At 41.6% G+C, this 117,248-nt stretch overlaps 3 protein-coding genes across 7 annotated transcripts in view; 1 reads left to right on the top strand and 2 right to left on the bottom strand.

Annotated features, from left to right (window-relative positions):
• Nucleotides 1-6,476: 6,476 nt before the first annotated feature.
• Nucleotides 6,477-8,237, top strand: insl5a (insulin-like 5a; the record flags this gene model as incomplete). Its single annotated transcript, XM_079267122.1, has 2 exons — nucleotides 6,477-6,648; nucleotides 8,098-8,237. 2 exons carry the CDS (start codon nucleotides 6,477-6,479, stop codon nucleotides 8,235-8,237), a joined length of 312 nt encoding a protein of 103 aa, XP_079123248.1.
• Nucleotides 8,238-11,857: 3,620 nt separating this feature from the next.
• Nucleotides 11,858-73,347, bottom strand: sgip1a (SH3GL interacting endocytic adaptor 1a; the record flags this gene model as incomplete). The annotated part of the gene is made up of 26 exons (XM_079267107.1): nucleotides 11,858-13,133; nucleotides 13,858-14,022; nucleotides 14,946-15,010; nucleotides 15,171-15,373; nucleotides 15,516-15,651; nucleotides 17,030-17,185; nucleotides 17,752-17,863; nucleotides 18,987-19,046; nucleotides 21,575-21,634; nucleotides 22,726-22,858; nucleotides 23,258-23,376; nucleotides 24,091-24,831; nucleotides 25,037-25,111; nucleotides 25,760-25,840; nucleotides 27,020-27,105; nucleotides 29,052-29,136; nucleotides 29,225-29,246; nucleotides 30,340-30,351; nucleotides 34,281-34,459; nucleotides 34,812-34,875; nucleotides 35,140-35,202; nucleotides 38,081-38,101; nucleotides 38,243-38,267; nucleotides 38,893-38,956; nucleotides 68,842-68,886; nucleotides 73,305-73,347. The coding sequence occupies 26 exons, from the start codon at nucleotides 73,345-73,347 to the stop codon at nucleotides 13,111-13,113; spliced, it is 2,838 nt and encodes a 945-aa protein (XP_079123233.1). The 3' UTR covers nucleotides 11,858-13,110.
• Nucleotides 73,348-89,299: 15,952 nt separating this feature from the next.
• The window catches only part of pde4ba (phosphodiesterase 4B, cAMP-specific a), a gene marked incomplete at its 5' end in the record, with an annotated part of 131,841 nt that continues 103,892 nt past the window's right edge, over nucleotides 89,300-117,248 (bottom strand). For 3 of the 5 annotated variants that reach the window (XM_079267108.1, XM_079267109.1, XM_079267110.1), the window contains 9 exons: nucleotides 89,300-93,014; nucleotides 93,114-93,296; nucleotides 93,756-93,878; nucleotides 93,993-94,147; nucleotides 94,295-94,394; nucleotides 94,721-94,885; nucleotides 95,001-95,293; nucleotides 97,978-98,071; nucleotides 107,475-107,587. In XM_079267108.1, the coding sequence (XP_079123234.1) occupies nucleotides 92,583-93,014; nucleotides 93,114-93,296; nucleotides 93,756-93,878; nucleotides 93,993-94,147; nucleotides 94,295-94,394; nucleotides 94,721-94,885; nucleotides 95,001-95,293; nucleotides 97,978-98,071; nucleotides 107,475-107,587 (1,658 nt within the window). In that variant the 3' untranslated portion in view covers nucleotides 89,300-92,582. Of the gene's footprint in view, nucleotides 93,015-93,113; nucleotides 93,297-93,755; nucleotides 93,879-93,992; nucleotides 94,148-94,294; nucleotides 94,395-94,720; nucleotides 94,886-95,000; nucleotides 95,294-97,977; nucleotides 98,072-98,939; nucleotides 99,052-103,465; nucleotides 103,566-107,474; nucleotides 107,588-117,248 lie in introns of those variants that run through there. The other 2 variants (XM_079267111.1, XM_079267112.1) reach the window with 2 other exon arrangements.

Genomic DNA, 117,248 nt, shown 5'->3' with positions numbered 1-117,248 from the left:
TTACAAAAACTAAACCAAAAAAAACTAAACTAAATTTTTAAAAAAAGAAGAAAATAAAAAGGAGTTCTCCAATTCAGCGACTTAAATTATTTTGCTCAATCCTGTTTCTTTCACGTATTGTAGTTTCCTGCCCCCAAGGTTAATGCATCTTTTAGATTTAGTTCCTCCACTCCCAGCCTCCTCTTCAACCTGTCTCGCTCAAGTGAGAATTTCTGGCAATGCCATATGATATAGTCTACAGATTCTGGTATTTGGCAGTGCTCACATAGTGCTGTTGGGTGTTTATTTATTAGTTGCATTGTTTTGTTCAGCCTTGTCCAATCCTCAGTCTGGTTAATATGTTTTCTTCTGTGGTGCTTCTTCTGGATGGCCTCCCTTTGCCAACTTCTTTCTGAACAGCATAAATATGTCTTCCTGTGTCTCCTACATCCCAACTGTGCTGCCATTCCTTAATAATATTTCTTTTGATTGTTGATTTAGCTTCTGCTTTGCTGAGTAAAATGTCTGTCTTGTGCTGACTTCCTAAAGCTTGTTTTGCTAATGTATCTGCTCTTTCATTTCCTTTTACCCCTCTGTGTGCTGGTACCCACATAAATGATACAAAAATACCTATATTCTTAAGTCGAAACAGTGTTTTGTATACTTCATTAATTAAATCCTGCCTGCTAGTCTGCTTGTCTCTCGTCTGGTTTTCAAATTTATCCGTTTTCGGTGTTCTAAAACTCCGGCCGAGTGTGGACGCTCAGTGTAAACCGAACAAAAGTAATGTAATGTAATGCAGTTCAGAAAATATAATTTAATAAACACCTAAAAAAATATGATTCGAGAAATCATAAAAGTACATTTCATGACAAAACTGTATATTGGATGTTATTATTGTACAGGTGTACATAATATAGTGAAATCTGTGTATCTTAGCTCCACATAAAATGAAGGCTTCCTTATTAATAATCCAAATTGTCACTTCACTGAGATTACTTGTCTGGCTGGACCACCTGGCAGTGGGCTTCGGGACCATTTGCTTTTGGGTGTGTAGACTTTAACTTAAGTTGTGTATTGTCTGTGTTATGATTAATATCAAGAAAATAGACAGAAATCATAAACCTCAATCCCAGTACACAGCAACAACATACAACTAAGGAAGTGGTATAATATACATGTTGGGCATAGACATAATTGCATTTCTTCAGATAGAGGTAAAAATAAAATGGAACAGTGTGAAACATTGAAAAACAAATAGAAGTATATATACAATTGGAGACAAAGAGAATAATACAATATTTACTTGCCTCTGACTTTATTGTTTGCTTTAAAGAAGAAAAGTGCCTAATTGTAAAGAGTTAATTTTGTGAAAATCAAACAGTGGTTTGGTAAAATTGACGAGTTTTTATTGAACACACTGAACAATCTTTGCCTTTTGTTGACATAATACTGTACTGCAGTCTGTTAGTCCACCTTTGCTGGCTTTATAGCATTTTATGTCAACAATTTGAAACCATTACTCTCTCTCAGTGAGTCAATGTAACATGGACACATGATGGTCAGCTCACACTGCAAACAGAGTGTCCCTCTGGCTCTTGTCTCTCAGGTGGACACTGTGGGGGGACATCGTTCAGTCTGCTGTTACACACACACACACACACACACACACACACACACACACACACACACACACACACACACACACACACACACACACACACACACACACACACACACACACACACACACACACACACACACAAACTGATGTATGAGCCAATTAGGTTTGTGCCTGTTTCATCCATTTGGCTCTTGTTGTAAGATTTGGTTTTCAGAGACTGAATGTCTCCTGAAGATATGAACAATCCCATTAGAACAGATCTTATCTGCAAACCTCACATTTACCTATTTGCATTATAGAAAAACTTAGTTCAAGGTTTCAGGGAAAGGCAGTATACTGTATATATATATATATATATATATATATATATATATATATATATATATATATATATATATATATATATATATATATATATATATATATATATATATATATATACATATATATATATATATATATATATATATATATATATATATATATATATATATATATATATAAATAAATACATATATACATATATATAATACCACAGGGTATCTGGCATTTTGAATATACTGTAACACACTTGGGTGTAAGTTTGGTTTCTGTAGTGAAGGGGACACAATTAAGTCAAACAGAGAAAGAATACTACTTCATTTGAATTCATCTGGAAAATGATTGAATATGGTGAAATCAGTAATGATGCTACATAGTCTTAGAATACAAAAAAAATGAAATGCTTAATAAACACTTCTTAAAAACAACTAGTCCCCTTTTTAGATTATGTACCATAGTTCAAAAATAATAATACTTTTATTCTCTGTCATAAAGCAACAGAACATCTCCTTTGACAGGCTCAACATCAAGCAAACGATGCACATTTAAAACCTCACAAACACACACACATTATGTAAAATAGGACTCCTGCTGTCCTTGAGGGGGTAGCTGAACCCCAAGTTGCTCCCCGGGTGCTGTACAGCAGCCCACTGCTCCAAAAAGCTTAGGATGGGTTAAATGCAGAGTTCAAATGTACATGACGATTGAAAGTTGTTGTTTTTTAGTTTGGATTATGGCAGTTGTGAATCTCCATTCCCCGTCTTTGTACATTTAACTTCAATCAGACTTCAATTCAACTTTATTGTCATTAAACTTGTGTACATTGACACGCAGTCTTCTGTTTCGTTCATTGATATATAAATGATCATCTCTAACAATCCCCTTTAAATCTTCACGTTTCAGTGCATATAAATTCTCAAAGTCAGTCACGACGTTATGGCCGAATACTGAACACATGTATCAGCTTTGTAATTTGATAACAGCTAACACCTTCCCACCATAATGCGGGGGAGCCTTCTCTGCTTCATTGCAGCTGCTGCTCAGTTAGCTAGAAACGAATTTCTGTCAAGTTTGTAATGTTTATATTAACACAGACTGCAGTGCACTCTCTTCAAGGTTTGCAGAGATAACTAGGAGCAAGAGCAGCATCGTAAAGGTAGTAAACATGTTAGCCAGCAGCTAAATGAATAAACCTGTGTCTGCTGATACTGCATGATAACCTCACCTGAAAAGAATGAGCTCATGAACGTGTATAGTCTGACAAAACATTTCCAACTTAAGGTCCACTTTCTGGCTTTTTGCAGAGCTTTCAAACACATCGCACAGTCTTAATCAGCGGAGGGAACTTGTTCAGGTCCAGTGATGGAGATGAAGATGTTCTGACATTCCTCAAGTCCTAAAAGTGCTGTGGATGAAATCAGAAATTATGAATTTGCACAGCTAATGTTACTGTACATGCAATATTACAACATAATGTTTACTGACTCAGTGCTAAATATTTGCCTGAGGTTTCCCCAATCTGTCCGACAATGTCAACCTGAAACGAGCTGCTGACAACACCAAGTCCCTGCAGATTTATTTGAAAAGTCGGCAGGTTGTTTAGGTCTGCAACTAAGACAATACTGTCACTATATATTGTGCATTTTTTAATACTTAATATTTTTGGTTACTCTGTTACTTTGCTTCTTGGTGTGTCTTGCTGCTGTAACATACAAATTTCCCTCTGGGGATGAATAAAGTATAAAGTACATAAAGTATCTATCTATCTATTTGTGCAAAGAGTCATTCAATTATTACTAATTTCACCTTTTAGTAACCCATAACCCGCAGAAGTAACAAAACAGTATACAAGAAATAACTTTAATGGTTATACTTTGAAATCAAAAAGGTTACACATTATAATAGTTGTACTTTTAAGCTTTCATACTTTTCTATGATCTCTTAACAATGGTTAAATTCTAGCTTAAAGCTAGATCCTAAAAAGCTTCTCGCAAATACTGTCACATAACTTCTACAGACACTCACACAACTCCCAGAAATCTTCTTGCTGCATCTACATTCATGTAGATCTTCTCAGACAACATTCAGACCAATCAGACTGGGCATGTGCACATGTAGTACTGATCTCAGAGGCAATGCATGATGGAATAAAATGACTTCACCCCATTCTAGCGTCATGTAGATCTGTGCTGTTTGGGCACAATTCACTTCTTCTTTTGCAGAGTGGTATCCAAGAATAGCAATGTTTTTTTTCCCTCAATTTTTCATCCTTCAATGTTTTTTGTTTAATGATCATCACATCTTTACTGCCAGCATGGCCTGTTCGTTGTATGTGTGGTGGAAGCATTGTTTTTTCTGTCTAACAAACCCAACTTAATGCTTAATTACCAAATGAAATGCTTATTATTATTCCTGAAGTGTTTACAATCTGTCTTATGTGTTCATCTTCTTACCTCCCTGACCGTTGATGGTTCCTCAGAGCTGTTGGATATGTGGCAATGCTTTGATCTGTGTATGGACTGATTTAAAATCATGTGGTCTACAAAGTAATGCTCATGACTCGGTGTAGCTGCTTGTTGACAGATGCAAAGCTGTTTTAAGCCACTACACATGTTATATTCACCATTTAAGAAGCTTCACAGGAACTCAACATGACTGTAGTTGAACCAAACAAAATCTCACAATACAAAAGCGTCACTTTAGATGTTTCTGTGTTTACACAATAACACACATTACTTTATATATATATTTATTTCACTAACAAGGACCACGGCAATAACTATGAGTTTCGAGAGGTTTATTGCATGGTGGAATGATTGTTAGATTCAAGAAGCGAAAGGGGTAGAGGGATGAAGGGATGTGTGGTAGGGATGAAGAGATGTAGGGATGTGGGGTAGGGATGAAGAGATGTAGGGATGTGGGGTAGGGATGAAGAGATGTAGGGATGTGGGGTAGGGATGAAGAGATGTAGGGATGTGGGGTAGAGATGAAGAGATGTGGGGATGTGGGGTAGGGATGAAGGGATGTAGGGATGTGGGGTAGGGATGAAGAGATGTAGGGATGTGGGGTAGGGATGAAGAGATGTGGGGATGTGGGGTAGGGATGAAGAGATGTAGGGATGTGGGGTAGGGATGAAGAGATGTAGGGATGTGGGGTAGGGATGAAGAGATGTAGGGATGTGGGGTAGAGATGACGAGATGTGGGGATGTGGGGTAGGGATGAAGGGATGTAGGGATGTGGGGTAGGGATGAAGAGATGTAGGGATGTGGGGTAGAGATGAAGAGATGTGGGGATGTGGGGTAGGGATGAAGAGATGTAGGGATGTGGGGTAGAGATGAAGAGATGTGGGGATGTGGGGTAGGGATGAAGAGATGTAGGGATGTGGGGTAGAGATGAAGAGATGTGGGGATGTGGGGTAGGGATGAAGAGATGTAGGGATGTGGGGTAGAGATGAAGAGATGTGGGGATGTGGGGTAGGGATGAAGAGATGTAGGGATGTGGGGTAGGGATGAAGAGATGTAGGGATGTGGGGTAGGGATGAAGAGATGTAGGGATGTGGGGTAGAGATGAAGAGATGTGGGGATGTGGGGTAGGGATGAAGAGATGTAGGGATGTGGGGTAGGGATGAAGGGATGTAGGGTGTGGGGTAGGGATGAAGAGATGTAGGGATGTGGGGTAGGGATGAAGAGATGTAGGGATGTGGGGTAGGGATGAAGAGATGTAGGGATGTGGGGTAGGGGTTGAGGTAGAGGGCTGTAGGGAAGTTCTCCATTCTATCTTTATGTGGTTGTTTTCTAGGAACCATACAGTCCAGCGAAACATAATATAATTTCATTGACATCCTGGGATGGGTCCTCTGCCGTTAATGATCACACTGAAATGTCATGCTGAGTATCACATCGCACCATCAGCAGCACCGTAATGACCTCCATAATGGGACTGTCAATATTGACTTTTTACCTCTCAAATGGACTAAACTGCTGTAAAGACAAAGACAACCATGTCATCAAAGTGCTGTAAACACATGAAACATCTGTTTGGGAATCACTTTGCATCACTTAATTAGCCATGTGGTAGAGTGGAGGTCAGTGCAATCACAGCCTTAAATCGCATAACCACAGAGAAGGCTGCACTCATCTTATGTGATCGTCAAATGAAGGTTGTAAAAGGCTGATGGTTGTCACTGACGGCTAAAAATGGTGATGTGGAAACGACCGGAAACATAAAATGACTTGGCTGTCATGATAGAGTGACGACTGTCTGTCTCTCTCTCTCTCTGTGTGTGTGTGTGTGTGTGTGTGTGTGTGTGTGTGTGTGTGTGTGTGTGATTGGGATGGGCTAAAGGGCCAGCTAGAGGGAGGAAGTGGAGAGATACTCAGCATTGATCAACTGAAAGGTGGACGGTATATAAAATAAGGAGATGCAAGCATCGGACTGAGAAAGAAGACTCAAAGACAGTCTGCAAGGTAACAGATAACCGACTGGAAACAGGACAGAAGTTTCAGGAACAAACCGGATCAACAGAGAGATAAACCTCCTTCAGGCATTCAGCATGCGTGCTCTGGTGGTCTTGCCTCTGCTGTTGTGTGCAGTGCTGTGTGTGGTGCAGGTGAGAGCAGAGGTGAAGGCGGTGAAGCTATGCGGGCGAGAGTTCCTCAGGGCCGTCGTTTACACCTGCGGAGGATCCCGTTGGAGGAGATTCCTCAGTGAGTCAGACATGGACGGTGAGACAAATTCCTTTTTTATTGTCAAAACAGCAGATATATTGGTCAGTCTCATCGAACACTTTTCGTTAGACTAGCTTATTTTCTTTTTGGTTCAGGATGACAACAAAAGGAGGAATAATGCAGAATAACATAGACATGCATTTTTAAGACGATGAAGATTTAGCCTTAAAGGATAAATTCACAATTTTTCAAGTCTTTCTTAAAACAATAGGGGAACATTGAAACATGTGTGGCTGGCTGTAATCACTCCTTCAGTTCATAACGGCCAATAAAAGATGTCAAAATCCGTAGCTCTCTCTCTGTTCAAATACAGTACAGTAATACGAGGCTTCAACTGTCTGAGTTTGGCAAATCAAATGGATATCTCCCTAAATTACAACCCTTTTAGGAAATTCTCTCTTTTTATTACTATCCCTCCACTCCAGCTCAACAGGGAACCACAAAGAGGGAATCTCACACTAAAAAGGCCGTCCCTTGGAATACAGTTTTGCACAAAACAAAGTATGTTAGAAGGGAGCTTATAGTGGCCAACATGAACAGGAGGAATGAAAAAAACAAAACAAAAAACAGTTTCAATGTTCAAATGGGCACCTTGCATGTTTTGAGATGGACTTGAAAAAACGTGAACCTTTAAACTAGATGATGTTGTACACCACAGGGCTACCTACATAGGCAGGTTTCTACTCATTTCTACCCATAACATATCAAACTTTACTATTTTTATTTTTCTACTTTTTTCTTTTGCAAAAGATATCTTGATGAGACTTACTGAATAAAAAACCCGAACATATAATTTATCTTCTGACTTCTTTAAAATCACTTCCAATTCATCCGACTGAATCTGTTCTTTTTTACTTTTTGACATATTTCTCATGCCATTCATGTGTTTTGATGTTACGGTCACTGATAACAATTTGAGTTCTCAGTACTTCACCCAAACAACATTTTTTTCATGTTTCTGAAAGTGACATGCAGCTTTCCACTGCTGTGATTCCTTGTACATGTGATGTATATTATTAATGCAGTGGGTGTACAGGCAGACCGGTGCCCCAGCGCAGAGACATTGTCTGCTGTTTTACCTTATTAGACTCGAGGAGCCCACATATCATGATTAAATGCTGCAGCAGTCTGTTTAGCCCGGCAGCAGCCTCTCTCTCTGTCTGTCACACACAAACAAACCCAGTTAGCCCGTCAGTCGTGCTGATTACAAAGAGCACTCAGTTAATCTGTGCACTCATTTAGAGTTTCCCTATTTAATGCGACCATAGACCTCAATTACCCAAGACTGATGTGAAAACAGTTGGTCCTTCTTTATTCGATTGAAAACAATTGTGAAAAAAATTACTTGAAATACTCATTTGGAGAGGGACAGTGTGTGTGCACCTGGTTATTGGACTGAATTAGATCAAGTGTTTCTTTAACATTTGTTGCATTTTGTTGTTCCAGGTTCGCCCACAGGGGATCAGAGCAGTTTGGAGAGTAAAGACCCGGGCTCCGAGTTGACCAAACGAGATATTAACAACATACTGACCACCGTGTGCTGCCGGGTGGGCTGCAGGAAGAGCGACCTCACCTTCCTCTGCTGAGGCCAACCCCCCTCTCTCTTCTTCTCTCTCTCCAAAATGACTCTGCGCTCTCCCATCTTGACTGAGTAGAGACAAAATCTGAATCAAAATGCTGATGTCTTAAAGCCATATTATCACTCTATTGTATGTGCAGTAATGCTCAAACCCACAATGTCTGTAATTGCTTTTGACATTGATATTTTTGTGAATCATTCCTTTAACTTGTATGGTTTGTAGATGTGAATGTGTGGACCACATCTGTAAACCTGTTTCTGAACCCCAGCTGACGATATGTGCAACCATAAGAATATATTCTATTATAGTATAAATAAACCTACTGAGGGGTGCAGGACTATATCATTTCCCACTCAGACATCCGTGTCTCAGCCTGGGTTTGTGTCCTGTATGTAGCCAGAATCCACAGGGGTGCAGGTTTCTAAAATGTTCTTCTCTACCTTCATGTATTTGCAGTATAGAAAACTTGAGTTTTTAACTTATTGTTTTGCTATTTTTGTCAAATAAATGTTTCTTGTGCAGGTCTTACATTCTTTGAGGTGTGAGATGTTTTTAAAATTGCACTCCTGGACGCTGGATACCAAACAATACTTCAGCAAACCTTGAGTCAATAAGGTTATCAAAACATCAATAACAGAAAAGCCTCAAACATTAACATCCTGGTGTCTTAGACGCTCGATTCCATTCTATTCTATTGATGGAAATTAGCAATGTAACATGAGTAAAACATGGAATGATGTGAGTACCAAATTTAGTTGGCCTGCATCCAGTATTTGTTGAGACAAAATAACAAATGTGAAGATCTAGATCACCAGAGTCGTTGTGATGCATCACCCAGGGAGCCGTGCATGTCTGTACAAATGATTGTGTTCATTTTGTCAGATCATTTACTGAATATGTGAACAGAATTGACTGGCTGGTGGCCCTAGATGAAACTTAAGATTCATCCTCTGGGAGTCATGGATGTCTGCACACAAATTGAAGTCAATCAAACAGATTGCTGTGAAAATATTTCAGTCTGGAACAAAGTGATGGCCCTGGTCTTAAAATAGGCATACAGTACATATACATATACACATACCGGTATATATATACACTACATATCTGTATGTATTCATGAGAAAGACTAAATAATACAAGGAAAACTGCAAACATAGTTCCAGTTATAACTTTTATTGGTTTTGGAAAGAAGCAAACTAAGTTTCTCAGTTCATCTTAACATTGTTATGTACTGTACAAACAGCTTGCACATGTGTTTTGAGGTTAACGGGACAGAACCAAAAAGCATTCTGGCTTATAGCACACATAAACACACTCCCTGCTCTCTTCTCAACATTAATACAGGTTACTGACACTCAGCACAACACGTCAATTCAGTACTATCTATCATCATGGATGCCCCACCTTTGACTTCATGCTCTGCATGCAATAATGAATTACTGCAGGACAAATTCACCACAGAGATGAAGATCTGTAAAAGCTTTGTATCCATTTTTTAACGACATGATGCAAAGAACAATCTGGCAACTAACATGACTTTCAAGCTGAAAGTCATGTTAGTTGTAGTGTAGTAATTTAAAACAGATGCACGGTGGTGGGTGGGTGTGGTGGGCCTCTGTAGATAATGCTGTAGTGACTGTTGCACTGATAGCTTCAAGTTTCACCCAAGTTACAGCTTCCTGTCAGGCATGTTGATCCATCCACTCAACCATATGGACTGAAATGACTGAGAGAAAACTGTTACCAAAGTAATGTGGGAGCTAAATGGCACCAATCATTATCACCTTGCATTGATCAATTAAATGCAACCTCAGAGAAATCCACAATGCTTTTTCTAGACTTAAGTCCGCACAGGAATAAATCTGATCTAAAACGAGACAAATCTGATGTTTTTATACGCCAAATTACATATGTTTAAAACTACGCCCGATTAAAAGTACTCCATCATTTCAAATAGTGTTGACATGTTGCGAATAGTCCCCTCGTCCTAAATTCAGCCTCAAATGCTTCTACGACGGCTCTGAAAGGACCATGATTGGCTGCATTTAGCAGAATGCCGACATACAGTACAGTACGGAGACGCTTCACACACACTTTTTGTTCTTCGTGTTGAGTGTCAGAGCATTTAGGAAGTTCAACATCATCAGCACAGTGTTTATTACACATTAAACAATATAATATTTTTTAATTTTTATCCGTTTAAAAAATATTCAGCTTAAAATATTCAGCTTATTCTCCTTATCAGAGGACTGACTGTCCGGGGTGTACACACACACACACACACACACACACACACACACACACACACACACACACACACACACACACACACACACACACACACACACACACACACACACACACACACACACACACACACACACACACACACACACATAAAATACAAAAAGAAAGAGAAAAGCATTTTGGTCAACTTAACCTCGCTCCACAACCTCATTCAACTCATGTCATCTCACAGAGACCATTACAATTATGCAAAATAAAGCCATGGATTCAAGCGTTGGTTGGATGATCGGGGGTGGGCTCGTGATATCATAGTTTAGGTACCACTGTGGTGAAGGGAAACAGGTCAGACATGTGGTCCAAGTTGAGGAATAACTGGACAGGTAGATGTGGGAAATGAGAATGTTGTATTAATACAAGTGTTTTCTGATGAGGTTTGAATAATAAAAAATAAACAAGCTGGTCCCAGTCAACAAATCCTCTTCCAGTACTGGTACCACAAATGTCATGACTGCTGTCGAGGAAAACCGATTGCTTTTCTAGTCATTGTCTGGACCTTGAGGTTAAACAATTTGGGAAATACGCTGATTCACTGTCTTGCAGAGTATGTTAAATGATAAGCTGGAGTCACAAGACGGTTAGCTTAGCTTAGCATTAGGACTGGACACCGGGGAAAACAGTTCGCCTGGCTGTGTCCAAAAGGTGAACAAGACAGTCTTCAGGCACGCTAGCAGCTCTTGGGCACAGCAGTGCTTTGAGCTTAATGCTAACTTTCTCCTCCTCTCAATTATAATGCTAACATGCTGATGTTTAGCAGGTATAACATGTACAACGTTCATCATCTTAGTTTGTTAGCAAGCTGACATTTGCAAACTAGCAATAAAAAAAAAAAAAAAGTACAGCTGAGGCTGATGGAAATGCCATTCGTTTTGCAGGTAGTCCATAATCCAAAATACTCTAAATATTTCATCTGATGGCGGCGCGACAGGAAAAGGGCAGGACTCATGTTATATCTTGATAACCCACAATAAAACCAGGCTCGCTGTTTCCAGTGTTTATGCCGAGATAACCGACTTCTGGCTCCCACCTCATGTCGAACAGACACATACGAGTGCAATTAACTCTTGAAAAAAGAAAACAAAATGTCAAACTGACTCTTAAAAGTGTGAACCTCGCCCATGGGTATAACTAACTCTACATTAACTGCTTTCACAAAGCATAACACAGCATCCAGGAAGATATTTATCTTTTTCTTTAAATTACCCCCCCCCCTCACCCATATACATCTGAAATCTTCTGTTGCACTTGAGTTAAAAAATTATATCTGAAATAAATTCAAAAATTATACCTTATACTGTACACAGGTTACCCAACTACACAAATTACAAAAAAAGAGATTTCAAATATTTATACCTTTAGGGGTTCTGAGTTGTGCGATACCATTCAAACTATTCATATACAGAATCACGTTTTATACAACAAATCATCGTCCTCAATAAATAAAAATAGAATGCTGTCATGTACTCTGGAGTCTATTGCTGCTGTCCTGGGAACAGAAAGGCTATCTGACAATACGAGGAAAACACCAAACGCCCTTTAAGATATATATCATTGATTTAAAATGACACTTTGTACACTTCTTTTGTTCTGACAGGAAAACAGATGTTCGTATTTTGCAGCCAGTAAATTGATTTATCATTGCAGCTGCCTAACGAGCTAAAAACCCTCTCTACGTCTGAAAAATGAACAGTTTGATTGACTGATCAGTGCATTTACATTAAAAAGGATGCGATCAAAAGTCATGTGACCCTGTAGTACCAGTAGGTGATGCATGATTATATAGTTATTTTTTTTCTTCGTCTGTGTTTTTAAGCACCAACAAGAAACATCATCTTTCTTCTAACTGCTTGTGACAACATGGGTCGAAATGCATCAGTAAATGCATTTATTTTGATGGCAAACGACACACAGTCGGCCACCGTCAGTGCGAGACAGTTGGGACTGCGGTCTCAGGCTTTGAGCTCAGACTCTGACAGAAGAATTATTCTAAGAGCTGATTTTTCTATCTGCTAATAAAGGTGTACAACTTCCGATGTATTATCCTAGGCCCTGCTTCAACCTAAACTAGTCTGACTTTGGGAAGTTAGACTTTGTGTCAGAAGCTAAGGTGTGTGTTTGACCGCAAAGATTTTATTCATGGGTATTTTTACAGCTAAATCTTCCCGGACTCTCGACAACAAACAGCCGGTTATCCAGCGTTTAAAATCTGGCCGAAAAACTCTTTCTGTCTTATGTCAGGCAGCTGCAGTGAAACTTTTAAACACCACCACACATTGACCAGAGGGGGATGGAGACAGAGGCACAGACTTCAGAGGGTGGAATAACCCAGGTGTCTAACTGCAGCAATACAGATGTTATGAAATTAATACAAATACGATAATTACATGACCTAAAACAGTTTCCACGATGCTATATGCAAGTTATACAATACTGCTGGGTAGGCTGCGGACCCGCCGTGAGGGTTCAGAAAAGGTTAATGGAAAGTCGGTTGTCTGGCGTCGGTATGTCCTCTGTCCTCTGTGTCAACATCAGTCCACTGCCATTGTTTTGTTCGACATGTTCTCAGTAGCATGGGTTAGTTGTCGGCCAGGTATTTTCCTGAAAAGCATCACCAAATGTTTAGGTGTCATGTTTCAGTCGTTTAACAGATCTATTGTTTACTTCAGTACACACTGCATGATCATGAAAATGAACCGAATACATGAAACTGAGTAGTGCAGAAGACTAAAATCAGAAACATCCTTTTTGGCTGCACTGACCATAAGACATTTAAAAGATTATTATTTATACATTATTATTTCATTTTAAATGATGTTACTTGTCATTTATTTTCATTATCAATCTGCAGCAATTATAGTTTAATACAAAAGGAATCTGAAATTTCATACGGCTGTTGACAGACTTCCAATTAAATGACAACTTGGAAAGAAATCAAGATTTTTAGCAAATATTACCTTCAAAAAAGTGTGTATTGTCCACCCTGACAGAAAGTATATTGTGTCTTGATCCACAATACTAGACAATAATACACATATCTTAACGTATGAATAAAAATGATTAAAAACATTTAAAAAAAGGAAACTAACTAACTTCTCTAATCTTACATTGATGTTTGACATCAAACAATGATGACGATCATGACTTTATTATGTGGTAAATAAATGACTTTACTTGAAGAAGGGAAACAAAAACAAAAAATCAAACATCAGTGTAGGTTTAGAGAGGTTTGATCTACTGGATGAGTCGAGTTATCGTCTGACACCAGTGCCATTGATAAATAACATTTGGTTTCCACGTGTTGTTAGTAAAACACTAAACCGACCTGCGGCAAACCTCTTCTTGATGAGAGAGAAGCGGTATCCTGGCCCGGCCAGTTCAATGTTGCAGCCCGACAGGGTGCTGCCCTCGCTGGTGAACTGCACCGCGAGTGCAGCCGGTTTACTCGGGCCTTCTGTGAGCTGAAAGCGTGCTAACAACGACCCCACACCTGAGGGAAGACGGTGACTTTAGAAAGATGTCTGCTGGCCACTAGCAATGATTTCAAGGTGAAGGAAAACTGGTCTCATTCCCAACATTTCATACAGTGAAGTGCACGAGGGTACCAGGTTCACAGATTCAAGTGTAAACAGCTTTTGAAACGATTGATGTGTTGGTTCTGATTTAACAAAATGAAAAATGCAGAAAGCAGCTGTAGATGACGACAGATGTTGCTGTAGCCAACCTTTTCATGCCAATTCCAAAAATGTAATCATATGAGATTTCTTTGGTCAGAGCCTATTAGACAGATTCAGAGTTACATTTAAAGACATCCATGTTTAAAAGGAGCCAAGCTAAACTGATCATGTTTTAGCCTGGTTACATTTTCCATTTTGTAGGTAAATAAATACATAATCTCGTTTAGTGTCCTTCTTCTGGAGAGCAGGTGAGCCCCCGGGGCGTTCTACTTTGTAACATATAAAACAAGCAACAGACAATTTAAAGTATCAGATGACGTCTGGCATTGATTTCTTTTATCATTAGAGAATAAGAGGAGCTCTGGAAACAGCCAAACTGCAGCGTGACATCACACTGAAAACAGCATTATAGTGGCCATTGTTTACTGCAGACAAAGCTGACAACCACTTAGGGCCCCACATTTTCCTGAGGACCTGTACTCCGAGTGCAGGTTCAGTGTTTAAAACCACACGCCTTCAGAAACTCTGTCACAACTCAAGTAAGATCAGAGCAATGTTTGTAGGATGTGCGTGTTTTTCTTTTTACCGGGGCTATGCATACATTTTATGATAGAATTTGAGTATCTGAATATAAAACTAAAAGATCTTAAAGAACTAATGATTAGCCACAGGCTGTTCCCTAAAGTATATCAATGTCACTGAACAGCATATGTTACTTTTATCGTTCTGTACGTACCTCCGTTTTCAGATTTCTGTGAGATATCAGGAATCTTCCAAAGGATGCGTTGGTGCTCCGCATTCCTGTCAAGATTACAAGAGGACAGACAAATGCATTATGGGAGCTTCTTAAGACTAAGTGACTAATTGAAAGACAAAGTCAAGCATATGTTGTATGGTAGTATACATTACATAGTGTATCATCTAAATGGTACTTAGCGCTACAACAAAGTTTAGACCGTACCATGCAGCAGGAGGTAAGACAGCCTGTAGTTTTGAAACCCCTCCATCGATCGGGACGAGGAACTGGACGTTGTTGAGGGCCATCGGCGTCGTCATGGCCTCCCCGTTGTATTTGTAGTCGATCCTCAGGTCAGTGCTGGTGGGCTCACATCTCCAGCTCACCGCTAGATTCAACGGAATCGACTGGAGCCCCTCCGTTGATATCTACACACGGACAGGAAACGTTTAGGGATTACAAAATAATGTCACGTTGCTCCCGCAATCTACATAAGCACCCCCCCACCCCCCCCGTGTCTCTCTTTGCTTAGTGATGTCAAGTTATAACTCCCCAGGGGGTCGAGCTCACCTGATACTTGAGCATGTCCACGTTGTAGTATGTCGCCTGAGGCTTCTGCTCTGCCACCTTCTTTAAATGGGATATCAGGTTTGGCATGTTCACCCAGAAGTCCTTGGCATCTGCCTTGGCTTGTGTGGTGGTGTCGCTGGTAGAAAAGCATGATCGAAATATGACATGTTATATGTGATATCTGGTGAATACATGATTACCTGAGGAATCTGATGTTTCTTATCTTGTAAAATTAGAGTGCAGCATCCAGCGTCTCAGCTTTGAAGAAATGTTTGACCAGGAAAACAAACATTTTCATTTCACAGTGAGCCACAAGAGGTCGGGCTTCACACTGATTTTACAGATGTGAACTAAACCGGGTTTAAGAAAATAATCTAATAAAAGACTTCTTGCAGAAGTTATCATTTGTCATTTTAAAAGGGAGATATTCTATGAATTTAATTTAGTAATGAATCATATGTAACAGCAATCATTTTACAACTGTGAAGCACTACACGTTTAGTGCTATTGAGTGATTTATGATGTGCTTTTTAACATTTAAATACTTTTTATGGGTCCAAAGTAAGTCTTTTTGGAGTGTTTTGCGAACATGAATCAAAATATTAAAACAAAAGACATTAAACAACAAAAAAGGCAGACCTCTGCTCAGAGCAGTTGGCCTGAACACTCAGATGACCTGATGATGACTCAATAGGTTGTCAGCATTGTCTGAGATGATCTTAAGTTTACTCATCCTCGCCATCAACCAAACTTTTCCATACGAGATCATGAATGTTTTACGAGCCATATGTCAGATAGTTTAACCAGTTCAAGTCCCTATCCAAAATATGTGCACATGTACATCTTGACTTTGTTCGTTTTTAGTGAAAAATGAACTATATGTTTAAAGTTTCACTTTGTTTTTATGCCACTTTGTGCATTTTAAACATTTTGCCTTTTAATGTTTCTTTCGGATCATGTTAATCGTGATGTTAATCAGGTGATGCTGTTGTGTGTATATTATACATTATTTTTGTAAAACACATTACATTTTCCTTGTGTATGAACTGTGACATATGAATAACGTTCGCTCTGTTACTATAACATACAGTAAGTGTGATAAGTAGCATACATATTATTATAAGGAAAAACAAACGATGAATTGGAAACAAACAAAGTTGATCAGCAGTTTGCATTAACTAATCTACACAAGAAGGTGACTCATTTTGATTGCATGATGCAACATGCTGTTTAGGTGAAATTATTATTAATACAAATGATATGCACAGTGAGTGTTTGATTTGGTTTGAATGAAATTTTGTTCAATTATAAAAACATTCATAACAAACAAAAAATGTAATATTAATATAATCAATTCCAAGATGGACAATAAAACGTAATAAATACTTGAACTAGGCATGTAAGGTGGAGCCAGTGAGAACTTCTTTTCACCTCTTCACTGCCTCCGGTGAATAAAAGGTGCATTTGTTATTTGTTTTGAGAGTGAGGTGGTGAGTTCACAGTGGTGTCATTACCAGCAGAGGAGCTGGGGGTTAGGCAGCACATGCTCCAGTCGGCTGTAGTTGGTTATGCTGAAGGTTAGCACGGCGGGGGATGGGTTATTGGCAAAGTGCCGCGTGATGCCCGCCGGAAACGACAAAACCATCTCACCTATGACCTTCACAACACACCTGAGAGGAAGAGGAAGACAACAAGTGTGTGAGAGAGACAGAAACTCTACAGCGCACACTTACATAACATATGTACTTGTAACAATGTGTACTAATACTTCTTCTTCACGCTCCATGACAACTGAGCAAATTCCATCTGTTGATCAAGGCCATGAAATATAAGGAGCTCCAAAGTGTTCAATATTGAATACATAAATAAAGAATCACATCAATACAATTATGGAAAATACGCATTATAATAACAACAGTGTTGAACCTGCCTGTGAATAACGTCAGCATGTATGTAAACAACCAATAACGGCTTTATAACACATATTGATTGGAATTATGTAAAAGTCATTCATAAAGTGTTTACACTACAGTTACAGACGCTTCATGCGAGAAGTTAGAATTGTTGATAAAAGAGAAACCATGTCCCTATGTCTGTTTACAACCACAGGGTTGTGTGTTTATAAAAAAAAACAGTTTAAATACTTCTTAGAAAGGGTAATTAGGAAGGGGATGAAGTAAAGTAAGACTAACTCCAGCATTATGCTGTGAACATGTGGAGCTATTTGTTGACCTACTTGCTGGGATCAGCTCCTTTAAAGAAGGCGTTGACCGTCTCTGTGAACGCGGCTGCCACAGGAAGAGTGTCCTGAGCCCCCATGGTGAGAGGACTGGGCCCTCTGGAGCAGCCTGGCGGCAACACACACACACACACACACACACACACACACACACACACACACACACACACACACACACACACACACACACACACACACACACACACACACACACACACACACACACACACACACACACACACACACACATACAAACGCACGTTGAAATAGTCTGAACATGGCAAGACACACACTCAACCAATGTCAATAACTAAACAGCCGATGTGTTGAATTCGCTGCCATTTGCTGTGTTTTCTGGTTGTTATAGCCAAAGGCAGGACTACGTGAAACATCAATGTGCATTAGCTTCAACCCAGTACACAACACAACAGATAAGGAATAGATACATATTTCAACTCCCAAACCAGGACTCTACCATCTTCTCTCTACTCTTCATGAACAATAAAGTGTGGATGAAATAAGAACTACACACAGCGGGATGAAATTCAACTTTAAAGGTATTTGAAATGAGAACAATATTTGTGTTAGTAAGGTGGCATGAAAACAGCAGGTTATGTGTGAAGAGGATAGACATTTTTCTCTGTTCTTTGACTGTGAAATAATTGAACCAAACATATAAACATTACTTCAAATAGAACCGTCTTTTATGATTTTTTTATACAGTATGTTACACTCTTAATTTGAATTGAATAAGCACAGGTAGATGAGAAAGGAAAGACAGAGGTAAGGTACATGCTGTTAAAGCTGAATTATTCTGACAAGATCAAAGAAGATCAGAGAGCCCGAAGATCAAACCAAAAACCAAACGACCAAAAGTGGCGGCAAAGAGATTAGTGAAGTACAGGAAGAACGATGAATCTTCGGGGAATGGAAGGCGGTCAGACCGCAGACGAAATGAGAATGAACAATGTCAGGAAGAGAAGGCAGAGGAAGATATGATGAGACTGCATAGTTGACTGCCAATGGTGGGGGGGGGGGGGGGGGGGGGGGGTGTTCAGCCAGGAGTTAGCATGGCGTGGGTTTGGGTGATGGAGGGATTGAAAATGAGGAAGAGGAAGGAGAGGGAAGGGAGGAAGGAGAGAAGGGCCAGGTCAGGGGAAGGGGGTGAAGCTTGCACAAATGAGCCTCAGAAGAGTGAGTGTGCACGCTACCCTGGTGCAGAGACAACTTACCTTCAAAGGTTAAATAAAACTTCCCTCTGTCAAACCATACAAGGGACGGCTGGTCATTCTCTGTGTGGGGTTGAGGGGTGGAGGAAGGAAGGGAGGTGGGGTCCGGAGAAAGGGAGGAGGAGGAGGAGGGAGGAGGAAGAGGGATGAAAGGGAGGAGAGTGGGTGAGGAGGGGTGAGAGGGGGGGGGGGAGGAGAGAAGGACAGTAGCGTGAGTCTCACATGGCAGGTCTATCACACGTCACAGTGGCGTGAAACGTGGAGGTGGAGGCCGGGGGCCAAAGAGGGACAAGCCGAGACAGAGCATGTGACAACACGGTGGATGTTTTTTTTGTGGTTGCTTGCATGCACGAGGAAAGACAGGAGTCCGGTGGAGTGAGGGCCAGGTGTGTACTGCTGGATGTTGGCAACTACATTTACAATAAAGGAGAGAGGAAGTCCAGCCTGAGGGGGGCAGAAGACACAGTTCTGTAGTTGCCAGTGTTTTCTCTATTATGCAACATAGAAAAATGGTAATTCGACACCAATGTGTGGCAATTTTAACCGGCACTACTTTCTTCATCAGTGGCAGATTGTTCATGTTGCGTTTAACTATTTTAGGCCTTTTCTCTCAGTGCTCACATTTTCCTCCAGGCCTCCACTACTTAAATATAAAACAAATGGAAGCAGACTGTGGTGTATAAAGACACCCTGCAGGGGGCAGCCATGAGACTAAGTGAGCCGGGAGAGGGAGGGACTGTGGTGCACAGGGAGAGAGATGCTCCGTCCCAATTTCAGGGGCTGGATCCCCCACGAAACACAGACTATGAAGGTGAAGACAGTCTCGCCTCACAGAGACAACAACTAAGTGCTTTCAGAAAGTCCGGGTTAACTTTCATTGCAAGTTTATCACAAAGACATTTCCCTCCAACTAGAGCTAGACATACATTTGCTGATAATACTAATAACTTAAAAGGAGAAAATCAAAAAACACATTTCCTCTTCACATGATATTTGTTTCCTACTAATCTCTAATGATTCCTTTTCTTTAAATTGTAAAACACTAGATTGTTTAACCCTCTCAGGAATATAATCAACACCTAAACAAAAACATTTGAGAAGGAGAAACTATTGCACTTGCCGCAGGTCACAGACACATTAAAGCTGTGATGAGAGGTCACGTGGAGAAGCTGCTTCAAGTGAAAAAAGAGGATTACAGGATATTGTAGGCTGCCTCATTTCTCTGCTGCATTTGGAAGAGCCTTTCAACGCTTCTCTGGCCGGTCATGATGTATTTAGTAAACAAAATCTGACTTTGGAGGATCCAGCTCCTGAACAGGGATGCAGGTGCAGTTTGACTAGAACAAGCACTACCTGGGGTCGTGCTGTAAAAAATATTACTTTTCCAATGTCAGATTTGTGCCTTGAAGTTTGACACAGAGCAGAGCAGGCTTGTTCTTGTCCATTTAGTTTTTTTTGATGCAGTGAAGGTGTGTTGTTGAGCGAGTGGACTAACAGAGTTGTTGGGTGATGGAGCGATGAGAGCAGTGCGGCGCTTCATGAAGAGAACAAAAGGGCAGGTGTTCAGATGGAGAAGGCGGGGTTTGGGGGTTGCAATTTTCTATGGCTTGAGGGTGCATGAGTGGCAGGTGTGACAGGTGGGCGTCAGGGGTCAAGTGTGGGAGAAGACCGAGGCTTTAGGGCCAGGTGGAGATTGGCTGAACTTGAGGCTGTGTCGTGCTACTCCAGCGGTAGAGAGAGGATGGCATGAATACCAAACAGCTGCTGCTTGTCTAATTCAGCCTAATTCTCATGCCAGACTTCAAACACACAGCAGCAGCTCTGATCTGACAGTATGTGTGAAAGTGTGAGTGTGAGAGAGAGAGAGAGAGAATGACAATATGGATCCCAAGGGTCCACAGATAAGGAGCTCTTCAGACACGCTCATTGAACATGCAAACACACTGTGGTGGTGCAGACTGAGAGTAAAGGTATCTGGGAGGGACTGCACTGCACTCTGCACTCTGCACACACACACACACAGTTGCCAAGAGAAGAGACACAAGGTTGCCATGGTGACATGGCGAGACAGCCTCTGGTGCACAGTCATAAAAACAGAGAGAAAAGTCTGATGAGCGGGCAGATGGGCAAAGGGGAAGACACTCAAACTTTTCTTTTGTAGAAAAACAAAAATATTGTTATGCAATAGATGCACTTTTTGTGTCGCCGCTGCTTTCACTTATTTTTTTCTGGCAGGTAACAAGAGAGATACAACAGAGCGAGAGCGAGCGAGAGAGAGGCTATTATATCTATTAAATACTTGGCGAATGTGTGGAAAGGTACGAGTCAGCAAAGGCAAAACAGTGAAGAGAAATGACTATTTTAGTGAAGAATGCTGCCACATTTGAAAAGAATGAAATGAATGTGTTCAAATGTTCAAAATACCTGCACACTTTGACTGACATTAATTGAGAAAGCACAGAAACACTCAGTTAATCGTCTATGTTAATTGCACTCCGCGTAAAGAGCATCAAACAGATAGAGAACTGACACAGGATCACCCCCCCCCCAACCTGTCCCCTTTCCTCTCTCTGAGGGGATCGTTACTGTACCTGCAAACGAATCAAAGTGTCTCTCAAAGGTGGGCAGTTTGTCTACATAAGCATCGTCTTCTGACAAGCCAAAGGACGAATAAAGAGACAAACAAATGGCAAAACACAAAAGCAGAAAGCAAATTAAACCAAGGAAAAAATGATAGAAAGTAAAAATCTGAAAAGAAGTGACAAAACAAAAGCATATTAAAACAAAAACAAGATGAAAATGTCAAAATGAAAAAGCACTGAAACTGAAATAGTGTCAGTTTATAATTAAAGTCTCAGTGACCTTTATAATACTGTCAAGACCATCAGCTTTGTGGTCTACCAATAACAACCATAATGAATAAATAATGTATAATGTCTCAATCTAGAGACTCGTCTGTCCCTGTAATCAGTTTAAAATAAAGGGACGATATTCTGTTTTTATGTAACTGCTGCTGCCTCAAGAGTGTTTGTTTCTCAAATCGATTATGACTCAGCCATGTTACAGTCGACTGAGATTTTCAATTAACCACTCACGACTCTGCACTGTATGTCCTTCAGCACTCACTCAAAAGTTAGATCAAGGAGGATAAACTGTTGTTGTGTATTCATTCATGAAAGGAAGGTTTGGTTGTGCTTTAAAATTAACAACCTGCTTCATCTCCCACTCATTCTAACGTGTGTGTGAGAGTTTAAATATAAATGTGTCTGTGTGTCAACCTACACCAGACATAAAATGTATGTAAAGTTTAACAATTCATTGTATCAAATTTATCTTTAGGAGACATTCATTCTTATTTTAAATGAATAGAAATCAAGATACAAATGATTGCAGTCATATTTTACATAATCTCTAGAGAGAAACAGCTGGCATGCATGGGTTTAATAATGATGTGTGGTCATCGGATGCCACAACAAAATTTGGCACTTTAGTAAACCATCATTGCCAAGAAACTGTTTCCAGAAAGAAATACATTTTAAAATGAATAAATATATACAAAACTGCATGACTCATTCAAAAAAACTCTGAGCGCAAGGAAGGACAGGGCCAGTGCATAAAATCAATGACGAACTTTTAATAAGAGACATGGAAAAGTTAAATTCAGCTCACACTGCTAGCCTCTGTGAGCACAGCCGTCAGAGGACAGGCCGCACAGCTCAGTGACGGTTGAGGGATCACACACCTGACACGGACACGGAGAGCTCCTTGTTGACGGTGGGGGTGGTGGCGGCACTCAGGGAGTTGGTGGAGGAGATGGAGGAGGTGCTCTCGGCCCGCGCCAACGGGGCGATGGGAGGCGGGCTGAACGGACGATTCTGAACAGATAAAAAAAAACAATTGTAGGATTAGGAAAAGTTGGATTAGAGTGAAAAAAGAAAAAAGACGTTCTTAGATTCAAGGTTTTTACATGTTATACCATTGCTTGTTTTGTTTTTGGTAAAGATATTTAACCATCAAAAGTTATTTCAAGTAATCAGATTAAGCTCCGACTGTAAAACCTGTCTCAAAGTCAATTTTACCATAAGCAAGTTGTACTCTTGTGTTTGGCTCTGTTGGCTTTGAAATGGAGGTTTACTGCGAGTCCATGCAAGGATGCTGTGAGCCAAAGACCCCAGGTATTAACTGACCAGAACTTATATTGAACAATATTGGTAAATCATAACACAACCATCTGGATTAGGAGTGAAAATCGAATAAACTGTAACACTCACTGGATCTCCTACAGCTGGTTTCCCTGGAGGAAGTTTAGGCCGTGAAGGGGGGCGGGGTGGAGGTGGTGGTGGGGTGGGGTTGACTGACGAAGGAGTGGCAGGTCGCACCGGAGAGGAGGAACCTGTAGAGCAGCGCAGTTACAGGTGGAGAGATTACATTACAAAACTTTCTTTTAAGACGCTGAATAGTGTGGAAACAGCTCCAGTACAAATTCAGAATAGATGCAGGATGGACAGAATCAGATACATTGTTTGCATGAAAATATATTTCCATCACAAAAATAGGACATACGCTTGCCAATGTAACTGTAGAGCGTATTCTTTTACTGCAAACAAGGGATGCACACCTCTATAAAGGATTAAGAACAGACAACTTCCTGTTTCAGCTGCCTTGAGTGTCTGTTAAAACTGACAATTAAGACTTTCCTAAAGCTGCAACCACCAAAAGATTTTTTTTTTCTGCTGCATAATGGACATTTGAAATGTTCATACTTTTAAAATGAATCCATCAGACAGGACTGGTTGATAACTCCTATAGAAGACACTGTATGTGCAATAAAAATTGAATAAGTTCTACAAGAGTGTCTGACCTTTAAATAGGAGTCAGTCAGAACAACAACCTGTGCAACATAACAAGTCTGCAGCAGAACGGTGGTGTAGGTCTAACTGGGCCAAAACATGACCTCTTTTCCAGGGATCGATAAAAATGTAGATTTGCGATTCACTGTGTGTAAGTTCAACAACAAAGAGGGTGCAATGCACTGAATCCAAGCTCTAAAAAAACAACTTTTCCTCCACAGACGATATTCTAGTCAGAGTCATGGGCTACTACTCACCACTATTTGAGCCACCAGCTCCAGATGTGGGACCCGGTGACGACACCACCGCCCGATATGTAGGGGGAGGAGGTGGGGGAGGCGTACTCCGGCTCCCCTGGCTGGCATCGTTGGGCGAGGTGACAGTTTCACTTCCGTCCTCTTTGGATTGGGGGAAGTCTGTGTTCTTGGGCTGCTCCTCTTGAGACAGGACAAGAGGCGGTGGGATGGAGCATGTTGCAGGTCCAGCAGCAAGAGGGGTGCTTGCTTTTGGAGGAGGGGCTGGTGGGACTCTGGAGTCAAGAGGAGGGGGAGAAGAAGTGGGAGGAGACGCAAGCTCCTTTGGAGGTGCAGGGGGTGGTGAGGTGGAGAGCGTGAGAGGATTTCGGACCTCTGGGGTCGGAGGATATGAGGGGGCGGGAGGTGCAGTGGGCTCCTCTGAGGAAGACGTGGAGGTTGGGAGAGGGGACACAGGTTCTTCTTTTGGTTGAGGGGATGTAGGGAGAGGTGGTGCAGGGTCTTCTGGAGGAGGTGGTGATGTAGGTAAGGGTGGGGCAGGAGATTCAGGTGGAGGAGGGGAGCCTGGTAGGGGAGGTGCTGGTTCCTCTGGTAAAGGTGGCCGGTCAGAAGATTCTGCACTGAAGCAGACCCATGTGTCACCCGTATCCTCGCCAGCGGGGGGAAGCTGTTCTGGTCCAAAAATGTTGTCCAAGTCAGCTATTGAGGGCTTCCTGGTGGAACTGTCAGCTTCTGGTGACACTTCTGAAACACAGACAACCAATGACCAATCAAAGGCAGAGTTTGAAGAGGTGCTCAGTAAGTTTACACACAGAGATAAAACACGACTGACAGAGACAGAGCCAGAAAGTTCGAGATAAAGGCGCTGCTGAGATCAAAAGCAAAGGTTTTATCCTGAGGTGATGGTGCGATATAACAGAAGGCAGAAATAGACGAGAAGAGCTCTTACCAGCGGCATCTTCAGAGGGAGGGCTAGTCGACAGGGGAGAGGTCGGGACATTCTTGGGTGGAAGTGGAGGTGGAGCTGCAATAAAATGATAAGTGCAACAATGAATAGTCCTACAAAACAGGAGATTATTTCCGAATAAACATCAATGATTGTTGATGAGCCTTGCTTGTACAAAGTGAATTCATGTTGTTGAAGACTTTTCTCGTCAGTGCAACTTATGGTGAGCTGCAAACAATGCTGATTTTTGCAGATTAAAAAGTATTGTTTCATAGATTAGCCTAAAACACACATTCTTGCCACAAAAGCATTGGAAGTTTGGATCAAAACACGACAGGTTTTACCACACCTGCCAAACCCAACAACAACAACAACAACAACTTGAGGAGAAGGGATAGTCCCACAAATCATCCACCATGCAGCAAAGCACATTCAGTCACCACCATTCCCAGATGCAAGGAGGATGCGAGTAAGGATGCGTTGGTGCAGAATGGGAGACGGGTACTGAACTCTCCCAAAATAAACCACAACCAACATTAAACCATTCGGGTGTGAAATGGCTGATGACATGAAACAGGATACAGCTGGCTGTTTGTAATGAGAAGCAGAGTGTCATTGCCACACACGTGATCAGGTCAGTTGATGAGGTTCATGAGGTGAGCTGATGGATCTGTGCAGTCATTCCAAGGAGAAGAAGAAGTGCGGCACAATATGCCCAAAACTTACTTCCTGTGGGGAAGGATCTTGTCAAAGAGGATTCAGGCTCTGACAGAGGAGCCCCCCAAGGATCGGACTCAGAGAGACCCACTAAGTTCAGGAGGGGACAGAACACGCCAAGTCAGGTGCATTAGAGCCAAAACATTTGAAGGTTTCTGATCCTTCGGTTCTTAAAAAAGTATTCGCCGTAAGTCTATTTGGTACACCGAGGTACAGCTTCAGCGGTCTAAAACAACAGGCCTGTTGTAAATGCTACCTTCAAACTACATCCGTCAAAATGAACATATAGTTCATCAAAATCTCTCTAAAACTGTTTCAACAAAACTGAACTTTATAACCTTTGTGAAGGTAGGACTTATTGCAGAGCCGTTGTATTAAATTGCAAACGTTTTACCTGCATGTTCCTAATAAGCTGGTAACTGATTGTAATACGTATGATCACTAATACAAATGGTAATGTCTGTCTTCATCAAAAACTGATCATAATGCAAACATTCCATGAAGAGTGGCTTCATTGCAGGGCTGTCGTATGAGACTGTATTAGTTTTAGCGAGCTGTACCAACTTGAAACTGTGAGTAAAATGACATAAACCACGCTGAAACTTTCATCTATATTACACATCCTTTCTCTTTATGATCTTGTGAAGATGAAACCAAAATGAGTAACAAAGTAAAACGTTACCAGTTGTCACACACGGAGCCATTTTATATGTCTGAGTGAATGTATAAAGGGGAATTTGTGTCGATTTGATGTTAGTTATGCCTGACATGGCAGTTGCGTAACAGCTAGGAGCTCTCTCACAGCCCGTACCACTAAATCCTACTGGATTGGCTGAGAGCGGGTGACATATTAACAAGCTGCACAGTGCACATGATCAATTTCAACTTTGACCTTTGCAAAGACAGATGGAGTGAATCTACAACTGCACAGTGAGCCTGAGGGAAGAACAATGATGTTCGAGAAATAGGTGAGAGGGGGGGGGGGAGGAGAGAGAGAGAGAGAGAGAGAGAGAGAGAGAGAGAGAGAGAGAGAGAGAGAGAGAGAGAGAGAGAGAGAGAGAGAGAGGGTATCTGCTATGACAGCCAAGCACGTCTTAGCTGGCAGCCTTAATAAAGAGACAATACGTGTTTGTTCAGAAAGCCTTTTCCATTGTGTCACTGTCATAGTTTGACAAAACAACAACACTGGTAACAACCGTCAACGCAAACATATTCTAACAACAGGCGCAGAGACGCGTAAAGAGACAGAAACACAGGGAGGAGGATTACCTTCCGTTTTCGGTTCTCCGAAGGCCGTTTCCAAAGGAGGCCCAAATAAGTCTGTGGTGTCTTCAGAGACTGTTGTTTGTTGACTGCTGTAAGTCAAAAAGGTCAATATTAGAGAAGACGTTACAGAGGGACATTTCAGGGACATTTCACATCAAATATCATCCTATCATGCAACAGGTAGAATGCATTTTAAGTGAGGGTCACGTTGTTTCATCCCATCTTAATTTATACATATCTGACTTGGTATGTGAATAAACATTATTTTATCCCTTGAACCAAGACTAACCTTTCAGAAAAGGGTTTACCAAACTGTATTAGAACTTCAAGAAGGGCCTGCACTTCTGAGAAACAAATACAGATGGAGCAAAAACACAATACTACTCAGACTAAATGGCTGATCATACACTTTTTTTAAATAAATCTTTTTATTTGCTGTCATCTAGTATCAATACATTTCATGGATGGCTTCATCCTTCAATGTAACTATTATTGTAATTATATATGGTCATTTGTCCGTGCTTGGTTGGCACACTCTTTGCCTTGTTTATGGTGTAATTTGTGATTGATTTGGTTGTGCTAAGGTATGTATAATAACGACCCAGTTTTCTTCATACATCTTCTTTGCTTTCACAAATGTACCATCGTTTCATTTGGATATTATTTTACTGTATGAACCACAGAAGATTTAGCAACGTCTGTGTCAGAGGCTAATGAAGATCCGATAAAATAAAATAAAAATATCTTCAATATTTATCAAAATGACAACAGTTTTTTTTACAATTATTAAGATATGTAAATTATTACATCTGTGCTGTGGTCAAGACAGCATAAGTAGTAAAGTAATAGGAGAGTGAGATCAAAAACAACAATGACTCATTACACAAAACCTCATTTGTTTATGTTTGTGTTTTGGGGTAGTATGGAGATAATGGAAGTTTGCCTACTTTTGCTCTGTGTCTATTGACAGAAGAGCGCAAGAGGGGTGACATTTACCCGACTAGGGTGCATCTGTACAATGTCTCATGGTACAGGACAGACAACAGACACACCCGATGGAACAAACATCAAATAAATGTGGACACTAAAAAATAGCAATCACACCTACCATAACAACAGCTTAGAGGAAACTATAAATACAACTATGAACTTGTAAAACAAGCATTTATTCTAGAAGAACATGTGTTTATGTTCCCAAAGCACACAAAGCATCACAGTGTTATTGAATAGATAAACACAGTGACAGCTCTGTAGATTCACTGAAGCCTCAAGTGGCCCTCCAGCAGAATAAACACAATGTTTGTCTCAAACTTCTAATGTTTTAGTGGGATGGCAAAGGTTTGGCAAAATCTTAACAAAATCCTGTTGTGTTTGTCAGCTATTATGTTGGAAGCTCAACATAACATGTTTATATCACGGCCTTTGATGATATCAAGAGTACCTGTTTTAACCAAAGAAGTTCCCTTCTTTCCATGATATCGAGGCTTTTTATAATAGAATTTATACTTAAGTGTTACCACACCCCAGTTAAGGTCCCTGCCCAATGACACTAAGCTGGACAGCTGCAGCAGATGTTAGAAAGCCTCGAGTCATATGCAGATAGTTTCAGTAAGACAACATAAGTGGTGGCATTAGATGCCGGTACCATCCGTAATATTATAATACTGTAAAATAAAGTGAAGTAAATAAAGTGAAAAGTGATGCAATTTATGGGAAATAACAGTTTTTACAAAACCCTCAAAAAGGCCCAAATGAAGCTTGATGGTGACATTTAAAAACTCCACACAGTGTAAAAGGTGATTACCTCAAAATACGACACTTTAGACTAACTATGATGCAATTTCTGATTTAATATTGAGCTCCAAGTAACATTTTAACACCAATAAATTATTGCATTTTAAGACATAAAATACAGCATAAGCAGCACAATGTCATAAGACAGAGGTTCAGCAGTGACAGGTACAGTATGATACACATAGCACCTTAACATTAAGCCTGTCCCCTTGTCCCTGTCAGGGAACCGTGAGGCGCATACCTGGGGGGCTGTGGCACTGGAGCTGGTGTGGGGGCCACTGCGGGTAAAGCAGGGACGACACGTCTCGGTCTGGCAATCTCCTCACCTGGGAGCATAATTAAATCAGTTTAGCATATATGACTCATTCCATTCACAAATATTAAAACAAAACCTGGCCCAAGAAGGATACTCACTGGATGGGTTCCTTCTCAAACCCTGTGACATAAAGAAATGACAGTAAAAACACAAAACAACAAAGAGTCACTGACAAGTAAAATGTTGCATCAATTATAGGAACATTTGTCTATAAAGCAGCAGCAAATACACAGAAAAACGTAAGATGTAAACGTATGGCAGTCCAAGAAAATCAACCCTTTTCTTTTTCACAAACAGCAAAGTGGTTTAAACAGAACGCTGATGTAGTGAAGATCAGAGGATGAACTTCAGCCTCAGGTTGACTGAATCTGAGGAGACCCGTGGACCAGCCTGCCCAGCTACAAGCTATACCGGAAAAGGCATTACTAACACACAAACACTGCGGTACAGAAGAAGTTTGCCTTCATTAGACAGCAGATAGAAGAGACACGAGAGGAAATGAGGACAGAGGGATTGGGAATGAGTTCCAGCAGAGGTCACAGGCTGGACACAAACCACTAAATGGAAATACTGTTTGCAGTGCCATGTAAACAGCATTTCTTTGTAAGTGAGTCATTTAACAGGGAAATATGGCACAGACAGTCACCTGTGTGCATATGGAACAGCAACATATCTATCGTTAGGGATACAGTTTAAATTAAAGAGACTCCAATAAATAACTCCAAAAGTCAATAACATTGTTCGTGTCACTTTAGAAAGGCCAAGAAAGGAAGAGGGCAGATGAGGAGAGAGAGAGAGGGAAGGAGGAGAGAGAGAGAGAGGGAAGGAGGAGAGAGAGAGAGAGAGAGGGGAGCAGACTTGAGATGAGAACACACGGCGATGGGGAGTGCTTTAAGTAAGACATCAAAGGGTCCAGCTGTCAAAAGTGCAAATGTTCTCCCACTACAGAGACCAAGCATGAAGCCATTCAAGATGAAAAGCAAGCACACTAGCAATCTGGAAAATAATATTATATATTTAGATGTTTAAATATTAATGTCAAAACAAATTAGCAAACAGTTTGGACCCGTCGCCTCAGCCACTGAACCCACCTACGCATTTTCTGTCTTATTCAACTGACTCCAAGGACAAGGTGAAGAGCAAAAGGGTACAAGAAGCATGAGACATATTTTTTAGCCTGAACCCAGGAAGCCGGAAAGACAAGGACACTTACCGGGCTACGTCTCTGTGACCAGCAAAAAGGAAGAGAGAAGAGACACCTGGTCAGAGAGTGACAAATCAGTAAAGCAGACATCCTATACCTGAGGACAAGAACAATTTTGGACTGGTCGGTCAGATTTGGGGATCAAATGATGATAACATGTCCATAAAGACATGTTGTCATCCTGATAACATGGCTCATCTGTCTTAGGTTTTGCAGGAAATTGCTTGTGCAGCCTTGTGCGGTTGAAGGATCTTTGAACATAAATGCAGATAGTTCAATAATTCCAAGATAGAAAGGCAAGTGGGTATTAGGACACAGCCGAGGAGGACTTATCCTGATCTGTGCGTTTGTGTTAATGCCTTCATCAGTGATCCAACATCCAGAAAGCTTGTGGAGCTGGTTAAATCACTGCCCTCTCTTCCTCCCCTATTGCTATCGTTATCTCTATGCCATCTCTTTATTTGATCATTTTTGCCATCATATCCTCATTAGTTTCGTTTCATTTTTCCCTCTAGTCTCCCATCTGCCCTGCACCCCCCCCCCCCCCCCCCGGCCTCTTTAATTTTTGCTTCCATCTGCCTTCGCACCTCCGTCTCGCATCAAGCCTCCATCCCTCTCTCTGGTGCTTGTTCCAGTTGTGCAGTGAGCCATGAGTGATTATCGTGATGCAACAAGGGGGCGGGACTTGCTGGTGGAAGGGATTCATTTCATTGGGACACAGCGCAACACCGTTTGTCATACGCTGAACCAATCGTCGTCTCCCTGCTTGCTGTATGTAAACAGGAAGTTCAGCCACACACTGTGACCTTTTAGCCTCCGTCAGGGACAAAGCTCTGGTCTGCAACACAAATAGTTGTGTATGTTGTAGATAATGCCGACGTTTAAAATGAACCACTCAAAACAATTGTGTGATGTATTTGAAGTCAGAAAATGTAAAAAAAAAAAAAAAGAAATCAGAAGAACAAGATTTTTGTTTCATTTTTGAAATTTAATATTGCAACCTTTTCTTTTGGTGCTAGAGGAATGAAAAGTTGTGTCACTGAGGCAGATAATATCTGGACAGGGAGTCAGCTGGGCTGTTAAGTGAGGGGGCTCTCGGTGTAGACCTGACTGCACAGTGACACACATTAATGTCACACGAGGTACTCATTATAAAAGTAAGACGTTTGTTTTCTAAATTAAGCTCTTCTAGTTTAAATGCCAGTAGACATAACACAAAGGAGGAATGATATGCAATGCCGCATATTTTTGAAGTCTCTAACATCTTAACTCCATTTCTGACCTTTCTCTCGCCTCCTCTACTGCTTGCAGTGGTTCATTTGGACTGAGAGCTAGAAGCTCAAGAACCAATTAAAATCAGATTTAAGAGGTCTTAGTCAGTGGAAACAACTTAAAAGACAGCGCAGTTGTACTCCAAGTAAGTACCAAGGCAAACAAATCAACATGCCACAGAAATGCTGAGCAGTCGCAAACGTGCGTAAATATACATACACACCACAATGAAACACACTCACACCAACAGAGAAAGCACATAACATTGCCCTATACATGCTGGGCTAATAATACATCCTATAATTATTACACACGAGCCATTTCTAGAAAGCCTATTCTCAGCAACACAGAGCCGATTTTATGAGTAAACAGTCGGGGGGAAAAAAAACCTATGAACACAACAGCATGCAAAGCGAAGGCTTACCGGACTCCTCTACAGAGGTTAGCATCATTAGAGGCAGCAAAAGAACGAGAGACAGGAGAAAAAGAAGGGAGGGGTGGAATAGTTAGAAGACTAGAGGGGGGGGAGTGTATTAATGCTGGCAAAGCATCTGTGCACAATGTAGGCAGTCACCACTAACACACACAGATAAAGCTGGAGTAGTACTATGGCTCCCTTCATACCTGCACATTACCCACTGCTCCTCCTAACATGATGTGAGCACCGAGGTTTTATGTGAAATAAGCTCTGAACCTGCATCACTGTGTCCCTCTCACAAGCTGATGTACAGATGCATAATTCATGCAGAATGTGCCAAATAGTAACGCGTAAATTAAGCTCATGCAGGCCGCTAAGTTCAAAACCAAGTATCTACCGGTATGTATGAAACTTGGTATGTGTTTCAGGTTTTTCCAAAGCTGGGGTAGGAGCTGGCCGGATTAATATGTGGAAAACCAACATTAGGAGCAAGAGCATTAACATGTAGAGTCTCAGTTGTTAGTCGAGGGAATCTCAGTGTTTGCTTTTGGAGGGCTGCTAACATTTGGCCCCTCTTTCTCTTTTCTTCAGACCATGTTATTGTCAGTTCATAGCCAAGGTTACCCAGAGTTGCCAGGGACTGGGAGTGACTGTGTTACTCGTGTAATTTATTTGAGAGGGAAAAGCTCTGCCTCGGCAAACGCGATGCTAATTTGAACTGGTAGAGGTGAAGGTGGCAATTGCGTAATAACAAGTACACGCCAGAAATTACAATGTCAGGATTTTTGGTTAACATTGAGTTGACTTAACTGCATTAGATGAATCTCAAGAAGTTGTTAAGTGAAACTTATTTCAGATTGTTTCAGCTTGTCCTGGTCTTAGAAAAAACACACCAGGATTAAGTAACTACAGTGCATAACAGCCCTAAAACCAAATCGGTCATATGAACAGGGCTGTAACTATACGTTTCCATTATCAATTGATCTGTTGATAATTTTCGGACTAATTGACTAATCCTTAACTCGATAAAATGCCAGGAAGAATTGGTGACAAATGGCCATCAGAGTTTCGTTGAGACCGAGGTCATTTTGCTCGTTTTGTTCATCCAACACTCAAAAATGAAAGATCCAATTTACAACGATAGAAAACTGAGGAAAGCAGCAAATTCTCAAATTTAAGAAGCTGAAACTAACACACTTTCCATTGGTAGTTCATTTTTCCGAATAATTGATTTTAACAATGAATCCATTGCAAAAAATATTTTAAATTCATTTTCTGTTGATCGCAAATTATCTCTATCTATTGTGAGGAAAAAGCAACAACCAATGTCTCTCATCTACGACACACATGAACACAACCATTATCTAGCTAACCATTATCAACACCTGATCAGGTTAACAGAGCCAGTGGGCAAACACACGGAGGCTGGATTCAATTATTAAATCCAGAAGATCAAATGACCACAAGCAATCTCACCGTACAGCACACCGACACACAGGTGCATAGTGCCCACTTTCCTATCTGAATTATTCACACCGGACACTCAAGCCAACTGTCCTCGCTGAAGAAGAAAGGAATTATGGGTAGGCTGGGGAGGCCTGTTTTGGAGTCCCTCTTGTTGAGTGCAGGCTGTGTGAAGGGAATGTGTGCTTGAATTTGGACTCAATGAGCTGCTTCACCTCAAACAACAACTTCACACCTGGCTTGCTGTTCTGTGGTTCCAGCGGCCGTCTAGTGTTAAACAACACCGGACCAAATGGGATAACGCTGAGGTCTCTGACATTATCGCAAGCGTCATGAATGAACGAATTCAAACGATCATTTACATTCGCTGACCTCGCTCATTACAGCGACGTGGATTGTGGGTTCGGTGAGATATGAGGTGCTGTTGCATACTGGCTCATTAAAACAAACCCAATAAAAGTTTAATTTCCAAAAATATCGAAATAAAACGGAGGTAATGACCCATTAAGAGTTCCCGTCTTAAGCTAAAACAAAACAGTGCGATAAAGCAGGAGAAATATTGTAGAGAAAGATAGCAGCACACACAACATCATGCAGCAACAACACACGTGCACGGCCATATCTGTGCACAGAAATATCTCACTAACTCGCTCTACATGTTAAAAGCCAAGGCAATTGAAGAGGATGACGATAAGAAGCAGGAGTGATTCACACGTGCACATCATAACCATCTAATAGACAGCCGTCTGTTAATGAAAGCCAGCAACGGGAGGGCAGTGGCGTCAGAGCTACTCACCATCGGAGACGGGGACAGGGCTATGTTGCCTATGGAGGCTTTGAGCTCGTCGACCGAGGGCACAGACGCTACGCGATCGGACTTCAGCGGCTTGATCTTGACTTTGAATTTTTTCCTGTGGTCCTCCTCTCCTTCCGACTCATCCGAGGAAAAGAAGTGGGGCTTTTTGATGGTAGGCGGTAGTGCAGCGTCAAGGTTTCCAACCTTAAATCAATGTTGTCCAGGATTTGCAAAACTTAAAATTTGGTGCACGCCTAGCAACAGGATCAAGTTAGAAACAGGGAGATGTTTGATTATATCGATTTTGTTTTGCACTGATTTGGCAGACTCAGCTGAATTTGAGAGGGGATTAAATACATTCCCCTGAGAATGACATCACATACATACTGATCTCCTTTCACTGTGCACCAATTTAACAAATCCTTGACTGGATTTGGAAGCAATCCGTTTTTTGGTGAGCCGAGGTAACTTAGCAGAGAAAAATAAGACATGAATCCTGTCAAATGACAAATCAATCAGTGCAGAGGATATCTCCCTCTTCGGACTCCTCCTCAGGTCTGAGGCTGTAGCCTTCATCATCCACCTCAGGAGAGTTCTGAAACACAAATAGTGACGGTGTGTGAATATCTTTCAATGTCTGTCTGATGTCATCAGTAACACACGACTGTGATATTAGTTGTATGCAAATAAAATGCTCACAGACAAAAATGATCACAAATGTGCCAATAGCACACACATTTTTCAATGAAACGGATCAACACTATACACTCATTCAATGCAGAGCAGTAGCAGTAGTTGTTGGCGACAAAGCTGAATCACTGTTTAAAAATCAACATCAAATAATAATCCTATCACTCACATATCTGTCCCAGTCGATATCTCCGTAGAAGCCATTAGGGGCCCCGTTGGTCTTCTTCTGAGACTGAGAGGAGAGAGACACTTTGATGAAAATCCCATCAGACAGTGAAGGTACAGTATACTCTGCTCTACCACTGGATGTGTTTCTATGTTAGCTACTGTCACACAGATCCCTATTTTCCTCTCACAGGCCCGTATTTGTTCTCTGTTTTCTCCGCTTGGTCACGAATGATTGGATAATGATGATGATCATTGTTATTATCCCAACATGCTGCTAATCGTCCAACAGTGCTGGATAATATTTCAAGATTTAAATCTCTTCAAGCTTCTCCAAAGGACTAAGGGGGATATCCTGTTGCCCCTTTCCCTCCTCAAAGCCTCTTCAGAGAGACTGCTAATGAAACTATAGCTGAAACAGCAACACTGGAGGCTGACTGATGAGTTGGAGAACGTAGTGTGATGTCTATAAGCAGTCTAAGCTCTAGACCAGGGGTCGGGAACCTATGGCTCGCGAGCCAGATGTGGCTCTTTTGATGATTGCATATGGCTCGCAGATAAAACAAAATATTCTCACTTGTTTTAATCCATCCATCGATTTTTCACTGCGCATGTCCTGTTCAGGGCTGCAGGAGCAATTGTCCATTATTTTAATTGGATGATACTGGCCTACGTTTGCCGTTGCTGGGTAAAACAGGTAAACGCCCCCTTTTGAATCAGTCTGAGACTGCGTCTGCTCGGTCATTAGCTCAAAGCTAACCCTTCGACGAAGAAGATGGCGAAAAGAAAAAAAGACGACGAGTATCGTACATTTCAGGACGAATGGACCGAAGAATTCGCCTTTGTGGAGAGAGCGGGTTCTGCGGTGTGTCTAATTTGCAATGACAAAATTACATCGTTGAAACGGTCGAATGTAAAGCGGCACTTCGACACGCGCCACGCTACCTTTGCATCAAAATACCCTGCGGGAGACAGCAGAAAGAAAGCGTGCCAAGAGCTTCTGAGCAGGGTGCAAGCTAGCCAGCAGCAACTCCGCGTATGGACCCGGCAAGGTGACTATAATTCGGCTAGCTTTGCTGGTTCTTTAGCAATAGTGAGGAACGGAAAACCATTCACAGATGGCGAGTATGCTAAAACGTTCATGCTGGATGTAGCCAATGAACTTTTTGATGATCTTCCGAACAAAGACAAGATAATCAAACGGATACAAGACATGCCTCTGTCGGCAAGAACTGTTCATGATCGTACCATCGTGATGGCAAACAAAGTGGAGGAAACGCAAGTGAAGGACATAAATGCAGCGCCGTTCTTTTCTCTGGCTTTGGATGAGTCAACAGACGTGAGCCATTTGTCGCAGTTCAGCGTGATTGCAAGATATGCTGTTGGTGACACACTGCGCGAAGAAAGTCTTGCTGTTCTGCCATTAAAAGGGTCCACAAGAGGTGAGGATTTATTCAAGTCTTTCATGGAGTTTGCTCAAGAAAAAAGTCTACCTATGGATAAACTTCTCTCAGTGTGTACTGATGGTGCTCCGTGTATGGTGGGGAAAAACAAAGGATTTGTGGCGCTTCTCCGTGAACATGAAAATAGACCCATCCTAAGTTTCCATTGCATTATACACCAGGAGGCACTTTGTGCTCAGATGTGTGACAGGCAGTTTGGCGAAGTGATGTCGCTGGTCATTCGTGTGATCAACTTTATTGTTGCCCGAGCCTTAAATAATCGCCAGTTTAAAACACTGCTGGATGAAGTTGTAAATAACTATCCTGGTCTGCTTTTGCACAGCAATGTGCGTTGGTTGTCAAGAGGGAAGGTGCTTAGCCGTTTTGCGGCTTGCCTGAACGAAATCCGGACTTTCCTTGAAATGAAAGGCGTCGGGCATCCTGAGCTAGCCGACACCGAGTGGCTCCTCAAGTTTTACTATCTCGTAGATCTGACTGAACATCTGAACCAGCTCAACGTGAAAATGCAAGGCATTGGAAATACAGTGTTATCCCTTCAACAAGCTGTATTTGCTTTTGAAAACAAGCTGGAGCTTTTCATCACGGATCTTGAAACAGGTCGTTTACTACATTTTGAAAAACTGAGCCAATTTAAAGATGCATGCACAGCAAGTGAGCCCATTCAAAACCTTGATCTCCACCAGCTAGCTGGCTGCACATCCACTCTCCTACAGTCCTTCAAAGCACGCTTTGGAGAATTTCGTGAGCACACTCGTCTTTTTAAGTTCATCACCCATCCAAACGAGTGTTCACTGAACACAGCCGACCTGAATTACATCCCTGGTGTCTCCGTCAGAGATTTTGAAGCAGAAGTGGCTGACCTGAAGGCCTCAGACATGTGGGTGAATAAGTTCAAGTCACTGAATGAAGATTTGGAAAGAATCACACGACAGAAAGCGGAGTTGGCGAGCAAGCACATGTGGACAGAAATGAAAAAACTCCAACCCGAAGACCAGCTGATTCTCAAAACTTGGAACGCGCTTCCTGTCACATACCACACACTGCAGCGTGTGAGTATTGCTGTATTGACCATGTTTGGATCTACGTATGCATGTGAGCAGTCATTCTCACATCTTAAAAACATCAAGTCCAACCTACGATCACGTTTAACGGATGAAAGCCTCAACGCTTGCATGAAGCTTAACCTCACCAAGTACCAACCCGACTACAAAGACATCAGCAAATCCATGCAGCACCAGAAGTCGCATTAATGGTGAGTGTTATAACAACATTATTTAAAAGAATAAATTCAGAGGCTTATTATACTGACATTTAGTTGAATTCACTTTTAAAATATATTATATGGCTCTCACTGAAATAAATTTCCAAATTTTTTGCTTTCATGGCTCTCTTAGTCAAAAAGGTTCCCGACCCCTGCTCTAGACTATATACAAACTCTTCTAGAGACTCATCTAAAAAGGACTAGGGATTAGAGGTCAGTACCGATTCAACCTCTTGGGGTTCCTGGCAAGTAAAAAGAACACAGAAAATAAATAATGAACTCAAAATCACCAGTCTTGATTTCCTCTAGTTACACACATGTAGAGTGAATGGTCATTTACAAATGAAATAATTGGCTGTTATTGAATATTTTCAGTTACTTACACCGCTGTCTCTGTCTGGGGACCCCCTGTGAGGATTTAAAGAAGCAGAGAGAAGAAAGGACAGCATGAAATTCACTTAACGTGTGAGCTCTTCATTTCAAATCAAGTGCGTTGCTAATTATTCAAGCCAAAATATTTAAAAAGGGGTATTCAGGGGAAATCTTTTCACGGCACGCTACCATACCCACACATTCACTCACTCATATCACAGCACACATAGAAAGCGTCTCATGCACAGTTACAAATTGGCTAAACATCCCTGGAAAACTATCACGATCACAGAGAATCTGCAAGCCGACCAAGAACTTGATTAGTGATCTAACTGATCAATTAAGTCTTATTTTGATCCTGCTGTATTTGCATAATTTCAGAACATTTCTGCCATGATTTAACAGAAATAGCATTGGCTGTGTGCAAACAAGCAATGTCACAAGCACTGGATATTATATGCTCGTTGTGTGTACGTATGTATGGAATCAGCTCTGATCCACTGTTATTTGACGAGACTTGTACTTAATACTTTTTTTCATTCTGCTCTACCAGCAACACCTTCCACCATATATACATTATTGTTCTCCTGAAAATACATTTTTAATTTAGATGTTTCTGTTTGGATTTTTCCGGACACCAGGAAGAGGGACGAGGACTTACGTTGAGTCATTGTCTTTCTCTTTCTTCCGTATCCCAAAGGCCTTCCTGGTACGTTTTTTCAATCCTGAGGAAAAGAAAAAGGGGGAATTATTGCACGAAGAGAAACCAAAGGGATAACTAAAAGGCGGTTGTCTGTGGGTGGGTTAAAGGGCAGATGGGGTCAGCTGTGCTGCATCTATCATCCGGGAGATTAAAGACAATGTTTTTATGTATTATTGAGTGACTGGCTGCATCGCGTGAAGGCACACACCGTCTTTCCAATCTGAGAATGTGTTCATGGTCATCGCAAATGGACAGACAGCCTTGCAATCCTCAAGGTGTCTTTTTGAAAATCAATGAGCCTAGAATTTGACAAGAATAGCTGAAGCGAGCCGATGAGCACAGAGGAACCTGTTATGGGTCACACGGCTGATAATATAAAAAACTTCAATAAATAATGGTCCAGAAAGCGTGGGAGATCCCTTATGTACCCATTCAACAAGGCTCACCAAGGCAACGGATCAACAGCTGCTCGAACGGAGCTGCTCACTGACCAACAATACAAATGATGACTGTGTTGTTAAAGCAACAAGTAAGTGTGTTTTAGCCTTAAGTCAACACACTGTGTAGTGTTCAGCACAGATTTGCAGATATGGTTTGTGTGTCCTTGCTTACCAAATTGTCTTTTTCAACAACAACTCAAGCTTCGCAGCTCTGTCAGGGTGTACTCCAGACGGCATCGACAACAGTGGTTTACAAGCAAATGGTTTGTATTGAACTACAGGATGGCACTATAGTACAGTTTGATATGATACATTACTCCTAAAGACCTAATTCCAGCTTTGATAGAGATTTAGTATGTTTCATTTGATCAATCGTACGGTACAATTATCCCAAACAAACACAACCCAAATGCTCCCGGCGTATTCTTACCCCATATGAAAGCCCAGTTGTCCCCCTCCATTTCTTTTCTGATAAATCCTCGACTCTCATTCTTCCTCGTCTGGTCGTGAACTCACCACATCATCTCATGACCGATCTCTTCCTCATACCACATGCAGGGACACACTGAGCCTCAGAGCAGGAACCTGATGCTACAGCTTGCGAGCACACAAGGTATCATGATCCTGTTCCTAATCTGTCTGGTAACTCAAATTCAACACCACTGACTTCACTCACAAATTAATTAAAGACAAATGTCATCATTTGTACCAACTGATGAATTCTCTTTACTACTTTAATATTTGGATCATGATGGCTGCAGATAAAGTGGCAAATCGATCCAGAGTGGCCTGCTGGCCATGAGGAGTCTCACCCGGAACCATCGTCTCATTGATCCCGCTCACTTATTCCATCGTGCATCCTGTAGACGGCTATTGTCACAGCTCAAATAGAAGTCCAACTTCAGAGGAAAAGCACTCGCATACATACAAACATGCACACATAATGATTAAATATCCAAAAATACAAAGGATTGGCCCTACAAGGTAGACTCACATGTCCCTGCAGCTATTTAAAAAGCATGCAGAGACATGCAAACACCTCGAGAAACAGAGCTTGATGAATATTCAAGGACACTATAGGCGATCAGCAAGTGTTTCTATAAAAGCCATCAGTCATTACTCAGAGACGGTGGGTAAAATTAAATAAACATATGTGAGATGTATAAAAACATGGTTTCCTTGTGTGTGTAGTTAAGGCTGAAAAACACTTGCTTTATAAGAAGCTGTTCTTTTTTTTGAGAGAAAATCTTGATGGCCAAATGCCCCCTTCAGATTGATTCATGATCAGAAACAATCAATTCAGTTTCAATTCAGTTTGCAAATTGCTCGAGCTCATGTTTCAAGATTCTGGATCACTCTCTACGTTTTATCTTTAGGTTAACACAATATCCTATAGTGATATGTCAGTGCAACACTTTGAAATATCAATAACAAAATGAAGAGCAAATGTGGCCTTAAGCAATGTAACGCAAAACAAGGAGCAATACTTGTTTTCAGTATCTTTTTAAGAACAATACACGCGGCGAGGGTGCTTGAACTGTTTGTGGGTGCTTGTGAGTAAAAGTATGTGTTGTTTGGTCATTCTGTTAGATTTTACAGACACAAATTAAATGTGCACACTTGTGCTCACGTACGGACACCTCCTCCCAATAACCGAGATCAGGTTTTATCCCCAAAGTACTGAAGGTTCCATTTCTGTGAAGCCAGACGAAAGGTTTGTTCTTTTCATGATGTGGCTTGACTGATCGTGGTGAGGCATCTGTTGGAAGTCGCAGCGTGAGGACACAGTGTGCTTTCTCGGCCTATGGGACGGGAGCTTTAATTGTTCCTTCAACAGCTGTTCTGCAAAGCGAACGAAGTTTCATCACTTCAGTTACAGTTATTTATTTTGATGCCATTCAGAAGCGCAAACTTTTCCTTGTTAGTGCTACCTGGTTTTCTTCATCCATCCATTAAAGCAACTTTCACAATGGCAGCGTATTCTTTTTCACTTTGGGCAACATGGAGGCAAACAACTCATTGCCTATTTTAGTAATTTGTCAGAAGCAAAAAATGTTTCCATTTTTTTTTTCCATTGACATTTTGTTTCAGGCTTGGGTTGATCTTCAGTCTTTAAAAAATAGCTTTCTGATTTCTTGCCCCTCTACGGAACCTCTCTTTTTTTCGTCTTCTTCAGGTCATGTTTCCCTCTCCTGTAAATCCAGCATTGCCCCCAAGCAAGAGCTGACAGCTTTATAGATGTGCGAATGAAAGAGTATTTTGTTCAGACGGGACAGTGTTCACATGGCAGCTGTGCCCCGTCTACAGAAAGTATGCGTTCTGCATGAGTCGAGATTAAAACCTGAATTATTATTTCACTTTATTTTACTATTTACAATTTGTATTGGCTTTTACCTTTTGTTTACATTGTCCCCTTTTTCTTCCGTAATATATATATATATATTATATATTAAAATAATGTAATACATGTATGTAATGAACTACAAGCCCACGTTTAAAGTACAGCAGGACCCAAATCTGAGTGGATGACGATGTGAAAGATTGCACGAATGTGTATGGCAGGGGTTAATTAACGGAGAAGGAAAGAACACAGCGAGTGGCACACACTGTTTAATGACTTAATGGCTTCCGTTCAGAGGGATGCTAGCACAAGTGCTAACATAATTAGTGTTCTCTTCTCAAGACACAATAATGTGATTCTCGGACAAGCTAAAGGACATGAAGCAAAACAAGACAGGACACTGCCAAACCTAAAAAAAAGAGATAAACACATGACAACTGAAGAGCAACAGCACACTGACCAGAGCTAGACAGTCCAAGTCCACAAGAGCTCATTCCAAGCCAGAGAAAAATAACTTGCACTGCACTCCTCTGATTACAAAGCTTTTAAAGAAATACTTAAAACCTAGGCTGTCTCGGCCATCTGTCATCCACGAAACTCAAATAAGACCTTTAGATGTCCTATATTGTAGCATGTCCCTCTGTGTTTGGTGGTTAATTCTGTCCTCATAGATCCATTGATGAACAAAGCAGCAGTTGGTTATCTCTGAGAAACCAAAAACTAAATGTAACACTGCAATCCCATATAAAGATTCGATTTCCGAGGTAAACATTGTAAAATCTCAAGTCTCATCAAGTTAAACTTCCTGCAGCATCTCTCGAATGAATCAACTTATGTTGTTTTCCTATTGCTTTAAATCAGTCAAGTCTGAAACTAAGAGCTGCGCTTGCGTCTCTGCACTGCAGCTATTGTGCGATTGTGATTTTAGTGTGGGCTTGCCTATGTCCGCTTCTGCCAGGGGTAGCCGGTGCATTAGCCTATAAGCTACATTAGCCTCAGAGTCAGAGTACTAAACTGGAAGGGACACCTTGCTCTCTCAACACATACGCACAAAAACGTGCATCACACACCCATTTTGGTAAAAATTGTGATGTTCATGGCTTTACAATACTATGTTAGGTATGAAAGCATCCGATTAACGTCCACATTTTGTGACTGATTGTAAACTCTCATTTGTTGCGATATTACAAGTGAATCTAGGAGAGCTAAACACACTTTCTAAATCTAATTCAGTGCCTGTATAATCTATATTTCACTCTAAAAGTGGATGAAAAAGTGTTTATTATCCCGCCTAGTATGCACGTCAGAGCACGCTCAGGTGGGAGAACGGCATGAGAGAATTAAAAAGTGTGAAGACGGTGCGTTGGGTTGTTATGGGTGTTGAGTCAAGCTGTTGACTAAGCTCCAGGAGAAGCATGTGGATCCACTGGCAGGCACATAAACAAGCAGATATTTAAAAAAGACATGCAGACAGACAGGGTGTAAGAAACAGTACAGTAAGTAGACAAGGAGACAGCACGCACTGAGACAGGCACACTGACATCCTGTCGACAAACAGAGTCAGACAGACATATTGCAAACACAAGGTTTAAAAGGTTTTTTCGTTGCGATGACTCATCCATCCTGCTGGCCTTGAGAGGCAGGAGGAGGAGGAAGGTGAGCAGAGAAAAGCTGCTCAGGACAGCCAGATACACTAACAATGACCTCCCAATGCTGCAACGATGCCGAGACAGAAAAATGCTCTAATTTCACGAGGAGACACGTGATGTGCAGCTATGTGAATGCAGCCTCCATCTTATGTTATGCACTGTTTCTGCAGACCTGCGTCTCAAAAACTGAAGTTTATCGTGAAAAGAGGCAGAGCAGAGGACGACGTTATCATTTACTCAGGATGTACAGACAAAAAAAACATATGCTTCTATACAGCAGCTACTATGAGACACACTCACAATAAGCCTTTAAATATGAAGCTACGATTTCATTCATGTAGAGCAGGGATTCCCAAAGTGGGGTGCGCGCACCCCTGGGGGTGCGCGAGCTGCCTCTAGGGGGTGCGCGAGAGGAAACGTGTAATGGCGGTCTGATGGTGTAATAATATTAAATATTTAAAAAAATGTAATTTTAATTTAAAAACTGTCAGGCGGGACATCTGAAGCTATCAGTCGTAAAAGAGGAGAGGGACAGAGAGAGAGAGAGGCATCGGAGGCGAGGGGAACGGAGAGGTGCAGTTGGGGAGAGACCGGGAGAAGAAATCGAGCCAGAGTCAGAGGAAGATGAGACGGAGGAGACCGAGAAGGAGGAAGGGATAGCACAGACAAATCGGGAGCACATCGGCCCATCGCGGAGTCAAGGTGAAAAAAGAGGAAACGAGAGTGAGCATCAGACGGAAAAAAAAGAGGAAATATGATGAAAAGTATGTGTCTGGGCTTCACTTGGATTGGCAACGCAGATTCCCCAAAGCCACAGTGCGTGGTGTGCAGTGAGGTTCTGGCTAACAGTCTGAAGCTCTTATTTACGTCGCCACCTGAACACCAAGCATGCCAGTGCAAGTCAAAAGCCCCTTACATTGTTTATATCGAAATTGCTGGAGTCTCATTCATGTGTTGGGTCTATAAATGACGCACTACGGGCTTCATATCTGGTCACAGAATAGCGAGAAAGGGGCTACCGCACACAATCGCCGAAGACGTGAGCTTGCCAGCTGCCAGAGAGATGGTGGAATGTATGATTGGGGAGAAAGAAGCAAAAAAGTTGGACATGATCCCGGTGTCCAACAACACTGTGTCGCGCCGCATCGATGCTTTGTCCGAAGACATCCTGGCTGCATTAGTCGGTCATTAATTGTAAATTAAATGTGATAATCTGCCTCTGAGCCTGTGCGTGTGTGCTCGCCATCAGTATTGCTCTTTAAAAGTGACGCCTTGTGTCACTGAAAGTTATTGAAACTTTGTTGCAGTGTTTCAGGGCGTTTTCACACCTTCAGTTCGTTTGCTTTGTTCTGATTCAGGGATTAATATGATACAATGTTGCAGTTTGTGTTCACACTGCAACATTTAACAGCGGACTAAATATTGTAAACTAACAACACGCGCGAGCAAACTGTTCTCTCATTGGTCCGATTCTTATGCGCTATGAAGGCTTAAAAGGCTCTGTTGCTTCTTTTTTTTCTTTTTTTTTTATTAACGGGGGGGGGGGGGGGGGGGGGGGGTGCGCGAACCCGGTCGGGATGTAGAAGGGGGTGCGCGGCCTAAAAAGTTTGGGAACCGCTGATGTAGAGAGATGTCAGCTCATTTCATAAAGACAAACACAGTTTCATGGAATGCAACACAAACAAGGCAATGGGAGTCACAACATATCTCTCCTGGCACAGGAAGGAAGGAAGTCATTTAGTCAACCTCTCCCACCTACATGCTCTATCCTAGTCACCACTTCTCCAACCTTTCTGTGCCTCAGTTAAATATGGAGGAAGAATTTGACAGAAGAGGGCGAGAGGAGAGAACCTGTCTGTGGAGATGTCCCCGTCCCCCCTTGTCTCATTACCTGGCAGCACAAACAGAAAGCTAGGCCATGGACCGCCATTACCTTCAGCCTCACTGTGTGTTTCAGTGAAAGAGTCTGTGTCAGTGTGGCAGAGGAAAGACAAAGAGAAGGTGTCAGTTTGCGTTTGTGCATGCTAAAATTAGGCCTTGACTGTACTGTCCAGGTGGCTGCACTGTGAGCCATCAACTGTAACAACGTACCCATCGCATACGCAAACACACACACGACGAATTAGATGGTACATGTCGGTTTTGTTGCACAGATGCACCCTTTGGAAAAAAAAAGAGAGATGTTTCATCATGTGACGTCACCATCCTCTTAAGGAAAGTGGGTCAGGGCCAGAAACCACAGAGCAGCATGCCGACAGTGCAGAGATGAACAAAAGAGGTTTGAGAATGAAGATGATGTATCAATCTGTGCATTCTATACCTACAATTTCATCTATGTAAGCTTTTTTTGTTTTCCATTGACAGATAAATAAATATAATTATTTCATGAACTGTGAACTAATATATATTTGATTAATTATCTAGCCGGTGAAGTGGAAATAGTAAAAGCTGCCACCACAGGTTGACAGAGCCCAATCTGATCATTTCAAATTGCTTGTTTTTTTCTGACTAAAATAGATAAGTCAGTTGAAAAAAGGTTGTTCTGCAACCATTTTAATTATTGATTAATTCAGTCATTTAGAAACAATAACAGCAAAATACACAAACCACCATTTTTTATGGCAATCTTTGATAGTTTTCTACATTTTCTGTAATAGTGAACGCAAAAATTAGCTTATTTTGATTGTTTGATTGTTTGATTGTTGTTTAACTATTAATTTAATACCAGAATTGTCCCATAATCACAAAATTATTGTATTTCTGCTTCAGAGTAATGCCCCATATTATAGCATTTGCCGTAAGATTATATGCTGCACTCTCTTGTTCCCCCCCCCCCATCATTGTGTATCATCTCGCCCTCCCTTACTCCTGGCTCTATAAACAGCCAGCACTCACGGTTCCCATCCCCCAGCTCCAAATAGCATCCACCAAGGCCTGTGTGGCAAATGACCCTGCTGCCAAGCCAACAAAGTGGCCTTTAACATGGATTTTTGGCACAAAGACACAAGGAGAAGATTTTTTTTCCACCATGTCCATTTATTGACACAAGATTTTCATAGATCAGAGAGGCAGATATGGGAACCAAGTGGCCTCTCTGCCTCCAGCTGGTGCTCAAAGCGCTCCCCCTCATGTCACAGTCTGATACTGCTATGATTTCCTAAAACTCGTCATATCAACATCAAATGAATCGTTATTTCTTACTGGATTAAGTGATTCATAATGAAGCAATGTGTTCAATGCGTGACAGTTTGCAAGATTGAATTAAAGATGCACGCTGTGAAAGTTTGGGCATATTTCTCAGAGCATGAGCAAATCACAAATTTAGGCTCTTGAGAACCAGCAGGCAGTATTGCTCCAAGCACTTTTAAAACACACATAGTTCAATGTTTTGCCATTTATAGTGCAATGTTTTCTCTATCAACTGAAAAGTAGTTTGAAACATCTAAACTTTACACGAACGGAACCACTTTCATGGTGGCACATTGTTGGTGGGCAACAGTTTTTTTTGTAATACAAGCTCCTTCAAGTGTCTCCGGGTTGTCAAAAACCCCTATTGAGCCTCCAACTCTCCCCTGGAGACAAGTCCCCAGCTATTTCAGTCATGTCCTCCTATCAAAACAGATCACCACTGAGGGGCGAAAACAAAAAGTAAAAATCCTCCCTTCTTCTCTCATCTGCATTAATATGACAGTACCCAGAAATGTCATTTGCCACATACATAACCACAGGAAGATGAAAATGGCAAGGCGAGAAAGGCTTTTTTTTTTTATGCATGCTGCATTTTATAGCCACAGTTACCTGCACATTGGTTTAGGGTTGGAGTAGCATTTATCACCGTGTATAGGGCAGCAGCCATTCAACAGACGCTGTAGAGAAATAAGGCCATTAGTCATGTATGGGTGACTTTTCCCAAATACAGACTGGCCTCTATCACCAGCATGCTGTGTGCTCGCGAAATGGACCTGCTGTCCCTTATTCCTCATGCGTTTCCACAAAGATGCACAATACTAACATGGCAAAGATTTTGAGTATTCAGAAACGCACTTACTAAATAAATACACGACCCTTTGTTGCACAATCCAACATCATGAAATGAGTAGAAAAATACTTTGATGGTTACCAGTAAGGTGGGAGACTGGCTAAAGGTCAGCATTCAGAAGATAATTTGCCAGAAAAGTTTTCTTGCCTCATACCAGGGTTTTATCATCACACAAAATGCAAGACTGCTACAATTAATTCATTGCATAAAAAAGATGGACTGTGGCTCCAAATTCACCTAAAAGTTAACTGTTGACCTTCAAGCTAATTCAATTTAAATGTGTCCGTTTTCTGCTGTAGATAACTTACAGACGTAGTTTGGTCTTTGGTGTATATATTTACATAAAATAGATGTAAAAACCTATTTTTCCACTACTTGTGTAGATTATCTATGATATGTCTGGCATTTACCTGTATTTGTCCAGCTCTGTCATCCTTGTCCCTATAGCTGTTATTTCTATGTCTGTGCAGTAGATCAAGATAGATGCAGACAACTGAATCAAATTCCTTGATTATGCACATGCACTTTTCAGTAACACTAGTATTAAACACTACGGGTTGCCGTGGAAAAGCAGATATGCTAAATATATAAAATGACTCAACTGAGATTTTTCCCCATTTTAATATCAAATGCAGTGATTCAAAGTAAATGAGCCAAAAGCCAAAATACATTGAGGGTGTAAAATGAAGTGTGATTCACAGATAAGAGGATGGATTTCTTTATCTTCAAATCTGTGATCTGTGTTTGCACTGAGTATGAACTCTCTATTATATTAAGAAGGAGATGGAGGAGGAAGGATGGAGGACCTGTGGTGAGAAAACATTTCACTCACACACACGCACGCACGCACGCCTACACCTACATACGAAGCAAACACAAGCCCACATTTGATATGAGTCACTGATTAATCAATTTTACAGAGCAGACTGGCTACTAAACAGAGCCGTTCACACACTTTCATAAAATAATATAAGGATGTTTCTTACATCTTGCAGTCTGAAAGTGTTGGGCAAAATTTCAAGTTTGTCCTGAGGGTGGATGGTCTATAGGTTCAGAAGGATAGACCATAATGTGTTCTCCTGTATCTCCTGGAGAGCATCTTTGTCCCCTGAAAATGGCCCAAAAAACTGGGGAAATATTTGTGCATGTTGTCATGACGAAGAAGACTTAACATGAATGTGCAATAGCAATATCCATCCATCCATTATCCATAACCGCTTATCGTATTCAGGGTCGCGGGAGGGGGGATCTCAGCTGATATTGGGCGAAGGCACCCTGGACAGGTCCGCCAGACTATCACAGGGCCGACACATAGAGATAGACAACCATTCACATTCACACCTACAGGCAATTTAGAGTTATCAATTACCCTAAGCTGCATGTTTATGGACTGTGGGAAGAACCCGGCTAAAACCCACACTGACCCGGGGCAATAGCAATATGTGTATTGGATTTTTTTGTTGTGTCTGTTCTTGAAAATAATTGGGCCTGTGTAGTTTGGCTAGATGAAACGTCAGAGGGACACTGAAATCATCCTTTGGGGAATGTGCTGAATGCACAGACTACCTGAACCAATGACCTTTCTGAGGCGTCACCACTACTGTCGTAAAAAGAGTAGAATAAGGTCAACGCAAAGAGCTTGTGTATGTTCATACAAGCTTATTGGTGAGTTTTGTCACTGGCCACATTAACAACAGTATACAGATTAAAACACACAGTGGGGAGAGCAAGGAACACCAAGCAATCCTATGGAGATATTGTGCCATTTACAGAGCATTGGCATCAAATATCAAACACAGAGTTTACTTCGATAAATGTTATCAAGTAGAGAAAAGCTGCAACTTGTTGCATCAATTACATCATTATTATGCATCAGTCTCCATCCACTGTACGAATGGATCAACCTGAGTAAATACTGCAGTTTGAGTATTCTTTGATCACCTTCACTGCTCTGATTGTAAAACTTGTCCGTTATGGTGCGACTTGACAGAAAGAAACAAGCCCGCATTTTACAACAGTGAAACAGTAGGTTCTGCTCCAGAAACTCTGCTTCCACTCTAAGTTACACCCATTGAGCATTTCCTGTATGATCCCCGCACAGCTTTATATTAAAGTTCCATAAAGTAGGTATATGCGTGTGTGACTTGGTAGATATAGTCCTGGGAATTTGTCTTGCCAGTGTACTGTACGGGCAGCCTTCTCAATGCCAAATGCCTTTTCTGTCAGCCAGTGTACCAAGTAACCAATCCAGTTAACAGCTTTGAGTACACCTGATAAACTCTTGCAAAAACTGGAGCTGAGAATTTACTTATAACAGAGGGATGAACTGATCATTCATGAATACTGCTATTAAATTACACATGTTGCAAAGGAGTTTAGCAACCTTTTCACTGAACTCTCTCCAACCTGGTCTTTTCGATTCCTGCTTTCTTGGTCCCTTTAGTCTTCTACTCAATGTGTTTGCCTGTCGATATGTGTGCACATGAAAGTGATGGGAAAGCAGAGTTTATTTCATTAACTGCCTCTCCTCCCACAAGTCCCGTTAGTAAGACAAGCCCTTTCACTGGAGCTCCTCATAGGTCAGCACTGTTGCAATACTCTGCAAAGAGCAGATAGACTGAGCGCTTCAGAGTCTCTAGAGACACACTCCTTAAAGCCCACTCACCAAATTTCACTTTCTGTACGGACAATTTGTTTTGATGACAAAATGTTTGCTGGTTACAGCTTCTCTTATTCAAGAGGAAATTCGGCTCGGATGTTCGAGTAAGAGGACACTTTGGGCTTTGGTAGCTTGGTTGGGATTGGTATCTGCCGATTTTTGTTGACATTTTTGGACTACTTGCACAATTAAGCGCCGGAACAGTGACAGTGAGTCCCAGTGTTTGTGCCCCACAGGGGGTGCTGTTAGCACCGTTAGCTGTTAGCACCGTTAGCTGCTAGCACCGTTAGCTGCTGGCCACCAGCTCAGAAGTAGCCATGTTGAGAGCCACGAGGAGACAATCCCTCAATCACAAATATGTTCTGAATTCCAAATTTAGCACCTTCAGGTGTTTATGGGAGATCCAATATGTTCAAGGAACCCTCAACAACTGGTGCTGCTACTACGGGGGATTTTTCCAGCAACTTTCCAATTGCTTCACATGTTTATTCATTTTCTGTCTCCCTGAATGCTTTGTGTGAGTTAGTTCAACACAAAGTCCTTGTACTTGGAGAGAAAAAGGGGCGAGAGTACAGCAGGATTACAACAAAAAAAAGATGAATGAGGCTGTAACTGAGAGCAGAGGGACGTGGACAGACTCCGGCAACACTTTCCTCTGGGCACTGCTTTTCTCAGACATCTTTTCAATGACCATACCAGCTATATCATTCTGCTACAACTATGCTCTGTTTGCTCGTGAGAAAGACATGTGAATAGGTGCACATGTGATGTGAGAGAGAGGGAACGAGACACAGGCACAGAGGAGACAGTAGATTGGCAGTCAGATTATGAAGATGCCAAGAATTAAAAGTTTCCACATTTGTGTGCGTGTGTATGTTCTTGTCCAGAGGAGGCTTGACAGAAAATTGATATGCATCAGAAGCTCAGATGCAGCTTGGTCTCGTCCTGCTTCCTTGTGCCTCGGGGGAGCACAGGAAATTACTTTGTTTGAAGAAAAAAACAATTCTGAAAATGAGGACAGAAAAAGGAGGAGGGAATGAGAGAAGGAAATGTAACACTGCACACTCTAGAGAGACACAGAAGTGACCAGCCTTACGTCAAAATGGATGAGATCAGCAACAAATGTTCTATCTTCGTCTCTGTCTCTTGTTTCTCTCATTGAGGTAGGATAAAAAAAAATTTAAAAACCTAACCCTGGCCCAAATTCCTGTGGATTACATCAGCCTTATTCCCTCCCAAAAATCTAATCTCAGTTCATTTTGGTTAAGGCAGGCCGCTGGCTCCACCCCTGCCCTTTTCACACCCAGATTATAGGTTTGGTCAGCTTCTGGTTGCCAAAGGAATGTCCTGACTGTCAATGGTTGTGTATGGTTCTATCTACGGGCTTATTAAAAACCTCTGACTCCATCTTCTCACGGTCACAGCCCTCAAATAAAGAACCACTGACATCATCAAAAGGTGGAGCGCTGTTTGTCTGTAAAAGGAGAGGAGGGGTAGCGAAAGTGAGAGTGACACTCAGAGGATGAGAGGCAGAAAGAGAGAGGGGATGTGGAGAAACACGATGAACCACGAGATCTGGAACCACTTTGAGAGAACACACCATCAATTCCAGTGTCACTATAATAGCCAGCGATCTGGTGTTATGGAAAATCTTACATAACCTGCAGGTTGACAAAAGCTACAGACTGTATCTACCCTCATGGTAGGGGTGTAACGGTTCACAAAACTCACGGTTGGTTCGGTACGATACAGTGGAGCCACGGTTCGGTACGTTTCGGTACAGTAGAAAACTATAAATGCCAGAGAAATGTACTTTATTTTAAAATATATTTATTCATTACAACTAACATCATAAAGTTATTCTTTGACTTTGAACAATGATGGAACTATACCTGAGTGACCCATCTTCTGGGGTGTCTTCTTAGCAACACATAAGCATAAAAAACTAAAACTGCTCCTGAATGTTATGTAGTATTGTTGCTTACATCTTGTATTGTTACTTACATCTTGCAAAAGAGATTTTTAATCTCAATGGGACTACCTGGTTAAATAAAGGTTTTAAAAAAAATAAAAATAAAATATATATATATTTTTTTCAAACGTATTCGGTTCGTCATGCGTACCGAACCGTGAGCCTCGTACCGAACGGTTCAATACGAATATGCGTACCGTTACACCCCTACCTCATGGTGTAGGGAGGTACACTCAGCTCCTGAAGCTATAATCTCAATATGTCATGTCTGGTTGTGTCAACACACCACGTGCAGCATATGTAAAGGCATGACTTTAAATTATGACTCATGAACTGTTTTTCTCTCATCCTTATCCTGCCATTTTTGACAGTATATATATATATATGCAAAAAGCCACAGAAATAGGTTCAAGATAACGATAAATGGTAAAAGAATACAAATGTTCAAACACATATTTTCCTTCATTTAGTGAAGCTTACAGATTGCGCAGCACCTGCTCTGTATATTTCTCTATGTCTCAATTGGGACAACATATCTTTGCCAGTATGTGCTGCTAACCATGTGTACACGTGTCGCACGGTGCAAAAGGTACTGGGGGGGGAAAAAAAAGACATTGTTCCTCGTGACTGCATGTTATGTAACACGCTGGTACCGGTACTTGTAATACAACAAAAGGGGGCCATTGCAGGAGAATCCTGCTACAACTCCTGCACCAAAGTAGTGCAAAATGGAGGACTTTGTGAGTCTACTGTATTTCAAGCAGCTGTACTGAAGCAGTCGCATGCATGCACACACACACATGGCACAGAAGCTGCAGAACTCCATTGGCGTGCGCCAATGATACAGTATAGGGATCAGAACAGCTGGATTACACACTGCTGCCCACTCCCTCTCTGGCTCACACTGTGATGAAAAATAATCTGAAACACCCTGTGTCGTATTGCTGATGTTTTGGAAGAGTTTCAATTTTAGGTCAAAGAAATGATGCAGAAGGCATGCTTTCTAAATATTTTATTTAGGAACGAAAGAGATGATTGTAGCTATGCAGATAGCTTTGAGGCACTATAAGAAACTTCAGCCAGTAAAGTAAACATCTCACACGAATAAGTTTAGACGGGATGTTATATAGAGAGCAACATGGATTAGTTTACTACAATAAGATCAGGATACAAATACAATACATGTTGTAATCATCCAGGGATGTAATAAATCAAAAGGCAAAAAGAGCTAAAGAGATGCTGATGTTGCTTTAAAACATCAGGAGGATACTTTATACAAACACAAAACCTGTGCTGACAACAATCTTCACTTTAATCAGCAAATAAGACTATTTGCAGAAGAGCCTCAACCGTGATGTATTTGTGTAAAATGCAAATCAACGTCAAACAACTTTAAAGACGACACGTTCTTTTGATGTCTAAAGGTCTTTTTTTAGAAAGCACAAGCTCAATTCATGAGAAATGAGAGAGGAAGGGATTCTTATTCCTGCACCCCCTATGGAGAGTGGTCAACACTGTGGTAAAGAGAGGGGAGTAACTTTCTTTCCTTCCAATCTCCCTTTTTAATTTGGATGAATTGCACTCTAGTCACATGGTGCGAGCCCATTTGTTGTAGAAATGATACCCAAAGACCAAACATGAATCCATCTCAGTCCCTGAACAATAAGGTCAATGAAGTACTGAGAACATGTGTTACAGTTGGCAGGAGTGATACGTCCATGGTGCAATGAGAAACACTGCAAACAATCTTCATTACGGTTCACATCCATTTTGATTTATTTCTCCCTCCTCTTACTGTTGATTTCTCCTGTACTGTCTGGCAAAGCACCACAGTGTAAAGTAATGTTGGTTTCAAGGTTATTTTGGTAATTCTTCAACCTAAGTGAACCGTGCTGTGTAAACTGATGTAATTTGAAGTACATTGATATCAATCTGTCTTGTTTTTGTCTCTAGTCTATTGTTGTTTGTTCCTTCATCAGCCTGTCACTTCTCCAATCTGTCTACAAAGGTCCTATAATGACATTCAGAACATTACAAGCCCGAAATGTAGTTATACGATAATATGATTTTGTTGGTTTAGATTTGCAAATTGGCTCAATAGCGCCCCCTACACAATTTCGACGAAGCAGCCCTCGCAGTATGTTTGACCTAGATGTATGAAATTTGGTAGGAACATGTATCACATATGGACTTACATAAAAGTCTCTTGGGGCCATGCTCTAAACCCAACCGGAAGTCAGCCATTTTGAATTTTTTATGAATTTCTAGTGTCGTTTTTGTCATTTCCAGGCGCTGCACTTTAACGAACTCCTCCTAGGGAATTAATCAGATCAACTTCAAATTTGGTCGGTACAGTCTAAAGACCTTTGTGATGAAAAGTTACTCAAAGCTTGTTGTTTTGTGAAAAGCTGTTGCCGTGGCGACGCACCATGAAATATTAAGGTGTTTTTGAGGGGCTAAAAATGCCCGAAACATAAGCAAACTTGGCATACACATTTAAAGCCCACAATGTAGTTATATAATATGATTTTAATTAATTAGCATTAATATAGCTGCAAATAAGCCATGTAAAGATATAGAGAGAATATACGGTTGTCGTTGTTGAACCGTTTGTGCCGTATGAACCGTAAGCTGCTTTGCTCCTTTAAAACAATGCAACTATCTGATGAAACAGAATAAAGAATGGACTCTGGGATGACATCAATGGAGCGTTGCAGGGATGAGTTATTTTTTGGAAATCGACCCCAGAAGTTAGCATCCCATTGGTTCCCTCCACAACAAGCCAATGGGATTTTTCTATTGGATTTTTAGGTATTGAAGAACATAAGCTCTCTGGCAAACACATGTTTATGATACTTAAACTTAAACAAATGAACACCACTGATATAATTTTTCAAGCGTAAATGTAATCACCAGAAATTAAAAGTTAACGCTATGAAAAAACGCACCACAGTTGCATGAGCGCATACAAATAAGTCTGTAAAGGCGGACTAGTCGGCATGATGTTTTGTAGACTCATTTAGTCACTTGTTAGAAACTGCCTTTCATATGATTTAAAATTCACAAGAGGGGTATTTACTGACATATCTTATATTGTAGAACAAAAACTTAAACTCTCTTAAGCTTCTGTTACCAGCACTCCTTATTTCAGTCATCTAACCAAAAACCAAAAAACTCAAATCTGGGTTTAATGACTCATTCCTGCAGCACTCAATGTGTACAAAGACAAAAAATTAGAAGGCATTACTAATTTCATATCACACTACACGATCCACTCTGTCTTTTGACGTCACATGACACGCATGGCTCTGAGGTGGTTCACCCTCAACTGGAGGGACACTGACATTAAAAACACTGACATTCTTGAGTCACTTGAAGGCTGCACTTACAACCGACATTTAGCTTTTTCCCTATTACTCCTTCTATCAATACTTCCAGGCAGACAGATTTAATTCTTCCACTTATCACATAGTAGAAATGAATCAGTTTGAACCTTTTGTTCATGACAGTGCTTAGTTATTATACAACCACACAAAGAATACAAGTAATTGGAATCATGACAGGTTAGAGGAACAGTCTGGGGGTGAAAGTGGAGGAACTCCTCCGAGGATGCAAGCTGTGAAAACAATCACTGCTCAGACAAACTGTAAACACTGTATGTCAAAGACCAAAAACACCACAGCTGAGGTACAGCAGGGATTACAAAGTGCACCCCCCCATAAGAGCAACAGTTTTCAGGACAAAAGTCCAGAAAAGAAGACTTCCTCTCGATCCTCCCGTTGGGAATATGAAAAATCCTTTGCGGCCATCTTCCACTATAGACACAGTTCAGTACTCCTCAGCAGTGTCTTACAGTGGGACCACAGATGACAGGTGCTTTGTGCCGTGTGGTTTAGTTTCACTGATGTGCAGTTTTCCCTCTGTACCTCTAACTCCCATGTCTCCCTGCCTCCCTTTTCTCTCCCCCTCTGCCTCTCTCTCTCGCTGATCTGGTGAAAATCAATGGCTCCTCTATTCGGTGGAAGGTCTGATGTCTGCTAATGAAATCATATCTGCTTTGAGTCAACCATCTGATAGCTTAATGTATGATCTCTCACACACACACACAAACACACACACACACACACACACACACACACACACACACACACACACACACACACACACACACAAACATGCACACCTTTATGGACACAACACATTTCTGGAAACATAAATGTGTTGTGTGAAGAAGTAAACCCCGATAATTGTGGTCACATTCAAATTAAACTGCACATATTAAATTGACAGCAAAACACACGCATTCCGTCAGTGAATGGAGTGGCTGGTTGGCTGGCTTGCTTACTTAAAAATTGCACACTTATGGACACATCAAAGTAACATTTTTATTTGTCAAAAACAGCATAGTACTCATGTAATAATATGTAAAATAAAAAAAGGAGTTGAGATTGATTGACTGCGGAATGTCTAACTCGCGTGAGCATCACATCACCTCACCAGCATTTCATTTACCGTTTCTTTAGCTCTTTCACACAAGCCTGAATGTTAACCAGGCCAGCAGCAGCCTCATGTACACAGAGTACAGACACGTAAAGCCGCACACCAACACAAACAGAAACCGTCCACGCAAACAGCCGGCGAGAGACGTCTACAAATGCTGCACTCCTCTCTTTAATCACATCCTCAAAACACTCAGTGCATCCCTCTTTCACGAATCACATTTCTCTTTCCCTTAATACCTCTCTCTCTCTCTCTCTCTCTCTCTCTCTCTCTCTCTCTCTCTCTCTCTCTCTCTCTCTCTCTCTCTCTCTCTCTCTCTCTCTCTCTCTCTCTCTCTCTCTCTCTCTCTCTCTCTCTCTGCAACATTTCAATCCCTTCCTCATGACAACATCTCTCAACCCAACCAGTATCAATCCAAATGCTGCTAATCTCTTCCTGTAGCTGGGTCTCTGCGTCACTGTGCAAGTGCATCCTCTGCTGATTTGAACTGACATCTGTTTGCACTGGTCTGGCTTGTAGCCATGCAGTACAAACACGCACACACACACAGACTGCTAGATCCAGACACATCCACAGATATAGCAAAGAGGGGATTTGTCTCACACACATGGACAAATACAACGCCAAATTCCCTCTTAAAACGAGTGCTGAAAGATACTATTTATGAAATGGAAGGAAGTAATGAAGGGACATGAAGACTGAAGCCTAAGCCTCTTGTATTTCATGGCCTCTTTTGTTCTACCCACTCTGTCTTTCTTACTCCTACAGATGGCCAGGTTGAAAACACTTCAGCTAAAACATCCATGCAGGTTTTAATATCAATTTCCAGAAACAAAGACCAAAGATGTCTTTCTTTAGTCAAAATCTAGGATGAAACTGAGTTAAAATTTATTCTATTTTCTTCACCTAGAAATGCATGTAGACAAGACTTGTTAAGGTTTGCGAAACGGGGAAATAATTATCAATTTATCATTCATCAGCATTTTGTACTCTTCTAATTCTGCCTCACAGTATTTCCATGTAACCCGTCGTAGATTAGGTCGTGTGGTTTCCCTGGGGCTTGAAAGGTATTCTGGAAACTAAGGAAATCACTAATTGAACTAAAATGATTCTGCCCCCATTTAAATTGTACATGTCTTAATCTAGTTTATTATTATTTCATAGATTTTAATGAGTAATTGAATCCTACTTATCTTTTTTCATTCATTTAAAAATGTACTGCGCTAGTTTAAAAACGGGTTCCATTCAGTTAAAAGTAATTACAAAAAAATATGTACGATTTCATTATTTCCACACACTGCGCTGTCTGCACACGGGCAGACATATGTGCTACAATTTACGACGGGGATTTCTTCTCACCCTGAGGGATTTCCGCTCAAAGCTCCTGCACTGCGGCCTATCCACAGGTCTCAGTTTTCAGGAATCAAGCACATTATAACCAACAACTATTTAGTTAACATTATCAATTGTGTGTTTGCTACTTGAGCTAATGTTACAACAGCTAGCTTAGTTGTGCAGTAACATGTCAGTATGGTTAGACAAAGCTAAATGTTTTCAGTCAACGCACCGACGCTGAGTGGCAGACAGCGCAGCAGCATCGTAATGTTACTTTCTGTAAGTCTTTCGCCAATGTTCACCAGAAGCGGATTTCAATAAAGTGAAAGTAATCCCCAGATTGTGCTCTATGAGAATAACATTAAGTAGTGGGGTCATGTAATCAGACCTTGTTGAAATTGCGGCCATCTACCGTATCTGTATCTTTTCAACTTATGGTAGCAGCTAATTAGTTACTCTCCTTAATACGAGATGCACTGCCCTACATTATAAGTTGCATTCAAATGTAAGATTTGAATTGCTTCACAGACGACAAGTGCTGTCAACCCTAAAAGCTGCCGTCTTCTTGGCATCTAACTAAAGGTAGATGATGGGCGTCTCATTCGGAACAATATGGTAAGTCAGTGTAACTGCATTTTCCAGCCACGTGTACCGTCTTATATTACATTAACTGTTTAAAGATCCTACTGTCACTAATAGTTACAACAAGTCATTGCGACAGCACCAATAACTCAGTTCCAAACTTTTGAATTGGTAAAGAAAATATCTGGTTTTAAATAATGAAAACAATGCTAATTCAACCTCATACTCGATTGTCTGTATGTCATTAAATATATTACATAAACACATTTGTTATTTTTCCTCATATTCTCTTTCAGTATACAAGACATCAAGAAGATGACAGTCTGAGAGACCTGAAGATATCCACCATGTGCATACACGTCATCAACAACGAGGGTGGAGAAGCTGGACGTTATGACAGTGACATTAATGCTGAAGGAGTAATCGTTCTGGACAACATTGGATCCGTAGCCAGAGCTCGTTACAATGAGGCCAGGAGTCACCTATGCATACACGCAAATTCATTCAGAAAGTGCTCTTGCTTTCCCCCAAAGTACTCGGAGCAAAGACCAAAATTAGTGGTGGACGGGTGGATTTCTTGTTAAGCTGCATTATTATTTCTGGTTTAGGGGTGACATAGAACATTTACTTTGATGTGAAATGCAGCTTGAGGAGATGTTGCAAGCTGAAGAAAGTGTGTTGGACTGTAGTATTAATACTAGTGTGAACCCCAGACATACATGCTTGTTTTTGTGAGACTCTGGGTGTTGTTTTCACTCAATGCATCCTTTTGATGTACATGGTCGCTGTCTTGCAGCTATGGTACTGGTGCATGTTTTTTTTTATTATAGCAATGGCTCTGTGAGTAAATGTCCTGCATTCAAAGCCTTACTTATGTAAAAGTGTTATTCGCATCAAAATGTACTTAAAGTAAGTACAAGTATTGATTGTGCAGTAAAATGTTCCCGGTCAGTGTTTTACTATCATATATGATATGTCTGGATTAATAGTACTGCTGCTTTAATGCGTATATTGCATTTTACTGCTGTAGATGTTTTGAACTCCTTTAATCTACAGCAACACACCATATTCTATAAGATCATCAGATGGTTGTAGTGTAAGTTCAAAACATAAACATTTTTAGATAAAGTTGAAAATTACGTTTGCTTCATTTGTGTAAACATGGAATTTATTGAAAGTTAAGATACTAATAGCTAAAAATGTTTAATTTAATCAAACCTAATTTTAGTTTGTAGAAATTAAACCATTAAATTGATTTGATGAACAAAAAAAGGTTAATAATAATAATAATTAATTCTAGTATGCTGAACATGAGTCAACTTTACTCAAAATAGTTGAGGAAAAATTTGGAATATAAATCAACTGAATTAACGTAAAAAATGAATTAAAGGCAACTTAAAAAATAAATCTGGATTTAGATAATTAGATTTTGTGCAGTCACTTACCTAAATAAAATGAATTAAATACAACAAATCATTGTTTGTGTGTGAGTGATCTGATTTTTAATCACACAAATAAAGAAGAAAAAGACCACACAAATGTAATCCATATTAACAAGATATTCATGTTACTTCATGAATCAAGTAGAGTTGAATGAGATTGAGCCAAGCACTAACAATCATCTTGGGAGCTGAATACATTAGGCAGCGAGGCATATTAATATTATATGGCCAAATAAATTCAACTTCCCTCGGGGGTTTCCCTGCCACCGTGTCTATCCACGCCTCCTTCCATCATGTAAAAGAAAGTGCTGGAGGACAGGGTGCAGGAAAGGACAAAAGGACTCTGTGTAAAAAAAGAACTTAGGGGATGAAAAGAGCGAAGGAACTTTTAGGAAAGAAAGGTACTCGTGTGGAGAAGGGTGGCATGAGGCAGCAGATGGTGGGAACAGCAGACGTAGACAAGAGACGCTGTGTGATGGTAAAATGGATCTATGTGGCATCATACATGCATGTACCTCAACAGCACGACACAACTTGGCATCAGCAAAGCAGTGCATTTAGTAAACCATCCCCCAAGCAGTTGATTTTGTTTACCTGTACACACAAGACTGTTGACAGAAATGAGGATGTTTCTGAGGCTGCCATTTTGAACATAGATTCAAATCCAGACACAGAAAAGAAAAGACACGGGGTAGAATAAAATCAAAACAAATCTAAAATAAATCTAGGACTCCAAGTCTACGCAGCCCCCCTTTAATAATTTATTAATCCCCCTTCCCACCACATGAGCGGATCAAACTCCATAAATGCCACAAAATATATGATAGTACCGTCCTGCCCTCTCACTCTGGGGCTCTGACACTCATTGCTGCTCTCTGTGTATCTCTTCCTCTCTCACGCTATCCTACTTGGACATTTTAACTCACTTCATCTCCCTTTCTATCTCCACCCCTCCTCATTTTGTTTATCTGCTTCTTCCTGCCAATGGCTTTCTAGGGGATTCTTCGCTCTCCCAGCTTGTGTCAGCGTCTTTCTCTGTGTGTGTGTCTCTCTCTCTCTCTCTCTCTCTCTCTTTGTCTGTCTCCTCTAATTGGGTACTGTACATTGCTCTCCTTGTTGCACTGCTATGAACTCTGTTCAAGACACTTTTATGAAGGCAGTATTTTTTTTATGCGTGTGTGCCTCGGGACTTGGGGAGAAAGACAGGGAGACCTTATAATACTCAAAGTTAGGCTCACAGAGGATCTAGGCTGTGACCTGAATTCATTCTTGTGGTGTGTGTGAGAAAGGACACACAGATGATGAATCAGTCAAACAGCCGCAAGACAAGTCCGTCTCTTACGTTAAAACTAGAGCCACTGATTAAATTAGACCACACATCTTTGACAGCAAATCACCAACTGTTTTGACAGCAGGCTCCTCTAATCTCTGCGTAGGCCCCGTCAGGGTGAAAAAAGCATCCCTAGTCTGTTAGCTAACAGTCTGTGCTCCCTTCAGTTTGTTATTATTGTGCTATGTGTAACATTTCAATTTAACTAAACCAGTAGGTACCGATGGGATATGAAGCAACTGCTGCATGGAAAAATATTTTCAAAAGTATGAAAACATTGTTTAGTCAAGGAAAATGCTCTGCCGAATAACGTGCGGTGCACGGATTTACTATACAGTGCTTTTCATTTTTAAATCTTCTACACCCATTAAAGCATGATCCTTTACGAATGCACAAATACAGTTTAAACAGTCCTTTTTGATCTGATGACATTTCAGCGAAGACAGATGAATCCAATACGTCATTCAAGGAAGACGTTTGATTGCGCTGTAGGATAACCTCATCTTCCCCCAGCTGCCACGAGATTACACAAACATGTCTGTTTATCTGGCTTTGAATCTTGGGCATCATTACATAAGCTTCTCTATGTGTGTGCCTGTGTCCACAGAAATGTGTGTGCGTGTGTCCACAGAAAGCAAAAGATGGGATTTGGAGGGCTGTTGTGAGGATGTTGTTGTGTTTCTGTGTCCATGAATGAATATGGTGTTAGGAGGACCGTGAACGAGACCGAGCGGATTGGTTTTGATGGCTTTCCCTTCGTCTTCTCCTCTCCCGTCTCTGTCCCTGCATGTCTTTGTTGTGGGAAAGTTCATTTGGGTCTCTCTCAAACTTATCGTCAAGCAGAGTCACAGCGGACGCATTCTATTGCGACATATTCAACATAGAAGACACACAAAAACATGCACTTTGATGACTGAACAGACATCTGCACGCACACGTTTTTCATGCGAGCATTGTCCGATGTTGGCGTTGACATCTGTGCACAGACTTACGTTATTATTAGGAAACGCCAGTGACTCAGCCTTGTAGCTTCACTCCGTAATACGAACTAACGTCAGAAGTAGGCTCGTCTATCACCGCTCTATCCTTCATACGGATTTCAATCAACACAGTCTCACATTAGTTTGTACACAGCTGAAAATCATGAAGGCATTTCATTATTATATTTTATATTATACGTCAATGGTTTGGCAGTCTTAGTCTTCAAAATAGGAACAAAACTCTGTTGAAGCTCTGTTTTCACCTACTGGTGCTATCCTTACTGACCATCAGCACCTGCTCGTATTGAGGGTCACCTCAAAAGGCCCCAAACATATTTTACATGTGGAATGATTGTCCTTTGTTCCATCTACTACTCTGGATGTCTTGTCACTCATTGCATCTTGTTTCTCCACGTTTTATGGTGACAGGGTAGGCGATATGGATTTTGCGCTGTGTTGTGTTTGACGTATTGTGTGTATTTGTTTGGACTACTGTCTGTAAAGAATTGCCTCGGGGCCATTAACGTTTATTACAACCTGACACACACATGTACTACAGTCACATGTTATCAAAGCAGCAACATGCCACTCTTACTGTGCTCCATTGAAGGGATTTCCACAAATATACAGAATGAGTGTATTGAGAGGGGACCCCTATGAACCCTTTGCACCCTTGGTTATACCTTCATAACACAACAATTAACAACCCACAACTAGCTCTCTTCAAAAACACCATGGCACACAATAATTTGTGACACGTAAACAATTTGTAAGACTAATAATTGTACATTTACAAATTTTAACTGCCAAACAGCATGCTGGGTAACATTATAGCTGCCAGCTAGTAGCATAAGAGTCTGTTTACAGCTGGGAGAGGCTCCGTTGCTACTGCTTATACAAAACAGAAAAGAGAGATGGAGGATGAAGGAAAAGAGACCAGCGATGCGCCAGAAATTGTGCCCAAGACAGAGAGCTGTGTCTGTTGTTTAGAAGTTTTTCGAAAAAATTTTGGATCCGATTTGAATTGTGCCATGAATTACACATATGATGTTTGTCAATTTAAAAGACCATTTTGCAAGTCAAGAAACTCGCAGTTTGTCATAGATTTGTATCATTACATTTTCTGTAAAACGACTCTAGTCTCACACAACTGTGTCCCCAACACTGCCGTTACCTTGGCTTGCTGGGTAGTCAGGTAGCTTAGCCATGTTCCATCCATGAATGTAACGTTACTCTTTTTATCAGCCGAGAAGTGAAAGAACGAGCGTTGTTTCAATTGACTAACATTAAATGTGTACTCCGTGGCACAATTCAAACGGGATCAAAAAGTTATTCGTTGAGGTTGACTTGAGGTACATATCTTTTCCAAAATTAGATCCCATGGTGGTCCAACGAAAGAGGAAAGGGAACTTCGCCTCTTAATCGTAACCAAAGCCTTCAATACATGATGGCATTAACATGTTTTATATATGTACTCCGGATGGTAGAATAAGCCAATATAAACCCATACAAAGGCCAAGTCATGCAAAACTAAATAAATATAATGATATACCGTGAAACCGCCAGTATATTAAAAGGTTTTATGATACAAATTTGTGGTCATACTATCCAGCACTAAGACTGTGCATGGCTGTGTCTATGGAGAACCAGATTCAAACCAATACCAGGAGAAGCCTTTCATATTCACAGATGGCACTCTGCTCTGCTTCATTCCAGCCTGAGATTTCTGCTCGGCCACTAAGGGCTTTGTGCAACGCATCAGCCCACATGAGTTATGTGTTTGGGCCAATGGTAAGACATTAAATTTCTCATTTGGGTCTGCAACGGGAGCAGTGTGCTATCCTTACACAGAGGTCTTCAAGAGGAAACAAATACCATCAACAATGTTTTCACAAACGTGTACAGACCTGGTGCAACATCCTTCAGGCTTTTGTGCCCACATCAACCCACCAAAAACCTATTTATTCACAAATCAATGAAAATGTGCACTTGGGAGCCTCTGCCCAGCTCATTACCAAAACAGACATGAGTCAGCCTCATGGTTGTTACCCGGGAAACCATATGGCAGCAGGGTCCTGAGTCAGATGTGACTATTTGACATCACTGATCATTCTCCAAGGCTTCTCCAAGTCATAGGCTTATGTTTTTGAGGTACAAAGACACTGGAAGGCTAGAACAGTTGCATGTTTTTGTATGATCTGCCTGAACTAAAGATTACCTCCACATTCCACCAAAGTATAATGACTTTGACAACATTTCAGATGTTATAAATGTTGTTTGACAATACATATACATAACAACAAGAGGATGACAAGAACAGTGGGCTAAAAGCCAGCAAACATCCTATAGTCAGTAATTTGAGTGCACCTATATGCTGAAATTCACGGTAAACGCATTTAAACGGCACAGATCGGGAGCGAGCGAAGGACTTTGAAAGTTAGCGGAAAGATTAACGTGAGACAACATCCGGTTTCTTCAGACGAACATCCGGTTTTCAGAATAAGATGCCAACAAAGTATGAATTATATTCACATTAAGTATGGAACATGCTACCTGCATCTCGTGAACCAAATGTTATTGCACTTTTGTTCATATAGCAGTACTTGCTTGTAAAGTGCGCAATACACTACTTTTGAATTCATTATTGAACTTTTCCATAACAATGCGATTAATCGCGATTAAATATTTTAATCGTTGCCCAGCACTACAAAAAACATATAATCATAGCGATACAATTAGATTGTATCAAATAAGCAAATAATCATCACGTTGCATATCAAGTCAGGTAATAGACCGTTAAAGAAAAGAAGTGAAGTTCGTCATATGGCCTTGCGTCCCCTCAGCATTCCAGTCAAGGGTTTATCCAAGTTTCAGCCAGGCAAGCTCTAAGCACTGGGCCTCCCTGTGACAGTCTGATTCCTACTGCTACGAGGATTAACAAGACTACAAATCTGAAGCCCTGCGAGAGGCTGCAGTGTTCATTACAACCCACGAAACACTAAAGAAATACTAACTTAGAGCTTTGTCACTGCCGGGACTACGATGTTAACTTTCTCCTTATGATGGTGCTACAGGAAATACCATGGGATCATTCAAATCAAAAGAGTTTCCCCCATTGAGAGCAGCAGTGTGCACAGCTAATTATATTTACGAGGTTGTTTTTTGGTGCACATAGTGTATAATTTGACCTGAAGGTATAACAAGAGGTAATGTCCAAAATGCAAAATGTTTAGGCTTACAGGGAGCACGAGATAATGTCATGGCAGTCCCCCTGTTACAGTTAGATATTGTATTCGTGTGCAAAGGGAAGTTTAAGCTTGTTGCTTCAGCCAGAGGGTCACTAAAGCATTACTGGACATTAAGAAAGAGTAGTCACTGTCACCCTATTTCATTTATAAGAGATACACTCTTATACATTTAGAAATGTAATCTATTTAAACGTCACTGTTGTCTTGATAATATCTGTGCCTCCTCCATGTAGCTCCTACACTCAAAGTCAAATGGGATCAGAAATCCCATGCTGCACCAGTGTGATTACCATGAGGAGAGTAAATTACTGCTGAAACAACCACCACACAAGTGCAGGATCTCATGAGTAGAGAAATCCATACTGGAGATTTGTTACATAAAAGGACATATTTCTAGTAATGATGTACACACTGTGCACAACCACAGATGCAGTAATCCCACTTGCAGTAAACCCTGCATTCATAGCAAGTGATCATGGTAAGTGCTGGTAGATCGTTAAGTAAATTATAGGGGGGGGGGGGGGGCTTTCAAAGAAAAACACGGCACAGAAAACAAAAATGTTGATGTTTTATTTTCAGATTTACTGAAGGTAATTTGCCTTATTGTGATCATTATCTAGAGGTCACAGTTCAGCACAACATCCCCGTTTGTATTCACTATCGTGTGTCTCGAGGGAAGGGGGTTGTCATCGCCAATACTAATACTGCCTCTCTCCATTTGAACTAAAATTAGGAAATGACCCCATGTCTACTTCCCTGTGCGTTACCCAGGGACAGCCATGCTGGCCATGAAATGGGGCTTTAAAAAGCAGAGCTGACCAGGATTAGCATCCAATTTTAACACCTGACTGTAATCCTGCCCTCCTACAGTCCATGCTAAGCCTGTGCTAGCCATGATAATGTTCTTCTGAACTGTTGCCCAACAACCTGGTGCGTGACAAACGCAGTGAATGACAGGACAGCACACTTGCAGTGGAGGCAGGGGGGGGGGGGGGGGGGGCAGCAGATCAGCTCTTCATTTCTTACTGTTGAAGTGAAGTTGGAGAATTCTTGACGCTGCAAAAAAGACTTATTGTTGGATCAATATGTTCTGTGAGGGTACTGTTTTAGTTATATAATAATAATAATAAAACCACACTGTACCTAGAATACCAATCAACACATTGTTAGACCAGACCCCTATCAGCATTACTGATCAACTCTGTACAGCTAAGCTTTGCCATCAAGACAAATACTGAGTCATAAACCAAATACAAAGGTAAACCACTGAATCACTTTGGGTTAATCATTAACGACTGACTATAGTGTTATCCGATATGATCACCCTGTGAGGTCCTTTATTCACATTTATCTGTGGTGCATCTGTACCTGCAGAGTCAGCATGAGCATATTAGACATTATTGTGCATACGGTGGCTCCTTACTACAAATACAGCTTGGCAGAAAGGGTGTAGCCTGTCAGTTATCATCTAAATTACAACCTACTGGGCAGTTTATAGTTTGTACAATGACGTGTTTGTGACGAACAGTTACAGACCGTCAGGCAGACTGTTGCCTTCTTCATCATATGGTAGCATAGGAGTAATACACACATGTTATAAAAACATAGTGTACCAGCCGATCAACTGATCAACTGATCAAAATGTAATTCATTCAATTTAAATACAGATCTCTGACTTCACATAGCAGGTCAGTGATCACAGACCTTTATTTAGCATGCTTGGGCAGTTAACAATGGGAACAGACATGAAGAATGCTTCAAGTCATTGTCTCCAACCAACAAGAACATAATAATGAGACCTGTGAGATGGTCTACACTCCTCCACTAGCTGGCATGGTAGTAATCATATCATTACAGCCAACACTGTAAAACCTGGAGATGTTGTCCAAAAAACACAAGATCACATCACCCTCCATGACATCTTTACAGAAACATGCACATTGCTTCAGGCCAGTAGGCTCAGCATTTGAAATAAACAAAACTGGATTATTAATCTGAATTATACATTATACTCTGTTAGAAACGTACAATCTGAGAGCTGTCACCTCATAATCAATATATAGGTTCCAGCCTGCTCTTCAAATCCACTCCTACCTTGATGACATGGTACTATGTTACTATGACATGATACAACATTCTCTGGTGTGAGATCGCTAACAGCCCACAACACATGACTGGGCAGCAGTAACATCATTCCTTTCCAAAAAACACAGATGGAAAGACACGCACACACAAACACACACACACACACACACACAACCAAATGAGATTGAGCTAATGTGATTCTTCCTCAGCAGCAGACAGACACCGGCATGGAGTTCATTTGCTAAATGCACCGGAATAAACAAAAATGCTCGAGTGACATCATGAAGCTGTTTTGGAGCATGGGCAAAAACTATCCACTGTAAGGAGATGTACGAAACTGCAGAGGGTAAATATTGTAAGCAATAATGACCGACACATATTTCCCCATGTTCACTGCCTCAAAACGTTGCCTGTGTATCATCGCGGGCTATGGGAGCTTACATAATCTAAGGTTGATTTAGTAAGAGTCAACGTTTTAGGTTGTTCTGGTCAAACGAATGGCAAGTGGTCGTTCACAGAGGACGCCTGAACCACTTTCAAGATAAGAAATAAGAGATATCGTATGAAACAGACGGATGGATGGAGGCTTTGGTGTGCCAGCTGCAGAGCTGCAGAGCCCCCCCCCCCCCCCCCCCCGGATGATGTCATCAATTAAAGGGACATGAAACTAAAACAATCATCAGTTCTCTTCTTCCTCACTACGCTCAACCCGACAGAGGTGGATCAGTGCAGCTATGGGTGGGTGTGAATGTGCGTACGCACCCACCGGTACAGATGTACAATCCACACGCGAGTGCTGGGTAGAAATGGCAATGTAGTGTGAGCAGATACACAGCGGAGTCATACGGTGCCGTGAGTTTGTATGCGTGTGTGTCAGTGCATGTGTTTCAGGGAACACCATACAAAGAGAATTTATAGAAGTGAGCCAGCAGGGCACATAAGCCCTCCTGCACAATAAATCCAAAGAATCCTTTACCATGGGAAGCGGGAAAAAGGGGGGTGGGGGGTACTCATACATACACACACACACTCACAAAATGTACACACGGTTCAATTAGCCTCGCCATTGTGCCTCTGTGGTAGACATTCAGCGGCTGTGCCCTTTTCCTAAGAATAACATGCAAGTCACCAGAATGTATGCACTCAAAATAGCAGGGCAGCTCCTGACATTTGAACCTCTCAAAGACACACACGCTTGCCAGTGGATGAAGCGCTGTTGGACAAGGACATGAAGGGGGATTACCCTGAATAACAACAGAAAAGGGGACAGCATAAGAATAAAATAAAAAGATGAAATCATCTTACCTTCCATCATGGTTGCAGATTTGCATTCCTCTATCTCCAAAGAGCCTGAAATGAAAGCAGGAGGCGTGGGGAGGGGGTGAAGACAAGAAGCCCCCGGTTACCAGAGAGATACAGTAGAATTGATGGGCAGCAGAGCTGCCGTGTGCATGTGGCTAACGCCCTAGCTAACTGTGAGCCTCCGACACCCCCAGACGTCGCCTGTCAACTAGCCCAGGAAGGAGAGAGAGAGATATACAGAGAGAGATAGAAAGAGAGCGACAGGAGAGAGGAGGGGTAAGGGCCTGGCCAGGCTAGCTGCCAATCAGAGCTGGGGCTTAAGCCATGGATGCTGCTGCTGCGGCGGCTCTAACCTACACATTCAGTGGAGGATGCTGAGAGGTGTGTGTGTGTGTGGGGGGGGGGGCAAAGCTAACTGGAGGCAAAAAAAATTATAGAGGCAGGGAGGCGGAGAGACAGAGGGAGGGAGGGTTATGTGTGTGGTTATGTGTGTGTGTGTGTGTATGTGCAGGGGGAGGTGGTAGTGTTGAGGAGAGGCGGAGTCAGTTTGCTGAGGTCAGAGATGGTCTCAGCCAATCCCTGCTGCGCTTTGTGGAGTCACATGGCTTACAGCTTGAATCTCCTGACACCATGGCCCAAGAGACATTAGTCACCGCCTGTGCGTGACAAATACTCGTGCGCATACACTCAATACACGCAGGTGTTTACACATCCAAATAGAGGCACAGAAAAAGCCAGCGGACATGTACAGAGTAAACACACACACACACACACACACAGGCACACAGGCACCCCTCCCCTGCACCCTACCTTATGTCAGTGCAGTATGAGTCGAGCCTGCTCAGCGGTGAATGACATTACTGTTTTGCTCGAGAAGAGAGTAACGTGCAGGTGTGAGCCAAGTGACAGCCCATGCTGAGGACAAACAGACTCGATAACAACCACTGCACAAAATGTTTTGCCCTGTACCCTCCTGCAGAGTGACTATTCCTGTCGTAGCTGTTTGTGTGTGGCTGCCTGTGATCCGCCCTCCTTGGAATAAGGTGTGGTTTCCCTCTGCCCTCCCTCTCTCCCTCTCTCATCCCACCTTCCCCTCTCTCTCTCTCTCTCTCTCTCTCTCTCTCTCTCTCTCTCTCTCTCTGCCAGTCTGTTTCACTCCGCTGCCCTTTTCTGCCTCTGTGCTTTCCCACTGCACCGGGACCGGGATCGATCAGCGTGACGTCATGTCAACGCAGGCTGCAGCTGCAACCAACGAGCAGGAAGGGCCGATGACAGAGCAGCCTCTGGAGAGGGGTGTGCGCTTGTGTTTGTGTGTGTGTGTGTGTGTGTGTGCTGATTCATTTTCTATGAGAGGGTGCAGAGAGAGAGAGAAAGAAAGAGAGGGAGGGAGGGAGGGAGGGAGGGAGGGGGTGAATGTTTATGTGGAGAAACCAAAGAGCAGAGGAGACTGACAATTAGGCAAACCTACAACAACAACAACAACAACTGAAACACTAAAGTGATACTTCAGTGATACTTCATCAGGATCAGGAAATGGAATAGGAATGATGCAGCAAGGGATTTGATTGTTATTAGTATTAGTTCTCTATTATAGTGTATATTATTTGTATTGTTTTTTTATGGTAGTAGTCATCTCAGCATTGGGGCAGTACACCAGTTTTAGATACTCTGAATGAATCACATTTACATTATGGGGCAGGCTACTCCTCCCAAAACATATAAGCCTCATTTGGAGACATTTGGAGATCTTTTTTTAAATTTATTTAGATATATATATATATATATGTTTCTGTTTTGAGTGGAGAATCCCTTTACATTTTGTAATATCATAATATAATACCATCATTGCTGTCAGGATTTTTCAGTTCAGTAATTTACATTGATATTTAGTAACAAATATTCTTTTTATGTATTAAGACAAACATAAGTTTCCTAATATTAAAATCCAATGTATTTATTCTGTTTTGCAAGGTCAGACTACAAAACGTAAGATTAAATACAGAACAAAAAGCAAAAGGTAAGTACAAAAACCAATTATATATATATATAATAATGTAAACTATTGTTACATTTTTCAAAATAAATCATGCGTGTGTGTCGGGGGAATGTTATGTGGTTATTTTTTAGGAAGTCCATCTTCAGAAACTCCTTATCTACTTGAGGTCTATGAGTTTTCCTGAAATTGTAAATGTAATGTAATATTTTCCACAGAAAGAAAACTTATTAGTGGTAATTTTCAGCACCAGCTGAGATTTGGTAATTGTGAATTTTTTCCTAATATTACCCAGTAAGTCTGATCTGCAAGCGACCATATACAGAGAACGTGACTTTTCACTGCTGGTTCATAAGGACTTTCTAAAGCCACTGCTCTCTGTATTCCTTTCTCATGAAGAGTGAGATTGTCAAAAGTGGGGTGAACATTCCCATGGACGCCCAATATTCAGCGGGTCTGTCTGTCTGTAGTCATGCTTCAAGACTCTCCATGCTCAATGAATCCTCCCAGTTATCTTTAAGCCCATGTGATAGCGCCTCCCTCCCTCCAAATCTGTCTTTCTCTCATTCATCACTTCTTCCCCTTTTCATGTTCTGATTTCTCCCTTTTCCCTTTTTGTTGTGTCAAGCTGCCTCTATGTGGCTCATTCTGTCACTTGCCTCCTCCCTCCTTTCATCCCTCTGGCTTTCCTTGCCCAGCTCCTCGGTTTTAACAGCCAGCAGATGCTCCCCAAAGAGAGGCCCGCCCTCCCACCCTGCCTGCTGCTGCTTTAACTCCCTTCCCCCTTGTCCATCCCTCTCCCCCTCACTCCAGAGCTGTATTTTGTGACTTCCCTGCCCTCGCACCTTTTTGATTTTCTCCTGCCGCCTCCCCTTCCTTTGTCTTCTTATCTACCTCGTCTTTTTTGTTCTCTCCACATCTCTATTTCCCATCACTTTCCCTCTCCTATATTGTTCTACATTACTTGTCTCACCCCTTGGCTGCAAGACAACAAGCATCTTCTCCTGCACTGCCATCTAGTGTTCACTGAGAATCATGAACGATATTTACAATTGTGCTGGTCTTGAGGCCTTACTGAGGAGTTCATATATTGTGGATATTTGCTCAGTGTACTGTAGTAACATCAATATACTGTACTGGGCACGTCTGTGGCAACTAGGCTGATATTTGACCATACAAATAAAAATATCTGTAAATTGATTGTGCAGCTGACAGATGGTGCCATGCCAGCTAGTGTAGAATAAAGGAGGAGGAAGGGAGGGGGATTTGCTATATAAAGCCTAATACCCTGTAAGCTCTGTTTTGGAGCTGCCTGAATAAAGACACACTTATGTCATTTACTGTGGAGCGGATTGGACAGCTACACCCTCACTACGGTGCTGCGGGTAACAAGGGCATTTTCTGCATAATTACCAGAGAGAGGTGCCATTTATGACCACCTGTATGAGGTTTTTAAAAATGTTTTAAAAAATGGATACATCCCATTCATATGCATGTCGATATTGTCCAAACTGCAAAAATCCAGTTATATTAAAAAATACTACAAAATACCTCCATTGATATGTTTGGTCTGCATCACCGTATGTGAAAGCACCTTAACAAATGCAAAAAACATTCACCTTCTGAGAAAAAAAATGAACATGTGGTATCTTGAGGGTTGTGATTAAACTTTAACTTTATAAATAAAAAATATAAAGAAAATGACTTCAATGGTGTGTAATAGGGTTCAGTTAATATTTCTTGAATTATAAGATTTGAACATGCAAACATAAAGATAATATCTAAGAGGTGTATCTAAAGTAGTACATTTTAAAATCAACAGGTTATATTCGGCCGTTGCTTTTACTTTAAGTACATTTTGTTACATACAGGCACCGATTTATAAAGAAAATGGTCAAATTTAGTACACCATTGCTATATCGCGCTCTGTGTTTTATGTTGGCATATTTTCAGTTTTGTTCATAATAAAGAAAAGAAAAAAGTTTATTTGCTTTAACAATGAATGAGGGTTCATACAATGTGCTATTGTGAGTGATGGATGAAAATATGATGATAAATAAAATCACTCTTCCACTTTGAACTACAGTGAAATGGCATTAAACAGAATGCAGCCACAACCAAAATTATTGTCAGTGCACCTCAACTAACATAAATGTCATATGACACGACACTTACTATTAACCCCTGAACTCCACATGTTATGGCTATAAAATATCAGTCAGGTCAAGAGACAATCAAAAGGCTAATATAGTGCATGTAGCCAAAAGTACACACTTACTTCTAGTAAAAGTCCATACACTCACACAAAACATATTTCACCACAGAGATCAGATAATCTAGAGCAAAGCCCTTGAGAAAAACTGGGAAAGAAAAGTGACCTATATCTCTTATTTTCAGGTACGCTGACAATCTCTGTTCTCATTGCTGAGGAGTTGCTATACTGTACTGAAGAAAAGGGTTTTACCTGCTGTACCTGCAATGATGCGAAACCAGCCGGTACACAACTCCTCGGCCATTGAAAGCTCTGTCCATGGACTCCCTCTCTCACCCCGGCCAGACAGAGGGATGAAGGGAGAAGACGAACAGAGGACGAAGATGATTCACTGGAAATTATCAACGGGAGACGAGAACGAGGAGCAACACCGGACGCTGTCGGACTGAGCTGCACAGAGGACATGCACGTGCACTGATGCCGATTCCAGCGCATACATTAAGAACTGCAAGTGCACCGGCGAAGGCATGCGCACGACCACACGGGATCACAACATGTGTCCCAGTAGGCTAGAGTAGACAAATCAGCCATCGAAAGGCACCATGTCATTCACTGCAGTACAGGCACGTGCACACACGCACACGCACGCACGCACAGACTTTTACAAGTGTTTGCCAAAGCTGAGGAAGTATGGGTGCCATTTTTAGTTACCTTATATTTTGAGTAATTAAGATGCAGTTAAATGTTCCAACAAAAATGAATTGAAAATGAATCGGAGTGCTTCAGTGTATTTCTCAGATAGCACACTAATCATTAGATGTCATACATGACATTTAACACTGGCAATTGCAGGTGAACTGGACCAAAAATGAGTTGATATATTTCCCAACAAGAACCCAAAAATTACGCACTGTTGGCGCCATCTACTGCTCTGGTTAACACAGTGCACTTTTCCCTCCTACACGGTGTACCTCTCCCACGCCTCCATCTCTGATCCTTTTCTACAGCTGCTCTCAGCATCCTTTTCCCAACAACAGTGAAGCACACTGTCACAAGTATCACAAAGACACAAACACGTGTTCATTCAACACAGAGAAAGGAAGGAATCCAGGTAAGAAACATGATCTATTTTTGAGTTCCCACTATCCAGATGCAGCATCTGCACAATCACATTCAATTTTTTGGATTTCAATTTTATTTGAATAGCAATAGCCCAATATAGCAAATTACAAATGTGCCTCAGAGGGCTTTACAATCTGTACAACATTCAGACCGGTTCACTGCAATGCTAATCCCAGTGTACACTGTGACAGTCAGGTCGTTAAACTATGAGCACGATACCTGCAGCGACACCAACGACATTTCACTTCATTGTCATATTCAAGCGCTTTGCTAACCGTTCTCTCGTCCTTATCTCAGTGAGACACTCTCTCCTAAGAGCAGCGCAGTCTCCCTGGCATTTAGACAGACACTTACTATTCAGAAATAGACTATGGGCAAGGATGCCCTTATTTCTGGCACATTTCATACACTTCCCAGATGGCAGAAACTTGTGAAAAGCGAGCCTGTTTACTTCAAAAACAGCAGATAAAAAAAAGACAAAGCATATCTTCTTTCTCTGTCCCCAACCCATCCACCTCTCTTGTTCCTTCTCTTGTTCCCTCTCCCACCCTGCTCATGCCTTTGGCCTGTGGGGTGCAGTGTTGCTCCAGGCTGGCAACAATTCTCCAGTGACGTCTCTCCGCATCTGCTTGCAGGTCCACAATTGTTTTCACCACCAGCAAAAAACCGCAACACAAACTCAAATGGGTCATCACTCTGCTACTGTGGGAATGCAGCGAAGAAGGCAACGCTGCATCTAGCAGCAAACTGCCGTTATCATCTGGCAAGTGAAGAAGCACTGGGAGTGGAGGAGGAGGTAGTGATGCCACTACGTTCATCAAATGTGGCTCGAGTTCCCTCCTCGGTTTCTACATAAAAATAGCAAACTTGCACAAACTGTGCTCTTGCCTTTGCACCAGTAACAGCTGCCAGTCTGTTGCTCAGTTGAGACAAATCAGCAAAATAAAATAAATAAATGGCAATTGCGATACACGATTACTTGTCAAATGAAAATACCAAACATTTACTGTGTCAACAGGAAATGGGGGCTACCGTGGCTTACTGGGTAGAGAGGGTTGTCCGCCAACCGAAAGGTCACCGGTTCCATCCTCGGCTGCACCGTGTCCTGTGTCGAAGTGTCCCTGAGCAAGACACTGAACCCCTAACTGCTCCCCGGACGCCTGTCATTGGCAGCCCACTGCTCCCTACATATACAGGGATGGGTCAAATGCAGAGAATCATTTCCCCACCGTGGGACTAATGAAGGAATGTTTCTTCTTCTTCTTCTCCAAATTCTCACATAAAAATGTGCTGCTTTAAATGAACTACCGTACATTTTCAAAATAAGTCAGCTTGATACAAAGTCGGGCTTTAGGAATGACAGTTTAAAGACCAAACCATTAACACGTCATATACACAATAATCAAAAGATTCTGTATTTTATCCTTACGCAGGTGATCATAGGCTGCAGGCCAAAACAGGACCAGTTAAACAAAAAAGGGATGCAGCAATGCAGTTCCATCTCTTGCCACAGATGCTGAGGTAAACATGACGATGACCCTAATTCAGTGCTACAGGTGCAAAGCACTGAGCAGCAGGGAAAGCTCAGGTAAAACATGACCAAGCCAACAGGAAGAGAGCGGATCATCAGGTTCACTCGCAGCTAGCCAACACACCGACACACCCGCTAGCAGTAAATATGTCATTGATTCATGCCCTTCTGTTATGTTTTGTCATCTTTCACGAAACACCATCCATTATCATCATTATTGGATTCATGATGAATCAATATTGTGTCTAAACTGGGTTTTAACGGATGCATTCATGCCATTAGTTTGACTTCCATAGGGCATGTTTTTGCATTGATGCCATATTGTTTCCTTTGTCAAATAAACCCTTACATGTGACTCACAACCTTGAGGCATATCAACACGGCGAATGACTTTTACCGATATGACGCCTCTCATTAAACGTCATCTCTATATTGGGACGTCCCTGGGCTCATGTTGCAGTGGTCACGTCTCATGTCCCAAGGCTTCATGCCATTTCCTGCATACTGCCGAAGCAACATCTTTTGCAAACCTCCACCCTGCTCCAATTCTCTCCACCCCCCCAAAGGGCCTTGATGAGGGACGCTGATTAAGCAGCGGTACTTAAATGTACACAAACAGCCACCCACAGATTAGCCAGCAGTGAGTGCAGTCAAACCAAAACAACTCGCTCTCCACTCAGCGGCAAGGGAAGGCACGCCGGGCGGTAAGGAGTGGCTGTGGCAGCGTGCCATGTCGAGAGCCTACGTGCCATCCAGCCACTCATGATACTCTGTCTGTTAGTACTGCCAGGCAGACACACTGTTCTCTGTCAGTACCCCACTTGCTGCCCTGCCCAGGGGGCGCAGGCACACACAGACACACTACATCAAGCATCAAGGTTTTCTGTGTAATTAGCACCCACTTCCTAATTACTTGATGCTGCTGAGGAGGCTGGCTGTCTGCTCAGAGGTGGATTTACTCTGATTCCACTGGGGGGGATTATTTGGATGCATAGCTTTATGTTCTCATAGCAAGAGATGGGAGTTGGTAGGAACAATATAATCAGGGCAAATAGTACTGCTGTGTTATATCTCAGGTGCCAGGTCAGGCATTGGGCCAGTGGTCAGTTAGTTAGCTAGATATCAAGTGTTGTAGCAGCATAGCATAGATAGACCATAGCATAGGTCACATTGGAAGCTATTCAGTCAGACTTTGTCCCGGCCATCCTGAACCAGTTAAAAGTGGGCTGTTCATTGTATGACTCCATTCACATTCCCCATTACCTCCCTGCCCTGTAGCACCAATTTAATAACAAATACGGTCAAGCTGGACTATTCCCTGACCCCAAACCCCATCCAGACTCAAACCCTGTAAAAAAAGCCCCCTCCGAAAAACCAGGTCCTCCAGGGGATGGAAAAGATGAGCTCATCCCTGATACTGGGCCGGTCTGGTCTGTGGTCTCCCTGATGGTCTCCAGGATGTCAACACCGGTCCAATAAGTCCCACATACTCACTCACATTAATTACCATTTCCACACGGGGTCCAAGCCTAAATAAACGGAGCCCAAACTTGCTATACAATCAGCTTACATCTATAAACAGTGGGGAAGTTTAAATGAGGCCATTCCCAAGAGTACCGGCCTTTGCTTGGACAGCATGGCTGAGATGATGGAGCCAGATGAACTCAGTGCAGGGAGTTTCAAAGGAGTATTTTAAAGACGACACAAATAGCACAGACACGGGTTCTACAGTGCCAAATAGCTTCTCCGTATAATTCAAACACACAATTGTAATACTATGATAAATATGTTTAACTTTGTTTCACTAATATGTTTCACTTAAGCTGAATGACTTCTCCGCCTAAAGCTAAGGTGGGAACAGAAAACCCCATATCGGAGTTAGTTTTGGACAAAATTGCAGAATAACTTGCCTACACTTGCTTACTGGCAAGCTCTTGGTTGGCTGGACACCCACGAGGACGTTGCTAATATAGGGTATGTGTGTGTGTGTGTGTGTGTGTGTGTGTGTGTGTGTGTGTGTGTGTGTGTGTGTGTGTGTGTGTGTGTGTGTGTGTGTGTGTGTGTGTGTGCGCTATGACATGCCAGTAGGAGCCCAGATAGGCCTCCCAATGACGCATTTAATACTGAACCCATAATTAATGAGGCATCTTAAAATAGGAGTGTAGATATTTAAGATGTGCTCTGACAAGCAGTGAGAACAATGAAGCTGCTTCTGACATAATACAGAAGGTCATGAGGCAGATTCAAGTCGTGTTGTAGGATGTTTAGGTTGTCTTTACTATGATTCACAAAATGACCATGTGATCATGGTTTACCAGTTCCGGTTGGTTACTGTTCTCCCTCTCTTTACAGGCTTTGAAACTAAATGCAGTGAACCCAAATAAGACCGGGCACAATTCATGAACTCACCACACTCCCTGAGTCAGGAGGGTAGAGGATCGGTGACACAACAGGAACCTTCCAAGGCGCGCTAAATATGTGAAAGTGTGTTTTTGCATCATGCGAGTGTAATGTGTGGGAGTTGATGGGTAAGCCTTGAAGTAGACAGCGATTCTTTTAGCATATTTTAGCTCAGTGTTTACTGTCATTTCAATAGATCGGTAACACTGAGCGCCTCACTTAAGATGAGTGCAATTAATCAGTTACAGTTATGGGAATCACACGAATACTCCCACAATAGCCCCAAAATAGTTGATGGTTTTGAGATGTAATAACTGGTACCTCTGAGTTCTGCAACGAATGATTGTTTTATTGTGTCACAGTATATGTAGCATAGCAACATTGCGCTCTAGTGTGTATGTATACATATATAGACTGCAATGTGGCCTTCTGGTCTGCGCTATGTTGAGGTGTACTAAGAGGACCCACTTGGGAGTATGTGTATGTAGGGCATGCCCACATATGCCAACACATAAAATATTGGAGCTGACACATCAAAGGCATTCCCGCCATGCTGGAGCTGACTCTTCTCCCGAATGCAGCAGCAGCATCAGCAGCAGCAGCGGATAATATACAAATATACGTCAAACCACACACTCCAATATCAATGTGCATGTACATACAAGTAGAAGCATCACTACTACCCATAAGGCACAACGTGCCTTGCTCTCTGTTAGTCATTGCTGACTTGTTTCACACCATCTCTTCAGCGTCATATAATAAAGCATAAGTTCTCACCCACATACACACTGCTCACGCAAATCCCTCACACACTTCCGGTAAACTCTCTTCCCTAAAAGCAGCAACCTTCATGGCGCTGACGGACGCAAAACTACTACACTTCATTTTGTAATTCCTTTTTTTTTTTACTTCGGCAAATTACATATTGATTTTCTAATCACACCTACTTCGAAGTGAAAAATGAAATATTGATATCATCTGATGAAGGAAATTGTAGTCCCAAGATGTTCTGCCCTTTCCCTTTAGGACCTTTAGCCAGCTACTGTTGCACAGTTGAGTCCATTTGTGACCTGCAACACACAAACAACGTAATGTCTTCAACTTAAAACATGAAAGGGTTGGCTGGCCAAGTGGTTGGTGTTTTCCTGAGCATGCAGACAGGCCTGAATGACTGATACTCTGAGGAAATACTTTAACTACATTAGCACATACTGCGAGGCATCCCCCATGAACAAACCAAGGCAAAAAAAAAGCAGCATGCATGACTCACCCCGTCTCCAACAGCAATAACAACACATTCTTTATTTAACCATGTGAGTCGGCTGAGGATAGATTCTTACCTCTAGACTTATTTCTATTTGCTCAAACATTCAGGGGAGATTTGGGGCCCAGGGAGATAATACACAAAAGACTATCACACTTGCTGAAGGTGTGGATGTGTGCTGCAGGTGTCTCTGGGTGACATCTATTCAATTTCATGACACAGACGAGTCCCAAAAGGTAGACTCTTTGTCAGCATTGGCCTTTCAAGGTTCAGGGCTGATGGTAGAAAGTAGATGGCGTTTTGAGCCATTTTACAACCATGAAATGCAATTTTTAGAAATGTCAATATTAACACCAGTATTGATATGTTGCATATGTGATATAATTTAGTTTAAAGCTCACAAAACATGTTTAAGTGCAGACTTCAACAGGTCTGTGCTCACTGCATGTATCCCCCCCATAGGGCAGAATAACAGCTGAATATGTTTTATAGTATTCATAGAAGTACATGTTAAATGTACTGCACAAAGTCAAATGTGGAATACTTAATTCTTATCAAAGGCTCTGCTAGTTTACAGATTTGATACAATTTTTTCATAATTTGTCTCCAATGTGTCCCCCGTGCTGCAGAGTGATACGGGACACAGTACTATCTTCATGAGTCCAGACTCCATTGTCTAATGATGCTGCATTTGAGGGTTTTCACAGCTCAACACAGGAAACAAGGATCAGAAACTTTCCCAGGCTGAATTCCCAGACAAAGTAAAACTGAGACCTCATTCCTCACTCATCACTCTCAGGCTTGGCAATCCTTCCTCTCCCCCACAGCTTTTCCCATATATTACGAACCTCGACATAAACTCACTCTACTTGAACTCTCACACGTGCAATAGGCCTCTGGGATATAATAGTTGTTCCAACACAATACCCCCAAGCCCAGAGCTATGTCTAATATCTGTACTGAGCTTTTGTAAACTGTAAAGTCTGTCTTAAAAGAATTGTCAGGGGTAAATTTGTACTAAAAACACAGCAAATTTGGAAGATATCTACTTGTTAGACAATGTTGGAATGGAAGTCACACTCACAACTCAGGTGCAGCTCCATGTGAATCATCACATGCAACAACACGGGTTTGATCTAACTAACACAATTAAAGGACTATATTCTGATTGGACACAACCATCACATGCTGATGTGGCAGTCTGGCCACTGATCTTTTGAATCAACCCTCCCCAGGCATCAATGCCACAGTTCATAGAAAACATACTCGGTGTAATTAATCAAACTGATTATTAATTTCCCAAACATATGATCATTGTTGTTCCATGGTGCCAAACATCATGATGCAGTGAGCTTTGCCTATGGGCCTAAATGAATTGACTTGAATACACTTGCGTCAAAACATAATTACTCAGCTGTTTCAGATGACAAAAGCTGATTTGTCTTGTATCCCCGACTCGTTCCCCTACTCCCTACTCCAGCCGTCGGTTCCGTAATAAACTTAAACTTGCTGGTTCGTTATCTTCATTGTGTTTTCAGTATTGTCAAGGGTTCCATGATTTGAGCCTGCCTGTGTTAGGATGACTTGTGTACCCAAAAGCACTCTTTCCTAAAAACCATGAAGACTGATCAGAAACCAATGTTGTACATTTGGAGTCCATGATTGGACGGATTTGAAATAATGACCTTTAACTTGTCTATTCATCTCATATAGTTCTCAGCAACATGTTAAAACTGTGTGAAATTATGATCTGTCAAAAACTCAGGGACATATTTTCCATTTTATTTCAAGATGACTTGTCAATTGATATATATAAGAATTTTAATTTGCAACAGTGTTGGTATATAGAATTTTAATTTGCGACAGTGTTGCAAATTAAAATTCTCTTCATCAACTTAATTGAGTTATCGTTTCAGTCCTAATAATATATGATATGTTTGGATTGTGTTGCCAAAACACTCATACACAGGCCTGATAACATACTATCTGAAGCTGGGTACCTTGAGAGCAATACCAGTAGCTTAGTGAGTATACTGTATTTAAATGATGAACTTTAGCAGCATGAATTTGTGCATCTGAGTGTGTGTGTCTGTACCTGCTGTACGAGACGTTGGCGATCTTATACAGCGAAATGTCTCCAAATTGTTTCTCAGTATTCGTCTCAAGCACAGTTGCCATGGTAACCTGTTCGACAGAGGCAACTTGGTCATCCCTGTGATAGGATGTGAGAGGAAAAACCCTGTCACAATCCCACTTCACTGCATCTCCTGTCTGCTGCCTCTCTCTCTCTCTCTCTCTCTCTCTCTCGCTCTCTCTCTCTCTCGCTCTCTCTCTCGCTCTCTCTCTCTCTCTCTCTCTCTCATATTCTCACTTACACACATGAACTCACCCTAATCGATTTGTTAGGGATCACCATGGAGCAGGTTAATTGCCGCAGACCTCTGGTTTGGGAAGAGTGCGTGAGAGCAACAAATGATTGATAAAGTTTAGAGTAATAGCACCAAAGGGCTTAGTGACACAGCTGTGGAAGAAGCAGAGAAAAGGGAAACAGAAAAAACGACTGTTAAATTGGTCACGCTACGGAAAAGAACACATTCCTCACTCTAGCTGTCAGTAAGGTTCCTTTTCTCCCTACTGGTTTCTATGGAGTGAGCAATTGAGACGATTACTCACTGTGGTTTATGTTTGTTCATGTCACTGATTCAGAGAAAGAGTTTTAATCGTTATTTTCAATGGACTTGTCCAGGGCAGGCAGGTCACACTGCTTTTAACTTCTTCCACTGGGTTGAAGTTGGTCACAGTCAGTGCTTGTTATTTAGGTCATGAATCTGTGGAAGCATAAAGGGCTGTTGATGTCACTTGCGCTGCTAGAATGTCTCTTAACATACTTCGTAGTTTGTGTGTGTGTGAATGTCCTCGTTGGGTTTGTGGCGTATGTCTATGGCCTGTGTCTTAACATTCAGCACTGAGCAAATCCGATCATCAATGTTTTCAATCATTCATCTTTGCCCTGGCTGTTCCCAGAGGTTTATAAACCTTTGACTGATTGATTTAAGCTAAACTGGACTTTATAATACCTGTGCTGCAGTGAGACATTTAGTAAACTGATGACCCTGTCTCGACACTATGTTGTTGTGTGCAAACTGTAACTGTTTCCTAGGATCATGATGACCACACAAACCTTTTCCAGGAAGGGAGAACATGTTTCTCTTAGTAACAAGGTGTTGGCTGTGGACCTCTCAACCCCAACCTCCACCATCCCCCTGCTCCAGACTGGGTAAAATTAGAACCCTATTTATCCAGTGTAATCTTGGATGTACTGCGGCATGTTTGTGAGCACCACTGACTGTCTCTGCAGACATTACCAGTGCTCTGGTTACATATAGAAGTGGTGGCTTATTTCCCTGAAGCGCTTCCAGCTGTGTCCACCTGTTCTCGGACTCGCCAAGGTTCTTTAAACAGGCTGTCAGTGGTGTTTCTCTGCACCCTCAGCCACTACGTCATCTCTCCTTTAATTAGCTCAGGGGATATAATTAGCCACATGTATTCATCACAAGACTGATTTACTTGCTGCAGCCTCGAGGGACCCAAGAGAGACGTCATGTTGCCTTTAACCTGGAAACCAATGTAACAACAGTTGTATTTGTTCCTCATTATCAAAAGTGGTCTGATTTTGAACAATACTAGTAATAGTAATATTTTTCTTAACAAAATGATCTGGCAGTCCCGTCAGCCCGATAACTCTTAATGCAAATCAAAATCATTGCCAAGCATGACATTTTTACCTCTGGGAGGCGCAGCGTCAGTATTTGACCCAGCTGGCCCGACAGTCGCCAATAAAACCACAATGACGCAAAAGCTGGAGCCACATAATTTTGCATTAAAAGAGAGGATAGTTAACCCTTTGTGGCCATCAGAAATGAAAGATGTTACATTAAGCTTACACAGAAAAAAATGGATACTGATGATTGAATGTAGGCCATTGTGTGATCTCTCACTTAGACCAGATTCCTTAATCTATGTCAAGCTATAGAATCAGTGCAAGGTGTAAATTCCTGCACACAGACAGCAGTGGGTCCCCTTGTTGTTAATGCAGGTTGATGCAGGACTTTTCTTAGTTTACATGCCTAATGACTTGACATCAAAGAAAGGAGAAGTGAAATGTTAATGTAGTCCCATACGTACATGCCCCATACAAGTGTATCCAGTATGCATTACCTTACATCTTATGGTGTTTTTACTGGCAGGCTTTTATCATCTTGGGCTGTCATTCTACGGATAGCTTTAAAACGCTATTAACATGAGAAGAATGAAACCCAGTTTAATTGATGCACATACCCTTATATAATGACATTCATAATGACACCAACATTTTCATCCGATTTTTTTTATTTATTGCGAGCCGCTCACACAGCTCGCGTCCACAGTTGACATCGCTCAGTGTTTTTGCTTTTGGAGTTGGTTTACCACTAAATATTGGGAGGAGAAAATTAGCTTTGTAACATCCCCCAACTGCGATTAAGAGCTTGAAGCTTTTAAATGTTGTCGAAAACAGTTCACATGCAAAGCATCTTGCTTTGTCTTGAGATCGGAAAAAAGTTTCACTTTTGTTTAAGCAAAGATGTCTTTTAGGCTGAAAATACCAGCACAGTTCTTCGTAGTGTTACAGAATAAAGACTCTATGAAATCCGCATTTGTCACTGCACCATTGTCAAATAACAATGTGTGGGCTCAGAAACCTTACATTTGAATTAACTGACATCTCAATGAGGCTTTGGTCTATTCAGCTTAAAGGAGTTATATCAGCTGCACTCCCCCTCATGCCTCTATCTCCTCCATGCGTCTCTCTGTCCTCTTGTCAAATTATCAAACTTTAAATGTGTCCTAATTGTTACACCAGGTTAAAATCTGACTGCACAAAACGTTTACCTGTGTTTTTAAGACTTGGTAGGTAAAAGATAGATAGATAGATGTAAACTTTATTTATCCCCAGGCGGAAATTGGTTTGTAGCAGCAGCAATTTACAGAGTAAAATATAACATATGGAATGCACAATATCTACAGTACAATAAAATAACAGAGCAGATATTGAATTGAAGGAATCGATTAATAAAAAATAAAAATAAGCTAGAATAGAATAGAAAATAGAAATGCACAGTATATACCATGAATATAGTGGTATTAATTCAATAAAATTAGCAACTAGTAAACTAAACTAAACAACCTGGACAGTAGAGCCAGGATCACCAACAACAAGCAACAGCCTGTAGCGTTGTAGTCATGTGAAGGACGACGATCTGGCCCGAGGTGTTTTATTATAAAGTCTAATGGCAGAGGGCAGGAATGTTCTCCTGTATCGGTCCTTGTGACAGCAGAGCTGGATCAGTCTGTTGGAGAAAGTGCTCTGCTGTCCCTGCAGGAGGTGATGGAGAGGGTGGTCCGGGTTATCCAATAAAGATTATAGTTTCTTCAGTGTCCTCCTCTCCACCACCTCTTCCAGAGTGTCCAGTTTGCAGCCAATGATGGAGCCGGCCTTTTTAATCAGTTTATTAAGTCTGTTGGTGTCTCCGGCTCCAATGCTGCTCCCCCAGCAGACTACAGAAGTACAGTGCACTGACCACAACAGACTGGTAGAACATCTCCAGCATCTTGCTGCACACGTTGAAGGATCGAAGTTTCCTCAAGAAGAGTCGACTCCTCCCCTTCTTGTACACAGCGTTGATGTTGTTCTTCCAGTTCAGTCTGCTGTCAATGGAGACACCCAGGTACTTGTACTCCTCCACCATGTCCACATCTTCTCCCAGAACTCTCAGCGGTTGTGGAGCCGTCAGCTTCCTCCTGAAGTCGACCACCATCTCTCTGGTCTTGGCCACGTTCAGACGCAGGTGATTTCTACCGGCCCACTCCACAAAGTCATCCACTACTGCCCTGTACTCCTCCTCCCATCCGTCCCTTACACACCTGACCACTGCAGAGTCATCAGAGAACTTCTGCAGATGGCATGACCCCGAGTTGTACTGGAAGTCAGTGGTGTACTTCATCACACAAAAATAACCACACCCTTATAAATACGAGTGTAATTAGTGTGAAATACATTTTCTCCAGTGTGGAGAGATAATACTCTTATTTCAAGAATTTGGAAGAAAGGAGTGCCTGTATCTTAAACCTACAGCTATGGTTGATCATTAACCTGGAAAACATTTAAGAGGGAGTTTGTATTGGAAAGAGGTCAAATGCTCTCCACACTGGCATATTTGTTGGCTTATTTTTCAAAAGAAATGAATATGTGGAGATGAGAGATTCATGAAGGGCACACACCCACACCTTTCTTTCCAATCTCTCTCATTCATTCCCCATTGTAAAAGATACAATGGGGAATTGTTCAACCTTAAGCCAATTCCCTATTTTCTCCCAAGCTAACCATTTCCTTTCCTTGACTGAAAATACCCCTCATCTACTTTGTGCCACACAGGGGAGGAGTTAAGTGGTGTCATTTTCCTCGACTAGTGGGAAATGCTTCGCTCTTTTTTTAGTTTCATTCGATAACTTAGACATCCCCGTGGACCTCCATGCCTCTGTAATGGAGTGACAAGGGAGGCCACCTGTCCCATAGTCTCTCTCTGCCTCTTTCTTCCATCTATCTTTCCTTCGTCATATGCTCGCAAGTAGTTTCATCAAATCAAATCTTCTGCTTTTACGAGGTTATGTCAGAGGCAAGATGAGACAGTGGGATGGGAGTAGGACATAGAGATGCAGGGAATAAGAGGAGTTTGGAAAATATGTGAGTAGAGGAGGCATGTAAATAAAGATACAACCTAAAAGATGAGAATATTAAATGAGAGGACCACAAAGAGGGGGAATAAGATGATAGACTCTTCACTCATGAGGCTCTTTTACATCAAGGTGGATACAAGGGTTAGACAGCCTCAGAGCTCTTATCGTGTGTCAAAATGAAACCAGATATGAAGGGTCATGGATTGAAATGACACAAGCCTCTTACTATGTCGTTAAGATTTTTTTTAAATGATGTTTGAATGATTCCCTTCCAGACAGCAGTTTACAAATAGCCACTAAGGAGTTTGGAGAAGGAGCCCAACATTAATTATGTTTGTGATATTCTAATATACTCATTTGTTATTACCTAAATACTCATATCCAGTTTTTAAACTGCGTCTCTAAACTCTTTTGCAAAAAAGCCAACAGAAATTTTATTAGACTGTAACACCTGTGATCACTTTGCAAAACTAGGCTCATTATGTTTTTAAAGACGGAAGTTGTTGTGGTAAAGAGGGTAAATAGGCAATTACTGGCATTAGCATTAGCAATACATGTTGTGTTCCATGGGATTTTCCCCAAAGACTATTAGAGCCTATAAACCCTCCAGTCAAACCAGTTATTTGTGGAAAATGACATGCTAACAGAATATTCCTGGAAATATTGCGTCATCCAGCCTTTTTGCCTTCTCACGCTGGACTTTGTGTAAAGTCCGACATGTTAATAAACCAACTTAATGTTACAGCAAAAAAACAACTTAACATATCAGCATCTGCATCCTTCCTGAGGAATCACTACAGGAGGTACTGTAAAAGAACAGGAGTCAGTTGAGGTTGAAACCAGAAAGCATTCACAAAGTTCATACATTTACTGGGGATTCTCTCCTAAATTTATTCTTTACATTTTTACTCTGGATCTGGAATAACGTCAAAATACACCTGGAGACTCATAATCAGACTAATTGGCAAAGGTTTACGGTTTGGAGGATACCTAAATGGAAAAGGAATATTAAACCCTTGTATAAATTATTTTTGCGTACAATTTCAGTTGAGTCAGACTCATGACCACTGAGTTATGTTTAGTTATTTAAATGTGTGCTGCTGTTGCACCACCGGAAGGTGCATTGCCATAACATTTCGCAAGAATTGATCTGCACCACATTTAATTAGTTTCTACTTAGCTGATGGTCACAGCTTGTGCCTGTAGAAATAGAATAGGAGTAGAGTAGGTTTTGAGATATTGTGCAAGTAACTCACAAATATACAGACTGAAAGCATGAACTCCTTGGTAGAGGTCATCAATTTTAAAGTTTGTATCTTCTATTTTTTTCAAAACATTTCTGGTCTGTCTCGCATGATTTGCTTGTAATTCAGGTAGTCTGTAGTGTGTGTGTGTGTGTGTGTGTGTGTGTGTGCGTGTGTGTGTGTGTGTGTGTGCGCGTGTGTGTGTACCTTCAACACATGCAAAAATGAGCACTCTGTTTATTTTTATTTAGCTCAGATGTACTGATATAAATTAATTCTACTTTAGTTTCCAGCAATGTCCTGAGGTTTGAGGTTGATGGGTTTTATTTTTTTCTCACAGAATGGGTCAGGGTCCACTGACATTTGGTGTCTTTATTTTTTTCTAAATTCATATTGTGGTCAACCAACCCTGGGAACTTAAACTTGACTTGACTAAAAACAGAAGCATAATCTCAGACTCTGTTAGTTTTCCTCATGTCAAATAGGAGTCCACTAAGTCAGCCTCTTGTTTGTTTGATGTAACTGATGTAGAAACTTTAAATGGTGTTATGTTGCTGCCAAATATCTTAGTTGTTACTTTGCATATGTTTGCAGTGTTGTTTGGTCTGCAGCACAGACCTCTAGCAGGGATTTTAGCCTACTTTTAATATTTTTTCAACACAGAAAACAGGTGCTCAGTCTACAGTTTCATAATGGGACACAGCCTTATGAAACATTGCAAATATGTGGGAACCCACCAGAGAAAAGAAAACTAGGCTGTGAGGGAGAAAAAACGACAAAAACCGATGAAATACATTCATGCCTATCTTTATAAAAAAGGTACTTTTACATTATTTTTTTTCAACCCAACAACAATATATTACCATATGTGCGTGTGTCCATAATAGCCTAAGTCATGAGCTAATCTGATCCTTGGTGTACCGGAAAGATAGTGCCCTTGAGCAAGGCTGTTAACCTGGAGGAGCCGGAGTTGCTCAGTAGCCAGCAGATGTGACTGTGGTTGTACTGGAAAGCTTCCAGATGTGAATGTGTATGTGATCAGGGTGTCCCTGCTCCTAAAAAAGAGAGCGTTGCCCTCAGTGAAACTTCATCCTCAATAGATAAAAGGTGAAAAAAATACCAATGGTAGCACAGAAAAATGCAGAGAGGTGACATTTTTATTATTACAGAATATTAATGTGATTTGATAATTTGTGCATCTTGTTTGGCTATAGTTGCAGAGAGCAGTCCACTTGCAAAAACAGATATCTCCAGTTGCGCTCGTTTCTCTATAATCAATATATCTTTTTTTCAGATAATAACAGTCAAAAACATTGGATGGCTAGAAAATGACCGTGCCTTAAATGAACCACAACCAGCTTTCACAGAAGTCTTAATGGGACTTCAACTGGTGAAGTGACATCCATAGAGTGTAAAAGATTTAGTGTCAAGATACTATTATGCTTCAATAATTTACTGTCAAAATGCATGTGTCCACATGTCATGCAGTTATTCAAATAAGTTCCTTGTGTTGTCTGAATAATGGGCAATCATCTGTGAAATTCTAGCAAGCTGCTGAATCCTTCCATCATGACGTGCACATATTCAGTACTGCAAACAAACTGGAAAAAATTACGAATTAAATAAAATTACTACTCACCAAGTACTTCATATTTGGATGGATGAAGAACAGACATTTTCCAGATTCACATGTGCAGTTCAGGTGGAATTGCTCTTCCCAGCATATACTGCTTGATACGGTTTAGTTGTTCTGTTAAAACCCTGTCAATGAGTGCAATTTAATTTAATTCTTTTGTGTTTTGTGTTGACGGTATCTATTTAAAAATAATAGGTTATTACTGTTGAAATCCTGCTGTAAATTGACTGCAATAATTTACAGTGTGCTATGAGGGACAAAAATAAAGCAGAAACAGAAGCAATATATTCATGCTTTGCTTTTAATCACTTAATAGAAAAAGTATTTCAGATTTATTTTGGAACACAATATACAATATAATACCATACATCGTGTGAAACATTTAATAACCTACCAATTGGCAGACTTGAACATATTATTGACAATAAAAAAAAGAAAACACCTCTCATGCAGATAGTGCTAAATCTGGCTAACCATTTGGACACAACTAGGACCAAAAAAAGCTTGAACATAGATAAACAATGTTAATACTGACACATTTGAATTTCAAAACTGCTAACAAGTTTGGTCAGAAAGACTTCACACATGAGCACAATCAGTTACAAACGATCATGTTTTGTTGTTAACTTCAGAACGATTCACGTCAGTGCCGGGCGTATTGTAGCATGCTACCAATACCGTCCCTGTGTTATCTACTTTTACGTGAAGTGCGTTAAGTGTAAAAGGAGTGCTTTGTGTTTGTCCGTCGAACCTGTATCTATCTGGCCTCATATATCAGCAATCTGCATTCAAATGCTGGATGGAGAAGCTTGAGTTGTGACAAGCCTCTGAGAGACAAAAGCTATTTGTGTACTTTGATACCAAGCATTGATAAGCTTCTGTGTTACTTAGCTAGCTTGCACGTATCCTATATCCAAGCCTATGCAGTTTAACATGTCCTCTATGTTGCCTCTGGGTTACCAAATTGCTGCTGTCAGATGGAAATCTTGTAGCTTCAAAAACTCAGTTGGACCAAAATAGTCTTCCATAAGAAAAAATATCCAACATTCCATGTCCTATTCTGGCTATTATCTCAGAAATGTAAGATGAAATTTAATTGAGAGAAACTTACATTTTCAGAAATGCAAAAAAAAGATTGTGATATTAATTAAGATTTCAAAGTGATGCCAAAGAGAGAACATTTTGGTTTAATATTCATGCATAATAAGCTGAATATAATGTTTTTCATTTTCTTGTGAAAATTTAAAAAAGGCTATTTTGGAGTTACAAGGTTCTAATGTGACAACAACAACATGTCTCTTTAGCTGCTGCTCTGCTGGGCACTCAAAACATTGTGCGGGTATATACTTAGATATATTTATATATATATTGATATATATATAAAAACAATATATAATACATATATAAAAAGACTCTAATCCAGAGTCTTCTACACATTAGACACCACCACTTCCAGGTAATGCAAGTGCATATAAATTAAAATATATTTTACACTGAACCAGAATTTCTTATTTACAAGCTTAAAGTATAGAATAAATACACACTGTTATAAACAGCAAAAAGGACCAACTTGAGCTCCTAGCAACAAACAGTAGAGACAAAGGCGTGGAGTGATGGGGGTAAGGCCTGATGACAAAGTCAACACATCCAAACGCACACACAAATACAAAACCTTCCATACATACATACTGCACACAAACGATTGCCACTTAAGCATGATGGAGTGAAATTAGATGAAGTACCTTCGAGTATATCAGTAAACCAATATGAAAATGGAGAGGTGTGATTATAGATGCAACTAAAACATCCACAAAAAATTGTTGTGGAAATGTGAGGTCTGCACACCATTTTCCAACTATTTTCAGAAACAATAATAGTTTTTATTTGGTTTTGTTTTAAAACTAGAGCACCTAATTATTCCTCTTTTTTCCCAAAGCGTACAGTCTGCCGTGCTGAATCCAGCAATTCCACCAGACCCCAATAACCCGACTGTCCTCGAAACCCAATACAGTCTAGGGGGAGGGAGAGGAATTCAAATGACGTCAATGAGCTGAGGCAGCACTTGAGGGATTTTTTTTATGGTGCGGACGAAATAGCCGACCTGATTGTTTTGGGGTGGGTCCGTGGAGCCCATAAGGGTTTGTAAACCATGTGAATAGTGGTGCTGATGAGGGTCTGAGAGCGCCTTTCAGACAGGCAGCTGTAAGAGGACCTTTAATCATCTGGCCTGATTGCAGAGGGGCAGCGGGGGGGGGGGGGGGGGCTTTACATCAGACGGGTCCGGGGTCGGGACCTGTTCCATATAACAGGATTATTAAGACTGCAGCATACCTATGGGCTGAAAATAGACTGACCACTGGTGTGAATTTTGTCCTTGGCAGACTTCATTTCTGACTTTATCATGGATCTCGGCAGCAGCTTGGTGTCACGGGCTTTTTGCTTGTAGCACTGCTTATATTTCTGCTGATTGTATCTGGTCTTACATGGTAGGTTATCAGGGTTTGAACTTGAATAACTTATTGTACAAATTGTACAAATCAAATGTCCCAATGAGTTTACACTGAGTGACTATCTGACCATACAGTTCCATTTCTATGGTTGAGCATTTTGCATTAAAAGTCAAGTTTTGTTGTGAAAAGGTAGGAAGCCCCAAATGGTCTGCAGACCATTACAATGGAAAAGAGAAAAGGTGATGTATGAAGGGATGGAGTATGAAAATAGACGATGTATTTCAGTGTGACCATCATTGACCGACATCTGAAATAGAAAGCAACATGTAACATGAACCATGAGTGAACATAAGCGTTTAAAATCCACATGTAAAACATTGTGCTCGGGTTGAACAACGAATGTGACAAAATGTGCGTATAATGTGTGTGTTTATGTTTCTCTATTCAGATGAGTTTGTCCAAGAGTTGTTTGTCGACGTTTGTTTGGATTTCTCTATTGCCCAATACATGGAAGACTGTTCTCTTTTTAACATACAAAAAAGATTTTGCTCCTTCAGATTTAAAAAAAAAAAAAATTTCACAGATATACTAGAGTGTTCAATAAATAAAAAACTATTATAAAGACAATAGTAAAAAAGGCACACGAAAGTCCTTTGACAAATGGTACAGGAAAAAAGTAAACACTTTCTCTTGCTATACAAATGTGTCCCCGTCAGTAGATCTTACTCTATGCTACTTCTAGATCATATCATTTTTGTAAAAAAAAGCCTTAAGGTACAAAACGTCTCTCAGTAGTGTCAATGTCCATTTAATGCCAGTCCAGGAAAGAAAAGTAACCATTTTCCAAACTGGCCAAAATCCTTCAAGTTCCACCCTCAGTCTCGCCTGTCCACCAAGACTAAAATGTTTGCAGTAACTATTTCCTGAGAACGCTGAAGTCGCCTCACCGAAACTGTCCGTCCGTGTCTAGCTTCAAACACCCAAGTGCAAGACGCCCCAGTGCGGGACCTAACTAAGCCCTTGCTTCTGTGGGCTTATTAAAAAGCACAGCTGCAAGAGGATCTCCCCTCTTTTGCCAAAAACTTTCAAATCACCATGTGAGCCTGATGATGGAAGCCCTATGTGTCCGTGGGCGACGCCTCGTGTGTCACGATCTCTATTGTTGGCTCCATCATGCGGCCTTCCTCGAGCTCCTGACCGTCCAAATAGTCCAGGGGAGGAGAACGAGAATCTCCTAGACTGTCCTCCTCCTCTTCTAACTCTTCCTCGTCGTCTTCCTCCCCTTTGCCATTTTTCTCTATTCCATCCAAGTCCTCCTCCTCCAAGGTGAGCTCAAATTGAAACTTTTCCCCGCCTCCCTGCCCTCCAGTCCCTCCACTGTGTCCGTGCGTACCCTGGTCGTAGAAGGGCGGGGAGGGACTCTGGGGGATCATGCTTTGGTACCAGTTCCTGTTGTCCTCCAGCGTGTCCAGAATGTCCTGGGCGTCTGGGTGAACCAGATCGGCCCAGGTCTCCCACAGAGGGTGCACGATGTAGTCGATGAAACCCACCTGGAAAGGAGTAAGGAGTCAAATAAGAACTGGAGATTCTTTTAACGTATTGACAGAAATATAATGCCCATATTTCTTTCTATGTCCTTCATTGCCTACCTGGGTCTTCTCCACTGATGCTGTGTGTTTATCACACAAAGGACTGATCTCCATTCCCCTCTCCCTCTCTCTGTCTCCCTGGTGGAAGAACTCATCCATTATCCGATCAGTCCACTGACGATACAGCTCCAGGGACTTGGTGGGGTTACTCAGGTCAGCACAGTGTACCATGTTACGCAGCACCTACAAATAATACAGAATTGCAATTCATGAAATGCTTATTTGCTTCTTATTTGGCGCATCATTTTCAGCTTTTGTTATTTCCCCCAAGAAATCTTTAAATTTCGGAGAAATGAAATTCCCGTAGAACCGGCATTTGAGGCTAATTCTATAATGTCCTTTGTTGTGAAAGGAGGTCAGTCTACACAACAGTCTAATAAAAAAGAAACCCAAGAAATGCCATTCGAGGGGACGTGCAGAGGGAACACTTAAAGGTGAAAAAGAAGATGGATGGGGTGAAAAAAGGAGTGACAGTGGGGAGCAAAGGTCAGCTATGTAGGAGGCCGGCTAATGGCCGTTGGCTGAGCAACCTCTGCCAAATGAGAGCTGGCGGGCTTACAGTATTGATTCAGTTTTTTTGTTGTGACTGCTTACTCTTTTTTTAAGATGTTAAGAAATTGTTTTGCAAAAACCAAAACCTACCTGTATCCTGTCGGTGTAATTGTCCAGCAGCAGCACTCCAGAGCTCGTCACCTTCTTGGTCTCCACCATGGTCTTCAGATCAGCCAGCAGACTCATGTGTTTGGACATGTCCGTGGCCAAAACCTGACCCAAATAGAGAGGAAAACCCCATCCTCCGCATTAGGACAATTTGGAAAGGTTATGATTTAAATTAAGATAACATTAGAGGAGCGGAGAATATGAATCAGGATATCTTACCATGTCGATGACCATCTTGCGGAGGGACTGTCGCTGCTTCTTAGCGAGGTTCTGGAAGATATCACAGTTGTCTTCCTGTAGTAGCTTGAATCCCACAGCTAAGTGATGGTTCTCCAGCACAGACTCATCGTTGTACATCAGCGCCAGCTCCGAGTCTGCAGAGGCATTAAAAAGAGATTTCAGTATTTTAGTCTTTGTCGTGACTACTTCTATCTGGTTGTATAATGCAACAATTTATATATTTTTAAAGAAGGCAACAAATTAACCGACTAAGTTCCGCGTTGAGTGATGTTTTGACTCACTGGTATTGATTAGGAATTGGTTTGATACTCCAGGATGGTCAACATCATGGATAGCTGCAGCAAAGATGGCTGCTAGGATCTCAAGATCTGTGAAGACCGCCTGTGAAAAAGAGAGCGAGGGAGGAAAATAAGAACATTAAAGTAATTAGAGGATAGAAAAAGCACCAGAAAGGACGAACGGATATGTATTAACCAACTAACTAAAGAGTATGGTGGAACAGATAACAGACCCGAACCAAGGTTTTACACGGCAACCTTCCAGAGTAGATTTAACCTTAATTTGACTCAATAAATTAGGGTTCTGTTCCTGTCACGTTTTGCCCGAGTCAGAGTTGAAGGACGTACGCCACTTTGTTTTTAGCACCTCAGATCAGGGTCTTGTTACATTATCAGAGTATCAATACTTCTCTTTATAAAATGACTTACATCCAGGGCTGGAGTGGAGAGCAGGATGTGTGTGGACTGGGCTACGTCAGCAGCATGCAGGCTGTTATGGTAGGCCACATCTGAATGGTAGTGATCTTCCAACGTCATCATGTAGGCCACGAACGTATCCATGGGGATCTTAAATGTCTTGAACAGGTCTCGCTCCTAGAGAAACAAACAACACAGTGATATAATGAGGATCAAGCCTGGATCATTTTAGTCGTGATCAAACAGCATTTGAGTGAGTGAAGAAGAATGCACAATTCCAGACTCTTCATACCTGGAAGATGGCGTACATGATGCAGGTGAGAGGCCGGTTGTGGGAGTACTCCGAAACAGTGAAGATGTTCAGACCCCACTTGTTGAGGTCCTCCAGCTCCTTGGACAACAGCTCCTCCTTGTCGGTCTTGACACCGAAGCGCGAGATACTGCTCGTGGAGAGCGAGGGCCCATGGGAGACCTTCTTGACTCCACTGATCTGCGTCATCAGCTGCTGCTGCTTCTGCTGCTGCTGCTTCTTCTTCTCTCGCGTCTTGGATGTCGGCGACGGGATCTCCATATCATTCTGTTTGTCTGAGGGAGGGCAAGAAATAAAGTGTCAACGTTGTGAGGAAGAAGCAGGTAACATTTCCATTTGACCTCATACAGCACGAGTCTAACAATTGCATGTACTTCTCAATTAAAAAACGACTTCAATGCGTAGGCTGCCTGAGGACCCACTATAGAAACACCTGCAGCGGGTTAGCTCCCGAGGGATTTACTGATTCACTTATTCATTCATCATCTGTGCCTCCATTCATTTGTTCATTCGTGCTGCCCTGTCCTCCACCTGCAGTTTCTCTTTCTCTGAGCTCCTACTGTTCATTCGTCTCCGTCCTTATGCCCCCCCCCCCATCTCTCAGCAGGTGGCTCACATTTCATCTCCTGCTCCTTTCACTCCCATAGGTCAGTCCATTGACAGACTGAGAGCTGGGGCTCCTACACAGTTAAGGCCGTTCCATAAAGACTGCCATTCAATAAGCTGCCGCATCTTTCACAGCTTTATCAAATCACTGAGTGTCGAGTGGGATTTGTATGTTTGGTAATAAGTCTATTCAAACACAATTGTTCTAAAGTGAGAGTGACGTCCAACAATACACAGAACACCTGCAAGGCCTTCATGTAATTCAAAAAAGTGTGAATACAGTTGATCTAAAAAAAAAAAACCCCACAGGAAACATGCCACGTTTCTTGTAATAAGAACCAGGCCCTTGTGTTGACTGCAATCACAGAAGAATTGAATGAAATCCTGCAGTGACTGGCTGTCGGCACGAATGTGAGCTGCGCAGTCATCTATCAAGCCTCGACTCAGCTCATCGCTGGCCTATCAGCCTTCCCCTGTGGAGGGTTATTCAATTACCAGCTGTAATTCAAATAATCACTTTCTCTCTCACGCACTCCCTCTTTCTCACAGTTTTCTCTGTTTTCTCTGTCTCGCTCTCTCCTCAGTCCTCCAGTGGTAATTGAGAATGGGCAATTAAGCGCTCTCAGACATGTGCTGCGTGGGAAACAAGGGGAAGAGCAATATATTGCCCTCTAATTTATTACAAGCCATCATTACCACCACTGCTGTGTGGTGTTTGTGTGGCCTGTACGAGATCAGATTGTGAGACAGTCAAGTCTACATTTTCATTCCAATCATCAATTGCTGTATAAGTAAAAGCAAATGTGTAAACGCCATGCACTCTGTTACACAGATGATCTGATATGACTGATAAACTGCTCAGGGTTTTTTTTTAGCAGTCAACATGATATCCATATATCACCAAATTATGTCTCTCTGTCGCATTTTGACCGTCCTTTTTGTGTATTTTTTCTTCTTCCGTCTGTTTACACTTTCTCTCATCTTGTCATTTCTTTTCTTCTCTTTGTAGAGACTGATTTACAAACAAAAATGAAGCAGCTGAAGTAAGGATCTGTTGATTTGTTGCTCTGTTCTTTCGCTCCTATTCTCCCTTCTCTTTCCTGCTACTCTGTCACCTCCCACGTTCATTTCGATTTCTTCTTCATCCTCCTCCATATGCTCTTCTGTGAGAAACGCAGGTGCAGTAGGGAGGGTGGAGGCTTTTTGGGGCCATTTTTCCCCCCTCAGTGTATTGCTGCTGGCCGATCAAAGGGAATTATGACAGAATTATACTGCTAGGACAGCTGTGCTGGGGGTCAGGCACACGTCAATAGCCAGCAAGCAGTCGCACAACAACAAGGTGTCCCCGCCGACAAAGATGCATTCAGACTGGGATGAGTCACCAAATCTGCCGAGCTCATATCGCTGCCAGCAAAGGGGGTTCCTCGGTCTGTACCTCTATTTTCTCCCTCACTGCAGTCAGCTCCTCCCTCGTTTGCTGCGTCTCTGTCTCCCCTCAACCCTCCTCTCACTCTCTATGATCTGGCGGTGAGGGATCGGCTAACAATCCTACACTGGATCAGGATGCCAATCGATTGGTCTACAAATAAGGTCTTAACAACCTTTAAGTGCATCCTGTCTGCCTTCTTGTATCCTCTTTGTTTGTCAGTCTATATTTCTTTTGAACCATTCACTTGTCTATTAACTTTGTGCATCTGTCCTCTAGATATCATCACGCTTCTGTGGAAATATCACATTTACCAAAAGCCAACTTTTAACCCATTTGTAGAAATTGGTTGATTGTCCCGCTACAGTGACTTAAACACGTGGTTAGGTCCCAGAGTTATGAAACATGTTGTGCATGTGGGTGACAAAAAAACAGAAGAAGCAATGTCTCTAAACACTATCGCCATCTATTCTCAGATCTCGAATGTGTAACCCATGCTGACAAATCCACTTACTCTGATTCTGGCTAACAAGCTCCCATGTCAGTCAAATGGCACTTTTTACAGAAGCCAGCCACTTTAAACACACCTTTCTCTCTTTGAATGTATATTTCTTACTGAAATTTTTATGGCTATTTTGATCCCGATGCCATAAACATCTAGACAAAGCTTTATGGCGCAGCGTTTTATGGTACGCCCCCACAGAAAAGCCTGCAAGAGCAACTTGCACAGCAACATCATGTGCTGAACCTCCATTGCAGCAAAACAGAGAAGTGGGGATCTGTGTGAGCCACTAAATATTATGTATATTTGTAATTCACTTCTAAGATTACATTTCAGTCTGTGGTCATTAAGCGTGGTTTATTAAAACCAAATTGGTGGATTTATTAGTGGGTTTTTGAGTGCATGTACACAAGACTTTCATTTACCTAGGAAGGTGTTGGAGATGAATTCAGAAACCTGATTCCCAGACCGACTCATCTCAGATAGGTGCGTCAACTCCCGATTCAACATTCTCTTGAACTGCAAGAGAGAAACAGGAAGAGGAGGGGGGAGAGAGAAAAGAAATGTCGTCAGTTTCCACTGAGGGAAAACCTGGAAGAAATGATGGCACAAGATTACATGGAAAATACAGCAGTATCCAGTTTTATACCACCAGCCCTAGAATATTATTTAACAACAGCGTGAAATGCGGGTGGGGGACACATGTTATTACCCCCCACATTTTCCCTGGAATCAATTAGGCTGCGGATTATTATTTGTTTTACCAGTGGGGAAGCAATCACCTTTTAATGCTTTTAATTCACCCCGGGCAACCAATTTACAGTTTTATTACACTCAATCACATTTCTTGGCCTATTCAGCTGTTTCATTTGCATCAGTGTGCAAGAATTTCAATGATGTCAACAGGAACATTTGCACACAGCTCCTTACATTCATCTTTGTAACAACATATGACGATTTTCATGTAGTTTTCAATCATTATGAACCGTTTTAAATACATGAAATAGTTCTGGGAGACTGATGCATTTAACAGTACACGGAGACCCAAGCACTGCAGTAGCAGCTGTTTATGACAGGCATGCGCGCACACACACACACACATACAGAATAACACACATATACAGACACACAGAGCTCTGCAGAGGGCTCAAGATGGAGCCTGAGCCACAAAACACCATTCTGTCAGACCACCCTCATCATGATGGAAATAACTTTTGGTGCAGTTAGGACAGCACTGTAAGCTCCACAAAACCATGAATAAAATAATAAAAAATTGAAAATTGAATTTCTATGGAACTGGCCCTTAATGCAACAGAAGCACAGCACAGAGAGGTACAACGAAATGGGAGCGTTATTCCGACAAGCTACGTAGATAAGCGCCACACACCTTAATGTAACCCCAAGACACCGACAGCAGGTAATTGGCTTCAGGCATTTTGGACCCTGTTTTCTCGTTCCTACACAAAGCCAGAACTGTAATCCAATGGAAATAAAAAGAGGGAGGCGAACAGGAATATTTCAGCGCCAAAAAGAACAAAAGATCCCTTCTTCTCTCCTCTTGTTCTTCACTTCTCAGCAGCTAAGAGAGCAGCTTGATGATGTCTCACTCTCCCTCTCGGCAGCAGAAAAAGAGCAGCTCTGAGTCTCCATGTCTGGGGATGGATGCAAGGGTAGATGGACAGATAGAGGTGGGAAAAAGTAAGCGCTGTAGCCAGGCTAGGAGAGGAGGAGATCCAACAGGCTCGGTGGTTCGGCTGGAGCAGCAGCAGCTGGAGCCGTGAGCTGGGGACTCTCAGTGCACTGATGAATTATAGAGGAGCGAGGAAGGGAGGAGGGGCAAATAACAATGATGGAGACAGGAGAAGGAGGAGGAGGAGGAGGAGGAGGAGGAGGAGGGAGTGAGGCAACGATGTTCATCTGACTGGAGGGGGGGTTCCTCCACTGGATTTGTCTTGCTTTGCTGCTCTCACTGCCGTGGTGCTCACTCCCCCCTCCTACCCTGCTTCTCTCTCTTCATCTCTTTTTGGTTCCCTCCCTCCTCCGTCTCTCCTTCCCCTGCTGTAGTCTGCGAGCCCCAGCAACACACTCTATTCAGAACACATGATTTGACAGAAAGTGGGGAGAAGGGGGGGGGAGCCCCAATTACAGCTGGGCATATATACATGAGGTTGTGGAGAGATGTTTGAGTGACTGACATATAATATTCATACTTGGATTCCAGATGTAACATTTCCTCTCTTCTCTTGTTTTCCAGCTCTGCCACCACTGCATATACATCCAATCATCTCTATTTCTCAGCCCCTGTAATTCCCTCTTCAAGGCATTTTATTTTATAAAGTCAGCCAATGTGAAGGAATGTCATGGAGCCACACAGCTCTGCCGTCCCTCTACAGTAAAACAATGAGGGTGGATAGAGGGGATGGGCACGTTTTAAAGAGTGTGAATGTGACTGTATTTTTATGGCCATTATCTCGATTATCACCCTCTCCCTCTTTTGAGTATTCTGTTGTCTCCTGACATCCCAAGCGCGGCGAACTCATAAGCCTGTTCATTATCCGCACCCCATAATATTATTAGATGCTATCAGCGTGTCTGTGGAAGGCAATTTGTAACAACTGGTAAGGAGGAAAAAAGAAAAAGGAGAGATGGGAGATAATTGCATCCTTCCCCAATTTAGGTGACAACAGCTCACGTTATTTTTCTCTCTCTGCCTGTAAGTAAGTGTGTATGCCAATTACCAGAACACCGCAACGCCATGGCAACAGCATCAGCCAGCCAGGGCTGTTTTGAAAGGAGAAGGGGAGAGAAGAAAGGAGAGGCTTCCCCTTTCCCTTCCCAGGCAGACATGCAGTGAAGCATGCTGAGCTGTCACGAGGACACACCACACACATCGCCTCTGCTCGCATCCACCGATCCCCCCCACACATCCTCTCTCCTCTCCACTCCGTCTCTCCCTCACTCTCCACCACTTACATGTCAATTTCTCTCTCGGCTGCCACTTGCCAACACAGTCATCAATCTCTCTCTCTGTCTGCCTCGCTGGCAGAATCAATGGGCTGTCCTTGGAGCAGGTGTTGATACTGCTGCAGTGTACAAGGCTATAGGGCCACCTGACTGGAATGTACTGTTACGTCAGTACCACCGGCCAATTGCGATGGCGCCATTTGTGATTTTTGTCGATTTTGTCACGACTTTTGTTTGTGAAACCCCTCGAGGATGGCTGCAAGGCTTTGCTAATGAGAAAATATCCATAGTTCTTGTCGCTTCAGAGCCAATCCATGGGAAACGGTAAACAGAAGTTCCCAGAGAACCTCTCAGTCTGATGTGTTTGTGTGCGTGTACGAGTTCGGAAAGATGAGGGGAAGATCAAAGCTTCCCTGAGAGGATCCCGGATTATCCTCCCACTGAAGGAAAGAACCAGAAGCAGGGAGGTGGGATGCAGGAAATGAAGGAAAAAAATAAAAAGAGAAACCGAGGAGGCAGCTCTTTATATAACAGCTCACTGCGTAATATATAAAGAAACCAGAAATAACAGGAGGGGATGTCTCTCTGCAATGTGTTGAAGAGCTATGCTTCCCCAGAGGCTAGAAGAAATGCCTCAGTGCACACACACACACACACACACACACACACACACACATCAGCCTACGAATGCCATTATCAACATTTAAGCACAGTTGATGCTCACTTGTCACATGCATGTTTTACACACTTGTTCCCATATGTTTCCTTATGATTGTGTTATTACCATTGTGTACTTCATTTATTCTTCATTCAGGGGCAGAGGGGAATCCTCTTTACCTCCTACTGACACTGTGGCGCTGGAGGAATATCGGTCTCTCGGAGCTCTGTGGGTATCTCTTTCCAACATACTGTATATCTATTATTTGAGCCATTCTCTTCTTACCATCCTCAAGCGGTTCTGTTTTTTCTCTGCATCAAAGATTTAACAGTTTTTTAACCTTGTGTGGTAGATTTTTCGCATTTCTAAATTGACACTGTTGGAAATGCTTTAAATTACTAAAATTGTCGACTAAGGCCTGAATCATAAGTCCAGAGTCTAAATTCTTCGCTTCAAATAACATCCATCTGGAGGGGTTCAGTTTGAAGTTGTGCCTTTAAGCCACTAGTGGGTGCACTACGCTCTGTCTGCTGTAGATCAGCCTGCTCACTGTTCAGAGCGTATTGACCTCTTAACCCTGCAGCAACAGAAATGCACAACTTGACTTATGGATAAACCTGATTAAATCCAATTTTACGATCAAATGCAAACAAATGTTATGGGGATGTCTTAACGAATGATGGAAGTGTGAATGATAGACGTTTTGAAGAACAAAGGAATTACACTATGAGGTCACATCATCGTTATATCAATTTATCAAGATAATCACATATTTCCGGTATGCAGCGTAGCTGACTGTGACCTACGTAATCTTTCCTTCTAAACCAGCAAACTTGCAGTGCTTGTGGTTTATCTCTAGTAATGATATGACGCAGGCTGGTAACATCGATGCAATGGCAAAGACCCACAGTGACATAACTCTGTAAAGATCAAGGAACCAAACTACGTATGAACCGTAGGTTGGATGAAGCTACAGACAACCCAGAGAGACGGTCTGACAACCTCTCTTGTCCTCTGACTCACCTGCTCATGCTAGTGTGTGTCTGTATGAGAAAGACTGCATTCACGTGTCTTCGCAGTAGGATGTTTAAAAAAAAAAGAACTGTCAGCTTTAAAAACCAGAGACAAAAAAAAGGGAGAGATAAAAGTAAGAAAACTATTTCTCAGCTGAACGATTCACTCCCATCACTCCCAGCTGTTCAAGGCCTCAGAGTCAGATGTGGTGTGCCACACCATTTTTTTGGCTTGAGGAGAACAGTGAGCAGGCTGCGCAACTGTGCTTACTTAAGCTCTGGTTGCTTCGAAAGCAGAAAATACCACAGAAGCAGTATTACACCAACAAACAAGAAAGTATTGTATCACCAAAACCTCTACTACATTATCCAACACTCAAATGAATGCACAAACCATATGGAAAGCAACATTTTATCATATTAATAATCGTATGGCATGTTTCCCCCTAAACCTGGGGAGAAATTCCCTAAAAGATTTGCTTTACTCTGCGTCCCATTAAGCAGTATCGAATGACTTTGCCACGACCTTACTACCACCTATAGGTCACTTAATAACCTGGGATGAAATCAGTTATACATTGTTCCAAGGAGAACAAAACAGCCGCTGCAATAGATAGTCTCTAGAATGTCCATATTTTCCTTCGATCTGCACACCCTGGGAGAAAAGTTAAAGTAATCCCACAAACTAAAGTAGTAACGGGACAAAAAGACAACCTCAAAATCCAGAAACAAACATTCCATATATTCTGCCCTGAATTCAACTTTGATCTTTCGGGCAAAGGATGACAAGAGGTCTCACAATACAACCACATATCTGTGTAGTCACATCTTAATTCAGCTGCATGGACAAAGATTCTCAAAAGCAAAATGAATGCACCACTGCCTCTTGCACGAAGTGGTGCAAGTAAGTAAAAAAATCAACAAGTAAAAAAGAACATAGCTCTTAACATTAAAAACATACACTTCGGTATTAAACAGCAAAAGAAAGTCAACATCACATGCTGTGAAAAGGAAGAAAACCCTAAAGTACACTTTCAGCATCAGCAGTTTAAATTCCTCTGACGATGGCCAACTTTAAACAACACCAAAGGACAAAAAGGAGCAACTGAAACTTTGTGTTTAACAAAAACTTTAAGCATGTGTGAAATTCACACCATGTTAAACAAACCACAGAAGTGTAGCACTCAAAATCCACACACAACAAAGAATCCTAAAGTCCATTAAGAAACCAAATAAAGTAAAACTCTGAATGTCGAAAACAAATCAAAGAAAACTCACCTTTCTCCAACCATTTAGCTTCCCTAACTTCCTCTCTTTCTTGTCAAAGCAGCAGGCTCCCATGTTGCTGTGTGGGGAGTGCAGAGCAGAGTGGGGCTGCCGTCCGTTAAAGTGTCTGTCTCAGTCTGACTGCAGCATGAGGAAAAGGACCAAGCCGTGGCTCTCTGACGCTGGGAAGCGAAGTTCTAGTGACTCACTTTGGTCTTCAAAGTCTGACTAGGCTTTACCTCACACCCTGTGTATGTGGAGCAATGACTGAGAGAGAGTGTGTGCGTGTGTGAGACAACTCTGCCTCATACACACTCCCTCTCGGGGGGGTAGTCCCGCCTCTCGCGCCTCTCTGCTTGCTGTTCTGCAGCCAGTAATCACAGGTCTGAGGTTTACACTGTCAATATCACGCTGATAACTCTGATGGCTACAACACTTCCTGTTTTGATGAACACAGTGGATTTCCTTGAAGTTAGTAGTCAGTCGCAGATGTCTTGTTTTTTTGTATTCGTACACAGAGCTATGTGGAAACAAGGCCTCAACGTGGTGTTCTACAAACAGTCCCCAACCCTAAAATAAAAAAGCTGCAAATCCTCTCATTCAGAAGCTGGGACCGTCAGTTATTTCCACTGAATGTTTATTCTGTTGATTATTTTACATTAATACATTTTTTGCCTCGTTTATAAGAGTGAAAAATAACTTCTCGAAATCCAAGATCCAAGGTGTGATCAAATAGTCCCAAACGCCAAAAGATATACACTATGCCATGATATAAAACAGAAAAAAAGCCGAAAATCTTCACGTTTGATAAACTGGCAGCAGTGGATATATATTTTTGCTTGATTAATGACTTCAGAAATTCATGTTTCCAAAATGTTTCTGCTAATTGACCAATGGATTACTTAACAGATGGTCTACAACCTCGACAGAGAGGAATAATCCAACTGGCCTTGACCCGGCTTCATCAGGGAGGACAGCGACGTACTGGAACCCTCAGCAGCGGCAGCCTGCTCTTCACCTCGAAGGCTCAGCAGCAGCCTCTCGAACCTCCCCTCCCTTCATACTCTTGCCACAGCTTGAATAACACAACACATCCTAAACACAACAGGTAGTCAAGGGATCACAATGACTGATTGGCATGTTTTTGTCAATAAAAAACAGGTCGAGCGTCACACATCACATGGCAAAGAGGCAGCAGTTGTGTAATGTTTTAGTTTATGGTGAAAACAAGGCGATAGGTGCAATATAGCCGAGACATGAATGGTATTAACCTATTGTTAATATGGGCAAGTGGTCACATACGCACTCCAACACACGCGGACACAGACAGCTCATGCATACAAGACAGACATGTTTGATGGAGGAGTCCTTATCAGATGATTCCATGTCAGGACGCATTCACCCACTTGCCAAAGTTACATCAGTGGGAGAGGGTCATGACACACCATAAGCAGATTGTGCCACCTGATAATGATTCACTGTAGATCAGTTACTCCTAACCTCTCTCAACAAAAACTCACATTAATGGCTGCATCGTTCAAGAAAGAAATCGGCATTGACATTATTCTTTCAGGTCAAATGGTTTGAGACATTCTGTTTTCTAAGTAGAACAATAGAAAAATCAATCTGCCAAAGTCAAACTACTGTCAACCGCTAATGGGGTCAGTCCTATACAGTACTTCGATAGAACTGTGCTTTTATTCGTCCATAGTTGGGAAATTTTGGAATTCCTCAAGTTGGGGAGGCTCATGAAATCAGTCAACACCAGCAGATAAGGTTTTGCTCAATCCTGCCAATTCTTTCTGTGATTGCACGAGTGCTAAAATGACAGTCTGAAGTGACATCATTTGTCCCACAAGTCCACAAATGTATAGGGTTGATATGAGCCAGCAGCTTTATCCCATTGATGAACATCGTACAAAAGATTTGTGACTTTTTATTCTTTTAGGGAAACCTTAGACTCATTCTATTGTCGTACTGTTTCCTCTCTCTAATCTCTGTCTCTCTCCCGAGTTCTGCCGTCCTCTAGGCTTATCGACTTTTAAATGTCTGTTTGTTTAAGTGGTTAATAGTATTTATTCAGTCTGAAACCAGGCCAGCTGACTGTCAATGCTCGATGTGTGTCCAGATGACGACAGCGATGGGAAAAATAAACACGACCATTAACCATCCAAACGGACATGATGGGATGTCTATTGTCGTCTGGAGAGAGAACGGGGGACCAGGAAGGAGACAGGAAAAGAGAGTCACTCTGCCCAGGGGTCTGCATGGATCCCTCTCACACACACACACACACACACACACACACACACACACACACACACACACACACACACACACACACACACACACACACACACACACACACACACACACACACACACACACACGTGTTCTCTCTCTTCCTCTCTAGTTTATTGTTTTTGACTCACTGCGGGATCCCTCGCATCCTGTTGTCCAATTTTATGAGCAATAACAAGCTTATCCTCTTGGCTTGCTTGACTAACTGTTTTTAGGCTCCGTTACACACCGCTGCCACTCACGCTAGCTTCCCGTGAATTGCATTGCCACAGGCAAATCATACAAAGTTCAAGTATTGAAAGTTTTGAGTCAACAAAAAAGGTGAAATCTGTGGATTCCTATAAACTGTCCAACTCTACAGCAGTCTAAGGTATAATTTAAAACGTGAGCTATAACAAAGATGGTCGTGCATCCAGTCTCATGTTTACAGAAGTCACTTTACTGTTGTAGTAAAGGATATATTACAGGAACTGCACACAGGACTTTCAAGATGGTGTCCAGCTACTTGAATGAGAATTGTTCGCTCAGTGCTTTTGTATGATACATTTTTAAAGTAGACCATGAATATTTAATATTTGCCAAACTTTGCTTTCGTCAACTTCTGGTTCCAACATAAAAAAGCATGAACTAGACCTGCTGCACATCACATACAATCGGAAACAGAATAAATAGAATAACCAGTGGGCAGTGAAAAGTTCTTTGACAGGAACGATGGAAAGAGCGCAACAAAAACCACTAGAGACACCAAACCATTTCCTCTTGTCCAATTGACCATTTTTGCATTTAAAAATGTAAAAAGAAAAGAAAGTGAAACTTCGAGTAGAAAATTCAGACAGCTGTAACAGTGCCACCATCAGGAAGTGTGTTCACATGATACAGCCTGCAGCATAGTGGGTGAGACTGGACAGAATGTTTTTAGTAAAAATAAACTTATCTTGCAGATTAGTGAATTAGCAATTCTTAGTTATGTGTAGAGATAATGAGTTATCGTACAAAGACAGCAGACTCAATCAAGTGATAAGTGTTAATCAGCCAAATATTGTTGTGTATTACGATCTGTCAGTGAGTAATATGGTTAAGGGGTCACTTAAAAAAAGAACTGCGCCTTGGTGCACATCACTCACAATGAACGACGCAGAAGCAACAGAATAACCAGTGGACAGTGAAAAGTTGAAGGGAAGATGAAAGGAGGGCCACAGCGGGCCAAGACACTAACAACACAGTTCCGTTTGTCCGACCATTTTTGCACAAAGAGAAGAAAGAAACATAGCAGACATTAATGGAGTTGGGTGATGGTTTAATCAGCTGACGAGTATCATCCAGTCTTCTTAACCTGACAGTGTTCATGCCAACACGTCTTACTGCTGCAGCATCGAACAAACCAACCTCTTCTTACCGTGCATGTGAGGACTTTTTTCCAGGTCATGCTAAGTTCATGTATGTTTACAGCTTCAGTGTCTGTGGATTGTGAACATTGTCGTTCATGTGTTTATTATGCTGAAGGCCTGATGCTTCTTGCAGAGTCCCTTGCTGCTCAGATATGAGAGCTCCTCAAAGAGCCTTTTCTTTGAAAACATTTGCAATGAATGGAACTTTTTTTTAAAATGTTTCTCTGATTGAAATAAAATAAAGGCAACGTTAGCCTTGTGCCCCTGAACATTTTCTCCACTAATGAAGAAGAAGAATGGAGTGATGAAAAATAGCAAACAGCCTCTCCTACCTTGTTAGAGGCCATGTCGCTGACAGAGCGGTAGGTCTGGATGGTCTCCAGCTGGTCCAGACACCAGTCCAACTCCTCCATCGTCTCCATGGCCAGCTTCTGGTACGCCTCATCTGTCAACAAGCAGCCGGCACACAGAGACACACAGTCAGAACAGAAGGCGCACATGGAGCCCGAGCGCTGCCCTGCCACTCCCAGGCAACATCCACTCACGGGTCCTGCTCTGGGGAGGGGAATGGCCAGAGGCGGCACCCGGCTGCAGCGCTCCTCCATCATCAGGAGGTGTAGCTGTGAGGAGCTAGAGCGACTCACAGCTGTCAAAAGGAAAGCTAGGACTTGCTCTGTCACACACTCAACTTTTCTCCCTGTGAGTGTTTGTGTGTGAGACGCCTCACTACACACACAGACGCACTTTACCCTCCTCACAGGAAGCAAACAGACAACTGCAAATCTACACACGTATGCGCACACATAAGCTCTTATCGAAACAAAAATGTCGTGTTAACTATGAATGGATTTTCTGCTCTCTGTGACAATCGTATGTACACAAATACATACTTAAACGTAAAGCAACTGATTAATCAGTGGAATCATATCTTATTACTGACTGTGGACAGATAACTGCACTCCACAGACAGTGATACTGTTTTGTTTGACCAGGAGTTGAGACAGAAACATGAAAATGGGCCAATCTTTCTTTGGTGGGGCATGAGTCCATGCAAAGTTCAGAACATTTGTGATTTGTGTCTGGTGCATGAAGGGTAGCAGCTGCTGTAAAGACATGTGTGGTAACTGTTTTGCAGTGTGTACACAGCAGGTCAAAAGCCCAACCACAGTACAGATACAAATGTAGCCCGGAGACTAAATTTACAGGAAATGGCTTGTTTATCAATTTTACCAGAAATGAACAATATTTCCGTAACATTTCGCAACGGTCACTGTGTGTACTCTATGCTGTCATGTGATTATGCCCTGTGCTGTCTTTTCTTTGGAAAACATGTGTTTTTAAAGTATACTGTATTGTAATTATTACATTTGTTGAATTAGGGCTGCAACTACTGATTTCTTTCAGTATCGATGAATCTGCCAAGTATCTTCTCTCGGAACCGATTGATCATTAGTCAATAAAATGTCAGAAAACAGTGAAAAAAGGGTAATGTTTACAAATATCATGTTGAGTCCAAAACTCCCCAAAACATTCAGTTTAGGATTAAGGCGAAGAAAAGCAGCAAATCTTTCCACTGTTTGGCATTTTTTGCAGAAAAATAGATGATTTGAATAGTTAGCTCGCTAGCTCTAAAAAGTGATTGTAGTGCAACAAATGTAATACATAGAAATGGTATCGAAAACATAACCTAACACTATTAAATAAAGTGAAAGGAGTGTGACAAAGAATGTTGGCGTGCCATGCTAAAACCGTCGGGATAACATCTACAAGTCTGATAAACCGCTTATGTCACAGCAACCGTGATTATCAATGTAGTGAGGGACTTCTTCTTTGAAATTGAAATGAAGCTCCAGCGTAAGTTCAGTCAGTAAGACTACACTCTTGCACGCCTAAGCCCGTAGTTCATTTCACATACATCTGCCATTGACTCCTCATGCATGCTCCGTCATATTTTCCTCGCTGCCATTGTTCAGGGCTGTCAATCATGATATCAGCTGCTTAGATCAGCTGGTCTCCTCTATCCAATAGCACAAAAACACAAATACATTGATAGCCTATCATCTAGCTGCTGTCTCTTTCAAATATGATTGTCCATCTGCCTCTCATACGTTCATGCTGCTGTTATGCACTCCTCCACCTCCCCATCTTTGCCTAGTCTTCGCAGATTCATCTGCTTCATCAACTCATCATTCCATCAGCCTCATCAGCCACCACCACCACCACCACCAGTGTCTGGACTCCACAGGGGGATTTATCTTGCTGCCGCTCAGGGCAGACGCCCCTCGATTACAAATCTCCCTGGAGTCCAAAAGCACCAAAGACTCTGTGAAGACGTTATCATCACATAAAATCTGTTTATAATAAACAATTAACTTTTGTTCATCTGACTTGTCTCTTCTTGATAAAATTACTATTTACAGTACAAAGTGCCTATGACCAGATATAGAGAACAGTGTGTTGTAGCCGCTGCTGAAATATTCCAACACTGTACCTGTGGCTGAACTGTGTTATTCAGACAACTACAACTGTAAGTCAAGGTTGGAAAGCAGAGGGTGTGCGATGAGATGGCCAGTGGGGCTGAACTGACACACACACACACACACACACACACACACACACACACACACACACACACACACACACACACACACACACACACACACACACACTCTGCTGCCTCTGCATTGTGTATACTCTGGGTCTCCTAGCTGCCGAGCACAACATGGCAGCAGAGTGTGCACTGTGGCAACCTTAGCGTGGTCACGTAGAATGTGTCCCCTGCTCTGATCTCCTCGCCATCAAAGACATGAGCCTGTTTGCTCTCCCAAACATGAGAGGCACCTGGCGCTCTGCCCACAGCCTTCCTTCACTCTGAGGAGGGGAGTGAGAGAAAGAGAGGGAACGTGTGTGTGTGTGCATGTGTGTTTAGTTTAACTAGCAAGCTTCTGATGTCAAAACGGCTTACACTCAACTGAGATGTTTCTTCCCCGTATTCTCAACACGTTTGAGGTGGTTTATGTTTTTGAAGAGCATAGAAAGGTCCTTTTCCCTCAAACAGTTTTCTCTTTTGAACTTTTAAACTTTGCTCAGACAGAAAGTAACATATATGTGGTCTTAGCCACCGTCTGGATATGGACTCATGAAGCTATTAGCTTCATACACAAAAACAGTAGAAAGTAATTCTGACAACACTTTTAATTATCTGTCATTTCTGTGTGAATGATGAGGATGTTTTCGTTATTCTATACCTATGAGGATCAAACGTGTAAGAATCATTATCGAGTAAAGTGAGGGAGTTTTTTTGGCTTTTCTGGTGAATGGCAGTCACTGCATTACTCTCTCACCACTGAATTATCAGTTCATCAGATGCGCAATTGTGTGTTAAAAGTATCTGATTATTTGGTACAACAACTTAAGAGAAGTTGACTACAACTGTAGAGGAATATTTCAATGAGAAATATCCAATTACAGAGCTTTAAATTCCTGACCGCTTAAAAAGATTGTAAAATAAAGACTATGCTTTGTAAAAGCCCGATAATACATTCAGCTGAATCAGTCAGCTTTTAGATGGGTCAACGTTAGATGAACTCAGCAATCATGGCACAGTGTTGTGATCACAGTTGTTGTCCTCTTGCACTAGTTTTTCGTCTTTATGCAAGTGCATGCTGGTAACACACAGTGTCTTGCCAACAGATCTACAGGTGTGGGTAATGCACCAAGAAACGCAGCAAATGCAGGGAAGGCCGCAAGATAGCCAACATGGATGTAAACAATGCTTTTTTAATGTACGTTTCATACGGAGGGAAAGCGTTCAACACTATTTCGACCTCAAGGAGACATACAATACTGTTCGGCATTGGACATTTGCTGCAGCTCAGACTGGCTCTTCGCCATAGCAGCAGTCACTGTGGTATTTAGAGCCATTCACCATACCAAACTGACAGAAACATGACTTTAAGTTGTATATCAGTAATATTTTTACAAAACTAGATTGAGTTACAGCTCAGGGCAAGAGGCTGCTGATGTGATCAACAAAAATTTGGTTTGGCATGACGTGTGTTTATGTGTGTGGTTGTGAGGCTGCATTCAGGGGTGAAACGCAATTGCTAGATTTGTTACTTGAGCTCTTGAGCTCTTCACGACTTTGATTTCAAAACCTACAAAATGGGTACAGTGCTGTAAAATCTGGTTTAGGGAGTCAGGACCTAAAACTGGTCACATGCCAACTTCCTGTGGATCCCCACATACTAAATCCATTCTCTAGGTATAGGTGCCAGATCCACTTAACTTCAGTCTTACTCTGATCCCTGCCCAGCGAGCAAACAAAGCCTATAACAGTTACCACCCGTCAAATAAAAAACAAAGATCAACATGCTAAGCATCGAGGCATTGGATATTGACTTTATTATGATCAAATCTCATCAAGTCAATGCTTTAAATCCTTCACTTCAGAGGTCAATGGGATGTAAATGACCATAGAGTAAACATAACCCAGTCTCTGTTTGTATTCTGCAGATGAAAGACAGATGAGTCAAACTAAATCATTGCAATACATGAACTGGCTCCACTGTTCCTGAGTCAACTTTAATGGTCATTGAATGATGGTGCAATCCCATGACAATTTGTAGTTCTGTAGACAAGATTATTGAAACAATAGAAATGCCTGTAAAGGGCAATACACTCCAAAAGGATTAGTCTCAAAACTTTCCAAGAATTATTAGAGGGCGGTGCTGGAAACCACAACGAGGGATATCTGCCTTGAGTTTTAGCCAAACTAGTCTCAATAATTATATATATCGTTTACTTGTTTTTTTTATGCCTAGAAGGAAGAAGAGATATAGAAATTACAGTTAAAATTTCCTGATTTTTACCAACAAATACACGTTTTATATTCTCACTTGTTTTCAACAGAAGAAGCATGCATGTTGCAAGCTGCATACCATTAATTACTTTCGTCACAGAAGTCTGCTCTGTGTACTCGCATTGCCTCAGATGGACCAAGGGAAACAGCGTTCAAAAGCCAACACACATACACAACAATGCCAGAGGGGATTTCCACCGCCCCCACCCTGACATAAGGACCTTTCTGATCAGCGCTGAGACCTACAGTGTCTGTCCCACAGCGGCACACAGGAAAACACATGTACAATCCAGTCAGACACACCAGTGGACCAACATTAACTGAAATATTAACATCAAACATGTACTTTCCAGCTGAGGGAGGCAGGGGTATGAGGATATATGAGGTCAGCTCTCTCTCTCTTGATTCAATATTCAGTTCAGTTTAAGCCCAACAGGCATGATACGATACAGTATTTTCAACACAAAGTTAACATTACCAGTAATAACAGCAAAAGATAAAACAGACCAAACAGCAACACAAACACATTGTCGACAATGTCAGCTGAAACCCTTCAGTCCCAACATAATAAAATGTGTGGATGTTTTCTGTGAATATGTACAGAAGTACGAGCAGATAGAGGTGGACTAAAAAAGACGATCGATCACAATATACACACATAATAAAATCCTCAACACAAAACATGACCTTATTGAATGAGCTGTCCTGTGAATATTATTATATGTCTCCATCCACAACTCTTTGGTTGTTTTTTCTTTGATTGCCTCTCAGATTAAAGATGAAAGAGAGCAAGTGATGCGTTTCAGTCTTTAATCCCAATAGGAATTGTATTTTTGGTATGGCGTGGTTCATTACTTAATATGTCAAAATCCTCCAATATATGTTTCATTTCAGTCATAGAGAATTTCTAAATGTCTGTTGCTCTTTCAATTTATTGAGGCAGGACTTTATCGGAGACGTCTTCTTTAAAGAAGCAGGTGCGCGCACACACCAAACACCTAGTACGGTACCTATACAGCGCATGGCATATGTTGCTATCAGATTACATAAAGAGGATGCCAGACCAGAGGACTTAAAGCAGTGTGTGTGTGTGTGTGTGTGTGTGTGTGTGTGTGTGTGTGTGTGAGACAGCTGCATCTGTCATCCTCTCGTGGGGATAGTCAGTTTCCTGCCTGTGATGTGATGCTAGCTGCAGCAGAGTAGGAGGGCTGCAGCCAACATATATATATGGCATTGTGAACAGGATAAGATGTCATCCTTTCATTGTAATTTCTGCTTTGAATTTATCGAGTAAGCATTCATGATGTCAACGTGTTGTGAAGGGTGAGGTGCCACATTTCCCGTGAAGCGGCGTGAACACGCCCCAAACGCACAAAGAGAAACCAGACTTTGACGTCGGCCGCTCGGCAGCGGTGCCAGGTTCCTGAATGAGAGAGTCATGATGAGCCATCCCTTTGTGACATCTATTACTTTCCAAGAAACAGAAACCAGCTTGATCTGAAACCCTCTGCGCCGTTGCACAACACTTCCTATCAAAGATCAGAGATGGTATGGCGAGGGGGCTGTTGCAGCACTGCTTTCCCACTTCTTACAAGCCAAATTATGAATTCACATGTACAGCATTGCAAAATCCACTATTGACTTGAAGTATTGCGAAAAGAGGGAAGTATGTTATGTGGCCCCGAAACGCTCGTTGATTGAAACATTTCTGTAAATTGGGTTCCGAGAATAAATGACATCATGACTGTGTTTTATTAAGAGCTCATTTATCTGATTTACAGGGAGGCGGAATACAAATAATGTCCCAATAGATGGCATCAGGATTTTGCTGCCCTGTGGTTGTGAATTATAAACAGAAAGGGAGCATTTTTTCTGCTGCAGATACTTGAAATACTCTGCAGAGGGAAATTAAATTGAGGAAGCTGAGCCAAATTTAAGATTTGTATTCATCTCTGCTCTTACTATTGTTTTGACTAAGTTTGTATTGTTTCGTCTAACTTTTTAACATGTCACCTTGGCCTGGTCTCCCTTGGTTGTTACAAAACTCAAAAGGAGGTTATCGTAAAAGACCAGTTTGACATGTTGGAAAATACATTTATTTGCTTCCTTGCTGAAAGTTCAATGAGAAAGTTGACATGTCGGTTCGCTTAGCTTAACATAATGACCGTAAACAGGGGAAACAGCTAGCTTGGCTCTGTTTGAAGTTTTAAAAAACGCACCTACAGTATTACACTAGGAATGGACACATTGTCCAGACACAAAATGGAATGTAAAAACTTAACATTTCTATTTGTTTAAGGATTAAACAATGTGTTGATTGGTGCTTCAGAGGAACTGGTATTGATCTCAAAAAGAGAGCAAATAAACATACTTCCTAAAATGCCTAATTATTCCTTTAAAGTAAGGTTGAATACATTCAACAAAGAAAAAACTATGAGACAAAATTGTGATGACAAAAGTAGCTTCTTTTATGGCCACTCAGCAGGAAACGTTTGCGCAGCTGTTTGCAGGTGAGCTTGTGGTCTTGGTGTAGTTTCATCAAGAAAGACATTTATTTTTTTATCGCTGCATTTTTATGTGCACAAAATAAGGCTGTAATAAGGCTGTAACAGTACATATATTTCATTATCAATTAATTATTTTCTCACTTCATAAATTGTCTTTCTGTAAAATGTCAGAAAACAGTGAAAATGCAGTTTCCTAAAGTCAAAGGTGAAGTCTTCACGTGTTTAGTTTTGCCCTACAAACAAGAGACAATGATATTCAGTTCACAATGACATGAAACACAGAAATGAGAAACTTCTGACGATTGAAAAGAAGTCAAATAATTGAATCATGGCATTTTTGCTTGAATAAACATGACAAACAATTAATTCATGATCAAAATAGTTGCTAATTAATTTAGTGTCCATTGACTAATTCATTCAGCACAGAGAGCTACGTTCCACTGATTGTGAAGAATTGGACTTCTATGGAACTAACTCGCTCTGTAAATCTGCAGTGGCTAAAATGTCATATTAAATGATTCATTTAAACACTGAGGAGCATGGGAAATATTTTAGGAATGGATATTAATCCAGTCCAAAATGGGGCTTCAGACATATTAAGGCCTATTTTGTCAAATGTTTTAAATGGCTTAACTGTTGAAAACATGATTCACACATGTAGAATTTATTTAAACACAGAGTGATTTATGCATGGTGAACGTGAGGAGCTCAGTGTACGGACTGATCTGAGCTCAGAGACAGGGGTCTGAAGGTTCACTGCTATCTGACTGCTCGTCATGTTCTGGTGTAAACATCTTAAATGTTTTGTTTCTACATATCTCTCACTCTCTCTCCGATAATACAGGCGGACGTCAATGAGGCTGTTTGTCTGTCCTATCAGCAACTCTGTGGACGTGTGAGGGTAACACTGTCCTGTCCTTGAGCTGCTCTCTTCCTCACTCCCTCCATCTGTTTTGACTCCGCACTCATAAACTCTCACATATTCTTTTCCCACCTTTCGCTCCTTCTCACCACAGTGTCTCGCTCTCTCGCTCTCCACTTCTATAGGCTCAAACATGTGTACACTCATACGCACAAACACACAGCAACAGAGCAGGCTTTGTGTGTGTTACCTGAGTTGAACTCCCACATTGAAAGCAACAGTACTGACTGTGCTGAATGGGCCTCGTTGTCCTACTGACTGGCATTTGCCCCTCGGGTTGATCAGCATAGATCAGAGAAGCCATGAACCCAGTTAGCCAAACTGGGTTCGCTGGGTTCGCTGTTGTTGATCCTTTTTTTTCTCTTTAGGTTTCAAAGTGCTGTCTAGAGTTACGATCACAGAGGTTTCCTGTTGTTGCGGGGGTGGATCTGATATCAGGGGTGAGGACGAACGTCTCTAAAATCTTCAGGAAAACATCTGCTAAGTCAGAATGGGCCAACATGCAGCTGCTGCTGCTGCTGGACCCGACTCAGCTTCAAAGTCAGAGAAAAAAGTTCGACCACATAGTGAGTCAAACTCGATGAAAAGTGAACTGATTCCTCCTCTTTGCTGCATATACATTTTAGACATGTAGCCATATATCCCTAAACAGAGTGAACCAGAGTAGAGGATCAATTCACCTAAATTACAAACAAAACCACATATTTTCTCACTCTCACATAGTGGTATGAGATTTTTGCTTTTATGTGCCAGTTTTTTAGATATCCATTTCTAAGATTTATGTCAGAAAAATGGGAGAGAAAGGAATGGCATTCATGGTGATCAAAACATAACAAACACTTCTTTCTGTTTCTCTGGATCATCCACAAAACTCACCGTCAAACCTGGAACTACTTTACACCATAGTAATAGTTCCTTCATGGTTAGATCTGGGGATGATCTAGAAAGATGTTGCTGTTAATGCATTTAAATGCTGGATTTGAATGCTTTGAGCCTCACAAACAAAATTCCACCCGCCTCCACATGTGCTTATTACCAACAAATTCAAACTTCTCCTTCAATAAATAGCAAAACCAACTAATTCAGAAGCAAGTGGCGCCATAAGAAGAGTGTGTTGAGGGATATATAGGGTGAATAAATGGAATCTGAATCTGAAGTAACATGGTGACTTGACATGGAGAAGATACGGTCTCATCTCACCAAAGAAAGTAAGCTGAATCTACACTTTGACTCACTTCATTTTAGGACTTCTGAGTAGACCTACTGGATTGTCAGATGGAATGTGTTATCTCATTATGTTCCAATGACACACAGTGTGTTACTCTAATGTCACAAGGCGGGTCAAAGAGCAGGGGGTCCAGGAGACACGGACACACAGATCATTTTTAATGTTTCGCCCAGGGAGACGTCTTTGTGGATGGAGTATAAAACTGGCCTTTGTTACATTGAATGGTCTACGTTGTTGTTATAAATGAGACAAATTAGGTATTTAGGCTGCCAAACGTTTCCTGCAGGAACGATCAGTATACTTATTTTACATCCTTAAAATATGCAGTCGTGCAGTTTCTTCTTTCTAAACCAGGGCTAAGATCACTTTTAAAGGTTTTGATGTCTAATAATGAGGAAGTAAACAACCTCAATGTGCTAATGTGCAACTAGACGAGCCCAATCTACGTGTCCTGCTTCCTCTGTTCTTTTTGGCTTTGATATCTGAATGTCATTTTTTTGAGCCCAAGCAAGAAATCATTTTATTCCCAACACTTTTACTGCTGTTGTTGAGCTGTTGCCAAGAAAAACATGACCGTCTTATTAACAT

The sequence above is a fragment of the Melanostigma gelatinosum genome, assembly GCF_949748355.1.
Source record: "Melanostigma gelatinosum genome assembly, chromosome: 4".
Taxonomy (NCBI): Eukaryota; Metazoa; Chordata; class Actinopteri; order Perciformes; family Zoarcidae; genus Melanostigma; species Melanostigma gelatinosum.
The sequence above is the reverse complement of the archived record's forward strand: the minus strand, read 5'-3'. Positions and strand labels throughout refer to the sequence as shown.